This window comes from Tauraco erythrolophus, chromosome Z, assembly GCF_009769465.1.
Source record: "Tauraco erythrolophus isolate bTauEry1 chromosome Z, bTauEry1.pri, whole genome shotgun sequence".
Classification (NCBI taxonomy): domain Eukaryota; kingdom Metazoa; phylum Chordata; class Aves; order Musophagiformes; family Musophagidae; genus Tauraco; species Tauraco erythrolophus.
Window position 1 is genome coordinate 45,242,093 of NC_141496.1, and position 144,179 is coordinate 45,386,271.

Genomic DNA, 144,179 nt, shown 5'->3' on the forward strand with positions numbered 1-144,179 from the left:
AATGACTGTTAAGAAGTGGTTGAAACGGAGAGGTGCAGTAAATAAAGGAAATTCCAGAGATCTCAAAGTACCTTTTACTGTGATATGTTATGACTGCACAGTTCGTTTCCTCAAACCATGCCTTTTAGTGCAAAGCTCACATGCGCTCTGCTGATAACATGATGAAAATTATCTGGAGTCACATTCCCATGGCAACATCATCAATTAGATTCTCCCTATTCTGATTATTCATCTTTTTATCTTCTGCTCATGCAGATGTTTCACTCATGTCAGCCTTTCCATAGCGGTAAGACTGACTGCAAACACTGTTCATTTAAATATTTATGGCAGAAAAGCAGGGAATACAAATTACTTGACATTTTTGAAAAAGGTGATGTGATGTAGACCACTGTGCTCAGCTGAGGCAAGACTGAGTGAGTCAGGAGATCACCTCAAGTCTGACGCTCTTTTAAAGCTTCCTAGAAAATGAGCTCTGACTTTCAGACTTTCACTTTAGGCAGAGTCCTGGCAGATAATGCAATATTTCTGATGAATTAATAGGATCAGTACCCAGCAGCTGTATTTCCCTACAGCAATACCCATGCCCAAATCCCCTGAGCTGATGCTGATGCTGAAACAAAATGCTCCTTTCCTCCTGGGATATCAATGTTGATCCTCCTGTAGATATTTATGGTTTTTTGGATCTGTTTCCAGGATAAGGCTCTGCTTTTCCAGTATGCTGCAGCGGTTTTCAAACACCAACAACCTCCTTGGCAAAGAAAGGCACTTCCAGCCCTCAATGCCAACCTCTCCTGCTCCAGCAAATGCATCTGTTAAGAAAAGAAATGCTATCAGCGGGGCAACAGGTGGCATATTGCAGCCAAACATGAAAGGTTATAATAAGACAGAGGGTGCGCGTGCGAGAGAGCGAGGAGAAAAAATGAAAAAGAGGGGGACTAAGCTGAAGGAAAACCCAGTGGCAAGCATTTTTTCCACTACTGTACTTACACAGTGCTGAAATAAAGTCCTGGTGACGTTGCAGCACTGGACTATGGTGATAACAACTGTCCTGGAAATGCATTTGCCCATTGTACTCCTCTCTGTTTGCTTAGAAGGAATTCAGAAGGGATTTGCTTTCTCTTGTTTCACGAGCCCCACTCTTTCACACTGACCAAAGTGGATACGCACCAGCTGGCCATGTCCATCATCGCCACCGGGTGGGAGAATTCCTGATTATACTTAGATCTCGCAGACCCTGTTCCGTCATTAGTGGAGGACTCTGCTCACGCACCGCCATCCGAAATGCAGCCGACGGGGAGCTCCACACGCCTCGCCTGAAGGAGCCGGATGCTTTCTGGATCAAACATGAAAGACCCGCTGAAGGTGCCCCTGGTGTACGTCCTCACCCTGGCAGCCCTCAGCTTGGCCGAGACACTCCTGAAAGGTTTGCTTGGAGGGGCTTTTGCCCTGCTCTGCTTCTGCTGCTTGCTGAAGGAGGTTTTGCAAAGGGGAAGATGTCTCTGGTAACGGTGGGGTGGGTGGCGTGATAGCATTCCTGATAAGGGCAAAAATGTACTGCTTTCAGTGGTCGCTTCGCTGCTTTTAGAAGGATGGCAGTGAAAATAATACCATATTTGTGTTTGGGATTGAAAGTTCTTTGTCTAGGAGGAGCATGTAAGTCCTGTTGTAATGGACAGGGGAGACCTTTGGGTTCAGCCTGGGTGGAATGAACGTTTCTCATGTCAGAGGAAGCTTACAGGTTTTAATGGCTAGTAGAACCTGTTGTTGCAGAGCCCAAAATTTGCGGTGTTCTTCATGCCTGCATATGCTTATAAATATATAAAGCTCAAAGAAGAAGTAAATAGCTATAATGTCTTTATAGAGTGTATGTCTAGAAATACAAAGATGCATGGTTTCTATTTCATATAACATAGAAGTTATTATACCTTTTTCCTCTCTTGTGTACACACATGCACACAGACACATGCACACATACTTTTAGCCAACATAAGAACCGAAAAAAATCTATTTAGAAAAGACTTTGAGGTACAAAGTGCAATGGCGGTCTTCTGGCTGTACCATCTGGTAACCCTGTGGACAAAATGTTTTGCTACACGATGACTGTCAGGAGCCATTCTAAGCATACCAGAAACTTTGTAGCTTCAGGAAAATTAAAAAAACCTCAAGGAGGATGCCAGAAGTCAAATGTTCGGCCAACATTGCTGCTCTTGCAGGGCCGCGCTCTTACAATTGTTGGTCAGGTTGGCCTCAAAATGGAAAAAAAAAAAGATCTCTTCTTTATAAAAAAACTTTTGAAATAAAAATGTTAATTTTTTTTCCTAAGACACTAAAATAAGTTGGTGAACCTCAGTCTTTTTGAAAGCTGTGGTAAGACAGGATTGGAGAGACAAGAAAAGCAAAAAGGAAGGGGACTGATTTTTTTCCTGGTGGCACAGTGCAATGCATCCTTTCCTAAAATGTCTTGGGTGGCCGAATTGCCTTATTCCCTGAGAGAGGCTGAAACACGACTATAGCCCAGCGGTGCCATGTAGAGGTTTTGCGGTTGGAGCAGTTTTTGACCAGAGGAACTGCAGTATCTCCCGGTGTCTGCAGTGCTGCAGGGCAGACTGCCTCTGCTTTCTGCTTAGTTTTGTTTGCCTGGCTTGTCTTTTTTTGAAAGTCTCAACCCAAAACCAAAGCCAAGCAATTTAGAAGCTTCTGGTGAGACAGGGATAGAAGGAGATTTGGCTTTCTCCTGGGCCCCATGACTGGCCTTGGGTCATTTTGCTATCTCAGGAAACTACAGCTGACATCCAGAAAAATGGCACCTGTGTGCCTTTACAGCTATATACATTTTCGATGTTATGTAAAGCCACAGGGCTACCTAAAAACCACCAAAGAGCCCCACTGGATACACATGGGAAGGTCTGGGGCTGTTTCTGTATGCTGATAGTTACATCTGTACATTGTCTGAGCTTTATTTTCCCATGTTAAAATCTGGTAATGAAGGCATCATAGCTTTTGATCACTTTCCTGAGAAAATCCAGGCTGACACGAACACCTGCGGTTTTTTGGCTGGCTTTTAGAGGCCGGCACCACCTCATCCATTTTGGGGCTCTCTCACCGCCTGGTGACAACATGACGGACCCCTCCAGCGCTGGCCGTGCCCTGCAGACATGCCACGCCGTGCTGCCCCGGCCTCCCGCCCCAGTGGCGGGAGCACTGCTTTGCCTCCTGGCCGGCCCAGCACCCAAGTTTGGTGTCGGAAAGGTAAAAATGCCGTACGAGAAAATGACACACCACTGTTGTTACAGTCCCGCTTCGAACATGTAAAATATGGGGAGGCAGCTCCAAAAAAACAGCTCCTTTCATACATCCTACCATAGCTAAAGTGCTGTTGGTTAGGACAGTGCTTTCTATGAGTACGGGGCTTGATTCTGCCCTAAGAGCTGTGTCCTGGTTTTTAGGAGAGACAGCAAAGCAGACCTTGGTGCCGGCTTTCAGGAGATGCCAGCTCAGACCTCATGCTGGCAATATTGCTAGGGATAATTCTGTCTTATGTTGAATTAAAGAGATACCATGAAAGTACTTAATTGTTGTTAGTGAATTTATTTAATATATAAAACTGTCAGCCCTTGTTTGCCCAGAGAATAAAATACTGTTGTTACGCATACTGGCTCTTGATACAAATCTAACTTTATTCTTCATGAGAATGGCCATGCTTATCGTGACAACACGGTTATAAAAATGGTTGCTTTGAATTTTGGTGACTGTAAAAATTTACATTCCTTAGGGTTAAAAAAGTATCCTTCCAGAGATCAAGGTGTGCAGACTTTTATCAGCGATAAAAGTCGTTTTTATCAGCGATAAAAACATACTGTATAAAATTAAATTATAAAACTCTGTTATCAGCCATCAAAACCCAATAAACTCTGTCACGAAATGGCAATGTCCCCTTTGGAGCAGACAAGATAGCTATCAATGGAGGTTATTCTCCTTAGACAACCTTCGGGAGCAGGAAAATTTAGGCTTTACGAAAATCTTCCAATTGGTTTCACTGCCGTAGGATTCATCTGGGTGCAATACGGATGACTACTTCTATCTAGTGCAACCCAAAATGACTCAATAGATTGAAGCCTGATACAATTTGAAGCAGTGATCTTAAACAACGAATCTGACACAGACATATTTTAACTAATATTTAGTTAATACAATATTTAAAGCTACCTTAGCTGTAGTTTTAAGATCTTTTTATACAAGCCTAGTCATTATCAATTATGCAATGGGAAGTCATATAATCTAGAAATATAATTGAGGCACATTCATTCTAATGACATTTCAAAGGTGTTAGGACTTTTACGTAAACCTGATAGCGGAAGCTGATCTTCATTTCCTCTAGCTTCATTACAGCTGAACTCCAATAGCATTCTAATTTTCACTCCCATGTAAATTGAAAAAACATTAAGGAAAAGGCTTTCTATTATTCTCAGTTACTTAAATCAGAGCATCCTCTATTTTGCCTGTTTTTTTAGGACGGAGGGATAAAATGTAGTTTATTTTTGCCTCAATTTAAATCTTACTGTACTGAGGAGGGCCAGCAGATACAGTGTGGTCAGGATTTTCCTGTATAAAGATGCATAATGTGCCAGATTCTGCTACAGTCAGCGAGGAACAGGAAGATTCCTGCATCCGCTGTACATTTTCAAGGTGGCGCTTCAGCAATGTGGTATGAAACTGGTTCATCTCAGCACAGCTGTCAATGAAATCCAGTCCAACAAATATTGGATGTGTGTCTCTCGCAGCCATAGACTAAAAGTCATTCAAGCGTCTTTGGAGGCAGTGGCTGCAATGCATGCCATGCGTAGGGAAAGTGACTCGCTAGGCATATCCTTTGATCCCTTCCAGCTGTGCTTCAAGACTTTTACCAGGGCGATGGAAAATGTTTCTAAAGATACATTCAAATAATGTATGATGACAGGTCTGTGATAATAAGTATCAGACACAGCTATTAGACTTCTAATCCTGGTGCTACCTGGTTAGAAAATGTGAGAAAAAGAGAATGTGTGCGAGTAACACCACAAATCTGGAAGATCTGATTTCTTTACAAGCCTGGCTTTGAAATATATAGTGCTGTATAACTTGTATTTTTTTTTTTTTTAAAGAGAAGTAGTTGAGTGGAACAAATCACATATTAATGATGAATAAGCCCCAGTCTCATGCATTGTGCCTTACTAAGGAGGCTGCAGGGGCTGGTCAGCTTGACTTCAATTTGTGTGCACTTCCAGCCCCCACAGTGCTACCCCTGTAGCCAGGGGATAGCCTCATCTGTGCCCTTGCAGTGTGCCACCTGGTACTGTGCACGTTGGAGGAGAGAAGGTTTAGAAATAAGGGTCACACTGGTCTTGTTGGAGCTGCCTCATGCTTGGGTCACTTGGTTTTGTACCCTATACAGGGAGCACAAGGGAAAATGCAAGACCTGCAGCAAACAACAGAAGGCTGCAGCTACAAATGCGGAGCGGTCCGTGTTACAGTGAACATTTTGGGGTGCAAAGCACCTCAGCACTGGGGAAAAAGCCGTGGAGTGAGTCTGCAGGGAAACAGCTGCCTCCGCCAAAGGGTTCTGACAGGCTTCGTGCCTCTCTCCAGAAGGCACTGGGAGGTTTTCTCATTTTCTCTTCCTTTGCACAGCTCCCTTGATCATCACTCCTCTGGAAACTGTGGATGCACTGGTAGAGGACATCGCCAAGTTTGTCTGCGTAGTGGAGTCATATCCTGAGCCGGAGATTACCTGGACGCGCAACAGCATTCCCATCAGGTAGGGAGCAACCCTAGTCCTCTCCAGCATCTCCTGCCAAAACTGCCAGTGCTTTCCTTCAAAATGAGATATCTGGAAACATCACAATGGGTCTGTGGCAGGGAAGAGGATAAGTGGCCGTAATTATATAGGAATTTATGTTCCTTAGGGAGTAATAGGAGTACCTGGGAGGTGCTCTTGCAGATTCACACATTTGAGCTTGAAAATAGTTGGTTTCTGCTGCAAGCAGTGAAAGGAGCTTGCTCTCCAGCTTCAGACAACGCAATCTGCTCTGTTCCTCAGTTTAAGCATTTATGAAGGATGAGGATGCTGTATAATATTTGAAAGGAGCATTGCCAGACTTGTTGCCCAAGTGTCTGCAACGTGCCTGGAAACTGCATAGTAGGGGTTGTATCATGCTGTTCGTGTTTGCTTCTAGTTCTGGATCTGACCATAGCAAACTGTCTTCTTGTTGTTACGCACTGTCAGATATTTAACCACCAGGTATGAAGGTGCCATCTAAGAAGGCAGCCTTGAAAACGTGTTACAGAAGTTGCTATCACTGCTTTAGCCCTGTTGCTGTAGACAGTAAATTGTACGTGATCTTCCAGCTCCGAAATCACGTTATATCTGCCACATCGCTTCACATCAGTTTCTCATTCAAGATTGCTGTTAATGACTCCTTTTATAAGCGAAAATTACAGAACAACCTCTGGTGTAACACAGTTAAGGCCCATTCTCCAGAAGGGAAGTCCATGTTAGCCAGATGATCACCGGAAGCACGATTCCTGCTATTGGGGTCAAGCATCTAAAGAGCCCTTGAACCATTGGCTGGGAAGACTCCAAATAAGTAAGCAGCAGAAGGAGTTCTTACTGCTAGGAAGACCATTTTAGAATAGGAGAAAAGCAGAACGCTACACCTATGTATGCTGACCTTCAGAAATCTTTTTTTTCGTTGGCTGCAACAGAACCTCAGAAACACCCTGACCTAACCCTCTGACCTCAGCCATGTTGTTGGATGGAGGTCTGAATTTCCACAGATGTTATTTCCAAATCCAGTTACCTACCTTCTAATTCCTTCCCATCAGTGACACCATGCCTGAAAATTAAATCAAATCAAAGCTGGGAGAGGAAACCATTCATGCAGAACCATGGAGATTACATGCCTTGCTCTCCCTATGGTCTTTAAAATTTCACTCTCTCTATATTCTAATATCATATGAGAAACAGATCGTTTCTCAACCCAGTCCCCACTTCCAGATGCCCAACACACCTTCCTAAAAGCTATCCCCCTCTCTCTGAAACACAGTGCCATTTTCATAACATTGACCAAAATGGAAAATACTGATCAAAAAAGCTCTGCTTCTGGAGCAATATTAATAGCAGCAACTATTTCACTTTCCCAAAGCTGTGTTGACATTAATAGTCAGCGTTGCTGGATACAAAAGCTCAGACCAAAGACAGGGAAATAGATAAGCTGAAAATATTTCTGTTGCTTTTTGAGAACATGGATAAAAGTGTTTGCACAATGGAAAAGGATCAGATCAGGGGACTTTTTCTTTCTGGGAAAAAACATATCAATATACCGTTTTTTGAAAAGGGAAAAAAGGAAGACCCAGGGAACTACAGGTCAGTCAGTTTCACCTCTGTGCCCAGCAAGATCATGGGGCAGATCCTCCTGGAAACTATGCTAAGGCATATAAAAAAAGAGGTGATTGGTGACGGCCAACATGACTTCACTAAGTGCAAATCACATCTGACAAATTTGGTGGCAAAATCATGACTGACAAATTTATGAGGTTACAGCATTGCTGGATAAGGGAAGAACAATTGCCACCATCTACCTGGACTTGTGCAAAGCATTTGACATTGGCCCACACGACATTCGTGTCTCTAAATTGGAGAGACATGGAATTGATGGGTGGATCACTCGGTGGATAAGGAATCGACTGGATGGTTGCATTCAAAGGGTTGTGGCCAATGGCTCAATGTCCAAGTGGAGGCCAGTGATGAGTGGCATTCCTCAGGGGCTGGTATTGGGGCCAGCACTGTTTAACATCTTTGCCTGTGACATAGACAGTGGGATTGAGTGCACCCTCAGCAAGTTTGCTGACGACACCAAGCTGTGTGGTGTAGCTGACATGCTGGAGGGAAGGGATGCCATCCAGAGGGACCTTGACAGGTCGGAGAGGTGGGCCTGTGCGAACCTCAGGAAGTTCAAGAAGGCCAAGTGCACGGTCCTGCACATAGGATGGAGCAACCCCAAACACAAAAGCAGGCTGGGTGGAGAATGGATTGAGATCAATCCTGAGGACAAGGACTTGGGGGTGTTTGTTGATGAGAAGCTCAACATGAGTCGGCAATGTGCACTTGCAGCCCAGAAAGTCAACCACATCAAAACGGTTGGCTTAAAAGCCAACCATATTTGGTTGCATCCAAAGAAGCATGACCAGCAGATTGAGGGAGGTGATTCTGCGTCTCTACTCTGGTCTCGTGAGACCTCACCTGGAATACTGTATTCAGCTCTGGGGCCTGGAAAACAAGAAGGACATGGGCCTGTTGGAGTGGGTTCAGAGGATGGATGGCCGTTTAGATGATCCAAGGGCTGGAGTGTGTCTCCTGTGAAGACAGGCTGAGAGAGTTTGGATTACTCAGCCTGGAGAAGAGAAGGTTCTGGGGACACCTTCTAGAAGCCTTCCAGTCTTAAAGGGGGCCTACAAGAAATCTGGAGAGGAACTTTTTACAAGGGCGTGTAGTGATAGGACAAGGGGCAATGGCTTTAAACTGAAAGAGGGTAGGTTTAGATTAGATCTAAGGAAGAAATTCTTAGATTTGCACTCTGAGGGTGCTGAGGTGCTGAAACAGGTTGCCCAGAGAAGTTGTGGCTGCCCCATCCCTGGAAGTGTTCAAGGCCAGGTTGAATGAGGCTTTGGGCAACCTGGTGTAGTGGAGGGTTTCCCTGCCCATGACAGGGGGGTTGGATCTAGATGATTTTTCATGTCCCTTCCAATCCAAACCATTCTATGATTCTATGATTTTATGAATATATTTATGTGCCTTTGTGTGTATGTATCAAACTTCAAAGGGGTTAGTTATTACAAGCATTAATTATCTGTTATTTTATTTACAAAATTTTCTTATCTTGCCAAGGTCCCAGCATCCTGAACAGAAGGCTAAGCTAACCTTCAAAACAAAACAGTACGTAAACATTCAGCTTCAACGGGCATAGTGCCAGGACAGAGGCTCTTGTCAGCGCTAGTCTTCTGGAAGCGCCTTTCCCTTTGGCATCAAAACTTGTGCAAGTAGACTGGGAGGTGCTCTGTGCCTAGTGAAATGGTTGCCTGCCCCATCTCCAAGACAGGGCTGCCCAGGGTGAACCTCCCTCAGGAAATAAGGAGCTTGTACGTCTTTTACACGATGGATGAGTTCATTGTGCTCTTTCTTCCCAGAGTGAAAAGGAGGAGGGAGATGCAAGACTGAAAGGCAAAAGGCTGTTGAAAGGAAATATGTGCCTGTAACACCATAAATGGCACATTCAGATTACTCGGTGACTGCTGTAATATTTTTAACAGTTAAAGGCAAAACAGGACATATTTAGGCATCAGGTATTTATGATAGCTTGGGAGACAACCCTCAGGTCAGATCTCTTTTGCCACCATTTGTCAGAGTCAAAGCCAGTTGCATGGAGTTGCTTCCAAAAAGCGTCAGTGAAGGTGTGAAAATCAAACGTGGAGGAATTGATGAAACATTATGCAAATCTTGTTCCACTGAAGTTTTACTGTACTTGTCCAGTTTTGCAATGAAAATTGGAGATCAGCCCTCCATTTTCTCACCATCTTTATTTCTGTCTCTCCCTGCTCTCGCACATGTGCACACACACGCGCACCCTGTGCTCACACATAGAATTTGACTTTGTGCTACAGATTTTGTTACAATATTTCGTACCTTTGTTGCTCCAGCCTCGGGGTTTTTCTTGACTTCTCAAAAGTCTCCAGGTTAAAGCCTGCTGTCATTAAACTTTAGGTATACTTGCATCCTCTAATCTTCAGATGGCTTCTTTTCTTCAGCATATTTCTCTGCTTCTTTGTTGGTTTGGTGTTTTTTTTTTTTTTGTTTTGTTTTGTTTTTTTCAAAAAATAGACGAAAATATTCCTGGATGCAGACACAAAAATACTTGGATTTTGTTTGCATCTTTTTTCACAACACTCAAAGTCTTTCTATAACATTATCTGTTCAGTGAAAAAGATTTTTTTTTTTTTGAAATCTGAAGAAGGATTTTTAGAAAACTTCAGCCAGTTCCAGTTCCTATATAGGCAGTTCTTCCCTTGCGCTGAGTGATTATACCTAAAAGAGAATCCAGATGGACAAGTTTACTTGTGCTCATGCCTGTCCTTGGCCAGACAGAAATCCAATGGTGATATCTACTTACTTTACCAATACCTGACTGGAGGAAGAATTGCCACCATGCTGGTGGCAGGCAGGAACCTCATGATCTAGTGAGGAACAGACTGAATCTTAAGGCCCAATGCAACATTTCCAGTGCCTTTCCTTCTCTTTGCAGGTTGAAAATAAAAAGTAAAATATACTGCCATTTTTAGTGCTGTCAGTGGTCTGCAGATACAAATGCAATTCCTGCTCTCCGTGCAATTCCTCCACCCCTGACAATCCGTGCTGTGCCCTGCAGGCTGTTCGACACCCGGTACAGCATACAGAGGAACGGGCAGCTCCTGACCATTCTGAGCGTGGAGGACAGCGATGATGGGGTGTACTGCTGCACGGCGGATAACGGGGTTGGAGCAGCCGCGCAGAGCTGTGGGGCTCTCCAAGTGAAAATGCGTAAGTGGGAATGTAATTTCTTCCTGACGATGCCATGTGAGTGTGTCATTGAAAGCCTGAGCAGACTACCCGGGTACGGCTGCCGGGGATCTGTGTTCAGGGCAAACCTGTGTTCCTGTGGGGCTAGATGCAGTCCCTTGAGGCAGAGACATGGCATACTGGATTACACCTTAACTAAGAGCAGTTGCTATTACTCACTTAGAGCAACACACACTTGTGCTAGGATCAGAGGAATCATTTGCACAGCAGAAGGTAAAAAATGATGCTTTGAAGAACGCCTTTTGTACAAAACTTAGTGAAGGCAGCACAATTTGATAGATTAGACCTCTGTAGCAATACAGCATAAACCCTTTGTGAATTTTAAACAAGAGATTTCACTAATCAGATTTATGCCTGAGGGTGGCAAAACCAAGTAAATGCTGTTCAGATGTTCCTAACAGCAGTCTTGAAAGGTCTGAAGCACCACGGTGTAAATGTCATCCCACGTGGAAGGCAGGGGACTGGTTCTTGCAAAAGGCTGTATACGTGCCGGGCTTGGTGAAACTGAACTCACATGATTGCAGTTATTTACACGAACACTTAAAAGGGCAGCTGAGATATATCCTGGCTAAAGCATCTGTTTGTGGGAAAGGATTTGTTTGCATTAATGGGCATGATCCTCCAGGTCTGGTAACTCTGGGGCTCCCCAGCAACCCAGTCGCCTGCAGGTGGTGGCCAGGAGGTGATGTGCTCTGAATGTCGTTTTTCTGCTGGTTCAGTATTGTGCAAGGGAGGCAAAACTTCAAATCTCCCAAAACACTGAGATAAAGACCTTTTTTACTGCCAGCTCAGAATAAGCTAGGCCATGCTTTTCTTTGGATAAAACAAATTTAAATTTGTCCCATAATAACTTTAAGGGAGTTTGATTGTTTTTTTCTTTAAGGATCCTTTCTCCTTTTTACTATCATAGTTATAAATACTTCCATTAGGGACGCTAATTGATGTGCAGGCCCTTCTTTACATGCCCACGGCAGGAGGGTTGGAACTAGATGATCTTTAAGGTCCCTTCCAACCCAAACCATTTTGTGATTCTATAATTCTATGGTTCTTGTTGAGCTGGAGACAAGCCTGTGTTAAAACTATTTCAAAACCAATTCACTCCAGATCTGAGCTTTCATACGAGACATTGTTTATGCAGTGAAGAATGTCAAAACCTGGAATGCAAACATTCTTCAATATTGGAAATACTCTCATCTGGATTTGGATTTTAGCCCAGGCCCTCATTCAAAGGACTGTCAAACTCCTTTCCTGAAAATAACCCATGCAAGTTAGCTGCTTTTGTGTCCATAAACTGAAATTCTGAATGCTACACTATGCTTAAGAAAGTTTTTTCTTTCCAAGGTCCTCATGACCTACTAAGACTGATCTGTCTTTCAGCATTGTACAGAAAAAGCAGTAGAGATTTTGTTATCATTTCTGAACTTGTACTGTTCTAGTATCTCTTTGCTTCAGTTCAGCTTTAATTTTTGACTTTTCAAATTTTAGGACCCAAAATAACCCGATCGCCTACAAATGTGGAAATAATAGAAGGGCTAAAGGCTGTACTTCCATGCACTACAATGGGAAACCCAAAACCTTCTGTTTCCTGGATCAAAGGAGAAACGGTGGTAAAGGTGAGTAGAGAATGAAATTTAAGTAACGCTAGTTATTGACTAAAGGTACTGTGTTAAAACATGAATGTCAATTACAGCATTTGTAAATTGTAGTTGCTAGGAAGCAAGCGTTTGGAAAATCCAGGGCTTCTCTCATAAATAATCTGCGTCTGGATAATTCTGCCTATAAACCGATCATTCTCTGTGTATCTATATTTTATATTATATGTATTTATTACTTCTAAGTGTGGTCAAATGCTGCTGAATACACTTATGAGTGTTCTCATAAATAAGAGCTACTGAGCTGCTTAGCTAAGATTCAGGGCTCTTTTGAAGCTATAATTCACTGATCTGCAAGAAGAAGGGTGGGTGACTACATCATGATAATGCTGAACATGAAGAGCTGTTGCCAAATCCTTCAGTCGTAGGACAACACAAATGATTTTCTTGCGTGTAAGCCTAATATTTGCAAATAGATATTTGGTGCTGCTTGTGTGCAGCCTGCATGTAGAGCCCTCGCCTCTATCCCTCATTCCTCTGGCAGGAGAACGCTCGTATTGCTGTCCTTGATTCGGGGAATTTAAGGATCCACAATGTTCAGAGAGAAGATGCAGGACAGTATCGATGTGTAGCCAAGAACAGCCTGGGTACAGCCTATTCAAAACCTGCAGCGGTGGTAGTGGAAGGTGAGTAACCCTTGCACCAGGCTCCAGCTTCACGTGCCGGCTTCTTGTGCATATTTGGTTAACTTGAATTAACCTGAAGTATCACATTGATGTTATCTAAAACATCCAAGGGGGTGACCAAAAAGGCAGAAGAAGGGAAGGGAAAGAAAAGGAAAGGAGAGTGAGAAACAGAGAAAGATTGTCCACACCAGCTTCCATTGCTGGCTGATGATGAAAAGGATGATCAGTGGAGGATCCTTGTCCATGGCTGCTGTGGCTCTGGTGCGATATTTGTCTGAGTAAGGACTCCCAAATATGCTTTTCCTTCTGACTGATGGTTTCCAAGATGCCAGATTGTTTCTTGTTTGAAAAGTTGCACCAGACCTGTAGGTTATACACTATGGCTTGTGGAGATAGAAAGCTGATGGCCCTGGAAACTTGCTGCAAAGGGCCTGGTCAGAGAGAGCTGCAGTAAAGAGTAAAGCATTTTCCAGCATTTATGTTTACGTCCCTCTGCCTTTCCTCTGATTTTCCATCTGAATTGGTTGATTCTTCAGGTAAACAGAGCTTTTCTTTTTGAGGACTTGAACGTTTTCTGTCTACTAAACCAAACGCCAGACTGATTTTTCAGTTCCTGGTCTTTATCTGCTCAGTGTCCGTCTCTTATTTACAGAAAGTGTTTGCTTTGTGTTATAAATCATCACCAGTTTCAGAGTACTGAGACCAGTGACCTGCAGGGGAAACCAAATGTAGGCAATGAGGCATTCAGTGTTCGTGAATCCTATAAGAGAAATTGGGTTAAGCAAGATATTCCAGAGTGATGAGGCAGAGTTCAAGAGATGAACTAATTTTTATTTCTTGTTTAGAATGACTGTACTGTAGAAAATGTAGAAGGGTCTCCATTTGCTTAGTAAGTTTCAAAAGATTGTTGTAGGTTACATTTGGCCTGAGACTATCAGAGGTTAGTTAGAGGGCAATCCCATTTCTATGATGGCCATTGAAATTCTTTTGGGAGCAGGATCAGGTGCATTAGATCCTACTACAACTTACCGTAGGTCTGTGTTTCCCTAAAAAATGCATTCATCTTTTCTGTTCTTAATTTTTTCTCTTTTTTTTTTTTAATATTTACACATACATAGTTCAAGCATGTCAGAAATTCCTTAAATAGTTTTAATACAGGAAGGCAGCTATTCCTAATCTAGATTCAAAGCTGTACTTCTCCCAAGCTAAAAGCAATCGAGCAAGCTGAAGACACTTGAATCTGGCTGTGAACAGCTTGAGTCCTGGGTTTTGGTTTGGCCCCAGCATTGAGACAGAGGCCAAGGCTTGTCAAGAATTTTCTGTGAATGGCAAATAGTCGGTGGCATGAATACAGTCCTCCCTTCCATACTGCAGGGCCTCAGGCACTGGGATTTTATTGCTCCGGATCTATCAGAGCCAGTTAGGGAATCTAAAAGAGGGCTGGAACCACCCCAAAATCCAGGCTGCTAAGGTTGATATCTTGTTTTGTCGCTGTCTCCAGAATTATACAGCTGCAAATAAATTCAAGGAGTGGAAAAATATTCCACAAGTATCCTACTTGCAAAGGAGAGCCTGTGTGTGCTCTTTCTAAAATGAGGAAAATTAGTTCTTAATTAATCAATGGGAGCTCAGTGCTCCCACACAAACTATCCCCTCATGTTCCATTCATGTGTTGGGTGAACAAAGCAATGCTGTTCTGCAGGCTCGCCTTGGTTTAGGGCATGCATATAATATACCTCATTTCAGGCTGCCACCCGAACAAGACTGATGCATGTTTGTTTTACTTTTTTGGCTTCCAAAATCCAAAGGTAATAATCCTGACTGCAGCTTGCTGTGTATACAGATCTCTTTCCTTCCTAGTATTTTAGATCAATTTTCATGGATATTTAGCATACTTACATATGCACATACCTATGCATGCACGCAGGCACGCGCATACACATGCATTCCCCTCATGCACCTCTTTTATAATTATTTTCAGTATCCTTCCCCTCCTACCTCTCCTGCCCCCTTTGCTGCTTTCATCATTCTCTATGTTCAGAAAACTTATTAAAATACGTTGTTTGTTGCTTCTCTGTAATAACACTACAACATACAAATCCTGGTGCTACCATTCGCTGGAGTTACCATCCTGCATAGTGTGGCTTAATATCAAAATAAAATGGCTAAGCATGCCTGGTTAACCATGAATATTTAATCCTGAAGCAAATGCCCATTCAAAGAGCAGTGCAAATATTTACATCTAGCTAAATCTAGATCAGGCAGATCTTGATTTCTGAAAGAGGTTTCTAATTTTCTGTTGTGAGCTTCCATTTGAATAGGTTCTGTGTTAGTTCTGCAATTAGTTTCAGGCATTGTTCAAAGCGCAGAGTTTAAATTCTTGAAATGTGTCTAAATTCTTGAAAAATTGACCCTCTGCTTCCTACATTCAGTCAGGATCCTTAATGCATGTAAGGTCAGGCACATGCTTTAATAACTTGCAGGAACTGGGCCCAGAAACTACAGCAAGTCTCAAATACATAAAATTGTCTACTCTGGATCTGTTCATTCAAACTGATGATAATCTTGGCCCAAGCTTTTACACCGCTGACGGGCCTTACAGTCTTACTTCTTGACTGGTTTCAGTGGTTCAGGGTAAAACAGTTTGAAAAAAGCTGCTATTTTGATTTTCCAAATATTTTTTCTCTGTTCCTTGTCAACTTTCCTCAACATTTATAATGCTGGCCTCTATTTATCACTTTTAAAGTACAGCTTTAACATTTTTAAACTTTATTATTTTTAAAGCCAAGTTGAATTAATTTGAGCCACAATTTTGGATGAATATTCAGATGCAGCTCTTGTCAGGAGAAAGAAAGCAGCTGAGGTCATTCTTAGTGGAACTGATTTTTCAACTGTTCCTGATTTTTGTCAGTGAATTGGGGGGAAGGAGATAAGGATTCTCTGGGTGCTGCTCCCTGCACGGACCGGTTCCTAGCCAGCACAGCCTGCTTCCTCTTCTAGGGCACATTTCAGGCACCAGAGTTCAGGTGACGAACTAGTTAACTCTAATCAGTTAATAAGCTTTAATGTCCAGAACTGGGTCAGAATTTTAATTAAAAGAGTTGAAAAAAGCCTATCCTTTTGGACTGTGTTTTTCCTCAAGTTTGGGGCAGATCCACATGAATTTGAACAAGTGATGGTGAAACAGATTCTCTCCTTAAAAGGCATAAGCAATTAGGGGTGGAAACGTGATCACAATGAACCTGGCTGCTGGGTCTGTGAGAAGAGCTGGGATCTTCATTGGGAACTGTGCTGAGCCCATGGACAGCACTCCCCTCACCAAAAGGCTGGCCGGAGTGCCTGGAGGGTGTTAGGAAGAGAAGCAGAGCGTGGGGCTCCCTGTTGATTTGACACCGGAGTGCAGGCACAGGAGGTGAGGGACAGGGAATGGACACGAGACAAGCATTGGCCTAGAGAGCCAAGTGAGTGACCATGTAATGTAGGCAGCTCTCCTGCTGAAGGAGGGTTGCACACTATTTTTACAATCTTGTTGTGTCCCATAGCAATAAAATGACACATGCTTCTGATTTAGCTCTGAGGGGACACCTCAGAGGAGCAGAATTGGTTCTTTCTGACATGTCCTGGGGTCACTGTTAAGTGGTCTTCCACCAGTGTGCTGGTTTCCTGCATGGAAATTGCATGGTGTACTGAGTTGGCTTTCCCCCTTTTGGTTCCTTTGTCAAATTAGTTAAAGGTCACACAAATTACGGAAAAAAGGACTAGTGGAAGTACTGCCATGAGGCAGAAGTACAATAGGCAGAAACAAACCTTCTCCACTCTGCTCTGCAAAGCAAAACAAACGAGCAATGATCAGTTTGCTGGTTCTCTTAAAACTAGTGTGTAAAGATGACTTCCTGTTGCTCGCGTACGTCCAGAGATGGCTGCAGGAGGTAACATGTGCATTGATTTAAAGGAACAATATTATAATCTTGGCTGTTTGCCAAGAAATGTGTTTTTAATTTCCTGTAGGCATTATTTCTGACCTGCAGTTTTGTATTATTTTTCTATCATCTTAAGCATTTTGCTAACTAGTTGTGTAACAGCTACATTATCAGTTTTGGTAATGAACGTTTCTGCTAACCCTAGAAGAAAAGAGCGTTTATATACCTAGTGAAGCAATACTTTGCCAAAGGATTTATACAAATTTCCTGTTGATTGCTGCACTGATGTCCAGAGTGAATCTGTGGCTGAAAGGCTGCTGGATGAATTTGAGATTCAGGACTACAGTAGAGTAGAAGCATTTACTTCCTTACATGATCTGTAGTTCACACAAATATTTGAAAACTGAAGTTTATTGACAAAATGTTGGCTGAGATGGCTAAGATGTTTCATCCAGTTTTACTTGAAGATCACTCCTCAGAAAATAAATATTGCCTTCAGTAATGTCGAGAGTTGTCCTCAAGTGAAGAAACTTCAGTTGATGTCAGTGAAAACTGAGAGGAAGGCATAGACTTTTAGGCTGTATCAAGAACGCATTTCTTGGCCCTTATCTAAGCATTTGAAATCTGTACGGTTTGCATGATAGGCAGCATTAGTGAGGCATTCATCTGTTTTTTGCTTCATGCGTTGGACAGCCATTTATTTAACATAGGCTGTAGAACAGGAGGAATTTTGGTCTTTGTTGCTATTTGCAGTGACATTGATCCAGTCCATTAATAGGACCAGTTCAGTAAAGCTATGCAAAGGCTCATCAAGTTCAACTTCTGGGCCTGCTGCCTAAAACTGTACACCCTCTGCAGTCTCCATGGCTTGACATGTGTGACAATGATATTCTTCGTACCCATTATATATGAATTGTATGACACTGAAAGAATAAATTTAAATTCATGGGCTCTTGCCTGATAAGGGGTATGGCTGTTTTCCTATTATGAGTATGCTCGTCACTCAGACACAGAGAGAAGCTGCCTGGTAGGCTTTTTTTTTTTTCCTCCATGTGCGAAGTAAATTCCACTGAATGGTTTTGCTCTAATCTCTCACTATCTTTTTCAGATGTGGTGCTTATAACCAATATTAAAAGTATATACAATTTCTGAATCAAGTAAGAAGCACCTATTGCAAAACATCAGTAAATCAATACTTGTGACAGAATTTTGTGACAACTTACGAGCTTGATTGCCTGACCTGGGCTCTGTGTTCTGGCAGAGTTTTTCACTCTGTTTTGGAGAATGTTTCCTTCTTTCCTTGGGGAAGGAAAGCGCCACTTCATGAACTGGTAGAATGGGCTCCTGTCCTATATGTTCTTCATTCTTCCAAACAAAAAAGTCACAGAAGAAATGTAAAAGTTGTCTGTGAATAATTGCTCACAGTTTAGAAGTTACATCTGTTTATAGATGAGGCATAAAGCTATAAGCCATATGTTTCTTTATTAGCCTAATTTATAGCTTTAACTATGGCAAGGGCATTTTCTGAAAATGAATGGAGTTAATGCCATTAAAATGTACGAAAGATTGTGGTGGATTGGACACTAACACAACTGAAGGTAGAGTATTCTTCTGAGAGATGTTCTTCTGTTCCAACAGAAGCACGTGTGTGGAGGTCCTCTGCTGTAGGAAGACTGAATTGTCTCCTGCTTTTTAGCCTTGCATACTGGGACTTTGTGAGCAGAATTCATAGAATCATAGAATCATAGAATGGCATAGGCTGGAAGGGACCTCGGAGATCATCTAATCCAACCTCCCTGTCATGGGCAGGGATGCTTCTCAACTAGACCAGGCTACTCAAGGCTCCGTCCAACCTGGCCTTGAACACCTCCAGAGAGGGGGCATCCACAACTTCTCTGGGCAATTTATTCCAAAATCTTACCACCCTCGTACTGAAGAATTTCTTCTTAAGATCTAATCTAAATCTGTTCTCCTTCAACTTAAACCCATTTCGCCTTGTCTTCCTCCGAAGATGAAGAACAACCTTCCTGTTGTGCCTTTCTAGGTGTTGCACCTAGCTAGTGAAACATCTGATGTTCCTAGTTTGCCCAGTGATGCATTTTTATTGTTGAATAAGAAAGAAAAAGGCCATAAATATATGGACTGTAATGTAAAAGGTCAGAGAACACAGACGGTCCTGTTGGTTGTGTACTGAGTTAGATGCACCTCCATCTTGTGATTTACGTGAAGTTGAGCTCAATCTCCAGCCTGTGGCACCAGAGAGTTGTGGAATTCAGGAGTTTTGGGGTATACTGTGAGATAAGGTTTAGTTTTCAAGTTATTGCTGTATGAAGGCATGTCTGTAAATTAGAAATCATAAATCTGTCAGGAAACAAAAAAACAAATTAGCTGGGACAAGTGCTGGAAGATGCAGCATACTCATCAAGAAACTAACTGTATTCTCCATGGATTTAATAACATTTTTGGATCAAATTGGAGTTTCCAATTGTCTGAATGGGGGCATTGGTTGAGGACTACTGATCCTGTACACAGGCAGTTTCATTCATCTCTCTGTTGAAGTGTTCTGGCTCCATTTCCTCCTGTGCTACTATGGGACAGCACACGAAGCAAACGAATCAAAACAAGGGTAGGAGTAATGGTCCTCACGCTCCCCTGACTTAGACGTTATTTGTTTTTGCATTCCAGCCCCGGTAGATAGAAGTCTTCTCCTGCCCACAGTTTGTTGCTTATTACTAGCTACTAAAATAATACCCTGCCACAGGCCACAAGAATGTTCCCCTGTAAGCCACTTGTGAGGACTGCCTTAGCCTTAAAATAGGAAGGTCTTCCTTGGAGAATCATTCCTTCAGAGGGAAGGATCTGCAGGACATGGATAGATTCAGTCTAGATTTTGGTGTAGTTATTTTTTTTTTTAATCATTTTGTCTAATTGTTGGAGGCAGTGAGTGGACAGCAGACTAGATGACAATAGAAAGCCATGCCTTAGCTATTTAGTTGATAGACTGTGCCCTCAAAGTGTAAAGCACTATCTTCCTTCAGCTGTTTTGTGGACCTCTTATGTAGTCTCGGGACAAATTTTCATCACAGATAAATCAAAAGACAAGAAAGTTACAACATAACTCAAGTAACAAGAATGAAAGTATATATTTAGTCCAGCTAATCTATCAATTGGATGGACCACATTCCAGAGATAGGCCCTGTTTCAAATGAAAACTGACTCCAGATGTGCCATCCAGAAAGTTTTCTGCAGTTTGTGTCAACGCTTCTGTACTTGGTATAGGCAAAGTAGGAAGGGGAGGTACTAAGAGACCACCGAGGCAGCCAGTCCGCAGTGTTACCCTGACTCTTGCCGCCTTGTCCATAGATCAGCTGTTGACGTGAAATCTGGATTTTTATCTGTGCCCTCTTCTGAGGGAGGATGTTTTGAGTGAGATGGATTGCCAAATAGCAGACTGACAGGAAGTTTGCAGTTTTGCACTCAAGTGCTGGGCAAAATTTCCTCAGGGAAATTTTGATACCAATGCTGCAGAGAGTGTTTGGCTCCTCTGTGAGCAGGGGCAGAAACCCTGCCCACGGTGATGCTGCTGTGCATACCTGCAGGCAGTGGCTGATGGCAGTCAATGCTGAACACAGCAGCTGCTGTTAAAAATCGCAACGGCTTCGCGGGGAGGGAGCATTACAGGGAAAGAAAATAGTACCGAGCTTGCCTGTAATTACACCAGAGTAATTGACCGGCTTCAGCGCAGCGGCATGGGCGTAACTGAAAGCCCAGAATATCTCATTAAATCTCCTCCTACCTACTGCATTCACCATAGTCATCCCGAGGTTCTCAGATGTTGCAGATATGACCGTAGTCCTAATTACAGTGTAACTGGGCAAGCCGCAGGAGAAAGAAAACAGCCCCAGACCTTCAGCAAATGAATAAACAAGCGTCGGCTATTCAGTTTATTCCTGAAGCTTGCTCTGCTGTGACACAGGCATGAGGTTCAAGCTGCCTTTGAGTCCTTGTCACGGGGTGGCCTCCTGCACTGAGGAGCTGCATGGGGTGCCTCCTGGGAGCATGCGGTTCCTGACAAGGCATTGTCGTGGTTTTTGGACTGAGGGTCGAGACAAGAACCGAAAAGGGAGCACCCACCAACCATGGTCTCGGGCAAAACATGACTCAGGCTTTCTTCATAAAAACAAAAACAATTTATTAACAGTTACTAAACAAAAGACAAAAGGGAACGAAACCGGTTACTTGAGAGGAGAAAGAGAAAACAAGGCCCGATCTTAAAACAACACCTCCCCACCCCCTATTTTCCTTTCGTTCCTGGCTCTGTCTTCCCCCCAGCGGCGCAGGGAGACAGGGAATGGGGGAGTACAGGTCAGTTCATCCATGTTGTTCACTGCCGCTCCTTTCTTAAAGGAGAGAAGGAGTCTTTACACCATTTTTCCCTTGCTTCGGTGGATCCCCTACTCACAAAGAAAAAGTCCCCAAACTTTTCCAAAGTAAGTCCTGCCCGCAGGATTGCAATCCTCCCCATGGATCGCACCAGTTCGGGCTTTACCAGTCTCGGCCTCTTAGGGAGCTGCTGCCACTCGCGTCGGCGTGGGTCGTCTCACGGTCTCCAGATGCCTCCACGACCTCGTCGTGCATTCCATGCCCCATTATCAACAGTACCTGGTCGCGCATCCCCTGCTCCACGACCTCTCCTGGGCTCAGGCATCTCCTTCCCGACGTGGGTTTCTCCACAGGCCACGAGTGGGTCGCTGCTCCGCCGAGTACACCCTGGCTGCAGGGGGGCCGCCTGCCATCTCACACCGATTTGCAAGGGAAGCCTCAGCTCCAGTACACCTCCTCCTGCTTCATCTTTGCTGACCCGGTCGTTGTGGTTGTCTTCTCTTAGATATTAATCCTCTCTAGGGGAGCTCGGCCCGGCGGGCACCCCGGGAGTGGGGCGCTTACCGAGTCCCCCATGCGGCTCCCCCGGTGCCATCTTGAGCACATGGCGCCGGCCCGGGCCCGAGCGGCCGCTCGGCCGGGAGCCGGGAGCGAGGGCAGAGCCCTCCTGCTCTCTCCTTGCTCCTGAGCAAAAAGCCCCTTTCCCGCCCCTTTGTCCCAACTTAAATAGGGCAATTCGCAGAGGCGCCGCCTTGGCTCAACCTCCCCTGGGGGGGGGATGGGACTCAGATCTGGTGGCACAGGGAGCAAATCCCCTCCCCTGCCACCAGAACACCCCCCCACACATCAAACTATCACAGGCATATACAAGCAATTTTTCCTTAATGGGCATTTAAGCCTGCTATTTCCTTTTGCAAAAATCTCTTTCCCCTAACAAAGAATTTGGAAAAGCACTTAAAAAATATAAGCACTGAAATATATATATGAATTTCTCACATCATTACAAGAATTGTGGTTTTAAAATAAAAGAAATAGATATTGCGGACAAAATCCCTCTGGCTTGTAAACTGCGTTGGGAATCTAGGAAGCATGTGCTTCCTGCACAACAAGAAGAAGAGAGTCGAGGACAGAAAATATCCATGGCTGTCAGATAAAGAGGGTCAGAGTGAACTGAGACAACCATCCTGAAGTGACTGCCTTTTCATGATGAAAATCAAGGTAGAGCTGGGGCTGAAGATACAGAAAGAAGGGTTTTGAAGGCAACCTGGAAATTTTATAGAATCGTTTTAAAAGTCCAGTTTTGATAACTTGTCTGTGGACCAATATCATTTTTCTGAGGCTGATGCCTTCTGTCTTCCAAGGACCTCCTTCCATCTTTCTCATTCAGATAGTCTTAGTAGAGGTGAAAGCCCTGCTTGTATTTTCCACAGTGACTGACTCTTCCAAACTGTACAACTTTAGATTTTGCTTCTAGCACTAATGCCAGTTCTAGTGTCACACAGTATTTCTAGGGTGTGTGTACCTATACCACAGAACACAAAGTATTTGGTATTGTGCTGCTCTCTATAAGAATGGTCCCTTCACTTCTCTGAAATTTAATGTAGCCTCAGGCAGCCCCTCCCAAAAAGAGTGTCTGAAAGTAGGAGTTTAGAACAGGGAATGAAGATGAATGTCTGTGTTAGGAGGGACTAGCAGAGTTTTCAGCATTGAAAACCAAACACACATGGTGGGTAAGGTGAGCAAGGAATAGGCTGCTTGTTCTCATGCCAAAAGGAGGAACATCCTAGCAGCTACTGCTAGCAGCACTTTAAAATAGATGAAAGGAAGTACTTTTCACATGGCATGCAATTAAATTTATGGCAGTGCTGTTACTCACTGGTGGAGCCCAGATGTCAGGATGCTGCAGGGCTTATCTCAGTTTTGGGTATCCCAGTGATTCCTATAATTCCTGAGGGTGGGAGAGAGGGAGACTTGTGTGCAGCTGTGAAGATTTTAGCACACACAGGCAGACTGGCAGCCTTGGCAGTGGTCATGATGGGTCATGATCATGACTGGAGCAAGCGAGACAGTTCCTCTTTGACTCAGGAGATTGGGAACTTCTTTTCTGGTTTCACATGCAGTAATGGGTGATAGCAGAGTTAAATGGAATGCGGTGTGTCTCTGTACTGTAGAAAAGTCAGAGCATGGGGAGGTTTAGAAGGGTCTTTCCTTCAAAGAAACCAAACACATATAGGACCAGTACTGTCATGAAAAGAATTTCCTTGTTCATTTCCTTGGGAAGTAATTTGAACACGTTATCCTCGCTTGTCCTTGAATCTAGTGTTTGCTCTGTATATAGAAATGAGCACTTGTACAGGACAGGTTTCATATAGTTACACAGGATATAAGCTATCTATTTACATTTTACTCCTGGTTATTATAGCTTTGAATATTTGCAGGGTCTGCTTTTAGGATTCCGGAGACATCTACATGAGATGCAGTCTTTCATAGCTAAGAAGTTCCTGTGCTGGCTGGTGCATTTATCATTATATGAGTCCTTCTGCTGATGCAAATTGTCCTACCATCCATAAATCTTGGAGCTCACCCTAGAATAAGGTTACCTTGAAAAGTCATTGCCTTGCTAAGCAAAACTTGCTTTGATATTAGACACCAGAGCTTAGAATCTGAAGGCATATGCTTCAGGATGGAGATGATGTGGTTTCCTCCATTTCCCTTCCACATAGATCTTGAATTGTCCCTGCCATCCATCTCACAGCCTCAGGCTCCAGGTTGAGTGTCTACGTATTGCTGTGCTGGTTGGCCTGTGCTGTATGAGATGTTAGAACTACTGCAAGGCCCAAATGTCCCAAATCATGTATCAGGAGCCAGAAGAGCTTGGAGATGTTGAGATTTTGTACAAAATCCTGCTATTTCAAATGCATTGGAGAGTTCTCCTCCCAGATTACCATGATAACCAGGTGAGGAGCTGGTGGATGATGAAGTTTACTTGCTTACAGTGCTTCTGCAGCTTGGTCTTCTGGGGACCACACCTAGTAGTGCTGTTCCATGAGAAATAGTACAGTGGTGTTGCGCATTTCCTACTGTAGTTGTACATTCTTTTTCTTTTGATAATCTGTATACATGAAGTTCTCTGGCAATAAGCGTGTTTGGATAGGGATTAAATAAAAATAGGTAAGCAATTTGATAGAGATAAGTGGAAGTGTCTCATATCAGCTTTGCCTGTGGCATTTTGCTCCTCTTTGTGATTACTTGGTAGGCTTGCAAGAAGACAAATATTGCAGTTTCGATAAGAGATACACAGAGATCAAAGCAAAACTGACCTTGCAGTTATCTCCGGGTTTAATTATTAACCCAGCAGTTTTGGAAGGGGGTGAGAGGGTGGCAGCACGCCTTAAGCAGTGGCAAAGCTACGTGAGCCATTCCCATACGGAGGCATGTGGTGAGTGCATCGCTACCGCTGCGAGAGGAGTTGCTGACTGTGCTTACTGAAGAATTTGTTTGTTCTCTGAGCTGGGATTCAGTCCCGTCGTGTCAGCTGCGAAGACTGTGCCTCGCTTGTTCAGCCCTGGCTCTTGGCATGTGATTAGCTGCTGTACGCAGCTCGGCATGGCTGTCGCTGCAACCGCTGATCCGCAAGCATGATGTGCAGCCTGTTCTCAGCCCTGGTATTTCAAGAATTGTTGGGATTTTACAACAATTAGTTTGAAATGTCGTAAAACACAAATGCTGTGGCTTTCTATGTGGTTATAAACGTATTTGTCAGACCTTCCCTCATCTCTCACCAGTGGGAAGGAAATGGTAGCCCCTCTGTTTGTTACCTCTCCTTGGCTGTCTGGTTTGGACTTGTTGGGAAGAGTGAATGGATGTCAAATGAATGAATCTGAATGGGGATTTAGACGACTGAACTTCTCACTGGCAAAAGACTGCAAACACATTGGCACAAGTTTCTGGTTCTTCAGAGCATATAGGTGGCAAGCATAAATGATTTTTTACGGATTAGGAAGCAAAGTCCAAGCCCAGAGAACTCCTCTGTAGAGAAGGAGTCGTTTCAATCTGTCACGCTTCAGGTATGAAAGAGCTATGGGAACATTGGCGAATGTGAACAAAAAAATGCTTGCAGTTTAGTTCCTAAGTACTTGCATATGAACAGTAGGCAGCGCAAAGGCTGTGCCAGGGTATTTATATCAGGAAAGTTTCCGAGATGATGTGTAGCTTACCAATTCCCCCAGCAACTTAGACACATTGGTTCTCAACAGAGCACTGGCTGTACCAGAGGAAAATGCTTTCTGTACACAGGAGTTGCCTTTACCCACTGTGTTTTGCAGCTTAGCTGGAAAAAATTTTCAGTGTAAGACCTGGTCGTAATCACCTGAAAGGTCATTTTTCATTATAAAAGGAGAACAATGGGGGAAAGTGGAGCAGGTTGAGGTATCACATCTGGCAGTATAGACACTCCAGGTCTGGCTCACGTGTTAGGTCAGGCTCAGAGTGTGGTGGGAAGGGAGTGTGCACCCATTTTCACCAGCTGGTTACTAACACAAGTTTAGCTCTCGGTGGTCTTATCTTGGTTTGGTCTATCAGGTGTGCTTTACATTATGTCAGGACTAGCAAGAAGCTCTTGGAAATGAACACACGTGGATGTTGATGGGCTGGATTAATTCATGTATGCTGGCAAATGTTGCTTGTATTCTCTGAAGGTTGAGGTTCACCAAGCCCGTGGAAGCTCTGGAAGAAAAACCCATCTCACATCCCAAAACCAGTGGTTGACTGGGCCTGGTGTGTTAAAGCCAGCATTAAGACTTATGAAACCCTGACTAAAAGGGGCATCCTCCTGCAGCGGGACTGTAAGCATGAGGGTTTCCCGTGAGCTCTGGGCATTGCTTTGTCCTTTCCCAAAAGCAGCAGCATGGTCCCAGGCCACCCAGGCTGCTGTCTGGATACGAGTGGCCCAATCTAGCCTGATTCCACAAAAAAACAGTCCTTACCCAGTCAGGGGGCAGGCATCTGCCAGGGCTGCAGGATCGGGCCCCAAACCCTGGAAATGAAACACAGCTCAGTCAAAGGTGATGAGAAAACAAAGTCACCTGGAAAGAGTTAGCCGTTCAAACCAGGGGCTGGGGGGACCGGACCCTGCTTTAGTCTTTTTATAGTATAGAAATTTCGTGACTGAGTTAAAGCCCTACTGTTTGGACTGGATGATGTTACCTAATTCTCAGAAACGAGAGCAGCTGGCCGCGGTGCAGATACCTCCTAGCAAGCCCGGCAGTGCACAGCACATCATTTAGCAGGGCTGTAAAAGAAAGGATATTTATTAAGGGGGCTTGGGAGTGAAACTTAAAGTGCTGGCTTGGCTGTTAGCTTGCCGGATTTTATTTCCAGATCCTCTGTTTTATTTTCCACTTAAATAAATAAATAAATGAAGCCCTCTTCACCCACTTTCCCTAACTGCTTTCTGGCATGCCTTTGGGTAAATCCCATACTGAGAGCCTGGGGAGTCTTGACGTGAATGCTGTTAACCTTAGAGTGATGTAGCTAAAGAGGCAAAAGTCCTGGCAAAATCCACTTCTGGGAGGATTTGGAAAGGGAGGGTGAGTAACAGAGGTGTTGAAAATCACCTGATTGTTGGCAATATTCACCCCGAGGTAAAATGAAAACAAACCCATGTCCTACGCCCAGCAAATAATGTGAATTTTACAAACATTTATTGCTGTTTCCTGTTCCTTCCTTCTCCTACCTTTCACCCACTTCTCCCCATCAGTTGCTTAGGCTGGCGCTGTCAGGGTCACCATTTCTTCCTTGCCTTTGCCTCTTTCCTTTCCTCATGTAATACGGGGTGTGGGGAGGTGGTGGTGGGGGTGGTGGTGGGGGGGTGGAAATCATCATTTTGGGGGCTAGGTTCCTCCATTTAGCTACCGGACAGATTTCCTTTCTGATGTAGTTGCCAAGGTGAGCCTCGAGCTCATCCTGGTGGTCTTGCCCCCTTTTGCACTTGTGGAAGGTGACACTGACTGCTCTCATACAACCCATCCTGGCTTTCCCACAGCACCCGAGTCCACCAGCAATGGCAGCGTGTCAATCATCTGCCCATAGATGATGGAGCTGAGAAATAGCCAATGATGTTTTTTTTTAACTACTGTTTCCCAAAGTGATAAAGAGCCCCTTGGAAAGTGTGTCCTGGGTGTGCCAAACAGCAGCGCTCCAAAGCCCATCAGGAGCTGAAGAGTCCAGCCCTTGTCTCAGGGAATTTCTCACTTAAACATAAAACAATGTAAAAAACCCTAGGTTATTCCATTCACAGTGTCTAGAGCTAAGTACTTAAGTTAAATAGCCAAACTTTAAGTAAAATACTTTTGAAAAGCATGCAAATGTAAGTACTTGAAATGTTAAAGTATTAAATCCATAACACCAATTTTGAAAGTCCTGAAAAGGCACAGAGTGGCACTAGGAGTAGCAGGCGCTTCTATTCTTGCACACTTTGGGAATCGGCTTATTTCCTTGTAGGCTCACTTCTATTGAGCCGTCCCTCCTTGTGCTAGATAATACACCTGCAGTACTTTCCATGAGAAACATATGAATGCTTAGCAGCTGTGGCTGGATTTTTTATCTGTGTACTTGGCGTTCTAGGCTTGAGCTGCATGACCCTTTGCTTTCCCTAAGCTGACGGACAAGCATTCACGTCGGGCAGCGCGCTGGGCTACTACAGCAAGTGGCGTGACCGGTACTGGCTAGGGAACCCTGGGGAGTGGGATGCAGCTTTCTGGCCTCCCCACAGGTGCCGTGTGTAAACCAGGCCAGCCGCCGTGCTTGCCGTGGCTTTGCTCCCTGCCTGTGCAACTGCCATTATTTCTGAAGCATGCCTTCTTTTCTTTTAGCTGGAGGATCCTTGCTGATTTTGGGAGAGCAGTCGGTACAGAGGAGGGCATGTGTACCTGTGTCTGGCACTGGCTAACAGGGTGCTCTTAATTTGTCATTTTGATGACAAATCACGCAATTAAGCCGGGCAGGATCCAAGCAGGAGAGCCGTCAGGTGGGCAGGGTCCCAGCAACACACTGAGAAACCAACAGCAGCATGAGAAAAGCACTGAGGGCTGTATTCTGGCTCTGGGAGCTAACGTGTTGGCTTCAGCAGGAGCCATGTGCATGTAACTGCTGCCAGGGGACAGACCCAAAAGTTTAGTATTTCTCCAAATGAAGTATAAAAGTAATTATGAGCTTGGCCTGGGCCACTCCGTGCTGAATTCGTAACCATCTGTTGTTAATGGCCTGAAGTGAAACTTCAGGCAAAGGTTTCATTTCTCTTATTATTCATCAGGAAAGTCCCTGGCCAGCAACTTCAGCTTTCCTCGTTAGCGGTGGAGCTTCATACCTGCTGCCTTGCTGGGGGACAGGGGGGAGGCAGCAGCCCCAGTGCTGCTCAGCTTTGATTTTAAGCAAGTGGCACTGAGCATCGACAGCGAAGGATTGCTTGGAGACCGTGGAGGAATTAAGAAGCTGATTATAATATGTATCCCCCCACCTTTTTCGCTTCATTGACATTAAATTTAATTTTCCTAGAAATCTCTGCCCAGAAGCCTATTGAACGGCTGTGCTCCTAACATGAAAACGTTTTTACGCTGAAATGTACTCCTAGTGTTGCCTTTCCACAAGCAAAAGCTGTTTTAGGCTCTTTGTTAGCACAAATCTCAGACCAGGACTATGTGGAAAGCATATACTTTTTTTATTCCAACTGAAATTTTGCAGATAAAGCCTTCCCACCCCAAATGGCAGGGACAGATGTTCAGTTTCTGAAGGGACCCTCATTAGTCTGCATCAGAGGTCTCCATCTGGGAGCAACCAGGGGCCAGTGCCAAGAGGTGCCTTGAGCAAACAGAGACACAGGGGACTGTGGTATGGTCAGATATGTTGGTAAGGAGAACCATACAGATAGCCAAGTGGCAAACAAGATATCAGGCTTCTCTAAGAACACTGAGAGAAACTTCCCCACTTACTAAAATTTCTAATGGAGACTTTTAGTCATTGCTGTGCAGCCCAGAAGGCAGAGAGTGAGCATTACTCACTAAGCATGAGAAATTGGAGTAAGATATGGCACAGAGCTATTCAGCTTGCTTCTGCACAGACCTTCAGGCATCTCCATTAAAATTTTGGGTCAAAACTCAAATGTTCCGCATGGGAAGGTCTCTCTTCTCTGCTTTCCTTTATGTGGTCCAAGTACAGCAGCTGAAATACAGCTTGTGAAGGCCATCAGAGTTGTGTTTCTGGATTGAAATGAGTTTCCAACGAAAAATACTTCAGTTCTTTTCACAAAAAAAAATTTATAATTTCTCAGGGCAGGGAGGCACTTGTCTTGCTTATCTTCAAACTGCTCAGTAATCGTATCGCCACAAAAGAAGCAAGAGCAGTAGGGATGAAAAGTAATTTAAAAACCTATTTTCCCCTTCAATCTCAGCTTCCCCAAGTCTTTGCTGGCCCTTCCCCTATAACTTAGTGTTAGACTCTCTCCCCTTAGAGCAGGTTGTTGCAGCATGGAAAATGCTGCGGTTTGTGGCTCACCATGGTAAGTCCTAATCACTGCGATCACACTGAGGAGCTCATCTGACCCTTAACCTTCACAGTATGCGACTGTGTTGGTAGTCCTCCTTGATGGTTTTGAACAAGTTTTGCATGAGGTCACCCTTGGCAGGGCAGCATGGTAACTTGTCGTGTATCTGCTGTAAGCTGTACCATCTGTATGCTACTGATCATTTTGACCTTGTTTTTTTGCACACTACTTCCTCTGAGGTGTCAAAATCAGACAGTGTAGATATTTCCAGAGGTAAAATTGTGGTCTATTAGGTGCAGAACATAACCACACTGATCACTTTCTTTCTCCTCCTTGTCTCTCTCCCAAGACTGTTGCTCACTGGAAAGCCCATGCTATGCTCTGCGTTTCTTCGTGGGGCTGTGGCTTATTTCAATACCTGTCAGGGAGGAAGCATCCCCACACCAGCATAGCCTCAGATTTACATTGCCATTCAACTAGCATCTTTGTCTTCTCCTGCAGTTTTTGCCAGAATCCTGAAGGCTCCTGAATCCCAAAATATCACCTTTGGATCTGTGGTGACATTGCGGTGCACAGCGACAGGCCTTCCAGTCCCCACTGTCACCTGGCTGGAAAATGGAAAAGCTGTAAGTGCCTCTTTTTTCATGCTTTTTGGCCCCAGAGGGCTGCTAGCATCCAGAAGTGCAGCCCAGGGATTAAAATGCAGGGCTGGGAGCCAGCACCTGTGGTTTCTATTCCTGCCTTACTTAATGCCTCACTTAACAACTCTCTGCTGCAGTTTTCTCCTCTGCAAAAAACTCTCCTCCTTTTCCAGGGTGTTGCATGGGTTAATCTGTTAGGGTCTGGAAAGCTTGAGATGAAGGATGCTTTAGATGCTTACAACCTTCTTCCAAGCCTGGGTTTTTAGGACTTCGTTGTGGGTTTAAGTATTTCTGCAGCCACCTTTCCTCTCTCTCCTGATGTGATAACAATAACATGGCAAAACTGCTTATTTGGCAGAATTGCTGATTTCATAGAATAATAGAAGAGTTTGGGTTGGAAGGGTCCTTAAAAATCACCTAGTTCCAACCCCGCTGTCATGGGCAGGGACACCTCCCGCTATATCAGGTTGCTCAAAGCCTCATCCAACCTGGCCTTGAACACTTCCAGGGATGGGGCAGCCACAACTTCTCTGGGCAACCAGGGACAAAGTAACACAAACTGAGGTAGTTCGGTAGAGCAAAATGTCTCGAGGAAAATACCTGTGGGACAGCATATATACACTGCATATTTGCAGATGAATAGATCTGAAACTTTCTAGACTGACCTTGGTGACACACTAAAGTACGTCACCAGTTTATTCCTGGCTAGAAGCATATCCTCAAGCAAGGCACACCCTCTTTACAGCAGGAACCAAGAGATGCAGATCTGCTGCTTCTCACAGGAAATTGTTCTGTGGTCTAATTATGCTGACCATCTAAAAAAGGTGCCTGCTTTGAATTCATCCGGCATTCATGTCCACATCTAGGCTATTGCAGTGCCTTCCCTTTGGCTGAACCGAAGAGCCGCTTGACACCAAATACGGCCTCCCTGGGAGAGAGCACCACAGTTGCAACAGCTCTGCTGCCTGACCCTGCCGTGGGTTTCCTCCAGTCTTCACACCATTATGTTGGACATGTTTTATATTCTCCGTGGTCTTTCAACAGCTCTTTTAAGGATGTGGGCTCCGCGGTGTGACGTGGTGGAGGCAGATGGAACAGCTGCTGCATGCACGCTGGCAATTGCCTGCCCTCTTTCCCACTGACCCCCTGTCAATCCCAAGTCTTTCTGGCTACTGCCTGGCCATGGCCATTCCTGTGGACTTGCTTGTGCAACAGGACCAGTAAATCCTTTTGCCCTAGTTCCTTCGTTCAGGAGGTGTTGTGGCTCCAGTGTGAAGCTGGGGAAGCTTCTAGCAGCTACTCGCAGGGGCTGTCCCTCCCTTGCTACCAAAAGCCTATCACACAAACCCAACATGGGAGGCTATCTCCAGCCTGGTCTGTATCCCTTCTATCCATATATTAAAACTCTTCATTAAGGAGCCTGGGCTACTCTGCAGGCTGTCTGGCTTCCTTGTGTCCTCTAAACCTTATGGTGTCCTCCAGTCTGATTAGGGCTAATTTTCTACATTCCCTTGAGATCACTGTGGAGAACAGCAAAGGAAGCGGATCAGCCTCTGCAGAGCCCTGTGAGTCCTCCATAGTTTCTGTCTGTAATTATTTAGAGACAATTACAAGTGTTCATTAAAGACTTCTTCCGCACTGGGGAAGAAACCTTTTGTGGGCCCTGGGGTCCCTGGCAAGGGCAGAGTGTTTCAGGAGCACAGACCCATGCTCTGCCAAGTCTTCACTGGTGCGTTGTTCCCACAGAGAGCTGCATGTGAGACGATGCTCAGGCCCTGCCAGGGGCCACTGCCTGGCTGGTCACATCGGCTCTGCCCCATCCCTGTCTGTGAGGCAGAGCCCAAGCCCAGGCAGGTGATGCTCCAGATGGCCTCATTTTAAATAAGCAAGGAGACCTTAACAAGAGCTCATCTCTGGGAGAGTCAGGCTAGGAAACAGGTGGACTGGAGTGCATGCCTTTGAGGGCTGGCTCACCAGCGAGCGACAATGAGTTATCTGAAGATGCAACGTGCCTGGGGTGTTATGGTCTCTGAACATTGACCTGTAATTGTCCTGAGGTTTAAAGAGTGGGACTGTGCTGAGGTTATTGAGCTGCCTTTGAAGTGAAGGATGGAAATGGTGCAGCAGCTGCCTTGCCTACCTAAACAGAAACACGATTCGTTTTCCTCCCGCTATGCACCACTGGGCGTCATGAACCCTAAATTGTAGTTTTCCGCACCGCGAAGAATCGGTGAGCTATATACGAAGACGTGAAGAGGTCTCTGCTGAGGTGGTGGCTGAAGTGGCATTTCAAACGCTAAAAAAAGACCTGCTGGAAACAAAATCTCAGGGAATGTATTTGAAAAGGGAAGTGAATCAATTAACACAAGGGAATGGTTTGAAGTTCCCAGGAAAGGAAACAACAGCCTGTTGCTGTGGAAGTCCTAGACACATCTACCTGACACTTGCAGCTGTGATTTTCCATGGTGCACGTGACCACGCACACTGCTCGTACTGCTTGAAGCTACCTGAGCACCCTTTTCCTCCCATGGCCCAAGCTGGGAGGAACAATCCTGGCTCTCCGTGCTCACCAGGCACAGTCCAGCACTGCCAGGAGGGGAGCTGACACGATGGGGTATGGCTGAGGCTTGAGGGGTAAGGCAGGAGAGAGTGCTGGATCAGAAAAGTGGCTCAGGGCGAGCAGCCACCTCTCCTGAGTGGATGCTAGGAGGCAGAGGCAGTCTGTAAAGAAATTCCTCCTTTCCACCAGGAAAGTCTCAGCAGCATCTTAGTGCTGAGTGTTTCTGGGGAGAAAAAAATCTAAAAATAAATCTGACTAGCACTGTAATAAAAGGTAGAGTTGTGAAAAAAATATTCTGAGCTCCCATTCATCTGAACTGACTTCACAGCATAAGGCCAAAAAATACTCCTGTCCCTGCTTTTGCACAGTGACTGGCATAACCCCTATCCCTGATGCAATACTTAAAATAACAGTCTTGGTCTGGTTGTTTAGTGATTTCCTCCCATTCACATTGCCTCACCACATCTTCAAGTTGAGCTTGAGCTAGGCAAAACAAAATACTATTTTTAGCATTTTCTTTTCAGAGAGAAACCGATGCGCTTACTAAAGATGCGATACAAAACTGATGCATCCCTTCTTGGTTTTCAGTTCTCTGTTAATACCTTTGGGATCAGACACAGATTCCACTGAAATAATGTTTCTACTAAATTCCAGAGAGATTAGACTGATCTCTCGAATCTCTCAGATAGATACGTAGGTAGAGAGCTGTGCTGGGATGATCCAGGGAGACAGCTCTCACTGTCCTTAGGGCCAGGTCACACCGGTGGGATCCACAGGCAACTACATCTTGCTTGAATTACACTTTGTGCTTCCTATCGGTAGGAATGGTAGAGCAGGCAATGCTGCTCCTTCTTACTGCCTTTGCAATGCAGACTCTTTGTGTATCATGTCCTCCTACTTTAATGAAAGCCATATGAGCAGGGAGGACTCGAGGACAAAATCAAGCCCAACTGGCCAAAATCAGCAGGCTCCAAGCTCATTTACCTGGGAATTTCTGACCTGGGAAAAGGGCTGGCCAAAATCACCACATCTGCAGCCCCTTTCATATTGCCAGGTGTCAGATAAGAAAATCTCTCAGATATCTGCCAAAGTGCTGGAGTCAGAGTGCTTGCTTTGCTCATGATTGCTTTGTAAGTGTGGCAGTGGTTATATCAACAACTTCCAAACTATTTTCTTCTCTCACTCTGTATAGCCAGGGTCCACAAAGCCACCTCACACCCTTCCTTGCTAAGGAATGAATAGGCAAACAATCTACTAGAAGAGGTCCTGGAGTAATTAACCAGCTCAATTACATGAGCAAAACTGAGAATACAGCCCTCTGGAACTGAAAGTTAATTGCAAAAGTATTGCTGAAGTGTGATACAGGAGAGGTCTTTAACGTTTGCTTTTGTCTGTGAAGTCAGCTGCTATGAAAGCACCAAAAAAATGCCTGAAGCTTTAGCTCTCTGCCACTTCTATCTGCTTTCTACGTCTTTCTCTGCCAATTTAAATACTTGGGGCTGGGTCTTTTAAATTTTTCCTTGGTTTATTTGTTTGCCTTTGTTGGAAACACCACTGCACCAGGCTTTTCACTCTCTTAGGTTTCTGCAGGATCTATAGCGGAAAGCATCAAGGACAGAGTGGTTGACTCCAGACTGCAGGTGTATGTCACCCGACCTGGCCTGTTCACTTGCCTCGCAACGAACAAGCACAGCAAAACTTTCGGAGCCGCAAAAGCCGCAGCGACCATCAGCATTTCAGGTGTGCTGGGAAAGAAAGAGTGGTTAATTTTTTACCCTTGCAATCACAGTCCTAGCTTCCCTGCTAGGGGAGAGGAAAGGAGTGTGAAGTACTATGGAGGGAAAGGAGAAGCCTTAGAGAGCTGATAGTGTGCAGGGGGCTAAATTTGAGTACAAGTGCATCCCTCGCCAGGCTATTTCCTCATATATTCTTACACTTTGAAGACTGGCACAGCTGTCATTTCCTGAATGTTTGATGCTGTCCTGTACTTTCTGTCCCAGACACACACTTGGTAAGTTCATCCATGTGGAGGAAGTCGTGGCCATGACCCAGCATTGGTATCACCTAACAGCAAGGTGAAAATAGCTTTTGTGAGCAATTTGGTGCAAGGAGGTTGCTGTTGGAGCGGTACCCTGCCGTGCCTGGGGTAACCTCTGCTCCTAGGGACATCTCCCAGGTGGGATAAGGATGATCCAAAGAGGAGAAATATCAATGGTCTAAGCCTGCTGACAGCATTTATCACACCAAGAGAAATGTGGCAGCTTGTGCCTTCCCTCTTGGGACTGGCAGAGGGTTTTAGTTAGAGGAAAGAAGAATCACCTGAGACTTCAGAGACTGGGTAGCCCTGGCCCTGCTGTTAACCAGGCATGCACCTGTCCCTCTCTCTGTGCCTCAGCTCCTACTCTGTTGAGAAGATAACCATGCCCTTTCTTACAATAGACATTGAGACCTAGCAGCAAGCTCTGTCCCATAAGAAACTCAGTGCTTGGTACCATATTTCACATCCCCACTTCTACTTTTAGCCCAGGCAAGTGTGTGTCCCACAAAGCACATCTGCAAATGCAGTAGAGAGGGCAGGTGCATTAGGCTGGTGGGAGAAGCTGCCCTGCCCTCCTCTAGGCTGCCTGTGCTCAGCAAGAGGGCAACAGCCCCCTGGACCCTCAGGAGCCTGCCTTGGCCTCATCCCAGCTCCTGAGGGTCCCAGGGGAGTGAAGTCCTGGTCCTTGGCCAATGCTCAGTGCGTCCTCCCCATGCTGGTGCAGCCCAGCTCACTGCTCTGCTGCAAACAGGGGCATGGCCTTGTGCCTGCACTGCTCCTCCAGCCCTTGTTTCTCCTTTTTCATTGCTGCCTGCAGTAATGAGTGCAGGGGTGACTTAAACAGAGGATGGTATCTGCTGGTTACACGGGACCCAATGGATAAGGGTAAAGGTGTGGGTTTAGGGTGAAACAGTCCACCTCAGCAAGAACTGCAGTTAACAATCCACTTCCTCCTCCTCATTCCCTCTCCCTGTACAGAGTCCAGTGTTCCCCAACTCTTCTCCCCCACAAGAAGGGGCAGCTTACAGGTCTCAGACAGATTTCATAGCATGGAAATCTTAACTCCCACATCTCAGAGGAGCAATGAAGTGTCACTGATGTATTTTCTGTTTCTTTCTCTCCTGGCTCATCACAATTCCTGGATCCGGTGTCTCCTGGCAGAATGGAGGTAAGTGACTTTCTGTGGTTGCCTGTGGGTTTTCTCTGGGCCAGTAAGGAGCAGAATGATGAACCAAGTGGATGCGGTTAATTTTGCTTGAAGAAAGGGAGTGGGTTTCACCATGCCAAGCACGCAGATGAGGTTCACCTGAAAGGAACACTGAGCTCCTTTATACAGGCATATTTGGAGAGTGGGCCCTGGTAGATAAGAATGCTTCTATATCAAGCAAGCAGTGGATTACACATCAGTAAGGGTGTTTAAAATATGGTAGTGGGCAGACTATTTTGGAGTAAATTATTTTTGCAGTTACACTTCCGCACCTTCACGGACTTATAAATTTACAAGTAGAAGTTTAACTGCAAGTTAAAATCTTGTCTGTACACAGCCAATATTTTTGTTCAGTGATCACCAGATTAGGGTAAGAAGGGTTTAGATATTTATTCCAAGCAGAATTACGGATAGGTAAAGTCATTGGTATGTGATCAGACAAGCACTTTTGCTTAGTATTTTTTGTAGTACTGAACTATTTGGCTGGCTTTTCCTTTTTAGAGTCCTAGCATATTTCGTCATGCTGCACTGGCAAATCAGTCTGGAAAGAAAATGAGGTTAGCCTGGGAGGAGAGCTGGGAGCTGCTGGCCCTCAGAGCAAAGAACAGAACCTGAGAAAGTCTGAGCAAATGGCTTTGTGGCGCTGCTGACACGGGCTCCCTGCAAAGGCCCTTGCCTCCCTCACAGGGGCTTGCAAGATTGATTTAGGAAGTTTGCAAGTGATTTAGTGACAACTCAATGGTGATGGCAGACTCATGCCTCACACCTGCACTCGTGTAGGTGTGACAGGCGTGGGAACAGTGATCAGACCCTCAGCCCTTCTGTCCCACAGCTGTTCTCAACATTTACCTCATGAAATTCCCTTGATGTGACAAGGCATTGTGAGAAACATGTTGTTGGTGCTTCTCCATCGCAGCCTGGTCCATATTTCCCTGCAGGCTTCAGAAAAGCAAGGAAACACATATTAGCATTGGTGGCTCTCGTCAGGCTACTTCTGTGGCCCGCTGAAGCCAGAAGAACAGCTGACCCATGCATGTCTGGGCTGTCTTTTGCCTCTTAGGGCACAGGAAGGACGTGCCTTTCAGGTTAAGCACAATGGGCATCATCAGGAAGATATGAATAATGTGACCCCTGCCACTCCAAGGACAGCTCTATCAGGGCTCCGAGGGCAGCGTGGTGCTGTGGGGAAACCTGCTCTGTGCCAAAGAGATGTCATAGGCTGTGGGATCGGTGCAGGATACCAGGACGTGCCTGTGTCACATGAAGGGATGTCCGTGGAGCCTGGGGTGATGCAGGGTGTCACAGCATCACTGCCGTTTTGGTACTACCTCAAGGAATGGGTGCCTTCCTGTATTTTTTTAGCCAATGTAACACAAAGGAAAAAATAGTAATTAAAAAAAAAGACATGGGGCCCAAAGTAGTGCAGCTAACCCATGACCAGAGAGTGTAGTCTGCAGAGAGCAAGCAGCATCTGAAAAGCAGAAATTTGGGCATTCTGTATAATCCCTTGTTCACGTACCTCCAGCTTTCCAAAGAAAAACAGCAAGAATCCCTAGGGTTGACAATGAGCTATTATTTGGACGGGGGAAAGAAATAAAAGGCAGAGATACAAATAGGTCTGCTGGCTACTCCAAATGGTTGGCATGGTGTGAATTGAACTCCCTGACCCCAGTTAAAGTGACCAAATGAGCAGTGCGGACAGCTGCACCCAGCCCTCCTCCCTCCCTGATTCAGCCGTCCCCTGTGCAGAGGGGAGGCTGTTTGCCTGGGTTTCCCCCCTCGCCGGGGGCACTGCATCCCACGGGCTGCCTGAGCGGAGGGCACGTTCACAGCCACAGACCTTGCTGCCGTGGGAGCTGCTTGGAGCATGGCTGACCTGTGCATACCCTTGCCCTGCTGCTCCATTTTGATGGCTGCGGGGAAGAAGAGAGGGAGGGATAACAGCTATCTCCTGCTAGATGTCAGAAATGCTGGAAAGACAGATAAATGGCCCATGAAGGAGCTAACTCTGCTGTGCTTTTCATTGATCCGGCATAGCTCTGTCCCCATGCTTTGCAGCAGCAGCTTGCAGACTGGGAGATGTGATGAAGAGAGGAGGGGATGGACCTTGCAGATGTGCACCAGAAGGAAAATTGCAGAGGCTTATGCCTTCCTCCTCCGTCTGCCTTCCACCCAAAGGTGTGTGGAAAAGAGGCAGGGTCAGGAGGAGTCAGCTCAGAGCTGAGGAGGGGCAGGGAGGAGCTTGGCTGGTCTGATCTTGCGAAGAATTTCCTGGCATGTGCAGGGTGGGACTCACCTGGCTCCTGCTCATTGAGTCTGTCCAAAATTAAACTGTTGCTGGCCGGGAGAGCAAAAAATCCTGAGTTATCACAGGTGTGCAGCAAGCAGCAGGGAGGCAGGAAAGCAAAACTTTTTCCCACTAGGGCCTAGGGGCAGGGTGAGGGGCCATGCTAGGTCATGGTTGTGTATGATCGCTCAGTCTTTTTACCCACTTCTAATGCTAGCAACCCTCGACCAGAGCCTCAGCCTTTGAACTTGCCAGGACGGCACTGCACTCGCACCAAGGCGTCTTGCAGAATTTTCATTTTTGGATGGTATTAGCTGTTTTTAGTAGTTATAACCATCTAGCCTCTCCTCCACCTTCCGTTCGCCTTGTAGATGCCACTTTATTCAGAAGCAGGGTCTAGGGGTCGTGCTCCTGCAGGTGTTCAGGGCTGTGAGCTTACAGCGTGTGTATGCTTTTGTCCTCGGCAGCAAGCTGTACAAGGGTGACGCAGGCTACTGCAGCACGTACAGAGGTGAGGTGTGTAGTGCTATCTTGGCGAAGAATGCTCTTGTTTTTTTCAACTCCTCCTATGCTGACCCAGAGGAGACCCAAGAGCTGCTTGTGCACACTGCCTGGACTGAACTGAAAATGGTGAGTTCATTCTGCCAACCAGCCGCTGAGTCTCTGCTGTGTAACTACATCTTCCAGGAGTGCAATCCCTCGGGAGCTGGGCCAGCTCCAAAACCTGTGTGCAGGTAAATCAAAAAAAATGCTCATCTTTCACTTTGATTTTGTGGGGATGTGTAGGCAGCAGGGGAGCTGTGAGGGTCTGTCCAGACCTGCAGTAGCACTGAGTGAAAATAGGTCCTCTAGGTTTGCATGAGTTTTCCCTTTATTCTCTCCTCTCTACGCGCAAAGAAGATCTGATCCAGCTCTCTCTGTGCTCATTTCAGGCCCAGACCTCTGTGTTATATCAGGCTTTTAAGGGACAATGTTGAAAAGAAATATCCATTTGAATGACATAATCGATTTAAATAATTAACATATTGTTATCAGTTAAATCTTACTAAGTCAGTATGTACTCATTATTACTATCAAAAGTAGTTGCTTGTTTTGAGTTTCAACTAAATATGGTCACAGTGTGTGCAACAAACCTGGCCAAGGCAATACACTAATCATTCAGCACTTCCCACCACAATGGAGATGAAACAAAAAAAGACTACACCAGAGACACTGCCAGTGTAACTGTACCTGCTAAGCCAAACCTCCTGTCTGGCTCTTGTGTCCTCCATATGCAGAGAAACATGCATTGAAAGAGGGCTGGCAGGGACCCTGAGGAGTTCAAAGCATCTCCCACTACAGCTAATCCACCACTGACAGGTGTTTGTGCCACACGTCCCAGCGACAGAAACACAGCTCCCTCCCCGTGCAACCTCCTCAGCAGCCCTTCCCTCATTGCTCATTGTCCTCCCACCATGGCCATGGAGACAGGTTTCTTCCCTTCCTCTTTACAGCAAGATTTTAAGTCTTCCCCAACTTCTCTGACTAGAATAAAGCAGGATTTTCCAAGCTCTGATTTTCCAGCCTCTGAAACTTCTGCTCCTTATCTTTCCTTAAGTGCTAAATATATATAGCCTCCAGCCCAGTTTTTGTTAGTGTTAACTATAACGGAATGGAACGATCATTCCCTGATGTGCCTTGCAGAGGACAGCCCCACATAGACGTTTCTGGGTGAAGCTTTCTTTTTTCCTAACATAACTGTTGACCACATCATGTCCATTTTCAGTCCCTGGAGGGCTGTTGTCTAGCCATTCCCCATTTCATGTTTGAGCTGCTGACATCCATGCCTAAACGCAGTACTTTACTGTTGTTCTCCTTGAACTGCATCTTAAAACACATTATTCACATTTGTGTTTATTAGGAGAGCAGTCCCAGCTCTAGTGTCTCAACTGAAATACAAGTCTTCTCTGCAGACATGGCAAGTGCTCCGCCAGCTGGATTTCAGCCAGATGTAGTCTACTGGCGACTACTTTTTCCAGTTATGTAGGGGCTTTTTAGGACAATCAGCGGCATGTTGTCTTTGTAATCTGGACCTTTATGATTGCTCCTCCTTTGATATCTCTAAAACAAAGGCACAGAGGAAAATCCCAGTACGAAACTTGACATTGTGTTCTCTATTTAGTGCCTATGGTGTTTGGTATTCCTCTGCCAGCACAGTAGTGGCATATATCCTATGAAGGAAGCATCTGTCGAAGTAGTCACAGATAATCATGCAGCCAAGTACTGAAACTTGCTTTTTGCTGGCAGACTCCTCCCTGCCACCTTGTTGTTCTGCTCTTTGTCATTGTGCCCTTTAGTACATGATCTCTCTGCCTTTATTCAAGATGTGTGACAGTATTTATATCTGAGCCACACATACAGAGCACATTTGTCAGCTAAGGATTTTGCATAGTGCTCCATGAGGCATTTCAGTGAGATATGGGTCTCTCTTCACTTACATCTGTTCATGAGTGGCCCTGCAGGACCAGAACTTGTGGTGGTTCGACTGAAGACCTGCACTTCCAGGGCACTTCTGAAGTCAGAGTGATCTGAATCAGCAAAAATAAGCACTTAATCTTGAGCTAACAAGCATAGAATTTGCAAATAAGTCTATGTCATAATGGACTTGGCTGGCATCATCTTTCATTAAATCCATGAGTCAATGTTTTGGGTTTTTTCCCTTTAATGATTTTCCCCCATGATTTTAATGCAGATTTAAATGCAGCTTTCTTCATGACAAGAGCCCTGGAAGGGCATCCTTCCTGTTTCCTGTTCCCAGAGCACATCAGCTGGACATTGGTTCCTCCAAAGCCCTAAGCCAATACTCCTTTTGATAACTGAGACATCTAATATGTACTTCTGAAGAGTGAAGAACTCTGGGGGCTCTTGAACACATTTCACACAGTCTTGGTTACTTTCCAATTATCTTATCAGCTTTTTGCAAACAACTTTATACCTCCTTGCAGAAACTGGCTAGACTACACCAGTTCTCAGTTGAAATACTTCATGAGTAAGAATTCAACAATCTCAGAGGCTGGAGAATTCTCCGTTTTTTGAGGGACATATTTCCCTTGACATATTTCCATGTGTTCTTGGCTTGTTACTTATTTTCTACACCATTTTTTCTCTCCCCATGTAACTTTTTATGTTCATTTTAGTTTGTAAGCTAGATAGCAACAATAACAACTGACAAACAAACTGAGTAAAGCTTTTATAAAAATAATACAGGAATAAAGCAAGATAAAGGGAAACAGAAGAAAACAACATGGGAAAAATTTCACAATGTAAATTAAGATGCAATTTGATTAAAATTAGAGTTTTCCTGTTTTTAAGGGAAAATGATGTGTCGTCTCATAGTCCTTGATTACATCTGCCTTCTACCACCGGCTGCTTGGGTGATAGCAAAAGAAAACCCCTTAATTTCTGTTTCAGCCACTGCTAATATGAAGTGACCGGGCTGCAGGAAATAGTCTCGTGTTGGAAAACGTCCCACTTTGGCTAGGTCTGTGTGTTCCTGCCTCCTCTTAAACTGTCCTTTGTGGTCTCTAAAACATTACTGGTCCACTTGTCCTCTTCTGCTGCTACTGTTCTTTGTCCATCTGTCATTTACATGACAAAATTTCTAATAATAATCTGAAGTAATCTTTGCATATGATCTCATCAAGCACTTGCTGCTCAGGATTAAGTGTTATAACAATGGTATGAACCCAGTTTAAGGATACAGACCATCTCTCCCTCTGGCTGCCTCACCACACTGCTGAGGTGGGTTTGTGGGTGAAGATAATATGCCTTTAATGCTGGAGTGTCCAGGATTGCAGAGAAACAGTCTTTAGCATCTCGCAGTTGCACATCGAATAAGGGGCTTGTTTAAGGATGCTCAGGCTTCGGAAGTGAAGGCAGATAGTGCAATTTCAATTTTCCAGTGCTTCAAATGCAAGATTTTCTTATTTCCCTTGTTAAACATTTCTTTCCTTTGGAAGATCATTCCTGTTCCACATGTTTTTTAACATAAAAAAAGATAGATCATGGCATCTGTTTATCAGCAAATTTGCTGATGACACTAAACTGGGAGGAGTGGCTGACACACCTGAAGGCTGTGCTGCCAGTCAGAGAGACCTGGACAGGCTGGAGAGTTGCACAGGGAGAAATTTAATGAAATACAACAAGGGCAAGTGTAGAGTCTTGCATCTGGGTGAGAAGAACCCCATGTGCCAGTACAAGTTGGGGACTGAACTGCTGGGGAACAGCACAGGGGGAAGGGAGCTGGGGGTCCTGGTGGACAGCAGGATGACCATAAGCCAGCAATGTGCCCTTGTGGCCAAGAAGGCCAATGGCATCCTTGAGTGTATTAGGAGGAGTGTGGTTAGTAGGTCGAGAGAGGTTCTCCTCCCCCTTTACTCTGCCCTGGTGAGGCCGCATCTGGAATATTGTGTCCAGTTCTGGGCCCCTCACTTCAAGAAGGACAAGGAACTGCTTGAGAGAGTCCAGCACAGGGCCACAAAGATGATGAAGGGAGTGGAGCATCTCCTTTATGAGGAAAGGCTGAGGGAGCTGGGTCTCTTTAGCTTGGAGAAGAGGAGACTGAGGGGGGGACCTCATTAATGTTTACAAATATGCAAAGGTTGACTGTCATGAGGATGGAGCCAGGCTCTTCTCAGTGGCATCCAATGATAGGACAAGGGGAAATGGATATAAGCTGGAACATAGGAGGTTCTGCTTAAACATGAGGAAGATCTTCTTCCCAATAAGGGTAACAGAACACTGGAACAGGCTGCCCAGAGAGGTTATGGAGTCTCCTTCTCTGGACATGTTCAAAACCCGCCTGGATGCGTTCTTGTGTTATCTGATCTAGGTGGTCCTGCTCAGGCAGGGGGATTGGACTAGATGATACTTTGAGGTCCCTTCCAATCCCTAACATTCTGTGATTCTGTGATTCTGTGATCTGGCTGCATTCTGGTTTTCATGGAAGTGAGGAAGGAATAAACCAGCACCGGCTAAAACCAACACGGGGCAGCTGGGCTTCCATGACTTTGGCCTGCAGACTTGAAGGGCACCCATTGCTGTTGCAGAAAAGCTACTTCCCTGGTAGAATTCCCAACGGCCTTTAAAGGGTTTGAAGCATTGGTAGTCATCACTGAAACCCATGCCATCTGCTCTTGCCAAAACTGTTGGCAGACTAGAAGTAAAGAGACTGCATCAGCCCAAGAGGTGATGAATTTGGGTAAAACTTTCACCACGCATGCCTGCTGTGCCTTTCTGCATCACTGCGTCCTCTCCCACACCTGCCAGCAGATGTGTGGGTCAGGAAGGATGTGACTTCTGAGCTCAGCAAAAGTAGTCTCTGCACATGACCTCAAAGCTGGTTTAGCAACACAGGGTTTCAAGAATAAATACATAAATAAGCATAATCGCCGATAAAGTGACTAATGCAACAAACATTCAAACTTTCCAGTATGGTACAGTTTCCTTGGCCTTCTTCATGAACAGTTCCTGATCTAAGGAACATTTAAACATCCAAAGCAATTCTTGTCAGTGAATGCTTCACATTGTTATGGAGGTAATACGTTAGGTAGGAGAGAGTTAGGTCTCTTTTTTTACCAGGCACTGTAAGGATTTTGCTGCAGACAGCTAACAGCTAAACAAGGAACTGAAAGGTGCCTGTGGAGAAAAGAAGAACATCAAGATGTGTGATTCTGTGAGATTAAAAATACTGGCAAATATTTAGACTAAGAAGATTAAGAATTGCAACTCATCTTCTGTCTTTAATAGATTACATTCTAATGTACAATTTATGGAAGATGGTTGAGTTTTTTAGAATGTACTGAAAAATGCCTAGATAACTCCCAGACATGATGTTTATTAGTAGAAGAGGGCAGTAAATCTGTAGGAAAAGATGGGAACGATCTTCCCACAGACTCTGATGTGTGTTGTGTTTTGAGCATAACTCTGCTTCATTAAAAAAGTAGCTTTGTGGTTTTCCTGAAGGAAGCTGTTAGATTTTATACAGTTCCCTTTATGGTTTATGAGCCAGACAGGCTGACTTAAAGAAGTGTAGCCTCATTAATGGCTTTATGTCAGCCTGCATAACCCCTGCACACCCCTGCTAAGTGCAGCCATTGTTACCAAGCCATTGACTGCTGTATTTCACTGTTTTTTTGCAAAATAATGTAGAGAGAATTGCCTTGCTGTAAAGGATCTCTACTGCTTTAAGGAATGGCTCTCAATGGAAGAAAACTCTCAGAAGGGGATTTACAAGCCAGGGCTGATGCTGCTCGCTCTTCCTGAATGCAACAGGCTGCCTAGCCTGCACCAGGATCCCAGTGCCTGCACACACATCCCTTTCTTCGGTAAGGTGGCACACTCTGCCTGTTGTCCAGAGAGCTGTGCTCTTGGTGAGGGAGGGTGGAAGGGTGAAATCCATAGTTTACAACTAAAGTAAAGGCTGGTGGTGGGTATCATCCTGTCAGCACCTGTGCACAGCACTGTCACAGACACATTGGCTCTTTGCCTGTCTCCAGCTGGGATGTGGGGGAAAATCCCTCAAGCAAATAAAGCCTAACTCTTTATTCAGAGGGTCATAACAACTTAATTTCCAAAATTATTCTTAACGATGGCAAAAATGCCATTCAGGTGCCATTGCAAAATCAGAAGCCGCTTAGGTACTGCTGGGAGGGAACTTCTTCCTATAGCATGCTCCTAAGCAAGCACTCAGCTATATCACATCCTGGACAACCCCTCCCTGTGTCTTGTCTTGTCTTTTTACAGATTTTAAGAAGGAGAATATAACCAGTAAGTAGACTACTCCAGGCTCTATGTTTCTAGAGGTGGGCATGATGTTCTTTGCTGAAGATGCAGCTTGCACAGCATTTTTGTGTTTTACTCTCATTGTGGCTGGCTGGATTCAGGTTATTACCAAGGGATGCCTGAGCTTCCACATCCAAGGCATGCAGAAACACATTTCCAGCTCTTCAGGGCTTGGAGAGAATGTGGGCTGGTAACTATTGAAGGTGATTAGAAAGGAATGGTGGTTTTAGGTGGTACCCTCCCCTCCAGCTGTTCTCCTTTCTTTCTATCCACTGCTTCTAGTTTTGCTTTACCCATATTTTGTATTTCTGATACTACTATTGAGGTCATCCCAGCCTTGTTTGCTGTGACTGACATGGTTACCTGTGTCAGGCTGGCCTTGCAAGACCTTATTATCCAGAAGGCCCCAGCACTCTCCTGCAATCATCTCTGAAGTCTGGATGTTTCTTGCATGACCATCCCATGACCAGTGGTGAGACTCAGTTAACCCCCACGGTGATGCTGTGACTTCTGTTGGCCTCCTGCCCTGCTGCTGGTCATGGCTGAAACATGCGCGTCCAGCTCTTCTAAATGAGCTTGTCCCATTGGAGAAAGGAAGAACAGTGCCTCCCTCCTGCCATGCTTCTGAGCAGGCGATTTCTGCAAATTTGGCAGTGGCCCACACCTGGGTGGTGAGAGAAAGTGAAAAAAACGAAATTGAGGATTTTTGGGAATTTTCTTTTATGGAAAGGCCTTAGTTCCACCCATCCACCCAAGCCCCAGGCACCCGGTGCTGCTCATCTGGGAGACAAGCACTTCAGCACCCTGCGGGCACTCCAACATCACTGACCAATGCTTACTGCTGCAGTCATCCCCTCCCTGGGGAAAGGTGCACAAGGGAGGATGCCAGTGAATGAGGAGTGCATTCACAGCATGGTTTCAGCCTGCCCTTGAATGTTTCCAAGTTCAGGACATGGATTCTGTCTTCTGTGTAAATGTGTGACTTTTTTGTTCATCTTTCACAGTACTTTCCCAGGGTGGCATTGCACATATACGCTCTATTTGGTTATGAATCAGGGAAATGTAACAGTAACATTTTAGGGATATTGGCCCTTCTTTTTCACTTTAGAGCCATTGTCACGTGCACAAAGTTTTGGGGATCGTGAACCAAACCATCAGTTATTCATTGAAGCCTAGATGCACCACCTTAATTATTCCCTCTGTCCTCATTTTAGCTGGACCGAGTATGAGAGCATCTGCATTTTCCAGGCTACCAGGCACTCAGAAGTGCTTCCTTAGTGTTGCTCTTACCCCTAAAGCTCTCCACATTACTCCTTTAAGGTGTCACAGTGATGTATATTTCAGATCTGTGCAAAAGTTTTTTCCATGTTGGTTACTAGCTCAGTCATAGGGCAGATTTCCAGCATTGCTTTCCTTGTCTTTGAATGTGAGGCATTTAAAATGCTGGGCTCAGACACACAACAATGTTCTAGGGCAGCTTAACAATATTTTACATCTCTGCAGAGCTACAGGTGCTGGTCATGTGGTGGCTGCTAGCTTGTTGCAGATGTGAGGCATAACATGGCAGCCTACCTATCAGTCAAGTTAGATCATTTTACCTTGCATTTGTGGTGGGTTAGGTGTGCTCATGAAGTCCATGGCCATTTCTATGCTGAGGTGTTTGCAAGCCTTGGGCTACAGGAACTTGATGCTGTGTTTGAGCTCACTCACTTGGAGCAAACATTGTCAGGGTGGTGTTTCTACCTATCCATATGTAGTGCGTGGTGAAAGTTCAGAAAGCTAAAGGTCTATAAAAGACCCATAACTGCAATCCTGAGTGCACTGGTTGATGCAAGAAGAAAAGAGCAGATAGTCATCATGATGCATTTACTATGTTTCTCCTACAGGAGGAACAAGATGGTCTGCGAGGATAAATTAAAACACATAGTTTGAGATCCTTTATCTCAAACTTGGATCGGTGCTTACACAAAGCCTTCACGAAGCTGAAAAAGATTTGCTTAAAATAATCTTTATTTTAGAACAGGTCAGGTTTCCTTCTGTTTTCTGAGCTGCAAGTTTAAGAACACAATAAAAAATAAAATTATGACAACAGTGTTTGCTGGCTTGTTAATCTATCTAACCAGGTTAATAATGTAGTGGACTCTAACGCATGTGCTCAGCCGGAATGTTTGCCCTTGGTCAGCATAATTTACGTAAGATTAGCTAGCATGTGTTAAAATGTGTAAGGCTGCATCTCTCCTGTTGTCTTCCTGCTTCCTAGATAATGCCAGCATGCATTAAAGTCTCCCATGAGGACAGGTGATATCTACATTTATGTTCTGGGAACGTATTCTTACAGTAAAAATCCTCTCAAGATTTTCTGCTTAATTTTTCTGCAGCTGGAGTAAGCCCTGTGTATGGGAAGTGAACTACATATTCTCCATTATAAAGAACAATGTTTTGTACTGATACTGCTCCTTTAGATCTGTACTTGCCTTCAGTGTGGAGTTTCCATGCATGCTAGAAACTGCAGTCTACAATTTCCAAACATTCAGTCTGAGAGGATAAGCACTGCATAAAGGCAGAGAGGAAGGATACTGCTGTGGGACATTATAAATCCCAGTGCCCTGCTACCCACCTCAGGAACGAGAATCTTCCTGTTCGTGCCCCTGTAAGAGTACAGGCCGGGAATCGTGGAACCAGTGCTGCAATTTGCTTTCTGCCTTGGTTTGGCATCAGTGGCTTCCCCGTGGTTCTGCTCTGCACTTTCTGTGCTGTGAACTGAGTGGATACAGCACAACCATTGCAAGCATATGGCCTGTTTTCTCTGTCTGAAGAGGTCCAGTTCCTTATTCAGGGTTTTACCAAACTTGGTGTTATGTATTGAGCTCAAAATCCGTTTAAGGCACCAGCAGGAGGCTAAGCAGCTCCCTGCGTGCAGTTGCCTGGTCCTTTTCTGTCCTTCAGATCTGTTGCTAATTGCCGCATGCCCTTGTGCAGGATGTGGTCTGACATGCCTTGACCTCATGTTTGTTTTTTTTCTCCAGGGACTTGCTACAGTGGCAACGGTCAGTTTTATCAGGGCTGGGCCAATGTCACAGCCTCCGGCATTCCCTGTCAGAAGTGGAGCGACCAGGTGCGCATGAGTGTGAGAGTCGCCAAAAGGAGATCCATGCTTGAGGTCTGCTTTTCCAAAGTGTTTCCCAGAAGCAGCCCAGTCCCAGCAGAAGGGCTGAGCAGGGGACAGCTTGCCTTCATTCTTGAGTTCATCGATGTTTCACACCCTCTTCATATTTCGATCTACAAATTCCCCTTTCCATGGCAAGATGCATTTCCCATCATTCTGGCAGGCTACTGCAAGGCTGTTTTATCACTGCCTTTCTTTGCTCCTTTGTTTGTTTTGTTTAGTTTTGTTTCACTAATACAAGCGGGAAAAATTCTGCTGAAACACTAATCCAATTTGTTTCCTCCCCCGAGGCTCCCCATTTGCACAGGAGAACTCCTCAGGTTTTCCCTGAGCTGACTGATGCCGAGAATTACTGCCGCAATCCAGGAGGCGAGAACGAACGTCCCTGGTGCTACACGAAAGACCCATCCGTGACCTGGGAATACTGCAGTGTGTCTCCCTGTGGAGAGGGTAGGCAACTGCAATTTATGATTTCTGCCTCTGAGGTTGTTTTGGGGCCATGCAAGGTGTCTGCCTCCTGAGCACTCACGGCTGCACTGATCTGTTCTGTCTTCTGGATTCGGCTAGTCCTGATTCTTCTCATAGATTTGCTCATCATCTTTAACCAGAAGGTGTAACATGCACATTAAAAATGGGAAAACGAAGATAGGCAAATCGAGCACCTTGGCCCAGATTATATGAAGTCCAAAGGACGAAATCAAATTTCCTGTAGTATTATGAGAAATGGATTTGCTGCATTGTGTTTTGAGGAAAAGGTAGGGTTTGGGGCCTGTTTTCTAAAGTTGTTTTGTTTCCGATGATTTTTTCCAATAATGAAAACCAATTATAAGTGAAAATAAATCTGAAAAAGATGGAAGCATTGTCGTTCTGTGACGTTGAATCTAAGACTTTCTCTTGTTTCTTGTTCAGAGAACAGAACAATTTTTGAAACATATTTTATCCAAGATGTGCAGTTTCCTCCAACTCAGTGTTTGGAAATAAGACAATTCTGCTTGCACAGAGAACAGGGATGCTGTGGTCTGTGGTCTTAAGGGAACACAAGTCGGTATCAGTTTAGCTGGCCTTAAAAAGAATGGTTTAAATTTCTTTATTTAATTAATAAAGAAATTTAAACCATTAACATGTACAGATCAGCATTTTCTAGAATGTCTCAGAAAATACTCAGCAGGTGGCTACCTGAATAACATTTTTTTTTCTAAAGATACAGTCAAATGTATTTTACACCAGTTTACCATATTTGCCTCTTACAGGCACTGAGATGCAAATTGTTGGAGGCAAGGGGATATTTCAGGAAAGTATCACTGTGTACTTACTTGGTCGTACACTCCTTCTTGCAGATTCCTTTTAGGACACATGATATGTTGTGGTTCACATTGTAGACCATTGATCTTTCCCACTGCAGACATTACTATATTTGAATACTGTTGAGACCATCACACGTGATCTCCCATCTGTAACTCTCGCAAACTGATTCCTTACCAAAATTGTGTTCCCAGTTCAGTGGGAACTGTGTCTTGGTCTTTACCAGATCCTGGGTTTTCACATCTGGTGAGCAGAAATGGAGTTTTCTTCCTGCAAAACAGTGTTCCCTAGCATGGTACTCTCATCCAGTCATACGGTTGTATCTGTAATGTAATTCCCAGGACAACAGGCTGACTCCATAAATACGTCTTAGAGAAAGCCCCATAAACTAGCAGAAGCATAACCTTCTGATTTTGTTTGTGCTACAGCATCATTATCGCTAGGAACAAGAAAACCGAATGGAGAGACTCCAGATGTTCCCCCTCCTCCTCCATTTTCTCCTACGTACTCCATGACTGTTATCATCTCAATCATCTCCAGCTTTGCTCTGGTCATGATCCTCGGCATTGTCACCCTGGTTTGCTGCCGCCAGAGAAAGCAGTGGAAAAACAAAAAAAGGTAAAGCTCGAAACAATTCAAGGCAACAAATGTTGCTTTGGAAGAAGACTTGCCTGTTTCTGAGGGCATAGTCCTGTGAACGTCTAGTACGGACAGGAAGCCCTGCCTTTGTCAGTAGCAGCCCAGTGCAAGCTCTGGCGAGTCCCTGTGCTAGAGCAGAAGGTGGCCTGGTGGCTGCTTTGGGGACATGCCATGACACCTTGCTGCAAGGCTCTTTCGACAGCCCTGCTGCACCTCCCTTTCGCATCCTAGAAGAAACCAGCCCTAGAGGAGATGCAGATAGTTAACATCTCCTGGTTGAAGGCTGTGCCCCTAAGCGAAAACCGCTCCATTCTTTCAGAGAGTCGGAGACACCAACGCTGACCACTCTGCCCTCCGAACTCCTCCTGGACCGGCTGCACCCCAACCCGATGTATCAGCGGATGCCCCTTCTCCTCAATCCAAAATTGCTCAGCCTGGAGTATCCCAGGAACAATATTGAATATGTGAGAGATATCGGGGAAGGAGCATTTGGGAGAGTCTTCCAAGCAAGGTAAGTGGCTTGTGTGTGAGTCCTCTCTGTCTGGAGTATCTGGAAAAATTGGTAGTCAAGCAACTGCTTATCTGGGCACTGGAAATTCATTCACACAGACCAAAATCAAATGCATGTGTACCAAATCGTACACTCAGGCTTCAATAGTTGTTTTTGTTGTCCAGTGCTTTCTGTTGATATTTCTTAAAACTTTTGTCTCAAATGACTCTCTTGGTCTTCTCTCTATGAGATACGATGTCTTACTCACATACCACAGTCTGGTGTAAAAGCTTAGCTGAATTTATCTTCACTGTTTTTGCCAAGAGTATTGCCTGTGACATGTGACCTATTGTGAAATTCTTGCATTTCCCACTATTTTTGAATTGTCAGTGGGTGTTGTTCTCCATTAGAATGCCAACATTGGCCAGTAGTTACCACAGAGGGCAAAGTGTCATGCTACAGTTAGGTCCTGACCCACTGGCAAGACCAAACCAAAAATCCCCTAAAAACCCAGCCCACTTAGGCCAACAACTTCTATTTGTGTGTCCTCTTCAGTTACTAATTTTTTGTTCTTGGAATTTGCAGCGACTGTTGCTTGTCTTAAATTTGAAGTATTAGATGACATCCCAGTTCTCTTAATTCTCACGGGAGGTGACATCATGCACTTCTTCAAATGCAAAAAATGTTTCATTGAAAAACCAAGAGATGAACCCAATCCTGCCTAGACTGAGGTGGATGGAGGATGTCTTGTTAGCCTTGACATAATTTCTGCAGGACAGTCTTTGTCCAGTACTGGTCTCCTCAGAAAGTCCCATCCCCAAATTCCTGAAAGGAAGTGGACAGACTGTCCAGTTCCATTGGTCCTCAGGATAGTTATCTTTGTCCTTTACAGTGAACAAGTCTGAGATATGGCTTATTTTATAACTGTATCTGGAGTAGTGTATAATGACCTCAAAAAAATCGGGAAGTATTAGAGTCCCAAGCCCCACAGACCAAGACCTGCCTGGTAGAACTTCTCCCATTGACTCCAAAGACAAAAGACTCTCCTTGCAAAAAGCAGTTATAATGACAGATACTTTTAATGTTTATAGTTATGCTGTTGATATATCTGCTAGGAAATGAGTTATGCACAGGGTAAATGTATTAGAGCAGGGAAACAGTTTTAATAGCTGTGATGGATTTTTTTCCTAATGAAGGGATGCATTTTTTCTAATGGAAGAAATGCAGGCATACTTCAATAGAGGGAGAGATAAAAATAACAAAGTTCAAAGGGCGTGCAGTGGGAAAATCACAGATGCTTAGCCTGTGACTGATTGTTAGCCTGGATGGCAAAGCAAACACATCTGAGCCAGAAACAAGAACAAGGCTGTAGGAATTGCACTGCAGCTGTGGTTTGGGCACTGTGTGCCCGCCGGTGCAGGGGCACAGGGCAGCCCTTATCCCAGCTCAAGACGCCCTGCAGAGCACTGCCTTCCTGTTAACACAGCAGGGGTCTTCACTGCGCTGCAGGTGCTCAAGCAGGGCAGGTGATCTTCCTGGCAAGTGTTGCTTTGGCCTGTGCTTAAATATGATTTTAGTCCTGCACAGACTTTTGAGCTGGAGATTACTCTCATGCACGTTGAGCAGGACCTCTCAAAGGGCATTGGGCATTCAAATGTCACTAAAGGACTGAGTTAAGGGAGTGCTAAAGTCATGCAGAGACCTTTTATGTGGATTTCATTCACCCCAGTGCTGCAATTTCTTTTAATTAAACCTTTCTGCTACTGTCAGTGGAAACTGGGAGAAAAAGAGAAGGAAAAAAACCCACCAACACATCTTCTTAGCCAGCATTTGCAAAGCGGCGAGTACCATACCCTGAGAAGCACCTACTTCACTGATCCACAGAAATCTTGCTTCTTAGAGGCTTACTTATTTTTATTAATATCTCTATCAAAAGTCCCTCCAAAGCCTTATATTTCCAGGGAACGTTTAAGCCACTGGCATTTCTGTGCACCGCTGGCAGATCAGAGCAGACTGCTGATCCGATAGCACCAGCTGTGCATGCCTCCGAGTTACTGAAGCAGTCACAACTCAAATTGTTGCCTTCCCATCTCAGATGGATAAAATGTACTTGTCTACGTGTGTTAAATGGACATCTTGAGCTAAGTTTAGCAACTGTCTTGCTTCTCCTGATCTCATGTTTCTCCCTCTCCTGTAAACACAGCTCCACGCCTGGTGCCAGCGTTGCCTTTGCCAGTTGGCTTGCTGTGAGTCCTGATTCAGTGTTTACTCACTCCTGGGTCAAGCAACATGTTAGGACAGGAAGCGTCCGGCTATCATTTACTAGCTTCTTCTGAACAGCTACCGTCTTCACCGAGGGCAGCTTCACACTGGAGAGGATGAGGAAGTAGCCAGTCACGCTAACAGATGTCCTTAAAGTAAGAATCAGGACCCTGCTCAGGTCTGTCCTGACTGGGTTGTGATGGCCAGCTCAGGATTCTCTGCCCCTGGGAGGACAATGCTGGCTTCTGGAAGGACCGTGCTAGCCCCACATGCCACCAGAGCACCAGCCCCGTGCAATTCAATGCAGAGCAGCATACAAGCTCTCTCCCGGAGCTGGTGCTGCATGGTCCAGGCTAAGCCTGAAGCCTAGGACTACCTAAAAGCCTGGATGTGGGATCTTTGCTAGCAGGCTAGTAGACCTCCACTGCAAAGGCACAGCTTGTCATCTCTGCAAGAGACAAGGCTGTCCCTAAGGTCAGAGTTTCTCTGACAGAAGTCTCCTCATGTTCTTTCCAATTGCAAAAGGTGTTTCTTTGACCTACTGTCTCAAATAAAGCGGAAAAACAGTGCAGATGTTAATTAAGAAAAAAACACAATAAAACGAGCCCCTGCCAATTCAGAGAATTCTGCTGCCCACATACAAATTTCTCCAAAGGGCAGGGTAAAGGTAGGCCTTCACCAGCCTCAGTAGATGTTAATTACATCATTTAATGATCTAACAGAAGCTACCCAGCTGTGATGCTGAGGAAGATGGGGGACAGGACACAATCTCAAACACAGGTTCGAGCTGCTCTTCATCTTTTTCACATTTACTGCTCTGGAAAGAAAACCTGACTGGAAACTTAAAGTCAGGCACTCTATATGTAGGCTTGGGTGAAATCCCTAACTGCACCACTGGTTAGTTCTTTGAATAGCATGTGCCTAAAAGCCAAACGCTGCCAGTGTTTCAGAAATTCATTGATGGTAAAGAAAGTGAGGACAGCTGCTCTCCATCCTGTGCACAAACAGTGGACATTTCCCCTAAACATTTAGATAATCATCAGAGAGGAAGCCAGAAGTAATTTCTATTGGTGCTTCCCAGTTCTAGAAGAATTTGACATATCTTCTAGAAAACACTCCACGTTCTGAGCTGCAGGCTGAGGTCTCCTGTTTAATTACAGAAGCACTGAATTCCCATTACTCCCTTGCGGATGTGCCCCTATCCCTGTGTGCAAAGACTGTCTGCTGGGCTCCAAAGAGGTCAACATCAACAGCTCTCTTCGAAGATTACAGAGTCTTGTCTCTGTTCGAGATCAGTGTGGTTTTCCCAGGTCTGCTAAGAACTGGGCTGAAGGAGCACATGAGTTACCAAGGACGAAATTACTTGCTGTTACCTGAAGGCCCATTAAAAGGCTTTGTGCAGCTTCATCTCACTTAAGTTGCCTTTAGGTTTGTTTACATTACAGGATTTCAGTGAAGAATAGATGGATGGGTGTACTTCAGGCTTTAGTCTGGGGTGAGTTTCTCTCTCTGAAACAGGCAAGACAGAGCTGTGTCTGCCCCTGCTTTGGCACTGCGCTAGGTCTGCTAGCCAGCAATGAGTGGTAATCTCCAATGAGGCTGTTTGGAAGAGATAAAGGCCCTCCTCTCTTCACTTTTAAATGCTCTGCTGGTTTCTTCAGGCTGTTACTGCTGACTTTCTCCAGTGCTGAGGTTAGACAGCAGCTGGTAGGTGCTGATACTTCTCCCTTGTTACTAGACTGTAACCTTGCTGCCAGCACAGGGGAAAAATAGAAGACGTTTTGCTGTAATGGAGGCAGTGGCAGGCAAGTGTGGAGTCTGCTCCTCTGCTCCGGCGTGCCAGACCTCCTCGCCTGAATGTCTCAGCTGCAATCTGGCCACCTGTGAGATTCCTTTCTTGATGGGCACCCTGCCATCTTCTGGCATTTGACATTTACAGCATCCAAGCGCAAACTGTTGCAACTACCATATGTCTGGAGTAGATGACAAGGAAACTGGAAGTTTGCTTTGGAAATCGGAACCTCCTCTCGGGGCTACTGAGCAGTAAAATAACCTGGCATTTGAGCAATGGGAGGGCAGTCGTGCCGGCGTAGTAAAACGACTCATAAATGGGCGCTGCTCTCCATGTGCTGTTGCTGGCTACCTGCAAGGAACGTATTTTAACTGCAGGGCCCCTGGGAACAATTTATGTGGGCAGCAAAATGCACGTCTGAGGTTTGACGCATGTTTGAAGAGTGGAAAGTTACTCTTCTTTGGCACAAATTACCCTTAAATCTTTGGCAAGCCCATCTAATTAAACTTGTTGAGGGAGCAGTGACCTGTGGGTAAGAAAACAAAGTTAGTCTGTGATTGCTCTGAGTCAGGAAGCTCTATTTCCTATGGATTTTGTGTCTCTAAGCTCTAGCTGAAGATTCACCAGTGTCTTAACACAGGTGTATTCACACATTACCTTGTTCTTCAGATAGGGCACAAACATGCTTTGTCCCATCTGTCCTGTCACTTGTTTCCACAAAACTTAAAAGTACAACTATTTCCCAGACCATGTTAAATTCAGCTGAAATTACGTAATGGGTTTATAACTTGTTGAATTACAGGTACACACACCCAGACAACAGCGGCAAAAGGCTATTTTCCTTACAAAACTGGGGGAACATACTTGCTGTGATTGTTACTTTCACTCTAATAGTAGCTAGATGTACCAATGTCATCATTGTGATAGGTATGGAACAAGGTGCAGTAAAAAGAGGCTCAATGTTTTCCTATAAAATATGTTTATTTTTAACTCTGGTAAGATCAGTCATTACACCCTAAAAACGGATTGGGTGGACTGAAGAGTCCACCCTGCCCTCTGTGAAGTTTCTGATGTGACCTCCAACCCAGGGAGACGTTATAGCTTAACAGCCTGTTATTTATCTATCTCCTTACTAGTCATAGTGAAGAGTCTGTAAGAAGAAAGAGCAGTGATCAAAAAAAGCTACACTGGATTTAGTCCTCCCTAAACTAAATTATATATCTCTGTACTATGCAATGCAGACATGCCTAAGAGGTAAGAATAGTCTTTCCTGTTCCTTCCATTGGTGCTGGAGCCTTCCGCATTTTCTGTTTTTGTTTTTTTTTTATTTCTTTTCTTTTTTTCTGTCAGCCTATCCTTTTACACCAGAAACAGAGCCTATATTTGGTGTACATGCATCTGTCACTGATGCTTTCCTTTCTCCCCTCTCTCTGTAGGGCCCCAGGGCTGCTGCCGTACGAGCCTTTCACAATGGTGGCAGTGAAAATGCTGAAGGAGGAAGCATCCGCAGACATGCAGGCTGACTTTCAGAGGGAGGCAGCCCTCATGGCAGAGTTTGACAATCCGAATATTGTCAAGCTTTTAGGTATCTGAATGAGGTGCCCATGTACAGGGTACACCACCTTCTGCAAATCTGCTGTGGGGCTGGGGGATGCAGGGGTGAACATGCATGCATGACTGATGCGTCATGCAAATGGCAATGCTGATCTCTTCTGCAAGAGAAAAATCTATGCATAGGAAAAGTTGCATAGAAAAAGTTCTATGTGCCACTGCATGCTCTGCTAAATTGTCCACCAGAGCAAGTCTCAAAATATAGGTTTGATGCTGTTGCCTTAAGAGGATGGTGCATTGTAATAAACCCTCCTCATCCTGCATTGAGTATACTGTTGATCATCTTGCTGCCTAGCTCTGCTTCCAGTTTAATAGCATTGCCACAGATGTCTTACAGGAAAGGCATGAGCTTCCTGGAGCTGTGATTTATTTTGCCAGTACTTAAGAAAAACAGGCACAAGTCTTGTTAGCTTTATGAGTCCCACTTTCCCACTTAATATTGTGATGTCTGAACACTCACCAACATTAAAATACCAAAATGAAACAGATTAACAGAAAAAGAAAACTGCTAAAATAATCCCTTCCCTTCCCTTCCCTTCCCTTCCCTTCCCCTTCTGAAAGGTAACCCCAGTTTATTGAGTTTTTCAGAAAGTCTTGATGCCACAGTTTGACATTTTTCTGTGAAGAAAGCTGCTGACTGAGTTTTATTTCAGTAAATTTTTGGGTTTTGACTGAAGTAGATGTTGCTAGCCACCTTCACCTAGCAATCCTGCACTAAGTTGTTGCATGCAGATCTGATCCCTGTGAACAGATAATTGAGGTCTTTGTTTATTTCAAAAGGAAGCTCCACAAAATTTCGAAATAGATAAACCCCAGTTTTGGGAAAGCTGGGTTGGTACAAGTACTCTGGCTACAGAAAAGAAAAGCAGGAAATGCCCCAAACTCAAATAAACATTGTGTTTATTGTCAACACATTTTAGGTCAGGAAAGGGCAAAGGTACAGGAACAAACTAGTTTCATATCACGGGGGTGTGGAGAAAACAGCCGTGTTATTGAAGACAGCTTAGACGATAAACCTCTCACATACACTCCTCATGCTTGTCAGATCCTGATTTTATCACACTAGGAATAGCTATCTGTTTTTCCTCAAAGATTCAAGTGTTAGGTCATCAACAAGAATTTCAGATTTCACAATAAGTTGGATCACCGATTGCTGAATGATGGCCCTAAGAAAACAAAACACATACATTTTAAATGATGGTTTTTGCTGGTTGGCAATTTAATCATAGGCATGCAAATATTTTTGCTGTATCACAGCATGCTCAGTAAAACTGTTGGAGGTGGGGTCCTGTACTGATACTGGCCCACCGTAAAACTGGTGTAGGGCCAAGCATGTGCCCTTCAGTGGCACTAGGTTCTGCATCTATCTGATATGACTAATCTCTCCTTTCTCATGTCTTCTTTTTCTTTGTCTTGCTTTCATTTTTGAGTATCTATCATGCCAAAAACGATCTCTGCAACGAACGTTTTTTTGCATCCGCTGTTAAAAAAAAAAAAAGAAAAACCCAAAAGTTACAGTGGGAGTGTCTTTGCATTTCAAGTGTCCCACTGAACTCTTGAACATGCCTGTTGTGATTACTCCTGGAGCCTTCCTGCATATGTGTAGCCACTACACCCATATCAGTATAAGTACAATAATTACAACAAACAAAATGACTAAAAAATATGGTAATCAGAACTATAAAGGTTACTTTCTGAAAGTATATCCTCCCAGTTGCACCTGGGAAGAGGGAAAACTTCTGTTAGTGCTGACTTAAGCAGGATCGGGCTCTTAATTAAACATAGCTCCAAAAGCTTGTATTTTTCCTGAGATGTCTGGACAAATCAGGCAACTGCATGAAGTGTTAGCATCTCCCACAGAGCTCAGCATTAGATCCCTGGTGAAGTAGCTTCAAAGACACAAAGGGATGCATGAAAACTTGATGGTATTTGTGTGCTTCACCTTTCTGTCTGTCCCTTCATGCGTTCGCGAAAGTTTCCCCTTCCTGTAAGCATTTTGGGATTTTTGGGGGGTTTGCAAAACACAACCCTCTTTGCTACCCACATGAGCCTCATGGTGCATCTACCTTCTTCCAGGTGTGTGCGCTGTTGGGAAGCCGATGTGTCTGCTCTTCGAGTACATGGCCTACGGGGATCTCAACGAGTACCTGCGTGACCGCTCGCCCCGCAACCTCTGCAGCCTGGTGCACAGTAGCCTGGACGCACGGATCCGCCTCCCCAACCCCCTGGCACTGTGCTGCACCAGCCAGCTCTGCATTGCCAAGCAGGTCGCTGCCGGCATGGCATACCTCTCTGAGCGCAAGTTTGTCCACCGGGATTTGGCTACCAGGAACTGCCTGGTGGGGGAGAACATGGTGGTCAAAATCGCAGATTTTGGCCTCTCGAGGAACATGTATTCGGCTGACTATTACAAAGCGAATGAGAACGACGCCATCCCGATCCGCTGGATGCCCCCTGAGTCCATTTTCTACAACCGCTACACCACAGAGTCCGATGTGTGGGCCTATGGGGTGGTGCTGTGGGAGATCTTCTCCTATGGCATGCAGCCCTACTATGGGATGGCTCATGAGGAGGTCATCTACTATGTAAGGGATGGGAATGTCCTCTCTTGCCCGGACAATTGTCCCCTGGAGCTCTACAACCTGATGCGCCTCTGCTGGAGTAAGCTGCCTGCCGACCGGCCAAGCTTCGCCAGCATCCACCGCATCTTGGAGCGCATGTATGAGAGAGCCGTGGCCACCCCGTCGGTCTAAGGGATGTGCCCGGGGGTGCCCCGTGTCCACTCATCCAGACTGACTCATCCTGGCCCGTGGGCCCTTGAGCAGCAGCTCCACGCAAAGCCCTGCTTTAGGGGGAAGAGAAACAGCTTGTTCCTCTGCCAAGCAAGAAATGTGGACAGCACTCCACTGCAGCGGGCTATACCTCCCTGAGTGAGACTATACCTCCCAAATGACAGGGCTGACCCCTGGCCGCCAAGCCTGGACTCCTCGGGTTGCTGAGGACACTGGCTGTGCTAACTCAGTACCTACGTTAGGCATTTCCAGGAGCACAGAGTTCCCCAGGGAAAGCAAATCAATGTTTCGCTGGTGGTACTTCCCTTCCTAACAGGTCTCTCCATGTCATTCTGCATTTACACTTTCACCTTTTACCTTTTTGTTCCCTTCCTCATATGTTTTCAAGTTTTGCTGTTGTTTTTTTTTTTTTAAAAAAAGAAGATTGCAGAATTCAATCTTTTTGGGGATACTATTTACTATTTTATTTTCTCATACTTACTTTTGTAGAAAAAGGATGTTTCTGAAGCCATAAGTCACTTTCTTTTTTCTTTTAGCTTCCATCTCCTCTTTGGCACTCATGAACATAACATTGACAGAGTCAAAACACGAGCCTGCAGGACCACTGGCAGCTGCCCACATCTCAGGTTATATAGACTTGTCAAGCACAGAGCCTTACATTTTCAAAAGCAGAAAGTCTACCTTGATCTTCATTTTATTAAGACCTCATCCAAAAGCTTGCCTCAAGCATTGCGTCCCATCTTTCCTGTCTTCCCCTGCGACAAAGCCATTTGGTGCTGTTGTGGTTTAACCCAACTGGCAGCTAAGCCCCTCATAGCTGCTCGCTCACTACCCCCTGGTGGGATGGGGGAGAGAATTGGAAGGGCAAAAGTGAGAAAACTGGTGGGCTGAGATAAAGACAGTCTAATAGGTAAAGTAAAAGCTGCATGTGCAAGCAAAGCAAGGAATTCATTCACTGCTTCCCATCGTCAGGCAGGTGTTCAGCCACCTCCAGGAAAGCAGGGCTCCATCATGCTTAACGGTGACTTGGGAAGACAAACATCATGGCTCCAAAAGTCACCCTTACCTTCTTTCCTCAGCTTTATTTGCTGAGCATGACGTCATATTGTATGGAATACCCCATTGGCCAATTTGAGGTTGCTGTGGCTGTGCTGCCTCCCAGCTTCTTGTGCACCTGCACACTAGTAAAATATGGGAAGTTGAAAAGTCCTTGATGTCTTAGTAACAACCAAAAATATCAGTGTATATAACACTCTTCTCATACCAAATCCCATACTAAATCCAAAACCACTGTGGTGTTCTAGCTAGTAAGAAGAAAATTAACTCTATCCTAGCCAAAACCAGGACAGGTGCTAAGGGAGAAATTCACCTCAAAGGCCTGGTCCTCCTCCTAGTAGGTCTCCAAGGTGTATTTATTTGCCTCTGCCTTCAGTACGATCCTCACTGCACCGAGAGCAGGGAGAAATGCAGCTCCTCTTGAAGAAATGTAACAGGTTTTGTTACTTATTTCTCTCCTTTTCCCTTCCTATCTTTGCCTCCTGTTTCTAGTTTTCCTTTCCTGACAGCAACTCCTAACCCCTGTAAGCCCCACTGCAATATTTGCTGGCCATCTGCCCTTGTGCTGCAGTTTACAGACACTAAGGAAGGTGGATACATGCCATCAGTGGCCTTCAGAGACAACCTGCCAGTTAGGAGAGGGGGAAAAAGGGGGAGTTCACACTCCACACAAAGTATTGCAGACTGTCCATCTGCAGGGCAAAGATGAGACTGCCTCAGTTACACATAGTCCACAGCCCACCTCCGAACACCGAATGCCTTTTCTCTGCTGAAAATTCTCCGAATTGTAGTGGATACTTCAGGGCCAGAGAAAATTGTGTTCCTCCGAGGACAGATTTTAGCTTTTACTTCGTTGGGCAATGAGGAGCAGCTGTCCCACAGCTTTATTACTGATTGAAATGATTCCCAGAGACGGGGATGTGCATTATTCCCGCAGAGCAGGAGTGCCAGTGAGTAAGCAGCTGGTGTGGGACACACTGGTTGAGTCCATCCAAGAAACAGCAGAGGAGAGCAGCATCTGTAGGACTACCAGGAGTAGCCCTGATTTCTGAAAGGTAAACTTGAAAAGCTCTGCCAACCATTACAAAGAGCAAAACTGGAAAGCACATCCCTTCCTCTGCTGTTTTCTTATAATGTGAGCTAATCTCTGCTATATTCACTCTGGTTGTGGCCACAAGAACATAGTTTAGTGTTTTCAGGCCACTGGTCTCAATTTCACTTGTAGCAAAGAGCTCGCAATTACCCAAGACAGTGGAAAGAAAAAGGAAGCTCTGCGTAGGCTGCAAAACATTGAAATGGTAAAAATGCCTGGATATCTGCACAGTGAGCACAAAATGACCAGAGCTGTCTTATTCATTTAGCATACCTACCATCATGCTACTATGACACAACAGTTTACTGATGTTTGAATGCTATCCTCCCTCCCCTGAGAACCCCAAAGCCCTCAATTTGGATAAAATAACCACTGGAGATCCTTACATAGCTCCTGTTACCGCAGTATGACCACCTCACAGTCCTCAGCATTAAATTCTGTTAGGTTTTGTTAGCTACCTGGTTGTCCTCCCTGCTCTGTGGCAGTGGCAGCCGTGAGGAGGCAAGTCTGGAGGGATGGAGGGTGACCTGCATCCCCAGCTGAGCGGACTTGCCTGCAGCCTCTGCTGAGCTGAGCCCCAGAGTAAGGCCCAGGAGCTGCTCCACCTCTGTAATGGAGGGTGCCAATTCAAAAGCCTCGCAGTGCTCGCAGCAGAGGGTCTCTTATCGCTCTCTTTAGAGTACGGGAGTAGCGGTGTGGGTCCGGGCACCCAGCACCTACTTCTGGAAAGTGTCTTACACACCTGCACCATGTGCTAATGTGAACAAATACACCCACTTACAGCCTGAGGGACAGTCTCTGCCTTTCTGCCTTCTAGGATGCCAGCACTGGCTTCGGTCACTCACTTTCCATTTCCCCCAGCTAGACTGCTTTGAAACCACAATCATGGTTTTCCTCTTATTTTCATGTGAGATGAAGTTAGATGCCTGTAATGTCGTGTACTACAAAGTTTCCCTCACTTTCTTTGTGAAAGAGGGACTCCCACAAACTCAGACGAGTAGCCCTTTTCACCGCACTTTCCTAGCCCAAATCCTTCTCTCAGTGACCCCATGTTCAGGTCAACGCAGGCCTGCAGTTATAAAAGACTGGAAAATTTAGTTTTCCTTGTCCAGCATTCCAGCTCTTGCATTACAAGCACGCATTGAAATGTGTGGTAGTGAGTGCCTGCAGGTCAGGATGGAAAATGCTTCCTGTGTTATAAGAGGAAAGGGATCATGTCAAGGTCGACACACGGAGCACCTCTCTGGAGCATGATCTCCAAGGATAATAATTGCTTCTGCATCGTGATCCAGCAGGAGGGCTTTGCACCTAAACAGTGCTGTCCTTTGAGGATTAAATGGTAGACAGACCTTCTGCTGCCTTGGTGTGTAGCTGGATTTTACCGCGAGTATTTCCTTCTGTTGTACGCTTTTTAGCTTGCTAAAAGCAGGAGGTTGAGTTGCTTTCACAATTTGCCTTCTTTCACAGCTTGCTTTTCTCCTCCTTTTGTTTGAGACTTCTGCTTGCTTCAATGTATGCTGTACAGCGTGCTACTCCAGAAACTTTTAGACTTTTCTGTATAACTATCATATCACATAAATTATTTCAAATGGGAGTAAACAGAGGGATTGTAAGAGATTAGAAGGGAACGAAAACTCGTTACTCAATTTGTTTGGAAACAAAAATGTTTTGCAGTCTCTAGTTTGGATTTATAATTCATGCAGAGAAAGAGGATGAACAAAAACTGAACACATTTTGTACTTCAGTTCCCTTTCCCACTGATGGCAGAAGGAGCCTTGCAGTCAGTGGCACTGAATGAGAACTCTAAGGAGAAGCAGAGGATTTGCAGCACATTTGATGTACCCATTCCCTCTGCAAGTGCCCTGCCTAGAGCATATACAGCTTTATCCTGGATGGCATATTGCGACAATCTGATCAACAAAATGGCACAGAAATCCTTTAATGTTCCTGTGACTCTGCTTAACAGTTGCATTTAAAATGCGTGTTAAAAGCATAAATTTCATTGATTGATTGGACAGTGCCTGCAACATGATCACATTTGGTTTAGAGGAATCACATTTCAAACACATTTCAGACTAAACTCAGCTGCCTGGTCTCACTTCTCCAAGGGAACATAATAATTAATATTCTGTGATTGTTATACATTTCATGAATGACGGCTTTGAAAGACATCCCAAGCAGAGATGTACATTTTTCATTATCCCAACCTGTGTAACTCATGTGTGCAATATTTTATAAAATAAAGAGATGTCAGAAAAGGATAATACTAATTTTGATCTCTCTGTTCTCTTCCTTCTGCAGCACAAGATTTGTTTTTTAAAAGAGACACATTTAATTTTATTAACACAGCTTTATTACACCTTTCATATCACAATGGTTATACTGTAGGCAGTTGCAGCTATAAGTTAGTCTATTCTGTATGCTCAAAGGCGTGTTGTTTCAATGGTTTGATTGGATGCTATAGGGACACATTAAGAGACCATAGACTGAACAAGATGCTTCAAAGGAAGGAGCTGGTCAGGTTGCTGTGAAGAAGGCTGTTTTGCAGGATGGCATCCAGGTCAGAGTGGGACAGCACTGGGGTCTCAGCATGACTGATCCCTGTCCTAACACTAATGATACAAGGAGGAGACAAAGAAGGACGTTTTTACAGCAGTGTGTTTTGAAGTCTCTTGACCACTTTCCCAATGTGAAAGATGTCTCATGTAGATGGGAATGATGTCTGCCTCCCTCCTGATTTCTGCTGGCATTTGTGCCCGAATTCCTATCTCACACCTAGATATGCTGGGAATTAAAATGCTGTACAAAATCAAAAAGGAATTGAGTTTTCTGTCTGCAAAACATAGCTGAGAAAAGGTTGTCATTGATAGCTTTATCTAAAAAGTTATGGCTCCTTTATCTGTACATGATTCTTCAACATGAACTCATTCAGTAACTCTATGGGAATTTTAGCTTTTTAAAAATTCACTGAAAATATTTGAGGATCAGAACTGGAGAGTAAAACCAATCTTTCTGACTACAATTACCCAGGCAAATCATAAAGTATATTCATTTTTTTTCCTTTTGTCAAAATACTATGTAAAACATTTTCTCTAAGTAGTCTTGCTTGAGATCTTCAAAAAAAGTGATTTGTAAATATTGTCCTCCCAGAGAAAGTCACTAAAGAACTAGAAGAAGAGTTACTTTTTTGTCCTTTGAAGCAGGGTGAATCACGTTAAAAGAGTTGGCTCTTACATGCCAGGTTTTTTCAAGGCGCAATGAGAACCGAGACTCTCATTTCCCATCACAAAATCAAGTGGTTTCTGAATCTTCAGAGATGCATTTTTTTAGCCTGGGCTAAAATGTTGACCCTATGACAGAACCCACCGTCTTCAGCAGCACGATCACGGCCAGGCTCCCCTCCATCCAAGCCCCCTCTGAGATCCCCTGAACTGGCCAGCACAGGCAGATGTCCCCAACATCGTGAGTCACCCCAAGTATCTTGGGTAGTACAGCAGTAACATCGGCTGTCCTGCATGAAGCTATGAGAATAACACATTGTTGGGGAGAGCAGAAGTGTGTAATGGATTGTTTCATTTTCCTTGGCTTTTATTTTTGTTCTTGTGAATGCATATGCCTGTGTTTGTGTGTGTGTGTGTACAGGAACGGGCAGGGTGAGGAAGCACGCTTTGTGCAGGGGGAGAAAGAGGTTTCAATCAGCCCTCTGGGAAAATTTCTCACTGTGTCTTTCAAAACCTTCACTTCATCCTCTTACATTTCTGTTAAAAACTTCTCATCTTCAGTTGGATGTAATGACATCTCGCTTCCTCAAAGGAAACTTGAGGTCCTAAGAGGCCTTTGCAAAGTCTCCAGCATGGTGGAGATGTGGGAGCTGCTGCCCCTCTCTGCTGCCGGTGTGGAGCTCTGAAGTAAATGTGAAACTACTTTTCATATTTCATAGAGAAATTGGAGGCTGCCAGTGGTTCTCAAATGCAGAACTAGGATCTTTTTCCTATTAGCAAGAAGGAAAAAAAGGGGGAAAAAAGAAGAAAAATCCTGTCAATTTACCAACTTCACCAAAGACACAGAACCTGCCATAATAACGTCATGGATATTTTTCAAGTTTCTCAACTTTAGGAGAGAAAATACAGAGTAATTCACTGGAAAGTATTTAGAAACTTGCTTTTTTATGCAGTCTTGCTATATGTAGCCAAGAGCATTCCCTAGAGGCAGCTCTCCGTACTGGCGGCACAGTGGCCAGCTGTAACTGTATAAAGGGTAATAACTGTGGAGCTCAAAGCTACCCTTAAAGCCAGTACCTACAGTTTTTCTTTAACGCTGGAGGCGGTAGTCTGAAGTGAAGGTCTTACTTTATACCATTGACATATTTCTGTGCTAACACAGCATCTTCCAGTGTCTCGCAAATTCAGGAGTAAGTAAACAAGGGTTTCATCAGCAATTGATAGGACATTTTATGAGAGATTTGGACTAACATGTAATCAATTAATTAATCAATTATGTTTATGTAAGAAATATTTTTTTCTGTTTGCTGGGATGCTTTAAATCTCATGCCGTTTACAGGCTGATGTGTTTATTTTAAGATAACCACACTATACATTTCTACTGTGCATGAGTGAACACGTTGAGGCAACTTGTGTGTTTACCTGCCCTCCTCCGTGGCTCTTACGTAAAAGAGATGTTACAGCTCAGGAGTTTATACAGGCTAGCAAACTTTCGTAAACAAACAACTTAATGGAAGAGGGAATCTGTGTAGGAACGAGGAGAGCCAGATGAATGAATGGGGGTTATTCATTCTCCTGGATGATGATCTCATGCCGTGCTAAATTTAACTTCTTATTTAAAGTGGTGCTAACTTCACAGCAGCGACACTGGAGAACAGGCAGGCTTTGGTTACGGCCAAGACGAGCAACTTCCCGCGGCTGGCTGGGAGCAGGCGGGATGACACAGGATCTCTGCGTGGAAAGGGCAGCAGGGAACAGGGCATTCTTCACCAGAGGAGCATGCCGTTTTCCTGAGGGATGGAATACCAGGCGCTCTTGCTCCTGAGCTGGATTCACTTGGATTTGGCTGAGATTTACTCCCAGTGCCTTTGCTATCATTCCTCCTGTTCTGGAGCACAGTGGGCTGTCCTTGTGCTCCAAGAACCTGAACTACCCATGGCTTGTGCTCTCCTGAAGGAAAGCAGCAGGACAGCCCTGCTCCCCTCTCCCCTCCCTTTCTCCCAACTCCACACCGCTTTCATCTGACCACAGGGTCTGGGCAGGTGCATGTCTGAGGAGCGAGACAGTGCCGGGAAACAAGGTTCATGTTTCCACAACTCCTGCGGAGGGGAAGGCATGTTGGCTGCATGGCCCCTGCTCAGGTCGGTGCTGTTCCTGCCTGAGGAGGGTACCCAACGTGTGATACAGCTGCAAGTCTCCATGGGGCTGAGAGGCTGTGCCTTGTTTAGAAAGAGCTCCTGGAGAGGACTGTACAAAATGTTCAGATCAAAACCTCCAGCAATGCGAAGCCACTTGCGTTAAGGTGTCGTTACTTGCCCTGATGAGGTCCGCCAAGAGCATCTGCAAGCCACGAGGCTGCTGCTCGGCTCCGTTTCAAGAGAAACTGGCCTGATTTATAGCTTGGTGTCAGTAGCACGTCACAGTCCAGCAGTCGTGGACTGGCAGGGGAACGGACAAGATGACTTGGTATCGGTATGTCTTGCATGTGAGATCTCCAAGTCAATAGCAAAGCATGCTAATGATCTGTCCTCTCATTAATCTAGGATGCGAAGAATTGCGAAATACTGTCTGGGCACCAATTGGCACCTGTCTAGACAAAACCATAAAGTTTTTTGGCCAATCTGTTTTAACCATGTAACGCACCACATGCAGACACAACACTCTAATACTTACACACAGTGCTGAACAGGGTTGCTGTCTCTTTTGCAGAGGAGGTGCACTCTTTCCCTGAGTGCGCAGGGTAACAGAGTATTGGATTTTGCTTGCATGAGATAAATCCTGTCAACAAAAGGGACACACTGCCTATTTGGAAACATACCCTGACTCAGCAAGACTTGCACAAATATTTTTCTTGGACAGCTACCATACAGTCAAGTAGCTGCTACTACACATTTGCCCTTTTATGCCACTCCAGACAAAGGATCGTCTGTTAGGAAGAAGATTTAAAGAATAACTTGAGGTAAAACGTTAGATTAAAATCTTATACAAGAGATAAAATGTCTCTGCCTACAATAAAAAATACGCACACTTCATCCTTTTGGGACTCTGAAGTCCTCTCTGGCTTCACTGGCAATCTGTCTAACTTTGTTTAGAGTTTAGAGGGGCTGATAATTATTCACTGCTTCTCCCAACACAGGAATGAAGGGGCATGCAATGAACTTAACAACAAGGAAGCACAAAATCTTACACAGAGCACAAGTACATGCACAAGAGGCTGCAGATGCAAAAAGTATGACCAAATTTAAAGGGAGAAAAAAAAAAGATTGCATAAATTCACAAAGGGGAGTCCTGCTAATTTTCACTAAATTTGATGGCTTCAGTGCCTTACAGTGCTGTTTTCTAGAAGGTCAAAAAAATTGCTTTATGGATATAGGTGTGACCTGATCTGATGCTTTTCTTAAAATATCTGCTGGCAACTTTTGGAGCCAGAATACCAAATGTCTGATCTTCTGATGACTGATTTACTACTTTTATTGCGAGATTCATCTGCAAAAGGGCCTGGGTTGTAAAATCTGGGCTCAGATCACAGATGTCTCTTACCTGAAGGATATTTGGTTGGTCTGAGCTTGACACAAGGCATGCAACTGGGCAAAAAAAATGTTAACTTTCTGATTTCTTGTGCAGTGTTTTAGTGTCTCTTGGATAGTGCTACAACACCTGCCAAAACAACATCTGAGCACCCTTCAATGGGCAAATGCCTTGTGTGGATCTGCAGGGCCCAGGGGATCAGAGAAACTCTTCCTGGTGTAACCTGAAGTGTTGTTACCCACTGACTTGTGTCAATGACTTCTGAAGCCTTCACCATGTTTCCAGCTGACAAAGACAAAACAGTGCTGAAAATTGAAGGGAAATAACTGGGACGTATAGCGAAAAATAAACTAAAGGATACAGAGCAAGGAACCAAACTCATCTGCAGCAGCAACTGCTAGATGTCAGGGCAAAATGCCCTACAGCTGTCTGTCTGGTACCAGTACTGCAACGGGGCACTCCGACCCTGCGATCCCACTGTGCTGTCTGGGATAGCACACAACAATTTTGGTAGTTAAAATCAAGAAAACAGGCATTTGGAGCACTCACCTCTGAGCCAGACATAAAGAGACGTGTTCTGAAAGCCAAATGCACACCCCACCGCTTTCTGGAGCCTGATTGTGTCCCTAAGGTTACCCCTGCACTGGAGTGGTTTGGTGCAACAACATTTCAGGGTCAAGTAACTGTCTTCTGGCAGGTTTAGCAAAGCCGTTACTTGTCAGACACTGATAGGACATCAGCAGTGGCGTTCTTTAGCAAGTGCTCTTTCCATTCAGTCACTACCGGCTATCATTCTCCTGCTTCAGATGATTGCAGCCAACTGTGATTTTTTCGAATCCAACCCCTGAAACTGTCCACCTAAGCAGCTGGCTGCCTTGTCTCCCCTGGGCAGGCCTTTTTCCAAGGAAATCCGTGATTCATCCACAGATGGCTCCCTGGATCAGCAGGCAGCTCCACCCACAGCCAAGAAAACCGGCAATCCCAGTGCACGCTGCCCTGGCAAGGACATGAACCCCAACGCAGCATGACTGTCCCTGCATTTCCAGAAGCTTCTTCTCATTTATTTTGGGCTCAACATTTGACTGAGTGGTAAGAAAGGGAGTGGCTTGTGGGCACATCATTCTCGTGGTGAAGCCATTCTGCTGCAAATCCATCTTGCAGAGACACTGTGATACTGCAGGATGGCATTGTGAGGCACCCCCGGATGGGTATGACTACTTTTGGGATGGCTTTTCAGTCCTCCTGACAAACGCAATTTGTCCTGGCTGAGTAGCAACAAGCGCGTTGATCCTGTCACTGAGCAACAGGCATGGTGGGACATAGCAGGGATCATTTCTTGATCCACTCCATTTCCTGGGGAAGGAAAAGTGGGACAGAAGCATCAGACTCGTCCTTCACCCTTCCCCTGCACAGTCGGTGGGCTTGCTGGCCCTCGAAGCCAAATTTCCCTTGATTTTGGTGCCAGCAGGACAATTTGGCTTGCTCAGAGCACGCTTGAAAATACCACCCTCACTGTTGACAGTGAGTGTTTTGTAACGTCAGTGGTTATGCAAGGCGAAGATTTATAACATCTATGCTGATGTGAATCCGGACAGTTTTGATCACGTAAAGCAGCCTTTTGGGTCGCCGAGTATTCATGCTGGAGTTATATAAGCATGACCTGTGCCTGACCTCCCCTGGCAGCTTCCCGCGTGTAATGAGAGATCTCCTGGCGACAAATTTATGCTTAGATCCAGAAAGTTTGGCAAATTCCAGAGACAGTAATGTCTGGCAAGCTGGGAATCCAAATAGACTGATGCTGCCCCTGGAATGTCTTCCTGGGGGATGCACACTTTCAGTGGCAGATGCACAAGGAAAATTTGTCTCTTCCTCTTTCCCCGTTCCCCTTTCCTCCGAGGCACTTTCACAAGGAATAGCCTGCTGGCATCCACTGCCTGGGTGAATTAATAGGTTATAGTGAGCTCTGGGGAAGTGCCTTTACTATGAGGTTTGCCCTCTTTAAAATCAAATGTATGTTTTGATATGGTCAAAGCGCTGCCGTCTGCTGCCTACACCAGAGCAAGTTTACACTGTGAGGCTCCGAATTCAAAATGACAGGAGGCCGTTAGATGTCCCCTGCCTTCTTAATGGTTGTGGTGCCATATTCATCACTGCAGCAGGAGAGCAAGTGGGAAAAACAAGGAGACCTAAACCACCTTGCTAGGTTGGGTAGCTATTACTCAAACCTGCAGTGGTGGGAAGGGGAAGATGTAAGCCATGTCTTTAATCAGGCAAACCATCGCTCAAGAATTGAAGGCCAGTCTTAGGACAACTAGAGGTATATAGTGCTGGCCCCATGGGAAACCTGGCAGAGAAAGCGTGCTGAGCCCATTGGGATACTTTACCCTCAGTTTTACCTAGCACAACTCTAGCCTGAATGAACCAGCAAATGCGTGGCCTTAGGGCCATGGTGAGTTGCCCAGCAATGTTCAGTGAAGCACGGATTTGTCTAAAAACCATTTTCCTAATTCTGTCCAGAGGCGTCAAACATACACCCACACTAGCATAATGGAAATTTTGCGAGACCCACCGCAGCCAACTCATTATTTCAGGCTCATACAAAATAGGATGGTCTGTCCTCTGGTGAGCAAAGAGAAACACTCTACAGCTATTGTGAATGGGTCGGGATCAGCTAGTAATTAATCCCTGTTGTGTGTTTTGTATGAGCTGCTGAGAGCTACTCCTGCGGAGCCAATAGGTGAGAATACTTAACAGAGCTTCCCATAGGGGTGTGTGCAGTTTATCCCTTTTTGAGCACAAAAGTTCAGTGTTTGACACAGAGACTTGCCCATAAACATCTGACTAGGAATCAAAAACCTGCTACCAAACAAACAGGATAGCTCTCTGAAACATGCTCAGCCACGTTTTTCACCCTGTTTCTGATTTTACCCCTCCCCGCCCCCTTCCGCCCCAATCTTGGGTAAAATACGAACAAAAATAGGGTCCGTGTCATTAAAACTATCTATTATACGTAGCATAATGGAGTTTGATCCAGCTTCCATTCAAGCTAGTTGAACAATTCCCATCGACCTCACTTTGGAGATGGCTACAATCCACAGCAAAGGGCAGTTAAGTTAATCACAAACCCAATCATGCAGAAAACAATGAGGAGTGCCACGATGGCTGTTTTTCCCTGGTGTTGGCATCCTTGGGGATGCAAGACAATAAATGTGCCTGAACCTTTCTGGGACAAGTTATTTCACAAAGAAACAGGCCCTTTCGTGACCTCCTTCTTCCAGGAATGAACTCCTTCTTCCACAGAGGTACCATACTAAATCAGTTAGACTGAATGTGTGCTAAAACAGTATTTGGGAAACTGTCTTGGAGGGAGAGGGTGAGGATCTCTGTCGCTTTCTTTCATTCCTGTGTGTATCGCTTCACTGACTGTTGGCACTGGCTGTCCCATGGCTTTCTCTCACAGAGCAGTGACAAATTTCTGCGGGTGTCCTGGGGCACAAAGCATTGCTGTTTGATGAATACTGGACAAAATTAATACTGCTGTAGACTTGGAAGTGGTTTGGACCACACAGGTTGCATCATCACTAACAGGCAGCGCTCCTGGCTAGGCACCTTTGTGCTGTCTCTGATTCCGTGTCATTTGTTCAAAGGAAAGAGAAGAAGGGTGAGGGGAATCAACTCACCAGCTCTTGCACTGATTGCCCCAAATCTTCAGTCCCAACTAATGGAGACGACCTCTCCTCCCTTGAGATCTTGAGAAAACAAGGCAGTATGTCGCGTGACTCAATGTCTCTTCGAGTCAGGCGGCTTTGCTCTCCTCCCTCCTCTCATCACAACAGCAAATTGAGGACAAGATAAGGCTAAACATTGCATTCAGTGGTGTTGAGGTTTGTGGAGGCTGAGACACAGATAGTCACTAGCTCTTGGCTGCATATAAAGCTACAGGTTGTGTCATTGTCAGCTGGAAGCACAAAAAGTTAGAAACTTATGGAGGGGAAAAAAGTCCAAACAGAAACTACCTGTGGCCCTCCATGTGAAATTAAGAAATGCCAGGAAGAAAGAAGTTTCTCCCTACAATAAAAAGGAAAAAAAGTCGAAAGAAGGGGGGCCATGACTGCTGAGCTCCATGGCTCGTGCACTGGAGTGAACAGGGGGTCACATGAGAGAGAGCTGTGCAGGTGTAAAGGGCCGGGAAAGTGACAACAGGTTTGTGGAGGTTGGATGTTTTGGCAGGGGCGTGTGTCTATTCTTTAGGGGATGCTGGTCTGCCAAAATATGATGCATACTGAAATCACAGCCACAGACTACGCTGTCACAAGGGAAAAGACAGCACAGCATATTTTTCTGGGAGGAGAATGAGATCAGAAGAGCCAGAAAAGCAAAAGTCATGAGGTAGGAGCTGACTGAAGGTCATTTATCAGTCCCTTCAGTTCCGTTCTCCTTGCACACCCTGTGAGGGAGACAGAACTGACTCGCTGATAACCATTTCCAGGAGGGGAACTGTAAAGGTTTGCAGCTTTCATTTCATGCTTCGTTCCTGGACCACAGTTTTGTTTGCCAGCACATTTTGTGTCTCCGTGTGTGTGCTCGCAAGCTTGAAGTGATGTCTGCCAGCTCGAGAAGGTTCAGGCCACGTGCACCATCTGTGGGCTCTCAGAAATAACAGCCGTTGCTTTTTGGGGAAGGGAATGATCTCTTAAATGTTTACAAGACTGTCAGTTACTGGGACACAGAGCTGTTAGTGAGACAGTTCTGATCAAAATATGGGAGACGAGGGTTCAGCATGCCTGACTAATCTAGTCTGGTAATTGCCCAGCAAAATCATTTATGAGCACAAGGAAAGCGGTTTCCCTCCCTCTGCTTCACAAATGAAGCAACAGTGTATGTTGGAGGAGGGCTGCAAAATCCAGCACTGCTCAAAATGTGACCCTTGAGACTGCATTTTTCAATCCATATTTAAGCACGCCTCTTTTTTAGAGAGGCTAAATAACTTTTCTCCACACCCTCATGTGTTGTAGGAAATCAAGCCTGAATCCATCAGCTTAATCATCACCCAGAGTCCCAGGTCACACAGCCCTAGCCCCACTCGGGCCAATGACAACAGGAGAGACCCAAAGGCCACCCTGGCATCCTGACTCACTGCGGAGACGTGGCCATGCTCAGCATCTCCTGCAGAGACAGAACATCTCCTGGTAGGGTGGTCCAGGGACTTAACGGCAAGGTGCTTATGTATCTGGGTGGGGTCTTGCTCCTAAATTCCCTTGGAGGTCTCTGTGTCTGGGTCACATCTGCAGGCACTTAATCAAGCATCTGAAGGCTATGCTGGCCCTCACAGAACCAGAAATTTGCTGCTGCAAGCTGGATGCCATCCTTGTCTGAAGGAGCCAACTCGCACACTTGGAGGACAGGCCCTTGAAAAAAGTAATGCCTGCCTCACAATTTAAATGGATTTTTTTTTTTAAAGAGGTCATGGATTTTTTAGTAGAAGTTTAGTATTAAAAATGAGGAAACATTTTTTTTGTAATGATCTTATGGTAAAAGATATCAAGGCTTGGCACAGCATTTTGAACAAGAGTACTCCACATAAATAATCCAAAGGATAGAAAGGAAAAGAAACAACGAGCCACAGTGGTTAGGTGAGAGACTCCGGCATATGAGGAAAGGAGAGAGTTGATACAGATCACCTCACTTCCCCTGATCCAGTCCACTCAAGACACCAGCAGAACCCAAAGATTTGGGAGTATGGGCTGGACTGGTCCGCAGGAAGCTCAGCGACACAGATCGAGAAGAACTTTCGAGGGGAGTTGGAACTAGATGATCTTTGAGGTCCCTTCCAACCCTAACCATTCTATGATTTTAACTTGGAGCTCCTGGTTCCAAGAGGAACAACGAGGGGGGTTGGAACTAGATGATCTTTGAGGTCCCTTCCAACCCTAACCATTCTATGATTTTAACTTGGAGCTCCTGGTTTAGCCAGAAGTCCACAGCTTTGTCAGACATGGAAAAGCCTGAGACTTGTGGATAACACACAGAGCTAAGATCCATTGCTCCATTTCCAGTTGTTCTTCTTCTCCTGCTTCTTCCTTATTGTGCCTTTTGGCCCAGCACGTGGAATTGGCTTAAGCCTTGCTCTGACTGACCTATTTTGGGCCACCTTTCCTTACGCAATGCTCCAGCTATAACCCTGGCTCTATCCACAAGACTTAAATTGTGGGATCAGATCTTGAAGGCAAGACTTCTCAGAGAGATGCTGCTCTGTGTTTTTCCAGCACTCAGCTTAATGGAGCTGTGATCCCAATCTAGTCTGGGCACGGGAGTCATGCAACAACAGCACGAGAGCAGCAGCCCCTTGATGTATATCGTCAACTAGGCACACATGTAGTAGAGTACCTGCATGTCTTAAGCAGTAGCTCACATTGAAGAAGTGTTTTGGTAAGCACTTCTGCACATTTTTGGGTCAATGTAGAAAGTGTCTCAAGTCCTGCTCTTTTTACTGGTTTTCTTGGCTCTCAGCTGTCAGCTACGTTAAAAAGTGGGAATAAAAGCAGCTTTGTTAAGTTTCCTCATGGCCCTTGCAAGGGACAGAAACTCAACGTGTTGAAGACCTTTTAAGATGTGCTGGGAACAAAGGGACTCTGCCAGTGGAGGCTGAAAATCCTGAGTCCTGCTTAATTTACACTGCCGCATCCACCCTGGGGAATCTGTGAAGCTTCGCCACACTTCCTCTCCCCAGCCTGTTGTGACGAGTGATACACCAGAAATGGCATGAGAGACTCTGATATTCAGCAAGGTGAGATGAGAGAAGTGCCTGGCATCTCCAGGGTGTCTGATGCAACAAGAACAGAGGCAGTCAGTACGTGAGATTTTTTGCCAAAGACGCCAATAATGTACCTGATCCTACCTGTGCTCTCCACCTCTGTGGCAACTCACAAGACCCCTGGCACCGGCAGCGGTGCTGTCCAGCCAGATGCTGCAGAGGTGAGCATCTGCGGAGCCGGGTCCTAACACAGCTGGAGCGACGGTGTGCAGTTCCCTATCTCCTGTGGCATCGATCCCTCCAGTTTGGATGTGAGTCCTGAGGGCCTGTCAGTCCCTCACTTCTCCACTGAATTCTTCCCTCCAAAAGCTCACTTCACATTCTGCTTGCTCTGATCTGGCAGTAAATTACAGAGACTGCTAATGAGTGTTCTGTGGGAGGTCAGGAGTCGCCAGGAGGAAAATGGAGGATTCTGAATGACGAGACAGACTCCAGCACCTTTTCACAGCTCTTGATTCACCTCATACTATAAAATATGAATGGTGGGGGACTAATGAACTGCCAGTTTGATAACTGATTATGGAGATAAATTTAAAAGTGGAAAAAATAAAAATAATTAAGTTACAATAAAAAAGCTGAAAATGTTTTACAAAAATCAATGCCACAGTATGCCAGGACTCACTATAGTGTTACTCTTTCTCTGCTGGAAGGTGGAGAAAAAGAGTATCACCACTTTTGGTGAGGACTCAGGTCTTCTGAAGTGCAGAACAGCAGGTCTCTTTCTAGTGTTTTCTGCATTTGCAGTGTTCTTGCAGAGGCAGAAAAAGACAAAACTACGTGTATGAAGGATAAAACTGTATGTATGAAGGATAAAACTAGATGTCTGAGAACAGTTCTGAACAGCCATGGTGAACGCAAAAAGTTTTTCGCAAAAATAAGAAATATCTGTAAGCAAGATACACAGTTTCTGGAAGAGATGCAGCCTAATTTGACTACTATGTCAGGATCTACAACAAAATAAGCAAGGCAAATCTGGATTTATCAAAGGGCTCTGGGACTAGAGGCTTTTCAAATGCATGCTCATGTTTGTCTCAATCGCTTGTAGATAAAAGTGCCTGTCTGAAAGGAAGAAAAAGCTGTGTAACCCAATGACTTACCCTGACCTTTATATTACACTTCAAAACACCATCTTTCCCTTATCACTAGCCTCAATTCTACTGCCCTTCCCTACTCAGCAAAACACAGAAATACATGTTTGGTTTCAACCATGTGCTTAGATGCTTTGCTGGAGGAGTACCAAGCCTCAACTCCCTGGTTGAATTGATGTCTGCAGGGACTGCTGTGACACCGCGGCACCAGGGATGATGGCAGGGCTTTCCCAACCGGCTTCTGCAGAGCCAGGAATTCACTCCAGCGTCCCATGGGAATCACTCGACATGTGAGGGATCAAGTTCTTCTCTTTTAGTAGAAAATGGGAGCTGAAATGTGGCCTTCTGCCCATTTGGTTCCCGAGCACTCCCAGGAAGCTTTTCTGCAGCCTTCGGCCAGATCTCCTCTACTTTCCCTGCAGTGAAGCAGTAGGACCATGAACCTGTTGGTAATATTTTGTCCCTGGACTTGGCAAATGCTTCCTTGCCTGCTCTCTAGAGGAAGAATGCCTGCTGTAGAGTGAACTTAAAACTTCCAAACGACGCAGCATTTGTCAGGAACGGTTATATATATTCTATAAAGGCTGTATTTGTACCAGCTTAGCTATATTAAAGGACTTGAGAAAGACAGGGTAGAGGTAAGAGTCCTTAGAGAAAAACCTGGTGTCACTCAAGCCTTATTCCTTCTTTCTGCATCAGTAACTTGCACCAATTTCCCAAAACAAAATAAAACCCAGAAAATAACTGGTCTTCAACCAGTGCTTTTCCCCTAATTAAATCATATCTACAGTGTACAGAGGCACTGTAGGATTTGTTTAAGAAATATGATCTCCTAAGGTCTGTCCTGTGTTTCTGAAACACATTCCCATTACAGATCATCATCTGTGTGTATGTAATTTGCAGAGTGTCTGACACTTGTAGAGTGTCAGCAGGCAAAAACTCGGGAAGATATATGGCCCCCAGCCTACCCTTTCATTCCCATGTACCTGGTCAAGTTCTTCGCAACTCCTTCTTTTTTTATTGAAGATGTCACAGAAATTTCCAGCTCAGCTCCTTATACAGGTGGGAGAGAAACATTCACCTAAAACCAAAGACAGGATCTTCCTGCATAATCCAGTGCAAAAAAGAAGTGCCTCTCCCTGCTCAAAACCTGAAGCACTGGAGCTCCTGCAGGCACCACTCCAAGAAGCACAAAGCCTTTCAATCCTTGCTGTGCAGGTCCCACATGTGGCGAGGTGGTGGCTGTGATGTAAGAGGAGGGTCACAGCCTTCAAGACTCAAACAATGGGGACAATGTCTTTTGTGCAGAGGAAGTACATCTCCCAGAGGGGAGCATGTATTGTGTTTCATGCCACAGAAGATGGAAGTTGTTACAAAGCTCTGGCTGCCAAGTTGCTGGTGTTTGCAGCCCTAGACACTCTCTGTTCCTCAGCTCCCTAGCTGCTGGCCAAGGCAGGCTTGCGAATAAACAATTAAACAATATTGTCGGGGAGGGGAGTGTGAGAATTTTCCAGGAGCTCTGTAAAACATTGTGGTCAGCTGAAAACAAAACAAGGCCCAATCCCTGGCAGGAGATGTTCAGGACGTTGGAGGATTGAGCCTGGGCTGGGCCAAAATAAACCCCAAGGAGCAACAGTAAGTCAGCAACCTCCATGCTAAACAAGAGTTTCCTTCAGTTTATCCACATCTGTAGTGTTTTGCTTTGGTGTCCAGGTCCTGAAGAAAGCATTTTATCAGAGACCAGAGGTGAAAAAAGGTTCTTTGAAAGTAATAGACACCTCTTCACCTCTCACAGCGTTCAGGACCACACACTACTGCAAGCTACGGTAATCATAGAATCATAGAATCATAGAATGGTTAGGGTTGGAAGGGACCTTAAAGATCATCTAGTTCCAAACCCCCTGCCATGGGCAGAGAATTCCTCCACTACACCAGGTTGCCCAAAGCCTCATCCAACCTGGCCTTGAACACTTCCAGGGATGGGGCATCCACAACTTCTCTGGGCAACCTGTTCCAGTGCCTCACCACCCTCTGAATGAAAAATTTCTTCCTTAGATCTAATCAAAATCTCCCCTCTTTCAGTTTGAATCCATTGCCCCTTGTCCTATCACTACACGCCCTTGCAAAAAGTCCCTTTCCAGCTTTCCTGTAGGCCCCCTTTAGGTACTGGAAAGCTGCTATAAGATCACCCTGGAGCCTTCTCTTCTCCAGGCTGAACAGCCCCAACTCTCTCAGCCTATCTTCATAGCAGAGGTGCTCCAGCCCTCGGATCATCTTCGTGGCCCTCCTCTGGACTTGTTCCAGTAGCTCCATGTCCTTCTTGTGTTGGGGACTCCAGAGCTGAACACAGTATTCTAGGTGGGGTCTCACGAGAGCTGAGTAGAGGGGCAGAATCACCTCCCTCGCCCTGCTGGCCACACTTCTTTTGATACAGCCCAGGATACGATTTGCTTTCTGGGCTGCCAGTGCACATTGCTGGCTCATGTTGAGCTTCTCATCCACCAGCACTCCCAAGTCCTTTTCCTCAGGGCTGCTCTCAATCCATTCTCCACCCAGCCTGTACTTGTGCTTGGGATTGCCCTGACCCACGTGCAGGACCTTGCACTTGGCCTTGTTGAACTTCATGAGGTTCTCACAGGCCCATCTCTCCAGCCTGTCAAGGTCCCTCTGGATGGCATCCCTTCCCTCCAGCGTGTCCACAACACCACACAACTTGGTGTCATCTGCAAACTTGCTGAGGGTGCACTCGATCCCACTGTCCATGTCTCCAACAAAGATGTTAAATAGCACTGGTCCCAGTACTGACCCCTGAGGAACACCACTCACCTCTGGCCTCCACGTGTACATTGAACCATTTGAGTGCAACCATCCAGCCAATTCCTTATCCACCGAGTGGTCCATCCATCAAAACCATGTCTTTCCAGTTTAGAGACAAGGATGTCATGTGGGAGAGTACCAAATGCTTTGGATAAGTCCAGGTAGACGATGTCAGTTGCTCTTCCCCTATCCGTCAATGCTGTAACCTCATCATAGAAGGCCTCCAAAGAGGAGAGGAAAGCTTCGGGAATGCTGTTAACTCCAAATTTAAAAGCTTTGCTGCTGTTTCCTTAAGAAAGTAGTAATAAATGCTCTATCTGCAAGCTGCAGAGTGAGGTTGCCCCAAGCTGGTGCTTTAGGAGAACCCTCTGCTGCTTCATGTCAAACCCCAGTGATGCAAGGGCAAAGATAGTCTGTCCATAAACAAGTCTGTGAAGGTTTGAGTTGGGTCAAGGAGATTCTTCTGTCTGCCTCTGCAGACTACCAGAGAGATGCCACTGGTGCAGCATAGTGCAATGAACTCAGTTTAAAAGCACAGATTAGGATTTCCAAGGTAGCTTGCACACCTGACCACCTACCTCTTTGCAGACTGCAGGGGCTCTGAGTGAGCAGGGATTACTTTGGGTAGAGCACATAGCAGGTGAAAAAGTTACCCAAAGTAACCTCCCCATCTGGTTTCAAATACAGGGCTCCCAGTTAATTCAGTTTTGGATTACAGATTCAGCAAACGCTCATGTTTAAATCTTGAAGTCGGCATCCCAGATATCCCTGAGATAGATCCCAGCATTTGTCCGAGTCCAGACACGAGCTCTGAACCTTCCTGTAGCTGATACGAAAATGCTGGAAAAATACTAGAATACCTGGAGGAGGGGCAACCATCAGGCAAAAGTGCCCTAAAGGCATTGTTTTTAACTATTCATGGCTTTTAATGCAATGACATGACTTGTGGATGTTTGAGTATAGAATTACCACTAAGCCTTGATACTAAAGAAATACACTCAAATCCTGGCTCTTCTAAAAATATTCCGTGTAACAAGCACAATCTTTGCTGCTCAGAGGCTGTGCTCCCACATGAAACCTCCGACATTTAACCACAGATGCAGTTGCACACTGCAGGGTTTTAATGCCCTGCATTGTATCACACCATAGGTTTTTAACGTCTCCATGTATTCCCTCACTTGGTTCTTGAATACCTCATGGTATGCATATGGTGTTACACAACGATTCATTACAAACACAGAGTCATGTCAGAGCAGCTATCAATATGAAATCACAAAATGCTGGAGAAAAAGATTGCCGAAGATCAAAAATAAAGTTGACATAACTACTTTGGGACATAACAGGAGAAGCACAGGAGTGCACATTTATTTTCTTGTCAGAGGATTAAGTGAACCAGAAATAATATCAAGTTCATGTTAAACTTTAGTATACTAAATTATTTTAAAAGATGTAACAAGGTCACATACTCAAAGCCAACTTAAATTACTGGGCTTATATTGACCAATTGTGTTAAAATGAAACAAAATTTAAAAAGTAGCAGGTATGAAAGAAATTGTCAGGGCTACTGGAGAAAACCTTGGAGAGTTGAAACTTTGTTCTTTCCAGAAACGCACAGAAATAGCTATGCTTGATTCCTGGGGTGTGTGTGATTTCTGGCTTCACGGAAGCTAGGAATATCACAGAAACCTACTCTCTCAGATTATTTCATTCCATCAATTTCTATTCTCAGCCATAAGCAAGTCTAGAAAATCAAGGGGGGAAAGAAAAAAAAAAAAAGAAGAAACTGTCTATTTTTGATTCTGAATGTAGTGCAGATCTGGAGAAGCTGAAATTGTTGGTACAGTGCCAGAAGGGTCCTTATTTGAGCAAAAGGAACCGGTCCAGGTCCAACTTGAAAGGCGTTGGACCCAATCCTGTTGCCACTTAAAAAGAGAGTGTCTTATTTTTGCCAGGTGCGAACACGCAAATCCATGGCAGGAGCGCCAAGATGGGTGAAAAATAGCAGGATACCTTCCTGGTGAAAATGGAAAATGGTTGAAAGTCTATGCACGCGTGCAATCTAATATCTTCCTTTTTCCCTTCTCCGTCTCTTGCCTAAGGCCAAAATAATGCAATGATCCAGCTAACAAATGGATCCCTGCTCTGCCTTTCAGTGGCAAGAAACACAGACATCTATTATCCAGAAGGTCTGGCTTAAATGATAGGGGAGTCAGCAAAGCCAGACAGTGCAGTTTTTGAAGACTGTGTTACAAAATAATAAGATGAATGTATTAAGCAGCTTGGGAAACTTTGTGATTGGCAAACCCCACACAGGAACTTACCACATGTTTTCCAAGGGAAAAAAAAAACACCACAAACCACATATCTCCCCCTGTGAAAGCCAACAACTTTATTGCTGCCTGGCTGCGTTGCACCAAGCCTGCATGGGAACAAGCCACAGCCATCATTCTGCTCGCTTCACTTTGCACTGTGCCTTCTCATCTGCAGTGCAGAAATGAAACGAGAGGGAAAGCGAAATCCAGAGACAAAAGCAAAGAGAGGCAAGATATGGAAAAGTAATGGAGCAGAAATATGCTGAAACACCAAATGACAGGGCTGTGATGTTCCACCAGGCTCTGTAACATGGCAAATGGTTCAGGATCTCATTTTATTACAAGCGGATCACATGCAAGGGCTGGATCATCCATCCTGGGCAGCCTGGTGCTTCATACTCCTTGTCCTTGTCTGTGCAAAGCTTTTGTTTTCTCCTCTTCAGGTTTCCTCCTGTTGCTTTTGCTGGTGTAGTTCGATTTCTGACAGCAAGAGAAAACATACCAGTGCATGACATTTAACCATGGTGCCAGCTAGATCTCCACCCAAAAGATTTAGAAAGTGGCTCATTGGCCAGATCCCAGCTTTCACAAAACATAAGTCTCATCAGGCTGCATCATTTGTCTGCTGATTTGGATGCATTTGGATGGAGCAGTATACATGGGGAAAGAGACAAGAGGAGAGAAGGCACTGCCATTCCCAAGTCCTCCAAGCCCTGAAAATATTTATGGAGAAAAATCCAACTGGAAACAAAAAAGGCTATTAAAACCCAAAGTGGAGCCTAATTGTCTCATGTATCCCCGCGATTCCCAGCTGCTGGTGCATTAGAAACCCATAAAGACTGAAGGGTGACGTGTGCCCACTTTGGGCTGGGGGAAGCAGTCAGGGACAGTGTGAAGCTGACATTTTTCAAGGTCCGAATGCACAGACCACCCAGCTGTGCTGTGGATCATGAGTGACATGAAGTGGAGGCATCCGTGAGCAGAGCAGGAATGAAAACCTGGGTGCAGATGAAAAAAAAAGGCACCATGCCTCAAGCTGAACTTGAGATGTGGGACAACTCTTCGGCAATGCCCCCTCCCAGTGCTCCTGGACTTTAGTCAAGGAGCTGCAAACAAAGAAGTAAGAAACAGAAAGGGAAAAAAACCCTAAGCCTTTCTCTAGAGGAATTTTAGCTGAGAAAAAGCAACATAAAAAATCAGGAGCTCCTCTCCTCAGCCTACAGCTGAACACAAGACAAGCTGGGAAAAAAGCCTTCACTTTCATGCTCCCCAAAGAGCCCCAAGCACACCTCTTCTTCCAGTGCAGCCCCTGTGCCATCCTTTGCTATTAACTCCTCACTTGCTAGTGGGTCTCTGAAAATCCTTCCTGGCCAGCTGCATCCTTGGTGCTCTGCGGTGCTAATTCAAGATGGTTAGTCCTTAAAAAGTTCTAGTGCACCCAGCTGTGTGTAGAAAAAGATGGAAACTAGCTCACGCCCTGAACACCTTTTCATGAACCTTGCACTGAGCGTTTTCTAATAATCTGAACTGTTGTGCAGAAAATCTGATTTCCTAATTGCTTGCTGGGGTTTTCCTAGATTCACGAGCCAAGCTAATTGAAACTACCTTATTTTCTTCTCTTATGCTCTTTCTTTCTGTGAAGATGGACAGGCAGCTTTTACTTTACTGCGGAGGCGTAGTGACAAGGCAGGGTAGGTTTAATGAGTTAGTCAGAACGCAGATGCATTTTCCAGGGACAGGGCAGGTGGTTTTGTCATCTGAAGGAGCGTGTATCGGCTCCTGCCTTGGTGCCTGGCAGTCACAGTGCCTCGTCCATCCTGGCTCTGTCTTCCGCATTGCAACTGTCTGAAAACATCTCCTACTTGCTATCTCCCCAAGAGTAGGTGGCCAATTTTCTTCTTTATGGAAAAAAAAATATCCTCTTCTAGAATAACAGAGGTTGTGAGACAGATTTTGCCTTCCAGTGTAAGTTGTACTTCCCTTGGAGAACAGGTTCTTTGAAATCAGTGAATCATGCCATGAGCTCCAAATAAGCAGAGGCAGCAATTGCTCACTGCAAAAAAGGAAATTTTGGAGATGAGGAAGATTTAGAAATTAGAAATAGGTCATCGTTTTCGTTGAGGCTTATATACAATTAACTTACAAAAGGTTATTCACGGATGCTTAATAGATTGCCTTAGTGACTGGCAATCAATTTTTAAGGAGTCCAAAGGACAGTGAGTTGCCTCTAGTCATCAGTTATTTCAGAGTTACTTGAAATTCACATGACACACATAAGGCATGAAACATTTAAAATCTCGCATTAACCTGTAGTAAGGCTTTTCCAGCAGAACTTTGATGCAAGTTATGACTGAAACTGTTCTGCAGTACATGGTGCCCTTCCTCAATGGATAGATTAAAGTGTCCTGCAGAATGGACCTATGTTGCTAGGATGACATAGAACAAGATGACCTGCCTTTCTGGTAATCTTCTCCAGGATAGTACCTCAGGTTTGGGAAACTGAAGGGTGACTTTGATGGGGCTGTGCTGATTTACAGGAATTGTGGTTGTAGTCCTGCAGCAGGTTTTCATTAAAAGCAATGGGCACTGTTACTAAACCTGCTAATGATTTTCTAAAGTTTTAATTTCAAGGCATGTCACTGTAGGGAGCGACTTATTATGGGGTTAGTCTGTTTTTTTCCCTTCCTTAGAGTCACTTCAGGAACAATTTTTTGTTGCTCACCAGCCTAGGCTGCGGCTCCAAGGATGTCGTTGCATCTTCCACAGCCAGGAGGAAATGGCCCGCCTTTTGTAGGCAGGGTCTATACCTTAACTAGATAATTACAAGCCAGCTGGGTGATAGTCATAATTCCCCCTTTTTGTTTTACAGGTTTTTTTTGTTGTTGTTGTTTTCAGGAGGGCTTTACAGTGAGCAGAGACCTAATTCATTCATTCCAACTCCAGCTCGCTTCCCTCTTTTGGGGTAGTGGCTTTACCTTCTTTATCGAAGGACTTCTCGCTCTGGCTCCAGCTCTTTTGGCTCTGGCTCTTGGCTCAGGCTCTGGCTCCAGCAAGGGAGTCGGGGTCGTGGTCTTCAGGGTCTCTCGTGAGGGTATCACGTCGGGGTCACCAGATGTTGCTCACCAGCCTAGGCTGCGGCTCCAAGGATGTCGTTGCATCTTCCGCAGCCAGGAGGAAATGGCCCGCCTTTTGCAGGCAGGGTCTAAACCTTAATTAGATAATTACAAGCCAGCTGGGTGGTAGCCATAATTTTTCATCTCTGCATATGGTTGTACCGCTGCAACATGATAAAATCCCCATACCAGTTTTTTGCTCAGAAAATTTATTTCGGACTAAACGGCCTCTGTGACTATCCAAGAATTCCTCCCAGAACAGTTTTGTGGAAAAGAGTTGCCAGCTTAAAGAGTTTTGATTCATTAACTGGACTGCTGATAAGAAGTGAGCTGGGAATAGTCTTGAATGAGTTGTATGAAGTAAACCCCAAACTTTCTATATTATTTGAACAGCCACCCTTCTTCTGCCTGGGACTGCAGGAGTGGCTCCATACCTGTAACAGGGATGAGCCAGGACTCCTCGCTCGAGCCAGGTCACACTCATCTGCTCATCCAGTCCCAGTAAAGCCCAACTGGCTGCCACAGATGACCAGGTCAAATGAGTCTGATAAATGGGATGATATTTGCATCACCATTTACACAGCTGTTTCTTCTTCTTCTGCTGCTTCTTTGTTAATGGCATACAGCTACAGAAGAGGAAAGCTTATGAAATAGAAAAGGGAGAAATTCTGATGTGCACGAACAAAATGAACAGAGCACTGTGAAAAATAGAGGAAAAAAAATGGCCAGGAAATACACATCTATCATGCATCTTCTCAAACTCATGTTAACTACTCCCCACAGTCCTGACTTTGTTTTTTCCAGCAAGATTATTTCAAGTTGTGGAATCCAGAGAGCGTCAGAAAACATCTTGCCTGATTCATATATCCACTGATCTAATAGACTGTTTTATAATTGAATCAGTGTCCTTGGAGGAGTAACTGTATATTTGTCCAAAATCATTTTAAAGGGCTTAGCAACAGATTGAGACAGAACTTCATATGTGACACCATGCCACCAAGCATGCAGCTCATGAGTTTAGGATGCTGTTTCTCTGGCAGCAGACTTCTTCCCCAATTTAACATGCAAGGATAGGTAGACCAGAGCCTTCCGGGTATTTCTTTCTGTGGAGTAGGCTCATTTAGAAAAAAAATAGTATAATTTTGCTATGATCATTGCACATGTGTGTCACGGTTTAGCCCAGCCAGCAACTAAGCCACTCTTCCCCCTCAGTGAGGTGGAGAGGAGAAAAATGTAACACAAGGACTGAGAGTCGAGATAAAGACAGGGTGAGATCACCCACCAACCATGATCCTGGGCAAAACAGACTCAGCTTGGGGACAAATCAATTTAATTTATTAACAATTACTTGAGAGGATAACAAGAAACAAAGCCAGATCTCAAAAACACCTCCCCTCCACTTCTCCGTTCTTCCCGGCTCTACCTCCTCCCTCCAGCAGAGCAGGGGAACAGGGAATGGGGGGCTGCAGGTCAGTTCATCACACGTTGTTTCTGCCACTCCTTTCTTAAGGGAGGAGGACTCCTGACACTCTTTTCCTCTGCTCCTACGGATCATTTCCTCACGGGACAGTCCACAGACTTCTCCAACGTGAGTCCTTCCCACAGGATGCAATCATAGAATCATAGAATCATCTGGTTGGAAGAGACCTTCAAGATCATTGAGTCCAACAATTCACCCTGCACTGTCAGGGTCCCTAAACCATGTTGCTCAACGCCAAATCTACACGGTTTTTAAACACCTCCAGGGATGGGGACTCCACCACCTCCCTGGGCAGCCTGTTCCAATACTTCACAACCCTCTCTGTAAAGAAATTCTTCCTGATAGCTAACCTAAATTTCTCCTGGTGTAACTTGAAGCAATTCCCTCTCGTCCTGTCATTCATAACGTGGGAGAAGAGACCGACCCCCATCCCCCTACAACTTCCTTTCAGGTAATTGTAGAGAGCGATAAGGTCCCCCCTGAGCCTCCTCTTCTCCAGACTAAACAGTCCCAGCTCCCTCAGCTGCTCCTCATAGGACAAGCTCTCTAAACCCTTCACTAGTTTTGTTGCTCTTCTCTGAACCTGCTCCAGCACCTCAATGTCCTTCTTGAAGTGAGGGGCCCAAAACTGGACACAGTATTCAAGGTGTCGCCTCACTAGTGCTGAGTATAGGGGGACAATCACTTCTCCGTTCCTGCTGGCCACACTGTTTCTGATACATGCCAGGATTCTGTTGGCTTTCTTGGCTGCTTGGGCACACTGCTGGTTCATATTCAATCGGCTGTCGACCAGCACCCCCAGGTCCTTCTCTGCTGTGCAGCTTTCCAGCCACACTTCCCCAAGCCTGTAACGCTGCAGGGGGTTGTTGTGGCCCAAGCGCAGGACCCGGCACTTGGTCTTGTTGAATTTCATACAGTTGGCCTTGGCCCAACGATCCAGTCTGTCCAGGTCCCTCTGTAGAGCCTCCCGACCCTCAGGCAGATCAACACTACCTCCCAATTTAGTGTCATCTGCAAACTTGCTGAGGGTGCGCTCGATCCCTTCATCCAGATCATCGAATCATAGAAACATAGAATGGTTAGGTTGTAAGGAACCTTAAAGATCATCTAGTTCCAACCCCCCTGCCATGGGCAGGGAAATCCTCCACTACACCAGGTGCCCAAAGCCTCATCCAACCTGGCCTTGAACACTTCCAGGGATGGGGCATCCACAACTTCTCTGGGCAACCTGTTCCAGTGCCTCACCACCCTCAATGTAAAAAATTTCTTCCTTAGGTCTAATCAAAATCTCCCCTCTTTCAGTTTGAATCCATTGCCCCTTGTCCTATCACTACACGCCCTTGTAAAAAGTTCCTCTCAAGCTTTCCTGTAGGCCCCCTTTAGGTACCAGAAAGCTGCTGTAAGATCACCCTGGAGCCTTCTCTTCTCCAGGCTGAACAGCCCCAACTCTCTCAGCCTGTCTTCATAGCAGAGGCGCTCCAGCCCTCGGATCATCTTCGTGGCCCTCCTCTGGACTTGTTCCAGTAGCTCCATGTCCTTCTTATGTTGGGGACTCCAGAACTGAACACAGTATTCTAGGTGGGGTCTCACAAGAGCTGAGTAGAGGGGCAGAATCACTTCCCTCGACCTGCTGGCCACACTTCTTTTGATACAGCCCAGGATATGATTTGCTTTCTGGGCTGCCAGTGCACATTGCCGGCTCATGTTGAGCTTCTCATCCACCAGCACTCCCAAGTCCTTTTCCTCAGGGCTGCTCTCAATCCATTCTCCACCCAGCCTGTACTTGTGCTTGGGATTGCCCTGACCCACGTGCAGGACTTTGCACTTGGCCTTGTTAAACTTCATTAGGTTGTCACAGGCCCACCTCTCCAGCCTGTCAAGGTCCCTCTGGATGGCATCTCTTCCCTCCAGCGTGTCCACAACACCACACAACTTGGTGTCATCTGCAAACTTGCTGAGGGTGCACTCGATCCCACTGTCCATGTCTCCAACAAAGATGTTAAATAGCACTGGTCCCAGTACTGACTCCTGAGGAACACCACTCACCTCTGGCCTCCACGTGTACATTGAACCGTTGACCACAACTCTTTGAGTGCGACCATCCAGCCAATTCCTTATCCACCGAGTGGTCCATCCATCAAAACCATGTCTTTCCAGTTTAGAGACAAGGACGTCATGTGGGAGAGTATCAAATGCTTTGGATAAGTCCAGGTAGTCGATGTCAGTTGCTCTTCCCCTATCCATCAATGCTGTAACCTCATCATAGAAGGCCACCAAATTAGTCAGGCAGGATTTGCCCTTAGTGAAGCCATGCTGGTTGTCACCAATCACCTTCTTCTTTTCTACGTGCCTTAGCGTAGTCGCCACGAGGATCTGCTCCATGATCTTGCTGGGCACAGAGGTGAGACTGACTGGCCTGTAGTTCCCTGGGTCTTCTTTTTTCCCCTTTTTAAAGATGGGGTCTATGTTTCCCCTTTTCCAGTCAGTGGGAACTTCACCAGATGTTCATGACTTCTGAAATATGACGGATAGTGGCTTAGCAACTTCATCAGCCAGTTCCCTCAGGACCCTCGGATGCACCTCGTCTGGTCCCATGGACTTGTCCACCTTCAGGTTCTTAAGATGGTCTCGGACCTGATCTTCTCCTACAGTGGGTGGTTCTTCATTCTCCCAGTCCCTGCCTTTGCCTTCTGTGACTTGGGCTGTGCAGCTGGAGCTCTTGCCAGTGAAGACTGAGGCAAAGAAATCATTGAGAACTTCAGCCTTCTCCATATCCCGGGTAGCCAGGTCCCCCATTTCCTTCCGGAGAGGGCCTACCTTTTCCCTAGAATTCTATTTATCACTGACATATCTATAGAAGTTTTTCTTGTTGCCCTTGATGTCCCTGGCCAGATTTAACTCTATCAGGGCTTTAGCTTTCCTAACCTGATTGATCTCTGGTTGCTCGGACAATCGCTCTGTATTCTTCCCAGGCTACCTGTCCTTGCTTCCACCCCCTATAGGCTTTCTTTTTGTGTCCGAGTTGGTCCAGGAGCTCCTTGTTCATGCATGCAGGCCTCCTGGTGTTCCTACCCGACTTTCCCTTTGTTGGGATGCACCGCTCCTGAGCTTGGAGGAGGTGATCCTTGAATATTAACTAGCTTTCTTGTGCCCCTCTTCCCTCCAGGGCTCGTCCCATTCTACTCTAGCAAGGAGATCCCTGAAGAGGCCAAAGTCTGCTATCATTGATAAAGATGTTAAAGAGAACAGGCCCCAACACTGAGCCCTGCGGAACACCACTGGTGACAAGCCGCCAGCTAGATTTAACTCGATTCACCACCACTCTCTGGGCCCAAATCCTTACCCGTCAGGTTGCTCTGGTGCAGGCTTTTACCACAGAGTCACAGCTTCTTAGGGAGCTGCCACCCGCTCTGGCGTGGGGTCCTCCACAGGCTTCAAATGTCTCTCCACCTCGTTGTCACCCTCCAGCAGCTCACGGAGACCATTCTCTATGACCTCCTTCAGGCACAGGCATCTCTGCTCCAGCGTGGGGTCCTGCATGGGCTATGGGTGGGTCTCTGCTCCACCATCAATCTCCACGGGCAGCAGAGGGGTCGCTGCCATCTCACCGCAGTCTGCAGGGGAATCCCAGCTCTGGCAAACCTCCTCCCGCTCCATCTTCGCTGACCTTGCTGTCTGCATGGCCATTTCTCTCAGGTCTCAGTCCTCTCTCTGCTGCAGTCGTGCTGGGCCTCACGAACCTCGGCAGTCCCAGCAGGACGAACTCCACCCAGCGGGCGCTCTGGTAGCAGGGCACTTTGGAGCTCTCTAAGCCGCGCTTCTGCATCCATCTCCAGTCAAGTGGCCGTGGCCTAGCATGGGCAGCCATCTGCCTGGAAGGCCAAGGGGGCTCAGCCCCCCAGCTGCCTGCTCTCTTCAGTGTAGGTCCAGCCTGGTTTGGGCTCCTTTATACCCATCTTAAATAGGGCATTTGCAGAGGTGCTGGTTGGCTCAGCACTGGCCTGAGTGCATGAGAGGTCTGACCTGGCCAGAAACCGGTCTTACGGGTTTTGGAGATGGGGAATATTTTCTCAGCTACTTACAGGGGCTATCTCTGCAGCCCCTCATGTGCTACCAAACCCCTGTCACGTAAATCCAGCACAATGTGCAAAAGTCCAAACTTTTACTTCTTCCTGCTGGAGCAAATCCTCAAAACATATCCCTCAACCATAACCCAAAAGGTCTAGATTTGCTGCAAAATTCTCGGTGGTGCCCAAGAGCTCATTGTAAAGTTAGGAATTTACTGTGCTAGGTGCTGCAGAAGCATGCAGGAAAGAGGATATTTTTGCCTCACATCTGTGACATGAAACAGGTGGGAGAAACAAGAGGACAGGGAGAGAGAGGAGAGAGCAAGATGGCAATATAAGCACATTTTCACGTAGACAAGTGCAGCTAACTTGTTGAGAGTTGTCATCAGAAGTCAACCTTCTGTGGATGTGTTTCTTCCTAGATCGTGCAAACTGCCTCTGCTCTTCTCCTGGCACTTGGACGTAAAGAGATGCTGAACATGGATGTTTTCGAGGAATTATGCTTGGGACATCTGGAGCTACAGTTGGGAGCTTCTTTCACAAGACAGGGGTGAGCTCAGAATGGAGAGAGGTGTACCTTAAATGGAAATTCTGAAAGACAGGAATACTGGGTATTGTTTCATCTTCAGGTCCTGCTCTTGCAGGTGGTGTGACTCGGAAATGGAAGAAATTTGCTCATGAAAAGAAACTTGGAGGAGCATTGGTCAAAGTAGGTAATGCAACAGGGAGCAGAGCTGACTGGCAGAGCATCACTGAGTCAGGAAGTGCTTGGGAGACAAGGAGCATGGTCAAAGAGAGATGAAGAGAAGATGAGATAGAGAGGGAAGGGCCCTGTTATGTAGCATCAGAACTGAAGCAATCAGCATCTCCAGCTGGTGGAAAATGAGGAGTTCTGTGTTTTTAAGGAGGACACTTTGCATCTGCAATGCTCAAGCTATGTTTTAGCTGCGTTGAGTTTTTTTCCAGGCAGTTAGATCTTTCCAGATCACCTTTAGACATTTATGGGAGAAAAGGTCACTTAATAACACCCCTTCTTGCACGAATCCATCCCACAAGAATTTCCAATAATCCTTTGGCCATCGCGTTGCTGAAATATGGATTTTCCAGCTGCAGGAAGAGATTTGTTAAGGTGAGCAGCCCCAAATCTTGGGATAGCTTTTTATAGCACAGCTCACATGCCTATGGTGCTTTGCACAGTTTCCTGAGAAGCACATTTTGATTCACTTAAAGATAATTTATAAGATAGACTAGTTGATTAATCTGCCTGTTCTGGACACAGAGCTAAGATATGCAATGTTAATGGATTTCGAGATTCCTGTTTCACCACAGAGAGATGACAACTGTGGATGAAGAGATCCTCCTGCACCAACATGCAGGGTTTGATCTGTTCCTCCCAAGGTCCATATTTAATACCATCCCAGGGCGGCTGGCGACCAGGCACATGGTTTGGAAAGTGCTTTAGGCTTCTCTGGGATGCAAGGCCTTCTCAGTGGAACATGGTGACATGTTTTCTTTGCTATATTGATGTTTCTTCTTTCCTCTCAGGTGCCTCAGAACAGATGCTTGCCTTTCCCCCTCTTTGATCTGCCAGTAGCTCAGGTTTCAATTTGGGATTACAAGCATGTCCTGATCACTGGTGTTTGGGTTATGTCAACATAGGAGTTAAAAGCTATTTCCATCCTATAGCAGTCAATGAATGATACTTAAAACAAGCAAGCAAACAAACAAAAAATGGTTTTGCTGTTTTCCTCTCCTGTAGTGGAAACTGGCATTGTTTCTAGGGAAACACAGCTGACACTCGATCTTTTTGCATGTTGATCTTTCTGTTTATGTCCTGCAGAAAGGGTTGGATCTTCAGCCTCATACCCTTAAATCATCTTGTTCCTCTTGCACTGTGCAGATTGGTATGGCCACAGCCTCCTGGCATAGTCTTGCCACAGACTCTGGTGTGGCAGAGCTGGAGCAAGGGTTGGCCAGCTGGCGTGCTCCCAGGGCCCTTTCCTCAGGCGAAGGGATCAGCCCCTAGGAACACAGCATCCAACAGACCCATCCACATCTCCAGCACTTCCACCCACAGGGCATCAGGAGACCTGTGAACAGTGGCTCACACGGCTCCTAGAAATGCTGCTGCTGGGTCACCCACTCTCACGTATGAGTGTTCCTGCTCTCTGAGTACTACTGGTTTTAACTACCCTTTAGCCACCAAAAGCTCTTTCTCCAGCCAGGCCTTGAGAAGGCATTCTGAAAGGGATTGCTGTAGCATAAAACTTTAGAAAATACAGTGAATGAGATAAAACCCCCAATTGTTTGTGAAAAGTTGAACTGATGGTACGATCAGTATTGGCTGCTTCTTTTTTCTTCTGTTTCTCAGCTTTTTCTCTTCTTAAGCCTTTGCAAAATGATGTGCTGCTTGGATGATCTCCTCTAGGCAGGGATCACATAATACTTTTCAAATAGGCTAGGTGTAAGGGTTTATTAACAGTGTTACACTCCAACAAATTACAACACTTTAATGTGAGTTATCATATCAGCTGAGGTTACCAACAGGATGTTTGTCTCAACATATTGTTTGAGCTCAAGGAGCTCTTTCAGAACTTTGTACGTTGTCAAAGGATCAGCACTGACAGACAACCAGCAGGACAGGATTTGCTCAAAGATTACCAAGATTTAGGACTGATGCATACAAAGTAGAGTAGCAGAAGAAAGATGTACATGAAGCAGGAAGATGAATGATGGTTTTCAGCAAACTGTGGAGCTATTAATCTTTGACACCAGTTGGTCTCCTCATGCTGAAGCTGCTTGTACATATCTGCTCACCCTCAACTGAAAGACTGGCTCTGAACAGGATTTTGAGGGGACATCAGCTCTTCTTTGGCAAACCAAGAGGGAATGAATCAGCAACAGTATTTTTGCTGCTGTTTGAGTTTACTTTAATGAAATCCTGGCTTTTGAGACTAGCACTGAAGCCTACAGAGTCACAGCATGTCACTGGCTATAGCTAATCAGAGCACGGAGGACGGGAGTTTGAGAACTGCCCAGCGTTGAGCTAACTCTTCCTTTTCTGAAGCCACTGTGAATTTTAGCATCAGTTTCAGAGACAGGGTAGTGCCAAGCGCTATGGAAAAAGACACTTCTGGAACCATAAGAAAGTAATTTTAAACAACTGTGTGAGAGAGACATTTACCTGGGTGCAAACAGTCTGTGCACTGGGTTGGACTATCTAAGGCAATAGTTCTCAAAACACTTTGTAGTGACATCACTTCCTGGATCAGACAGACAGAAAACCCTCTGTCTGTGCAGGCTCCGCTTTCAGTTTCCATTTCCTCTTTACAACCTTGCACTTCCTTTTTCCAACAATTTCTCCCTTCTTGCTGTTAACACCTCTCCGTACTGTGAATGCCATCATGCCATCCCTTTCCTAGAGTCATCATTCATCTCATTTCTAGCCTTCCGACATCAGCTACCAGACCTCATTCACAAAATAATAGGAAATGCAGTCAGCACTCCTAGTGTGTCTGTGCTAATGTATGACAGATCATTTCTGGAAAGACCTCCAGCAACCTGTCCTCATTCAATGATGTTATTTCTATTCACTCTGTCAGAGTTTGCTGTTTGCTGCTTCAGAGTTTGCTAACGGTGAGCGGTCGTGGAGCAGCTCTGGCTCCTCAGCCCTCCTGCTGCAGCTGGAGATGGGAGAGGCACTTTCTGGGATTCGTAAGGGCTGGTGATATACTGGGCCCTGCCTTGCAACTCCCAGAAATAAGCCTTGGAGGTCAAAAATGCTAAGTATTTTCTAAAGGCGGACCTGTCTTCATGCCTGGAGCTGTGAGCATTCCTCAGCTGTTTAAGATCATTTCCTTTGGCCAATAAAGCACAGGCCAACAGCATCCCTCAGCTGGTCTCCTATACATACCCTAACCTTTCCAGTCTCCACACCATCCCATGACCTCTGTTTATTATAAACATCACAATACAGTGAGGATTTTTGCATGAGGGAGCCAGTCGCTCCTCAGCAGATGTATAAACTTTGTGAACACCTCCTGAGAACAACCCACTGCAGAGCCAAACTGGAGGCTTTTTTAGAACAGTTGAAGAAAGGACTTCCAGGCCAAGCACTGCAGCTATATCTCTGGTTGTCCTCCTTTCCACTTTTCTTTTGGACATCAACTTATTTGCTGAGAAACAAATATCCAAAAGAAAATCACTTTATCTACTAGCATAAAATTTATTGTAGCTGGATACCCAGCTAGGTAGCAGGTGAAAAGAGAGAGTATCAAACTAAATGATAATTACTTTTATCCTCAGCTCTTTTTTTTTTTTTTTGATTTGGAGAAGAACAATGGATAATGAAACATCTTCGAAAAATTGAAAGATAAATGCATTTCAGTAGTTAGTTTCGAGGAACATGAGTTTTGAATGTCCACAATGTTTAAAAGTTGCTGCAGGAAAAGCAGGTTGCTCCACTTACTGTGAAGCCTACCTTTGATATCATGAACATTCCTCCTGTCTCTTGCTGAGGTTGCCATTGTGTTGCTGGGTCTCCAAGTGTTTCACAATTGCTTCTCCAGGGAGGTTAACGTGCCAGAGAACAGGCATTTCCCCCACTGGATGTGGATCATTACCTGAATTCATAGCTCCGTTTTTTCACGAACCAGAAAATATTCTTACTCTTGACCCTGAAAAGTCTCTGAAATATGTATGACATGAATGGCCCACAAATGGTAGTGGCAGTTTGCAGGAGATGGTGAAGTTGGATGGGAATGTTTCTCTGAAACACATTTGCAGTGTCAGTTTAGGATTCTCACCGGTTGTGAATAAGATTTTAATTTTTTGCCATCATTAGCACTAATTCTGAGATGTTCAAAAGAAGGTGGAAAGCTTGTCTTTGGAAATCTCAGCCATTGCATCAGTATGATTTCAAGCTAAGAACTGGATATTTGCCTTAAAAAAAAAAAGAAAGCAAAAGTGTTATGACGATAACAATAAGGACAGTAGGAAATCCAAGTTCAAAGACAATGCTCACCCAAGTATCAGCATCCCACAGTCACTCTTCGTAGCCTTCCATGCCCCGATCACTTGCTCCTGCAGAGGCAGCTCAGAAACTTAATACCGATCATCGTCACAGGGAAACTTTGGCCCTAACCTGAATATTAATATGGACTTTAGCCTTTGTTTTTATTTTCATGAGTTTTCAGGGATTACATATTGTCAAAGGCAGGTTTAGCTCCCACTTTAAAAAGAGTAGAAGCAATGCCCAGGTTTTGATCCTGGGTTTACAGATGTACATCTGGAGTTGCTTTTCTGATTGCAATAGGATCATCTGGCATTTACAGAGAAATGAGACAAGATCATGATTATATAGATGACAGTAACACCACTTTCTGTGTTTCATCTTATGTCATTCTGAAAACAGTTTGAATGACCTATTTTAGTAACAATTTAAAGCCATTAACCTGCAACAAATGGTTTTTCCAGGGTATGCCACCTGCAAATCTGTGCAAACAACTTAATGATCTTGTTGCAGAAGTAGTTTCCATCAGTGTATTGAACACTGCAGCAAACCTGATGGACACTTCATGAAAGAGGAATGCTGTTTCATTCCTAAGAATGGCCACTGGCCTGCCTGAAGAGCACTTGTTTTCTCTAAAGGACAAATGCTCTTAAGAAATGGACACAAACAGTTGGCATTATGCATTCCAGTTAAACCACTGGTGTGGAGTCTCCTTTTCTGCCTCCAAGGAGATGTCCAAGGACAGAATGGATATTGGCACCCTGAGCATCCTGAGCGTCCCACCCCGAGGTGTGCTGCTGGGCAGTATTGGAAGCTCTGTGCTGGCTTCAGTCCTTGGAACCATTGGTGAGACTCACACTTCCCTCCATGGCAGGGACGTTCCCACCCAAATCTCTCTGAAGTTAGCAAGACTTCCTTTCCATCACCTGCAGCGCTGTGCAAGAAGGCAGCAGACCCCTGAGCTCAATGATTTTTCAAAACAACTTAAATGAGAAGCCTTGCATGTGCTCTGAGACTGTCAGTACTGTGTAATTTCAGTTATTCTAGAAGCAAATCCCTTCCAATGGCACCAGCCTTGCCACTCTTGGATGCCATATTCCCATTCAGTTATGCTTGCACTTGCAGGGGAAAATCCATGCTGCCCTTTCTGTCTCTACTCAGAGACATGAGCACTCTGCTGAGAGGTTGGTTTTGAGCCGCTGCACTACCTTCCTTCAGCTTGTTTGAACTTGGCTGTTACAACAACATTCAGCAAGAGAGTGTCAGGCAGATTGTTTCAGGAAAACATTGCTACGGCCATGGCCTTGACTCTGGTGAGGTAAACCAGGAGCACATTTCCAGCCATCACACAAGGGGAGGAAAGAAACAAGCCCAACACAACAGGAAACAGAGGGGCTGGCAGCCGGATGGCTTGGGCTCCATCCTGCATGAGATCTGATGGAAACCAGCCCCAGTGAGCTGGCAGCTGGCCCACAGAGGTTCAGTTCGACATGGTCTGTGGAATCTTTCTCCTCTCTGGATTAGATGTTTCTTCTTGGTGTTTCTGAATGAAATCTCTTGATTGCCCCCGGGGAATTACCATGCATAAAAGGGCCATAGGCCCAGGAGAGAAAAACAGGGAAAATGACCAGGGAAAAGCCAGGTCATGTATTTTCATAGGATGTTGTGGACTCATGCTCCTATCCAACAGCCATCTCATCCGCTAGTGAGCTTGATGCTGTAGGTTCCAGCCAAGGTCCTCCATAATGGATCTCTTGTTGTCAAGTCAGTCCACTCTAATAAGTGCTCCTCTGTGCTGTAGTCATATTTGGGAGCTGAATGGCTCTGTTCCTTGTTTTTCGGGCAGAGCCCATTCCCTTCTCTCTCCTCTCAAGCACCACTAACTCACCTTTAATGGCATTCCACAGGTCCACATGGTCCCACCGGTTTTCCATAACCTTCTTCAGCAGCTGTAAGTGTCTAGGTTTGCTTAAATTATAAACCTTCTGACTAACTCAAGGCTTTCAGGAAATACAGCCATTTCCTGCTGGACACTACTTCAGCATCCTGCTTTTCACCATGTCCTTTGATGGCTTCCTCATCTCCACTTCTGCAGAAAATCAAGCCTTGCTGTCCAGTTAGTTTTCTGACTGTCGTCCAGCAAAGTTTAAACGCAAGGAGTTTTTAAACTTTACATTTAATCTATTACACTTAGCTTTTTCTACACTCCTCCTCTTGGTTCTCATCACTGAACATATATTTCACCTTCTTCCTTCGTTACTAGTTTTTGGTCTCCAACTGCATTCAGATGTAATTCCTTCTTTCTGCTTTCCTGTCCAAACTCTTCTCCAAGAATGAGGTAAGTACATTACTAACCAGCTCATGCCTGAGCTGACGATGAGTCAGCTGGGTGACTGAGCTGCTCAACTGAGGGACTCTTGAGTCCTGCATCAGAACTGGCCTCATTTCCTGGTGGAAAAGCTCTCCCATGGAGATGTTCATTTATTGCTCTGGGTTCTGCAAAAACACATTACAAAGAGTCATTCTCCATACCATGGAATTCATGGTGGAAAGGGAGCAGAGGGAACAAATCTATTACCCCTTACCAAAATAGAAAACTTAGATACTGAGGGGAAATTGCCTAGTCATATACAGCCTGTGGCAGAACCAGGCATCATTTCTAGCTCCAGAGTCTTGGCATAGTATTTTACTCAGCTGGCTCTATTTCCTCTTTCTTTTGGTTATTCCTTGCATTTGCTGAATGTGCCCTGGGTCTCTGGGTTAGAGGCAGGACCAGAGGGAAGGCATGGGATGGTACAGTGACCAGGCATTGTATCATGTGGTGGCCTCGTGCATGGGCACAGAGCCCTGGGAGAGGGTCAAGCACCAGGACCACAGCCACAGGCATTCTCAGGACAGCCCTCCACTGCCGGCTGCAGGGGCAAACCCCAACGTGCGTGGGCTGAGGATGGTTAAGGAAGAAGGAGGAGGCAGAAGCCCACCCAGTCTGGCGGTGTGATTGCAAAGGTTCCTGTAGCTTTATTGATGAACAATTCTTTGACGAGTGACAGGTTCTGCTTTGTTTTTCACTGTATGCTTGACTTGCACACAGTGTTAACTAATGAAATCATGGTTTTCTTTATTAAAATCACACGTATGTGACTGTTTGTTCATAGTAAACAACATGGCTTCATAGTAAATTCATACACCGTGGATTTTTTTTCCACTCTTAATGAAAAACACACTGTTTTGTTTGGACCATCTCCAGATTTTTCAGTTATGGAATTACTCACGGAAGGTGGAAGCATGTGGGAGGCTGCTTTAAGCAACATTACTAGCAAAGCCACTTACTCCGAATATTGGCTGCTCTTTTACTTTATTTGGATGAAGAGTAATGTTTTCAAAAGTGTCTAAGCTACTTAGGAGTCCATAGCCTACACCAGAAAAATTTCACTGGTGCATTCTGGACTGGTTGTGATGTTTTTCCTTCAATGGTTGCACCTTCACATGGTAATAAAAGGCACTGGAACAAATGTGCCTTTTACTAGTGCAGTTTCTTTTGGTTCCCAAACCAGAATAACCTGGACTGACACAAGTGATGTTTGTACAGATATATTAATGCAAGCGCAGTTCTGTCTCCTCCATTGTACTCAGCAAAATGAATGCAGCCACATCTGTGAGTGACTTAGGGCATTTGGGCAGAAAAGTCCTTTTGACTTCCAAAGTATTCTACCAAAACTTTATGCTCCTTACAGCTAAGCAAATGCTTTGGGGAAATGCTAGCCTTGTAAGTAAAGTGACAGAGCACTAACATTGAAAAAAAAAAAGTCTGTGCTACAAAGGCTTTCTTTTATATCACAGTGCACCGGAAAAGAGTAGAAAAGCAGGAACTTGAATTTTGCATAAATGATTTAGATGTTTTCTTACACCACTGCCTGGTGTCCGCTTACAAATAAAACGTCTAGCTTGGCTACAGCTATGCTGCAGGAAACTCCTAGAATGCTATTCAAATGCTGGAGAGAAAGAAAATCCCAAACCCTGCTGCGACACATGGGATGCGTGCATCCTGCTGGTAGTATCTTCTGCGGGACAGATTCTACTGCCACAACTCGACCTCCTGGCCAGGCAATGCAAGCCAGAAATGCTCCCTGGCCAGCAGCCACTGGAGAGGCAGAAGGACTGTCAGGCTGTCATTTTTCCACACTCCTGGGAGGACGCCCTCATATTGACAGAGCCATATATGTTCTTTGACACGTCCTTCTTGGCTGAGTTATAGCCATGGAGCACAAGTTAAAGTCAGTGCCAAGGAGTCCACCCCGAGTGCATTATTGAGCACTGCGACTGACATCTCCTGACGACAGCCCTTAAAGCCTCGGCCCAGGCAAAATTTATATCCTTGCTCTCTGGGCCAGGTCTCCAATCACTATAATCCACATTAGGGGTTCATTATAGCCACATTATTCCTTCCATCTCAATCTAGTGGTGTTCTGTGGTACCCCAACAGAGATTTCATCTCTTCATAAAATGCTAAAGGCAGGGAAGAGGGTGGTCCAGCCTGTCTCCATTTTGTACCACTGCTTGCAAACATTTTTTTCCATGTCCTTCTTGTGTCACGACCATGTTGCTCACCTGGCAAGGTTTCCCTGGTACAGCTGCCAGAGAGACGGGGGGGTCGCCCCACCCCTCTGAAGGTCCTTCGGTCCCTGCCTCCCTTTGCCCCACTGCAGCCCTGGCAGGGCAGGAACTCCGGAGGGTGAACAAAACCTCCTGACCACATTCCCTGCCCAGAGCTCACCGGGCACAAGTGAGACTCAGAAGCTGGCAAGGGCAGTTTTCAAGGACTGCAATCCTTCTATGGCAGCAATGTTTGCATGGTCTGTTAAAAAAAGGAAGCTGTCATCTATAGAAAAGAAATCATCGTTTCTCCCTTTACAGCTGCTCTTTCTGTTTTTCCAGGATTTTGGAGCACGCACTCACTCAGATTCAGGGTGTGTTCTGCGTAGAAAAAAATAAAGTAACGCCGCCCAGTGCCTGTCAGTTTTCTGCACAGAAATATAAAATAACAATAAAAAATTATACACTTTTAAGTGAAAGTCTTCTATGCTATGGTTTTGAGGGATGATGATTTGCAAGGCCAGTTGGTTGTTCTGAACCGCTTGCACTTGCTGTTTCCAGTGCGCTCCCACGCTGGCCACGGGTCTGCACGAGCTTGACGTGGCTGTGCCCAGATGCCTCAGCCCGGCCACCCCTTCCAGCCCACCTGCACGACCCCACAGAAACCCCTACCCCCAGAGTCTCAGAACGACCTTTCCTTCCCCAAAAACACGAAGTCATCTCTCCTCTCTCAGGCTGAGGAGGGAAGAGGGCATGGACATGCCAGGTTGCTGCTTCCTGGACTAGTGCCATCTCCATTCCTGCTTGTGAGTGTACAACCCTTTGGCCAAAAAGCCTTGATTTGCTGCAGGGTCCCCCTGTGCCAGGCAATTTATAGCCCCAGAGGGATGTCTCCACCTTGACATCTGAGGTACAACAACTGATGTGGGAAGGGGAAAAGAGCCACGAGTAAAAGTAGTGCCAAGAACCAGACTTCTGCAGATGTCTGTAGGACATTTCACCCTTCACTTTCTCAGGCATGGGCTGGGAACCTTCCTCCTCCTCTTCTTTTTCCTCTGTCTTCTCCTCCCCAGTGTGTTGGCCACCTCCAAAATGAGTAGTTGTCACTGCCGAGCTTGAGGTTCAGGAGCCCATAGGGAACCATTGACATCAGTAGGTCAGTACAAACCTATGCAGGCCAGAGCTGGACCATTCCTGAGCCCTTTGACAGACCCTCTCCTCCTTCTGCCCCTGTGCCTGTCCCAGACCGAGCACTCCTCGTCCCACCACTGTCTCCATTGACACTACTGTGGTGAGCAGGGCCATGGACAGGAGTTTGAATATCTAAAAGCAGGAGAAAGGACAGATGATCTGAAGGCTAAACAACAGCTCACCCTGAAACCTGTCCAGGCAAAGACGTAGGATTGATGTTTCGAAAATAAAAGTCAGTCATCTTTTTCAAACCCTTAGCTCAGTCCAGCTCAGAAAGTCGGTTTTCCTGTGTGCCTCTTTAAGAAATGCCACAAGAACAGCCAGCTTGCCTGCAGCATGTTGCATTAGCTGCAAGGATGTATATATGATATTAGCATCTCCCCTGACACAAGAATGTCTAAACAAAATAATTGTCACTTGCTAGCATCTAGTCGTGGCTCAAAATCAGACCTCACTGTGAGCAATCAGGAGAGGGGTCTGGAAGGCAACAGCAGCTGGGCTAGCTCAAACCAGACACATTTTTGAGTAACTCCCTTGAACTAAGGAGTGTTTACATATTTTGAAAAAGCAGGATTGCAAAGAGACACTTGAGGACAAGAAGAATGTACAAACTTCAAAATCTGTGGCAGAACAAGCATTAAAATATCCAGATATCATAAACCTTGGAAAAACAGAGAAGTGAAAAAAAATAACCTATGTCAGTCCTTGAAGCATCTTTCAATCTTTTAGTGGTAAGACACCATTTATATAAAAACAGTTTAATTTTGTGTTGAATGTGGGTGGGAAATGGGAAGGCTCCTCTGTGATTCAGTTGGCCTTTTGAGCTCTTAATAAATGAAATGCACCTAAACCAACAAAGTCTTCCATCAGACAAAAAAAGAGCAATGCCATGGAAAGGGCATTATTCTTTCCAAGAGAAAAAAAACCCACAACCCAAAATCCTTTCCTGAACTTGCCAGAAAGGCTTGGAAAGGATCATAAACCAAATCCTGCACAGAAGGTAGGGGGTTCTCTCCCACGCTGTCCCTCCCTCCCAGAAATTTTTCACTTTTCTGTTCTCTATGTATTGTATTTATCTCCCTGCCCCCCCCATCCCCCAGGGAATTACAAGGAAACCATATCTGTGGTGGAAAGCACCTGGCGTTCACCTTGCAGCTTGATTCAGAGATGGTTTAGGCTACTTGGAGGAAGCGCAGAGAAAAGTAACGCAAATGAGGAACTGGAAAGGCTCTTTGGAGGGAAGGCAAGAAATTTTGGCAAGGGGCAAAGGGTGCAACAACTAGAAGAGAGAGGAGGAGATCTCTAAACACATGAAGGCTAAGCATGTAAGAAGAAGGCTTTAGACCAAAGTGGAAGAGGCTGGTTTGCATCTGCTCCTGCTGGGACCAGCTCATCCGTAGCAGTCCTGTCCTCCCAGCCACACCTGGCCCGAAGGGGCAGATCTCACAAGGCACGAAGCAGGGCTGAGGGGCTGGCCCGTGCGATGCCGGGGAGCATGCCGCGGGCTCTGAGCATCACCACCCCAAACGCCCTGGCTCTCCAAGCTCCAGCTCTGCGTGCTGCCTACTGCGTGCGGAGGCTGCGTCCTGCCTCGCTGCACGTGTTGTGTATTTAAAGTTAACGGATCGCCATATAAACAGTCTGACTTTGCCAGTAAATGGTGATCCAGGGCTTAAACAAAAAATCCCAGAGGCATTACAGTACGTATCCACGAGGCGTGATTTATTTAGGAATTGTGTATTTTGGCTTGCTGCTCATTATGTCCGGCAATCAAGCTCTATGGGGATACTTTACGTTACGCATGCCATGCCATGGAAAGCCCAGCACCAGGGCATTGGTCATGAATCACCAGGGTTTAGGGAGAGGAAACAAATATTCTCTTTTTATATTTCTGTACTTAATAACGTCCCAAGTGATTAGTACTGCAATTTTACCTTAGGAACGTCATTTTTTTTTTTCTGTTCTTTTGCTGAAGCAGACACTTGGTTTCTCTCAGCATATAGGTGATTAGCTTTTCTAACAAAAGGCAGAGGGTTAATCAACCCTTTACCCAGGACTCCTTTTCTTCAAAATATGAAATAGGAATTAGCATAAAAATAGAGTCTTAAACCAGCTATGCTCAAACAGCAATGAAATAATATTGTTTTGTGGTTTTTTTTTTTCCCCCGGTTCTTCCTCCTTCCTATGGCTTTGCAAATCTGTGTGTGGACACGTTCATTTCTATATATAAGCAAACCAGCTTGGGTTTAGTCCATGTATGACCGTCTATGGTTAAATCAAAACCGAGGACACATTCTAGGACAAACATGACCACGCATGGCAAAAAAGGGAAGGAAGAGGAAAGGGAAGGCAGAAGGGAAAAGGCAGAGGGAGAAAGGAAAGAGGAGGAAGAGGGAAAAGAAGCAGCAGGTTTGTTTTCACTGTGAAGGAAAACTTCTCCATGTAGCAACAAGAGGAGGCCTGAGGTTAAAAGGTGCAAATGTGGACTTGAAAGGAAGGAAGGTGGGCAGGTAGGAATCAGGAATGGAACTGATTATTAAGCGATTTGGTTGAAATAACCTGCCCTTTCTTTGTCCCTGTATTTCAGCCCTATGCTGTCTCCTGGAACAGACTGGCCTGAGCCTCCGCACAGACACGCTTTTTGAGTAATTCCCCTCCACATCCAAAACACCAGCTCTTCCGACAAAGGGTATTTCTTACACACTCCGTATTACACATGCTAAATACTTTATTGTACTAGATACAACCTCTAAACATTTACAGTAAGTGCACTTAATAGTAAAACTGTTTGCCAAACCTCATTGGCTCTCTCCATACTTGTGAGTTATAAACATGGTTTTGTTTAAACAGGAAAACAAATGAACAGATTCCTGAGTCTCCCACATACACTTCTGGTTATCAGAAGTTTATCACAGGCAAATGGGAACATTTTATGGACGTTCTTGTTAAAATACTGGCAGCTTATCAGTGGGTTGGATTTCCATATACCACAGAAGAGAGCAGCATAGTTTAATATCCTAGTTTTGGTGGTTTTTTTTATATCAATCTCTTTTTTTCTCTTTGATAGATTTAGAACACTGGAGCTGGATGAAAAAGTTCTTGGAAAATCCTCTAAGAGAAGAAAATGGGAGGAAAGAAAAGGGCACTTCTTCTTGAGGAGGCATGGCTGAACGGGGGTGAGGGTTAATACTCTTTAAGCTGCCTGTCTGCTGGAAGTGGCCTTTCTAACCAAACGGTAAAGCCTGGACAATTCGGCTCAACAAATGAGACTGCATTTGCACAGCCCCTCCATATAGACATCGGGATACAGCACAGACTGACTGACAATGGCAAGAACTGATCAGAAAGGACGTTATAGGTAGACTTGCAATTGCAAACTGCTCTACAGGAAAGCCCTTAAGAGGACCTTAAGAAAGGAAAAGCCTGTCTTCGGGTTGTGTTACTTCTGCAGCAGGCGGAAAAGAGCCAGCCCTCTAAGGTTGACCTCTGCCAGCTCCATCCTGTCTCTCGGTCAGGAGGGACCCAAAGGAACGACAGGTACAATGGAGACAGGGTCACGCCTTGGTGCAAGGTGGAGACGATGCCCCAGAGAAACAGCTTTGCTGGCTCTGCTTTTCGTCACCTTGATTCACAGCCATCGAAACAGACGATGGGTGTTGGCATCAAAGTCTCTCCATCTGCTGGTGTCCTCTCTGATCACACCTGGGGAGAACAATCTGCTGGGTGCGTTTTTATTTCTTTTGCAGAAAAAGCAGTGCGGTTTTAGTCTGTGGACACCAGCTGCAGTGAGAACAGACAGCGCTGGTGGTGGCCACGTGGCAGAGAGGATCCCCAGCTGGCTTTACACTGGTCAAGCCTGGTATCTGGTAGCACGCTTCTGGGACAACACAGAGGTCGGAAAAAGCTACAAAACCTGCTTCAGGAGCAGAGCCCACTTGAGTTTCCCGTGACTGATTGCTCCTGGGACCCAGACTGGCCATGGCCAACCCCCCTTGACCACCACAGAGGTACAGACCAAAAGACATAACTCCTCAGAGTGAGCTGAAATGTTTCATCTCAGGGCAATGCCATACCAGGAGAAATTCATGCTAGGATTGAAAAGTTACTTTGGAGGGGAAGCAGAACTAAGATACTGCACAGAAATATGTCCTTTCCTCTTTGACACCCAAGTTATCCAGGCTTAGTTTGCACCATAAACACAGGATGTCCGCCCCTCTTTTTTTCACCAAGTGACCTACACCAAGCCCTCGCTGCCAGCTTGTTTAAGCAGTGCCACAGCTGTGACTAGTTGGGAAAGACAGAGTTAAAAAAAACAACGGTGGATCTTGGGGCAACTATTTAAAAAACCCCGTTACTGGTGCACTGTGGACAGACAGGTGTGCTTGGTTTTAGGAATCACTGGGAAAGCTCTTAATTGCTCTGCCCTTTCTCCTTGTGTCAGCTACCTGCCCAGCTTTGAGCATCCCCATTAGAAGCCAGCCTGAAGCTACCAAGATATTTCAGAGAACACGGAGCAAAAAAGGGGTTGACAAGAAATGCAATGTGTGTCAAACACAGAATATGTTTTCAAGTTTTTATGTAAATGCTGTGATTAACAGCTCTGTGGACCCAGCCTCTCTAAATGTAACAGGGAGTTAAAATTTTACTTAATAATCCTTCACTGGAAAACAATCTTTTCAATTAGTTTTCAGACTTGTGCTGCCACAGAAAAAACGAAGTAGGAAACCACATTTTCTTTGACTTGCCAACGATTTCATCAACCATATTCCTTTTAATACACAACTCCCCAACACTACAATTCCTGAAACAAACATCGTTAGTTTTGAACTTCAAGAGGATTTACTTGTACCACAGGCAGCCAGCAACAGAAGAATTTTAATGACTGTGGGAGGATCATTGGTATTTTAAGAAGTCTTTTAAAACCTTTTGAAGGATTTGAGATAAGTAAAAATAAGTGGAGCAATTTTTTTTTCCCCTAAGTACTTTGCGCCATGTTTTCACATAGCAGAAGTGAGTTCTAAAACTCCACAATGAAGCTGGAAAATCTGAACGGAGAAGCAAAAGCTAAAAAAAATCTGAGACGAAAACAAGTGGCATGGGAACCACTCTAAAGAAGAGAGTAAATGAATCCTTCTATTCCAAGCTCTCATTTTTATTCTCTTTGCTCACAGCAGCTTTAATTTCATTAGCTTGCAAAGAAACACTCAATCCACAGATCAGATTTCTCAAGGATATGGTGAGATCACGTCAACAAAACAAAGCACTAACTAAATTTTTAAACACCAGCCACATGCTCAGTGAGCTCCTCAAGTGGAATCGTACAAGGAACGTCTGCATCCTGTTGCCTTTGATCTAAAGCACTGCACTTCACCTTTCAGAAGAAAAAGGCACCTGCTGCCAGAAGTGCTCCCGGATGAATCTACCCCATGACTGAAATTTAACTCCTGTTAAGAGTTCAAAAGGTCCAGCTTCTTGAGTTGTTGAGTGCCTCCTTGGAGAAGGGCTGATCAATATACCTGGGCAGCAACTGCCACCCGTTGCAATCACAATGAGAAAATAAAAGCTTCCTTGGGCATCCATCCTCACAAGAGGTCTCTGGACCCACGTGTGTGCCATGAATGATCGCACCCCTGGTTTAAAATTATTCACCCACGGCTTCTCCAAAACCACCACACTTTCAGCATGGTAAATGAAAGTGAATGATTTGCTGCTATTTCTTAACATTATCCTCCCACCCTATCCAGAAGAACATGCAAACAGCAGTAAAAAGGACACTTGGAAAGGGCAACTTCCCGAAAAAATAAAGTGTCTATGATGTCCTCCTTTTGTGGGGAAGTTGGGGACACGAAGATGTGCTCTCCCTGGATCCAGGGAAGAAAGCGACTCCAAGCACTCTTGAGAAACGGAAATCGTTTTTCAGTCAGATGTCTCCTGTCCTTGGAGGCACTCTCACCCTCTCACTTCTGCTTACCTGCAGTAGCTCAAACATCATGCAGGCACTAAGAAAAATTTAGGAGTGGCTTAGCAAGCTGATGCTTCTAAAGGAAAAAATTCATACAGCCTGTTCTTCTCTTTCTCAGTACAGTTATGTGGATAAAAACCACATCAGCCTTTACATTCACTTGCTCTCAAACAGTCAGAAAAAAGAGCTGTTCTGTCTAAAGCAAGCATGATATTCAATATCTTGGTCAACTGGTAGAGTATGCTGTGTTTATCCCCTCTGCCCACTCCATCTTCCACAATGTCCACACAAATTTGGCTTGACAGTACAGGTGAATTTCAGTTTTACTCTCACTTTGTTCAGTGGAGACAGGTTTTGCTCACTTGCTGCTCTTCCCTCCCTCAGTAAGTAACTTCCTTTTCCAAGAAATTTTATGCTTAGAAGCACAAAATGCAAGCATCTCTGCCAAGAAAGAGATGATAAAAATTCTGCTTTATGCTGGGCTGACCCTTTCCCCTCCATTTCTTCCCTGCCCAAATAGGAGATTACTGTCCTTTATATTACATTCCAGTAAGTTACGCTCACGGATACACCTCTGATCTTTTTTTTGTTGTTTTTTTTGTTGTTGTTGTTGTTATAGAGGCAAAATACAATGTGGAAAACGGCCCCAGGAATTTACTGTTGATATATTTTACATCGCTAAGAGAACACACAGTTTCCCAGAGAAAGGTCCCAAGTTTTTTATCAGCAAGATCCCATCACATTTACCCCTGTCAAGGAGTCTTGATTAATGTCACTGCTTCTCGGTAACCGAGATTCACGAGTGGCACTTCTCTTCGAAACAACCATATATGAACAAATCCATCTGTTAGCTTAGCTATTCAAAACCATGTGCACGTCTGGCTATTATACGTAGCACGGTCCAGTCATTTGCAATAGACTACTACATTTGTTGTCTTGACTTTACGAAATAAAATTGTACCTTGGCTTTTAGTAGTCCACTGCTTTTGAAATGAAAGGCACATCATTTTTAATTAAAAGACACCCTACAAACATTTCTCAGTGCAAAAATGCAGAAGGTGTTTTGTTTTCAATTACAAGAAAGGTTCTACAAAAACAAACACATTTTTTTTCACGTTAAAAATGCCTTTGCTTTCTGCCATGAACACGAAAAGCATTCCAATGCCACAAATACATTTTGTTTTTTAAATCTACCAACCTGACTGTAGCTCTTTAAGAGCCTTAGGGATGTGTCACTTTAAGAACTTGTCCATGAAAAACTTGGAACCCCTCACGTTACACATTTCATACCGCACTTCAAAGAAGAACGTTAAATACCTTGTGACTAGAGTACTGTTTATTTCATAATCTAAACAAACACTGAAATACAATCTATGCTTTTCTACTTTCCTGCAGACTTTACAGCTTTTTTTTTCTTTTTCCATAATTGAAACAATCTGCATACACACAGAACATGCATGCTCTCTAACACCAGTAACAAAGGTAAGAAGAGTCAGTTTCCATCATCTCCCTGTTGCCTGTATTAGAAAAAAATACTTTTGTTTTTACTGTAGTTATGGCAGTGTGGCTAAGGATACGAAGACTAGAGAACAGTTTTACTCCCTGCACAGAAAATGTTCATCACAAGCATGCTGATGGTGATAAATATTACATGTCTATTAAATGATAGGCATACTTTTATCCCCTTTACTCCCTTTTTAAAAAGACTAAGTGGCTACATGTAAATGCAGTGAAGCAGGTATAAGCTTAATTAATCAGAGTTGATTCAGACTGGCACCAAGATGCAACAAAGTCCGACGAAGTCTCAGCTTTCCACGGGCTCCCGATGGCCTCCACCACAAGGCATCTGCCTTCCACTTTTTGAAAGTAGACATCAAAGGCCTGGCAGCACGCCAAGTCCTGTGGATGGAGCGGACTGCGACGGTGCGTCGGGCTCCCTGGAAAAGAAGCGCTTGTAGTCCATTAGTGTTTGAGAAAACCTTGTGAGCAGGTTACCTTCCCAGGGGCCATGCCCCCGCCCCGCTCCGCGTCCCAGCCCGCCGCCCTTCGTCGGCCGCGCGGGTGGGTGGCTGTGGTTTCACACCACCGAGTGGTCGTTGCTGTGCACGCCGGCCAGGATGGTGTGGTTAAGTGAGGATGCCGAGCGGTCCGAGCCTTCAGTGGGGCCGTTGGCGCTCTCGCTGCGCTGGCAACAGAGGATCTGCTTGAAGGTGGCACTCATCTCCTTGTCCCGGTAGGAGTAGATGATGGGGTTCATGGCGGAGTTGAACTCCGCCAGGAGCAGGAAGAATTTTTCATAGGCCAGGACGTTGCACTGGGGACAGCAGACATCAAGGAGTAGCAAGACTAATCCTGGGGTCCAGCAGATTATGAAAGCACCTAGGAAGAGAAAGAGCAGACAAAACACAACAAAACCCACAAATATACTACTGCTCCATTACTCGTCAAAATGTTATGAGAACCGTCCAGCTGGAAGCGCCAATGGTTAATTTTCTCTTTCGAGAGTGTCGTTCCCACACTATTTCTCCACTGACCTGATGAGAGGGCTGCCTTTCAAAGGTCTGTAAGTGGTTATGGGCAGCACATCAAAAGAGCAAGGCATTCCCCCCCACACTCACCATCTGAAACTCTTCTTGGCAAATACATTTGCATTTAAAGTTGATAATGAGGAACATTTTTTCCCTTCAGCTAGAGACTTCTGACTAATCAATCTCTTGATCAGGAAGAACAAAGCTGCAATTTACTTCTCAAACTAATAACAACAAAGAAAACTTTTCTGTGAGTGCTGTGACTGAAGCATCAGCAAAAGAAAGAGAGTGGTGCAGGCAGCAATTCTCAAGAAAAAGAAAGCCTGGGTCTTGTTAATCCATTTCAGCCCCATTATGTAATGGAAAGTCCTAAACACACATCCCTCTTGCACTGAAATGCCATCCTTCAACAGATCTACTTCTTTTCTTAGGGCTCTATTCAACAGAAATTCAGAGGCTCCTCAGGCTTCAATAGTGTAAATGCCAAAGAGCCTTACCCTGATTAAAATGCTTCCCCCTCCTTTCTCTGCTTTGCAAAGCTCCGAGGAAGATAAAGCCCAGACCAAAATTTGGAGTTCAATGCAGAAATGAAATCAAATGCCTCACACTTTTTTGGGAGCACTGAGCTAAACCAAGATGCTAACTCCTTGAAAGGTTAAAGATGTTTTAAGTAAAAGCACTGCTGGGGAAGCCCTCACACACCAATCATGTCAGAACAGAGACGGTGCTCCTGAGATTTTCCAGATGGACATGCTTGGCTGAGGTGGAAACCAAGGTCTTATGATCAGCAGGAAGGCTTAGTGCAGGAAGAAGCAGTAAGGGCTTCCCAGCACTACCCGGTAAGCCTTGTTTTCAGATAGGTTCTCCTGTCCCTCTGGTATTTATTTGTTAATGTACTGCCTCCGTTTTTCCTGCAGTGATGCTCTCTGCAGGTCTAGCAGCTGCCTACAGTCAGTCTCTGCAGCTGCAGACTTTTTGTCCTGTCTGCTGAGAAGGTGCCAGCTATTTCCATCTCGGGCAATGGTGGCTGTAAGCTGTGCAGACACCTTTCTATTTGAATATCAAACCCACCTAGATCAAACAGAAGAACATTTTCCAAAGGCCTTTGCAAACACGCAGGGGGCGCTGGGCTACAGACACCTGTTGCCAACCAGGCAACCACACACAGGCTTTCTATGTACCAAAAAAGCATCCCTCAACTGAGCCTGCTTGCCACTGACAGTGCCACAGTGTCACTCAATGCCTATATCACTTTGCCGACCAACAAAGCTCACACAGAGAAAGAAGCTGGGAGGCGAACTGCCAGCTGCCAGTACAAAGCGCCGATGTCTTTGGCCAAAATGACTTTGTTAGGGGCTGGCAGCAATTTTACAGCACAGGGATGAAACTCCCACGCTGAGGTGGCATCGAACACATGAATCTACTTCATAGCTTTTGTCTGCAGCTCTTTTAGATTCCAGCAGTCCTAGAAAAGAGTACTTGAAACCCATGCAAAGGACTAGGGTCTTTTGTCCCTTCCTTGTACCTGTTCCCAGAAGAGCAGAAAACTGCATCTCTTTGTTTGCAGGATTGTCCGGGTTGACACAGAGACTGCTCTCTGCACAGAGCAGCTCTGCAGGCCTGGTTTCTGCAGAAACCAAGACAATCTTTCAAATTCAAACTCATTCCTGAAACTGTGTGTGTTGTGTTCAACCTCTTAGCTAGTGAGGCAACGGTGGACTTTCATAGATTTCATTTCATAGATTTCTAGGTTGGAAAAGACCTTAGAGATCATCGAGTCCAACCATCCCTAATCCCCATTAAACCATATCCTCAAGTAGCTCATCCACCCTATTCTTAAACACATCCAGGGATGGGGACTCAACCACCTCCCTGGGCAGCTTATTCCAGTGGCTGACAACCCTTTCAGAGAAGAAATACTTCCTAACATCCAACCTGAATCTCCCCTGACTAAGCTTATGCCCATTTCCTCTTGTTCTATCACCCATCACTAATGTAAAGAGCCCTTCCCCTAACTCCCCACCATCTTTTCTCAAGTATTTATAGGCCGTAATCTACGACTTTGTTCTAGCTTGAGCACGTATTTGCTTCATCACAGGCTCCCTTGGGAGAACAACACCAGAGACAGGTACACTGCAAGTCATAGGAGCTACGGTCAAGACAAAAGACAATCACAGCATCCTCACCAGGCCTGTAGCAGAAAAGTCCAATGTGGGAACAATGGAGCTGACAGGAAAGCTCTCCTAGCACTGTTCAAAGTTGCAACTGAAAGCTTCCAATTTTCCAATGATTGTTGTTGGTTTCTTTCCAATCTGTTGTTGAGAAACTAAATATGCCAAACAGAACATTCTGTTACTATAATTTTTGGGTGTGTTTAAAGCAGCAATAACAAGAAGCAGCACAGCGAGGCAGGTGAGAAAGCCCCGAAACCTTTGACAAAAGTTTCACTTTTGTGAAAGCCCACTGCACTGAACACTGGTCTTAGGTGGAGTTTCTGAGCCTCTCTGGGCTCCTCAGTATCTCAGATAGTTTAAATAACTTATATGCTGAGGCTTGATGTGGCTGGACTCAAGAAAAAGTGGACTATGGTTGATTAAGCAACTAAATGCTCTGTGCAGCTCATCCTACACTGAAAAAAGATAAAAACAAAGGGTCGCCTTCCCATCCAGCTCTGGAAGAGAATGGAAGTCATCATTCTGCAAGTTGTCGCCTGCTGCTCACGCCAGTCCTGGACCTGGGTCAGTGATGCACTGGCAGTCAAGATGTTGAGAGGAGAAGAAACCCAGGCTGCTCAGCTCCAGACTCACTTGGGTAACGTGGGCTTTCTGCTGTCCTGGCCCCCAGCTGCAGACCAGGCTGACTTCCCAACATGTTTCTTCCAGGCGGCAGCACCGGCAGCAGAGGAGCACACAGCACCCAGGACCCCACCTTTGTGCAAACAGGGAGAGCTCCCAGCTTCTGAACAGACAGCTCATTTGTTATTTTGGGGTAGAAGCCATTGAAGCCAGCCCCATTCAGTCTAACGGCTTTTGTTTTACTTTAGCCTCTGGGATTTTCCTAGCAAAACTTCCCAGCATGCTAAGGGCTCCTGTGGCTTATTAAGTTAAGTGCTTGCAAATGGTGACACAAGAAACGCCTAGGGTTTTCTCACTTGTTATTTAACTGTTAGTAGCCTGAAAAATCCTGGAAAGTAAGGTAAGGTACAATGCAAGGAAAATAAAAAACATCAGGCTCCTATTACTTTAGATTCAGGAAACATCATCTGCTAAACACGGAATTCTCTGGAGAGGAAAAAAAGCTTGAAATCTATTTTTTCTACTTCTTATTTGGAATATTTCTCAAAGTAAAATCATACTAAGCTAAAATTGAGGTTAAATCCTTCCCTTTCCAAAAACCTGTTGTGCACTGATTTCACCAAGAACGAAGATCTAAAAGTATCACATTTAATAAAAGGATGAGATCCTAAAGCTTCCTGCTGCCACATACTGAAAAGCCTTAAGTATACACCAAAATCTTGATGTATCTTTCTGCTCAGGAACAGAACTGAGAGCAGTCCAAAGTATAGCGTGAGTAATTTCCAGGGGCATCTTAACGTTTTACAAACTTGGCCAAATCGATGTTACATGACATACGAAGCAGATCTATTGCATTCTGTTAATCCAATCCGCTCATCTTCCTGGATATGTCATTGTCATGCCATGGCACTAGGAGAGCCCAATATGCACCAATAAAATTGCAGTTGGTATGTCCTTGGGTGGCTGAAGAGCACTGTTGCTTGGACAGGTAGCACCTTGGGGTGACATCTCCAACCCTGGCAATCCTTAGAGACACTGGCACTACACAAAGCTGGCCAAGCTGTTCAGTTGCAGGAGGAGGAACATCTCCATGGTGCATGACCAAGGTCTGCCCTGGTCTGGGAAGAGAGGGCCTGGTGAGGAAGAAATGAGCATCAGTCTGAGGGGCGAATGGCTAGCCATGAGACAGGAAAGCTTGAGGGATCCAGAGACACAGCGCTGCATCTTTTAAAAAGATTTAAAGAGACAGGAGGGAAAGGGTTCCTATAGACTCAGAAGCACATTTTACAGCAGGAAAACTGAGTTACAACAAAGCAGTCATGACACTAATCTCATTTTCTCTTGCTGTGTGATACCTCTCAGCCAGGGCTGAAACTCCAACTCCTCGTACATGGTCTGTACTGCTGCAGTGTGGCAGAAGTCCCCTGGGGGCTTTCCCATGATCACGACACAGCTACATCCCATCTGTCTTGAAGCCTCATCTGGTGCACCAGTGCAGATTTTATTTCCATTGTAGTTGCCTGCTTGGAAACTCCTGGGTAAGTGTGGCACGGCCTCACAGCAAGATTTGATTTCAAGAGAGTAAAACTGTTGTGGGCAGTAGGCATACGAAACCAATCATGATAAATCACACAAAAATGAGTGACTAGAAAAACGAAAGAGAAAACAACTCCAAAAGCCAGCAACAGGAAAGAAACAAGCTACATGAGAATAAACACTGACAGACCAGTCACTCATTATTAGGTCCTTGGTCTTCTCAGGAGTGTTTGCACAATTAACACAACAAACTTCAGACAGTACAGAAAGATAAATTATGAAAAAAGGGTATGATAGAAACAGCCTCTTAAAACTCAGAAATATTATTTTAAGGCTATATTTGAATGACAGATCACCTCTGTGCTGCTGCGGTCAAGCATGTCCACTGGTTTAGTTTATCACTAAGCACTGACTGTTCGGGATGACTTTCTTTTCTACTGGTGGAGACCGTATTTACAAAAACTTGGTAAGAACCAAAGCAAGCAAGAGCCCTCCTTCTGAGAAGCAGACATAACTAGAGGACCTGACAGAGTTAGTGGAAAAGAGGTTGAAAAGGGGTGAAAACCATTGTTGGTTTGTCTTGCAGAGCTTTCTTTTGTTTTACAAAAAGCTGAAAGGCAGACGCTGCACAGATCCAAACCCAGGCTTGGAGAAGTGACTTCCAAGTGACTGTGCCTCTACATGCATGGCAAGAGCACTTGGTCTGGTTTTATCCTAGGGCTGCCAATTAAATTCTTTTATTACTGTTGCAGATGGAAAGAGAGCCTTCTTTTAGCAGGACAATATATTTTTGTGTTAGGCTTCGCTTTGGGGAGGGTGTAAGAAGCTCACAAACAACATGCTGGAGGCACACTGGCACCCAGCCCCCAGGGACTGCTCGGGGCCAGCCCTGGCAGGGGGTGGCATGGAGGAGCACCCCAAAGCTTGCCTGCCATCCCCCTCCCAGCAGCCCCCTGGTGTCTCTGTGCTGCCCCGGAGATGGGCAGTGGGTCAAGGATGCAATTTGGCCTCTGACATCCAGTCCGGAGGCTAAGGACCCTCACAAGGCCACCTCCCAGTGACCAGACTGGATGGCTACTCATGAAACTCCTTAGGTTAGCAGGTGAAGCATTTCCTAAGCAGAACTCTTTTTTCCCCTCCTTTTTTTGCGTTGGACAGTGCAAGTCTGTGTTTCTTCCACAAATGTTTATTCTTCTCTAATTTGCAATAGCAAAATAAAAGAAGTGCTTCTGCTCCTGCCAAGTCGCACGCCGCTGTCCCTCGGAGGATCTGGTGGGATGCGGCTCTTGCCATTACACACCTATTCCGAAACACCCCTTTTCTCCAGCTTAACCATATTTTTTCCCTTTTGTGTGCCCTCTTCCACCCATCCTGGGTGTTGACCCTGACTTCAGTTTTCTGGCATGGCCTCACATTCACCCTGCAAATTCTTCATACGGAGAGGTCCGTATAGAGGGGAAAAATATGGAAAGGGTCTCTTTTAGGGAGCAAGAGGAGAGAAGGGAGGAAAAAACCATCTTGCTTGTGTTTGCAGCTTTGTTAAGATTACAGAGAGTGGATAAGGTCCTACCATATCAAGGACAGAAAAGACTCACTCCAGCTGAACTGCAGGGACATTTATGCTCTGCCGCTGTTGCCCGCCTCCCTTTGCCAACCCTGCTGTCCTCTCCAAATCCCCTCCTGTTCTCAGAGTGGCACTCGTGACAGGCGGCTACACCACCTCTTCCACCGGAACAATGGTGATCAAGAGAGGAAAGGATGCTGAGCATCATCACCAGCTACCAAGAGCGAGGAGGGTCTTGCTGTGCTTTCTGTAGGCTGAAAGCAATGCCACGGGGAGACGATTTGTTCTGTTTAACACGACCACATCCAAAAAGGGCTACAGAAATGCCTGGCATTTTCCACATCCCGATACAATCCCACTCTCAGCAGGGAAAGCCACTTGCTATGCTAGCTGAGGAGCAACCTCATCAGCTGCAACACAACTGCACTTCTTCATGCCCCGGCCATCTGTAAGCTGTATCAATAACCCCCCTTATCACACTGTGTATTATCTTGCGCATAGCGTGAATAGAAATAAGTAGGGCATGAAATAGCACTTATTTATAGCTATGTATTGTTTTCCCCAGATACAAATATTAGAGAATGAAATCTGAAATGAATGGTGAATTATTATATATGCAAAAGATCCATGAAGATCTTTGATCACGCTGTAAACATACAGAGAGTAGGAGTAATTCTTCTGATTCTAGTCTGACATCATTTTCCCCAATTTTGTCAACACATTACTACAATATAGCTTATAGTTCTTGCTGGATGAAAACACAGTTGTTGATGTTATTTGTAGTTTCTGCTGGAAATAGTCAGCATTGGGGTAAGGTTTGCTTCCACCCATGGAATTTTTATGTGAAAAAATGAAATGTGACTACTACATTATGGACCAGATTAACAAACGTAAAATAATCCTATAATAAATTTGGCAAATTCTGTGGAACTTCAGATATGAAAGGCTTGCCCCTCCATTCACAGACACCAAAAGCCTTGAGGAGGATGACAGTGACAGATGGTCCTTGAAAAACACCCCAGGTGAGGGAAAGCAGCATGCACCATGCCAGTGAAAATGGTCTTGTTGAAAAGGGTGCTATCAAAACCTCTTTGTTTATTTAAGGTGTCTTTATTTAAGGAAGCTATATGAGTTTTGAATGAGTGAGAGATTCGTGGCACACTCCTCCTGCAGTTTTTGTTTGCGTGCAAAACGCTGCTTTCTGTGACGTGTGTCTGGGAGACTTTGATGCAATGGCCCCTTGAGGTTTCAAGCCAAATATTTCTCTGGTGGGAGTGTGTGTGAAAGGAAGGGGGGATATCTCCAGCAGTGTAATATAGGAAATGAGAAATAAAGCAAAGCTAAATAAAATCTACATTCATATTCATGCAACAGTATCTTACATGTACTTCCCATAAAATGATTTGGAGCAAGAGGACCCAAGCAAATAAGAGAAAATACACAACTGGGGGCATACAGGAGGAGCCGGGTGATATGAGCTATCAGCTTGTCTTCAAAAATGCTATACGTGCCCCATCCCTGGGTTGCCCCATTCTGGACTCCCATCAGCTGAACAGCTCTGAACGTGCAGGTTACAGATAAAATCCTGACCTCGGCTTTTCCAAGTATCTGAACTACACAGGAAAAGTTGACAGGTTTGCCAGATTTTTCAGTCTACTGCTCCCATGGTTTGCAAAGGGATTTTTAAATAAACTGTTTCTGCTAGGACTGCATCCATTCCCCGATTTCCCACCTTCTCCACAGCTATATGCACACGCACATTCCAACCTCTTCCTTAATCCTGTTCCGGGATTTTGAGCTGATAAATTTGGTCAGACTTTGCGCAAAATAACAGCTGGATTGTGTAGGAACACAGAAATCGCGTCTTCCTCCAAAACTTGTTTTCCCTTCCCAGCAGGAATATCGTATGTGTCTGCTTCAGACATCTGTCTTCACCTTTGAAGTCCCGCGTCCAGAAGTAATTTAGTGTTTAAGGCATGGCTATCTTTGTAAACAAGTCACCCCCTCTCTGAGTAACCTGGCTGCTTCCCTTTTGAAGCATTTATCTGGTTTAAAACATGTTAATGACAACACAAAAGCTTTCTTGGGGCTCTGCCTGTGGTCTGCCTGGGCTGGGAGGAGCAGCAAGCCTTGCCCACAAAGACTGAAGTCCCAGCATATGTTAGCATCATCTCATTCCAGGCCTTAATATTAGCGTTCCACCCGTGTCAGTTCACCCCTGCAATCCTCATCACCTTCTTTCTTTTCAGAAAAAATAAAATTGATTAAAAAACTCTTCCTAGATGGATGTACAGTCTTGACCACAACTGATACTCCTGCTGGCATACAGACTCCTTTGCTACAGGCTGGCCTCTGCTCTCCCTCTTCTCTTGCAACACTCACACCACCGCACTGCTCCTGACAATTTATTATTTAAATACTCACTCTTCTAAATTCCCCATGAAACCTTTAGGTCAAAGCCCTCCTTTTAAATCAGACACGCTTCTGCACCTACACCTGCTGCACGTAGGGCCAACTGAAGATACAGCTGACCCACCGCTGGGTTTCACACGGTGTTGACAACAACCATTAGCCAACAACACCATGGGCAGCACTAGCCACACAACCACTATCTCTAAGCACGAAGGTGCTCAGACAGAAAACGCCTGAGGTCGGTGGGGCTTCATCTACAGCCATCATGCTTTCCTGTTTCTCAGGGTGGCCAACATCTTTGGTCTTCTCTTCCTGTTTCGGTTTGCAATCCCAGACCACAGGTAACAAAGAGTAGGTTTCCCTCAGCAGGATCTGTAAATGGCAGCTGTGGGAGTCCTGATAAGCTCCTTCCTGAGTGCTTGCTGCCAAGTGCTGGAGGCAAGATATGTTGATGCTTGGCCTCCTGGCTCTGCTTCTGGAGGTCCTATCTGCTGGTTGTCTTCCTACCTGGACCCCGAGTGGCCTTTCCACAGAGCCTGGCACCAGCTGCGGGTGTTCCAGATACCACGTGGGTCCTCAAGCCCTCGAGCATCTCTGTAGTATCTGAAGCTTTTGACGTTTGAAACAGAGACAGACAGGAAAGCCTGGGGAGGGCCAATAACAAACCAAACAAACTGAAGAGAAGATGAGACATGGGCAGCAGCAGCAAGCCGGCAGAACCGACTGGTTTATTTCCTGGGTGCTCATAAAGCCCCAGCCCAGGGTAGTGTTTGCTTGGTGTCACCCTCTGCCTGCTGCTTTCAGTCCTGCAAAATGAGCTCACTGGTCTCCAGCCAGCTGATCCAGCCACCCTTGAGAATTCCTTGGCCAACGTCTCTGAAGGAGAAATCAAGTGCTAATGCAAATGGAGAAAACCAGGACTGTTTTTCAACTGACACCTGCAAACCAAAGGTGTTTGAACACCTCCTTCAAACGTACGCTTGACATGGTTTTAAAGAACACTTTGCAAAGACAGCATGTGCAATCTGCTTTCCAAAATGGAAAATGGAAAGCTCGAGCCCATGGCAATTCATCCACATCCATTTGAATCCCTCAAATCAAAAGGTTGTTAAGGAAAAATGTAATATGCCACTGATCTATTGACTGCAGGAGAGAAACGGTACTCCCCCCACTGCACCCCGCAAAAGAAGAAAGTCAGACTTTTATCAATTAAAAGCATTTTAGACAAAAACAGGAAGTCATTAAACGCCAATGGTCAGGATTCCAACTGATTTCTAAATTCATAAAGATATGCGAAGCTAATCTCTGAATAAAAGCTTGGCGGTTGCCAAAGCAATCTGAGTATTTATCTCTGTGTAAAGACAAACAGTAGTCCCCGTGGAGTTTCACTGCTGCCAAAAACCTGACACACAGAGGAAATGTTGGTGTCTTTTTCAACTTTCAGGCATTTTAGATGACCCTTTATGCTCTATTGTAGACATAAATGCTCCTACAGTCCCAAATCAGCAGTGGTAGCTTGGCTGGAAAAGAAGCACAAAAGCCCAGTTTATAAGAGGCTCCTGACACTCACGGTACAGATGTCCCCAGGGTCGCAGTAACACAGGACAAAGAAAAGCAGGCGACAGTTGTTTGGGGAAAATTAGGAGCAAGAAACCTGGCATCCTACTTGCATCCCTTTGCCAAATGCAGCCCGGATCCTCTTTACGGGCACTGATTGCTCGTGGTCATGACTTGGGGTGCTGAGTGGGGGACAGACCTGTGCCCATACAGCAACAGGACTTTGTCCCTAGGGGTCTGGGTGGGACTTTTGCATCCTGGACGTAGGGCATCTGGAGGTGACCAAGTCTGATGGCAACGTGAATGTGCCTGTCCAGACGTGAAGGCTCACTGCAAGAGGTCATCTGAGGCAGGAGTAGAACAGCTGGCAAGCCACAGGCAGGGCTCACAGACTGGACTCTGTCCTGCCTGCCTCCACAAGGTATATTTACCATGTTTGGGACCCGGGTGTTTCACTGCTTCTCTAGTACCTGCAGTTTTCGATTACAGAAAAAATCATTCACCGTCACGTTGAAAAAACCCTGTTTTGCTCACTTTTCCTTTGGAAAACCATATACCCCCTACGGTAATCTGGTCCTTTCCCAGGGACAGTCACAATGCTACACCCAAACAATACAGTTTCTTTAGCAGATTTCAAACAACTTTGGTACAAGAGATTGTTTAATTGTATTTTCTTTTGTTGTTAAGGACATCAAGTGTTACTGGTATTATGTTTGGATAAGCTCCAGTTGCAACACAAGTTTCCAAATGAAGCATGGGTGGATGCAATTTAATATGTAAACGACTGCTTTGATTCTTACATAAGAAGAAACGAATAATATTAGAAGAAAAATATTAGTCTCTATCTGCTTCCTTAATAGGAATAAAATTTGTTTCTCCCATGCTAGTACCAGACTGTGAATAGGAGAAAGTGTTACAACAGGATAGATACTTAAAATGACGGTATTATGACCCAGCGCTACCCGAACTGCAAGAAAACTCTGGGTGCTTTCATTTTTATATAGCCATACTGTAATTTATCTGACTATAGCTAGCTAGTTAAGCTGTGGTAGACACCCCTCAAGGGAACTGCATTAAGAGCAGTTACACAAAACAGTTTTAAGAAGCAGAATCCACCGTGACAGCCGTTCTCCTCTGGGAAAACGAAGAGCATGAGCTCTGGAGTGAAGTGGTCAACAGGGGAAAAGCCCTCTTGGTTAAGAGGATGTTGCTCCAGAACAAATCTTCCTGCAAATCAGACTGTCTTTTGGGTACGTTAGGATAGCCTCCTCCCCAAAGAGACCTTCTACTCCTCATCTGAATGTCAACAAATCAAAATACTGCCTGAAAGCAGAAGCAGCCTCGGACAGACTGCGCACGAACAACGGTGCCATAGCAAGCCACGTGTACACCTCACTGCCCAAGCAGCATCGAAGCTGTATAGATGTTGCTTGGGCTGTCAGATCGCCAGCGAGGCGTCTACGACTAGCCATGATAAAACAGAGGAATGGCAGACAGACACGGCACTGCACTTCACAAGAGAAGCACTGAGTGAAGAGCCACTCAAATTTTTCTTGTGGTAAGTATATAGCGACAGCTTATCAGAAGGGTAAATGCCTGGTTTCAGCACTTAATTCCAAATGTACTCTTTTTTAAACCTGTCTAGATGAGGCTCATCACTTGGGCAGAAAATACAGCTTTCAGTCTATATTTCTACACTGAAGATGAGACATGGTTTAAAGGGATACAGCTACCTTTTGCTCGTCACAGATGACTCTGAATTCCCTTGGAACATCTAATTTTCCCTGTCTGGACAAGATAACATTATACTGTAATTTGTCTTTGGTGGCAGGGAGAACGAAAGATCAGTACTTTATCAACTTCTATGAAGCCAGTCTCTAGACTATCATCCAGAAAGAAGCACTGCAACAGTGTACAGTAGGTACATTTTTCCCTGTCAGAAGGGTGTTTACTGTTCAGCAGCATATAATTTTCCTGTGGAAACGACAGTATTTCCCATACTTAAAATGGGAAATACAGTGAAGATGTCTGGAAACGTTTCACTGCTGGTGGTAAATATCCAGATTCTATTAGCAGCTTCTCTGTGATTTCCTTTGTGTTTACAACTACAAAACCTATGCTGATTTAAAGTCTTTAGGCAAACACAGAAGACACCACTGATAAAGTTTAGCCTTTATTTCAACTCACAGCTTCAAGAATCACATTGCCAAACCATGCATTGTAGTCGGGGAAAAAAGGTGCATCTTCAGCTAGCCCCTTCTCTCACCAGCACACAGCTGTTGAAAACCCTGGAAAGGCAGCTACCGGGGCAGCGATGCTTGGCACAGTTCTGGATTATGTCTTTAGGTCAGGACAAGCAGACAAAAACCAAAGGAAGGGCAAAATTCAGAATGCATTAGGCACCCTTATCACTACAAATGAGGGAACCTCAGTCTCACCTGCGTAAAGGGCTGGCCATTAAAACTGCTCTGGGTTAGGTGAGTGATGCGTCCTCTCACTATGATCGAGTATCCCCACACTTTGTGCATTTATTGGAGTTTGATTCGGCATACTGAACTGATTCTGGTGTTTTCAGTTGTTTTTTGGGAACAGCGGTCTACCTCTGGCGGTCTGCTCTGCCATTCTAAATTTAACCCCTGCTGAGCAAAGTATGGCACCTAAAAAGTGCCCAAGAATAGCGCCTGCCTTTCAGCTACTGCGTTAGCACAACATTCTGCGTCACTGTGGCTTAAAGATTTCTATATAAATAGCCTCTGAAACCACAAAAGAGAGCACTATCATACTATTCTGAAGGTTGCTCAACCTGCATGTTTCTGAGGACGTGACTCCTCCGACCTCCGACACACAGTTTCCTCCAGCGTCCCCGTAAAAGACTTCAGATTTTGGCTATGATAAAAAGGAACAATAATAAACAAGGGAAAAATAAACCAGCACTAAGTCTTCTCTTTCAGCGCACTTACTCCCACCTACTCATGAAAGAGCAATTGTATCGCAGCAGAACACTGAAATACTTTCAATGGCGAAACTGGGCTGATTCCCAGTCACCTCCATCTCTTTCAGGAGTGTTCATGAGAAGTACCAGACAGAGGTCATTTAAATCCAGCCCCTATCTACCCAGCAAGGAAGGAAGAGACATTAACACTGTCACTTTCTCTGTAGCTCGGCTTTCTCCTGGGTCTTCTGCTGCTGGGCATGAAAGAGCCGTCTCTGTTCCTACCAAACTCTTGGCCTCTCTAATGAGACTGTCAGAGATGACAGTGACTTTTCTACTGTCACCTGTCTTCAGACTCCTTAGAGTGAAGCCAACTTGACACGGAGAAGGCCAAGCTGGTGTGAGGGCAGAGCTGGTGGCCATGTTCACCGCGTGCTACCCAGGGACCTGCCCGGGAACGCAATGCTTCTACAGGGCAGGACCCTGAAAATTCCTCCCTTTTAGCACTCTCCGCTTGCCAGGGACTTCAGTCCTCAAGGGATAAGGGATTTAAATGCTGTTCGATGTGAAATCTTGGGCAGTTGAAAACGAAACGGTCCAGAAGTTTCCAAAATAAAAAAGACAATTTAAACAATTATCTGAGATGCAGATCGAGCTGATCTGGTAATAATTTACATCACCATTCTGTATGGCAGGGCAGTACTTTACTTTTTGAAATGACGACTAACAACAGTTGACCAGATGTGGCAGATCAGCTACGTACAGTGAAGGCCACAGCAATGGCTGCCCAAGGCAGAAGATACTTGTGAAAGCATTTGCTTCACTCTTGGAAAAACTGAGACCGCACGCAGAGAATGACAAAGCAGTGGCATCCAAAAAGCAAGCCTAATTTGTTCTGCATGCTCTGAATGGCCCTGAGATCTGTCTAATCCCCTCCAATTGATCCCGCACACTATGCCTACCCACTATGCCATCTGCATGGCACACTGCTTTGATTGCTCCATGGGAACAGGTTCTAGATGCAGGGTCGAGCTGTCTGCTCAAAGAAAGGGGACAGCTTATAAGCAGGGAGCCAGCCACCAAAGAAACTGTAACTCCACTGACTTCCAAGAGCAGTTGTAAAAACAGTCGCGAATGGTACAGCTGCATCAAAAGCAGGCCTCTAAAAGAAAAACAAAAGGCTCCTTCATACTCCCTCTGTGGAAAACCACAAGAAGTTTCTGCAAGGTTATCAGTCCTCAAAAGAATGTCTTAATATGTCAGGGCGATCTACTGTACTACATCCCTCTGCTTTAAACAGCACAGGGTTGTGATAATGGACATAGGTTGCAAAATAGAAAACTTAACTAGCATAAGACCAGCTGTTCTTCCCTAATGAAAGCGGAACTGAAGGACCAAGACTGTTTCCAAATCATAAAGGCAATTTCCGTCCGGATTACCTACAGCAGCTGCATCTCACCTGTGGGGCTGAGGCAGCAGCAAATTGACAAATTAGGAGGGCTGAAACAGGACTACCATGATTAAAAAAGACACCTCTCCAAGTTCCCACTGCCAGCTTCTGTATTGCTCCATACTAAAAAAACCCTACAGCACCAAGCACACAGGCTGTGCCCATTGGCATTGCTCGACAGTACCAGCACGTGTCCAGGAGGTGGAACCTGTAGACACAAGAAATACATCTTACTGCAATGCCAGATAATGAAAGCACCAACATGGAGTACTCCACCTCCAGCACACACCCAAAACAGTGCCTGCAGGATCATTCAAATGTTTTAACACAGCACTGCTCACAGTAGTTTGAGTCAGATCATTCTGGGAGAGACACACTGACACATGAATTTGCAAGATTTCTGCAGTTGGATTTTTAAAGTAGATATTTGTGGGCTTGCACCTAAAACAAACAGGAAGCTGCATGAGATAAACTTGAGACCTGTGAAGCAAAAGGCCCTCTACTGAGGAATTTTTGGGTTAAAAAAAAAAAAGGAAAAAAAGCAATTAGTACACTGTAAGCAAACCCCTTGCAAAATCCTTCTACTCAGCAAAGTAATTGCTTCCAAGATGTACTTCTGCTGCTCTAAATTAAATACACAGCTTTTTTTTCTTCTTCAGAAAAAGAATAAAATCCCCTAATTATTCACCAACACACTAAAGGAAGCCAATCAGAGCTGACCTCATTTTCTTTTAAAATGTTTTAACAACAAAAGGAGTATTGAGGCAAAATTGAGGTAAACTCAACACCGCAGCAGTGTGTAGGGGAGGTGGATAAAGGAGAAGCCCTGGCGCAAACTCAGATCAGACTTTGCTGGACTTCATTTAAAGCTCCTGGTGACACTTGCTGACTTCTCACCATTTTTCTGCAGAGTTCAGAGCGGTGGTCATAACAAACCCAGGCTAGCAAAATTAGGGATGAATGCAGCAAGGCAGAGAGATTTTTTCAGTGCTGTAGGAAAAGCCCAGGCCTTCAGCTGCTTGTCTTTAATGGGCAGGCTTTGTAGCCCCAGGATTGATCACAGCTGTGTCTCAAATAATACAAAGTTAAACCAACCAGCACCAGATTTAGAGCTGCTGGGCTCTTACTATCTGTCTTGCAGAAGAGCACAGGAGGCCACTTGTTCCTCCTCCAGAACTACTCAGCATTCACCTTCCTGAGCCACCTGGCAATGCCACAATCATTTTTACCAGCACCAGTGTTCTCTCTGCTGTCCTGCCATCCACGACTGGTACTGTAACTGTGTCCATTAATGCCCAATCCATGTGCATGAGAACACAGGGCTGGGAACAGAATAATGACCAGGCAGGTTTTCCAGACCAACACACTGCAACCTTGATGATTCCACAGTATTTTCAGCACGTATTTTTCTGAAAACATTCACTGTTTATATTTATCTCTGACTACACTCCTGCCTTAAACAGCACTTATCGGAGAAGGCGCATGCAAGTTTCACCAGCTCTAATGCTTTCAAGGACACAGTGTTGGCGTACGCAATGAGCTGAACTCGGCTACGGGTGCAGGGCTGGTAACGTGCTCCGGGCAGGTCAGAGGCTTCGCTCCCTGATAATTGCATCAGCGTTTGGCTGATCCTATGTCCGAAGCCAGCTGAGCGCTTTGCAAAGCCCGCCGTGTTGGGATTCCAACCGAGCTGCTTGGGTTGGGGAGCTTCATGCTCTCGTGCCCAACGTGCCACTCCCGGTTGGAATTCAGCTGCCCCCCTCCCTCATTGCCACGGCTTACGTGTGGTGTTGGCTCTCCTCTCACCTCACCTGCAGCCAGAAAAGCCCACATCAGTGCCCAAACCATGGGAGTTTGCAAAACCCAAGCTGTGCAGGCCTGGGGAAGGGAATGAGCAAGAACGGTGAGGTGCAGGAGCACCGCTGGACCCTGCTTCCTCCCAAAACCAGGAGATTTTTACCCCAGCAAGCCATAAACAGGGTCACTCTCAGACAGTGCTGGCTCTTGTTTTTTCTCTGAGTTGCCCTGGGAACGTCCCTTGAGATTAAAGCCTGTCACTGGTACCCACCACTGTGACCATCCACTGGCATCAGTGCCCTGTATGCTACTGCAATTTGCTATACATTATCTTCATAAAAGAAAAAAAAGAAAACTAAAGTGCCTGTTGCTGATCTACAGCCTGGATCTTGTTCACCTCCTCCTCCTCCTCATTCTGCATCACAGCGTAACACCTGTATTCATCAGGGTCACTTTGGTCAGGAGTTCAGGGTTGATGGGAGAGGGCTGAATACAGAGATCTCCCAGGGTTCAGTCATGGCTGTCAAACACTGCTGCTAGCAGCAGGACTGAGCTTGAATGTTGCTGCAATGCAAGGGTTTTGAGTGGAAAACTCAGTCACCTACTGCAGTAGATGGTGCAGGGTGCACACAAGAGCATACACATCAAAAAGCTGGGAAAGGATGGGAAAGGAGTTTGTCTGCAAAATGCAGTACACGCTATCAGGAGGCTTTGAGATAAGCAGCAAGATGACCACATACAGTACAAGCAGCACAGGGAAAGGGAAAGACAGAGGAAAGCACACCAGTATCTGTAAAAGCGTTGCACTTCACTGCAACAGACGCGTGGAAATGTTTACAGATGCAATTTAAAACTTATCATTCTTTTCTCCAGAAATGCTCTTTTGAGCCGTGTAAAACAGACAAAAAGAGACAACCCCGAAAATTGTTTACAGCAGAAGATGACTATACGTGACCTGCCACCCCTCTGTCCTTCTCCCTAGCTGCACTTTCTGAATTTCGTGACGCTACGGAAAGTTGTCCCATTAAGCCGGCATCACAAGAGCATGAGCTGTCTCCTTCCTGTGCGGAATAACCAGCAGCACAAACTTGCTGACAAAACCCTTCCTTGCCACAATTCTTTGCTAATTTTTCTGGGAACACTCATACTTCCAGCAATCTGCAACGTGCTAGGCAGGGAGAAGAAAAGGAGCGTGAATTACAGAAGAGTAGTGATGTCTTTCTCTGGCTCATTTAGCACTGCACGGCTTTTCAAAAGCACTTTGTTATCGCAGGGCTAGAAGTTATTTAATGTCGCTGTGGCATTGTGTTTGTGTTGCCTGGCTTCCAGGACATCTAACTGTTTAGGGTTTTTTTAAGTTTTGAGGGGTGGCAAAAGCAAAAAACGCGAGCATGCCCCCATGCCAAGGGCAGTGATGGGACTCTGGGAGTTCTTGCTGGAAGCTGCCATGGAGGGACCAGGAGAAGGAGCCAGAGCAGCCTCCACTTGTGGCTTCCTCAAAGAAAAGGGCTAAGCAGTTCACAGTGGTTCCTCAGGGAGAGTCGTGTCCACCTACCGTAACGCTCCCTGGCATCATGGCATTGCCAGCCAGCCAAAAACCTTGCTTGTTGGAGCCAGACCCAAGCCCTAACCCAAACTCTCTACCCCAGCCATCTGTTGGGGTTCAGCATCAACTGCTATGACCAGAATTTGGGGGCTCATCTTCCCAGTGCAGACCCACTACCTGCGCCAATGTTTTTTTTTTTCTCAAGCGTTTGTAATAACTCAGGGACGGGACGCAACTGGAGGCTTCACGTGCAGACCAAAGGCACGTTCACCAGCTCTCGAGCTCTTTTGAACTCTAAGTAAGTCCCGGAGCCAGAGTTGACGCTGCCACAGCGAGGCCAGCTGTGGTCACAGCAATGGGGCATCCCTAGAAAAATCTCATTCTGAGGGCAAAAACTGCCATATGCACACACACCCTTTCATCTCAACTGATGAAAATAATCTAATACAAGTCCTCTCCATCTAAATTAAAGAACAATTCATACATGAAGCATGCTACCAAATAATTAAATATTTCCAGATGTTGCTGTTACTGGTATCTCTCATGTTGGTTCAGGAAGTTTCTGAACCTTTCACTAGCCTAGCAGTTCTTCTCTCACAGCTCTTTAAAATGCTGGAAGCATGCCTGTCTTTTCCAAGCACTTTGCGTTTTACTTTCCTGAGGCATGAAAGAGAAAGGTGTTCAAACGACGAAAATATACTTCCAAGCTTCCAAGCATGTGGGCTTTTTTTTTTTTTTTTAAAAGTGGTCAGTCCATGTAAAGGAAGTGAGGGAGATGGTTTCAAGATGTGGTGACAAACATCTCTTATTGTCACAGATTTCAGCACACACAGAACTCCACCACATCACTCTATTGCAAAACGCTGCCTGCAAAATTGCACACGTGCAGCTTTACAGACAATTGTATCAGAATACTAGGACCTTTTCTAGGCGCTGTGCTAAGACTAATTTCTCAACAACAAAAACTTAACTCTTTAAAACAGTATCAGAAGCTTTCTGCTTGTGCTGACTTCTTTTATTTGTTGTGGTTTCTGCTTTCTTACATACATCTGAAGAGATGCTCAATGAAATTGCCGCATGCAATTTTTTTCTTTCCTGTTTGAAAGCAACAGCAGCAAAAAAAGGAAGTGAACTTAAAACTTCGACTGAGAAGAGGGATGTCAAAGCTTCTGTAATGAAACCTCTGGCATGTATAATATTTTCTTTAGTAATTTTTGTTATTTTTTGGGAGATCTGCACTCAGTGCAATATGCAATGGACACATCTTTGCAAGATTCCGTCTACTGTATGAGTCAAGGGTAACTCTTGATACCCAGGCTGTTGATGCAGGAAACCACTCTTCAAAATTCTGGGAGAAAAGCATATTGTTTCAAAGGTACACAAAGTACAAAGCTTATGAATGGATCACGCTCAGAGTTTTAATACATTTCATCATAATTTTTTAAGGTCAAGGCCAGATTTTAAAATCTGGTTCGTGTCCCTGCTACAATTTCACCAACGTTCACAGAGAAGTCCTGGTGTTGACACGGATGAATGCAGTACTTGCGCTTCAGCCAGCTCTGGATCCAGCTCTCTCCATTCATTTTAAATAGAGAAGGAGATGCCAGAAATTTGATGCGCTGTCATATGCACCGTATCCTGGAAAATTGCTATGCCTGTGGCTGAACATCCCTCCCAAAGGGAAATACTCAAGCAGGCACAATTTCTTTCTGCATCAAGCCTTGGCTGGCCATTATCTCTGTGCAATCTACTTTTTCACTTATTGATGCTCAATCAGGTCCTGAGCTTAAGAATTGGAAGTATATCATAAAAAAAGTTAAAATAATTTTTTTGAAAAGTATCTTTTTGGTATTGAGTTTCTCAGAGCACTGAGGAGGAGCTACAGTCTTCCTAGTACAACCAAAATTCTAGGAAGCCTAGAAAAAACTGTATCCTCTGCACCTCAGACCTGCCTCAGCCCTGCTCACTGCCTGTGGGTTCCACTGGATGCAGAGGGGACTACTCGAGGCAAGAAACCTCAAAAAAAACCCCCAAAATCTCAGCAGCAACAGCAGCAAAAAGACCTGTGCCGGCCAGTGGCCAAGGGGAGTGCGCTCCCTCGGACCTTCCCAGACAGAGAAGCTGGGAATTAAAACGTCTTCCTATCCAGCTCCATGGGCAAGGTACTCCTCCTCAGTACTCCTCCTACTGAGGTGGTTCTCTCCTTCAGTCAAGAGAGATAAACCAAAAAGAGGGCTCAATGGTGAATATTTAATTACACTATTTCCTAAACCTTCCAAGGGAAAAATTTTTAAGTTCCATATCCAAAGTTAATGGAGGTGGTGGGGGTCGTTTTTTTTTAATTAATTAATTAATATATTTGTTTGTTTCTTTCTTTTTAATTCTTAGCAACTCAAAGTTTCTAGGGAATTAGGAATTCTTCTGAGTGTAAGCAACTTGCAGATGAGCTGCAGGGTATGAAACAGGCAATTTCAGCAAAAACAAACAAAAAACCAAACACGAACCCTAAAACTTTTCAAAAACTAGGAAAAAGAAAAATTTAAACAATTCAGTAAAAGCATACTGAATGAAGAGCTCCCTGTAAATTAAGTTATGTTTGCTTGTAAAATTAACATCTATATCCATAAAAGAAATGCAAGAGGTTAAATCTCAATGCACGTTAAAATAACAGTTCGATTATATCTAATCTTACAGTTTAAATACATCTATTCTTAATGTGCGTTGGAAAAAATAATAGTATTGCTGCTGGCAGGGTAAAAATGCAACAAATGCTTCTTCCATTTCACAGTCCGGTTGCAAAAACTCTCGAAAAAATAATTTGCTCTTCTTCCAGGAGTAAATCTGTATGCACTGGCTATTGATGCCTACGACAACAGTTTGCAGGAAGGCAGCTATGCTTTGCTTTCTGGAAACAGGCCTGGAATCACTTTTCTCTGCCGCACCACGAGCCAGGATCACTCGGTAGCCCAGCTTGGCTCAGAGGCACCCGAGAACGGGGCCACCAGCACCATGCGTGGGTCAGGGTGGTCCCAGCTGTGATGGCCCCGCAACATCTTCCCACTGCTCACGCTCCCACGCACCGTGGCAGTGGCTGGGCTGGCTCTCGGAGGTGCTGCTCCTGCCGTGCCAGCCAAATAGGGGCAAGGCCACGGAGATAAAAATTTTTCATAAAGAAAGGGAGCGGAGAGGCACAACAGAGGGAGGGAGAGGAAGGGCGGGTGAAGAATCCAAAAAACTTTAAATAAAAAGGAAAATCTCACGGGAAACAGCATCAATCAGTACCGTGTTCTCTGGAACGTGCTTAAAAGGTCACATTTCTTGAGTGCGTAGGGCTTCACGCACACCGCTCGCGCCTGCTCGGTGGGGCAAGCATGGCCAGTGCCGTGCATCCTAACGCTTCCTGCTCCTCATCAGCAGCACGCAGTGAACGTGGCGTTTGATGGATTAAAGGACTGAAAGCTGAAGCACTCATCTAAAGAACGCTGCGTTAATTATTTCCAGTTAATTAGTTTGCTTTGTTTGTTTATTTAAATTGACCCCTCCTCACTCTAGACGGAACCAAGCCAAGCTTTTCTGGTGGAAAGACAGAAAGTAGCACAACTCATTTCGTTCGTAATGCTGGATAAACAGCCAAGGATTTGATGCTGGTTATCCTCAGTGAAGGACTATTTTAAATCCTCGTGGTCTACAGAAGCCATATAGCCTATTAACCAATATGCATTCCCTTCACCCTTTTTTTTGTGCATGTGTGTGACAACAGGAAGAACGTCAAGGTCTAACTCTGGTATTACTCTCTCCTTGTTGAAGGACAGTAAATCCAAAATGCAATTGGAAGGTAAAGCCCATCCACAAAGCTGAACCTCAGGCAGCAAGCAAGCAGCAAGCGATGGTCCCTCGGTGCCCAGCACCCCTATACCTACCTCCACAACACTACTTCTGCCCGGCGGGTAAGGGCTTTCTGGGAAATGGGCTGCAAAATGCAAAAATGCACAACAGGCACATGCAGGGCAATGCCACGGGGCCGAGCAGGAGAGAGAGTTTTTGCAGGCAGCCCTTTCGTGCATTTCCCGTCCCCGTGGTGCGGAGGCGAGCACCTTCCCTCAGGGTGGGAATGGCGTGGGCAGGAGCCCCTGCCGAAACCTAGGAGGGAGGGACCAGGGCCAGCTGCCAGATGAACAGCTCTCTCAGGGAGTCTGCATCTTCTCTCCTCACCTAGGGCTGACAGGCTGTTCCAACAGAGATATCATCCAGCCCGTAGTGCGCCTGAGAAAGAAAAAGGAAGAAGCCCCCAGATATTCGTGTCTTCGGAGCTAAAGCCTGCAGATCAACCTGTATTCTGGAACCAGAACATAAAGCAGAGCAAGCGAAAAGCCAATTTGCTTCATTTCACATTTCGCTATGTTACATAACAAGCACGTATATTGAAATAGTAATAAAAAAAATTATGATCTCTTTAAGGAACAATGAATACATTCCACCTGCTATATACTACAAAAGATACTTCCAAAAGATGCATTGTTGAAATAAAGTCATAAATCTTCATGGAGCACTCACACAAGTTCCAGAAACTATGCCAAGCAGTATCAGAAACGCTGATTTCTTCTGTATTTCACACTGTACATAGTGTATCAGCTTCAGCAACCAACATACTGCATCTCTTCCACTCTCACTTAACAGTGAGAGTTATCTCTTTCTCTGATATGAATCATTAACTCATTGGCTTCAGAACAAGAATTTTAGTCAGCACGTTTTCTTGAGAAATGATTCTTCAGTTTTCTAAATGCAGCTTGGTATGAACTGGCACATGGGGTAAGGGGGATGTAAACATTTTGCAACTGCATGCTTCAAATTAACCCTATGGGTAGTCAACCTCTGAAACAAAATACATCACAAAATAAAGTCAACCAATTTAGCTATTCATCTTGCCTGAATAGGTCTTTACTTCCTATTACAGTCCATCTTATAGATTTATTGTATTTTTAGCCTTTAAAGCTTGTGCACCACCCCACCATGTCCACCCTGCACATTAAGATCAGAAACGCTTTGACTAACCCACCGGAATTTGTGTTTTCTAGCAGCATAACCTACATTTCAGGCGATTTCTGCAAAGTCAGATTAAAGACCTTCTTCAAAAAGTATCTTCCATGGCCCTGAAAGGGACATCCATCTCAATGCAAACCTCCTTCTCTTTTCAACACTCACATCTGCAACTAGGTTTCATTTGTGGCTAGTGCAGCTAAATGAAAGCTTAACTCTGAACTATCTCAAATGCGAACTGTGACGTCTCCATCTCCTTCACAGGCAGAAAAGATGATAGAAATCTCTCCATCTCACATGGAGAATGATACTGAAACACCGTAGGATGTCACCAGGACCAAAGGATACTATGTTCACCTCTCGTTTTAAGGTAGAAGGAGAGAGACTTTTTACAAGGGCGAGTACTGGTAGGACAAGGGGCAGTGGTTTTAAAGTGAAAAAGGGTAGATTTTGATTGGACATAAGGAAGAAATTTTTTATAATGTGCGTGGTGAAATATTGGCACAGGCTGCCCAGAGAAGTTGTGGATGCCCCATCCTTGGAGGTGTTCAGGCCAGGTTGGATGAGGGTTTGAGCAACCTGGTCTAGTGGAAGGTGTCCCTGCCAATGGCAGAGGGGTTGGAACTAGATGATCTTCAAGGTCGCTTCCAACCTTCTATGATTCTATAGAAGAAAAGCTTGTAGTCTCTTCTGACCCACTCCATCACTCTTCTGGGGAGCAGCAAGGGCAAAGTTTTACAGTTGCAAACTGTCAATATGTGCTTGGAAAGCTCAAAAGGTTGTTCAAATGAGAACTCTGAGAAATACGCAGCAGTTGCTTTTGTGTGCAGCAGCACATCAACAAGAGAGCTGCTGAGGAGGTGAGACTGGGAAACGTCAGTAGGAAACCCAGGCAGAGCAGAGGCTTTTGATTCAGAAGTTAAAGTGCCAAATATCTCTCTGCGTTGACATTATTTCAGAGATCACCCACTGGAAACTAAAAATACACTGCTTTTTACAGGGTGGAAAGGCAATCTTAGCCTTCATATTCTTTAGCTTCCATGCAATTCTTACTTTTTTTTTTTTTCTTGGGCACATGCATGGCAAAGGTGAGGGATCTTCTGGGAAACGAACTTCATTTCACTATTTACCTCCAGAGGAGGAACCAGAACATGATTGTGTGCCCTGCTGACACAACTTTGAACATCAAACACTAGCAGACACGCTTTACAGGTCTGCCAGCTCGAGACAACCAACTTTTCTATCACGAATTTCTGTTTTGACCTGTGCAAGCAGGGGTTAGAGACACCCACACATCGCTCCCACCCTGCTTTCTACAGTGCAGTACAAGCAAATAGAAGTCGTTACACATTTCTGTTTGCAGAGAAGAAACGACTTTAGTCCTTCAGCCTGTGCCTTTCCCCATCCATGAGCCTGGAGTTAAGTGCCTCTTTGCAGCCCCTTTGCCAACTAACTGAGAGGAAAGGGCTGTTTTACACATGACTTAAAGCTGACAGTTTCTTACTACATATTAAAAGAAACATTTCTCCATTAAACAGTTGTAAGCTGAAGGTAGACACCTCACTGCTTAAAGTATGTACCTAAACTCATGGCTATACTGGTAAATTTTTAATTGTAACCTGTCTATATCAAAAGTAGGATTTGTAGCACCCACTGCTGATTAATAAGCACATCATAATTGACTTTTTAATACTGCTGTTCACCAGACTCTTCATTCCTCACTCTGTGCACCAGCTGACGAGATAAATAAAAAACCCAGCCTGTTCCTCATATGTTCAAGCTTTGAAATTGAACTTTTTTTCTTTTTTTTTTTCCAAGTTATGTAGAAGTTTTTCCTCCCAATTCATGGGAGCTAACTGACTTGCACGTGCAATAGCATCAGCACCAAAGAAGGTGGGCTGTGAGGGGCAGCGTGGCACACAGGAGACCAGCACGCGACACTGGGTCCCCCGTGCAGTACCACAGCCTGTTTTGGGGTGTTAGCACAATCGCTCCGGGTTGGGAAGAGTGAGCACGGTTTCCACTGCACCCTTTTCTCTCATATAAGCAGAATGCTGTTTCGGTAGAAAATAGGTCATTAAATATGTTTAGTTTGATAATTATTGAAGGTAACCAACTTTATAAAAACCCAACGTACCATCGAGGAAATCCAGTTACATATCTACACCTATTTAATGTATTTTTAAAAATGTCCTTCGGTTTTCCTTTTATGAACTACAGCTTTCAATTTTAGTTTGTTTAAAGGAAGAATGCAGCAATCATTCTACATTTATGCAATAGATTTACACAGCTTTTTTTCTTTCTCTCTCTCTATATACAGATTCTACTTGGGAAATTCACCTCTACGTTACTGCTTGTACTTCTAGAAAAGAAAAAAGTGGGCACTTAAAAGCAACTTCAAACAAGGGGAAATGAGAATTATCAATGCCATATGTTAGTTCAAGTTCTTTCTAAGGTTACGTCAATATCCGAAGATGGGAAACAGCTCCCAAAACTGCTTTTAGGAGAACAAGGAAGATACTGAGTCCAGGGTCAAAGGAAGCAATTTCCATGAGAAGAAGATAAATGCAAGAGCTTGGCAGCTTTTCTTGCTTGTAACAGCTAAATTCCCTCCCTCTTCTTCAGGAGATGATGATGACTTCTCTCATGAAGGAAGATATTTCAAAAATTTTAACTGTTCTTGCATATCTATGGTTGTATTAGCAAATTCGTCCTCAGATAGCAAGTACTTTAATAAAGTAGAAAGACCCAAGCAGACAGCTCTTACTCCAACACAAAGAAATGCAACAGAAGTGCTCTCTCTGACTCCCTTCAAACTTATCCAAAACTTTTTTTTTTTAAATAACCTCATAGGCTTTTAGTACAAACATCAAGGAATTACGATTTCAACCTACTGCAACGCAGAGGCTGCTCTCCTGCCATCAGCACGCAGAAGCAGACCGCCAGCCCTGTGGCAGGTATGTGTGGTACAGTTTTCCAGACTAGGTTCTCACTTCCCCAGATGCAGAACTTAAGGCTAGTCACTGATGGAAAACGATATGTGTCCACCAGTGGACCTGCTACATACAAAAGCAGCACACTTGAATGTGATATCAGTGTTTCTCTATGTGGATACAAGGAAAATGAACTTCAGAGACTTTTTTTTAGGCTGAGCAAAGTGGAAAGGTGGCACGAAGTTCTCATTCCTGAATGAGAACTGCAGAAAGCATGAGGATTTTCTGTTGCTGTTGTTGCTTTCAGCTTTAAAGAACAGCACCAAATGGGTAAGTGTGTGCAGAAACTTACCCATGGAACGGCTGGGGAAAAAGTTAAAATAAAAAAAAAAAAGGCAAAAAAAAAGAAAAAAACCCTCAACTAACCAAACAAAAAAGACCTTTGTCTGAAAGACAAAAGAAAAAAAAGCAGTCCTCCTGTGAGCTCAGCAACAGCATCCCCAGCTGTATGAACCAGGAAAATAGGAAGCTGTTCTGCTAATAAACCAGAACCAGAAGAGCTCAGAATCGCATTCAGGTTCAAAATACATTTATTAAAAAAATGCACAAACTAAGCCTTTTCCTTGAACATGCTGAGACTGAAAGGATGGAAGCACGAAGGCTGTTGTTTGAAGGCTGTCGCTCACTGCTGACCACCTCCCACTCCACAGACCAGCTGCTGTACCTCAGACGTCTCAGCAAGCTTTTCCACTAGCAATAACTTTGTGTTTGGATGTTAAGAGCCGTAGTTTCATCAAAACTATAAAGGCAAAAAATAATTTATGGTTTAAAATGGTATTCTGTTTTCACGGATTACCCCAGAAAAACACACAACCCATAACACTTACTGACACTGCTTATGTGCAATGAAGCAACGCATAAGAAGGAGCACCACTTCTCTGCTCCCACAAAACAGCCTCTTGTGCTCTGTGTTTTCCACTGGTGGGAACAAATGATTGTTCAATGCCTCATTGAATGCGGTTTTGCAATGCAACAAGTTAACAGTTGGCATTTTTGTTCACATAGTTTCTCAAACTGAGGTCTAGCAGTAAGTTTGGCTTAGCAGCAGTTGATGGGTTTTCTCTTAAACACATGAAGGACAAATGGTATCTCAAAGATGAAAACACAAGTCAGCAGCTGGACACAGATGACCCTACCCCAGATTTTCCATAAGGATGCAAGAAATTTAACCCAGGGAGTCAGTGAAGAAATTAAGCAAAACATTGAGAATCAAACTTCCCATGCAACTACATGCTTCCAAAGGACAAAAAATGTTATCTTGCATGCAGTCATATTGTACAAGCATTATTGTTGCCGCTTCTAAAGGATAGATTCCCATCTTCAGTCCCAAAAAATTCAGCTCAAAAAGTCCAAGATCAGTAGGTCTTGGTCATGTGCTGACATTTTACATGTAACTCTTCCTGCACATGCTGATTTTCAATTTTTTTTTCCTTCGTAACAATTTCTACCCTGGGCCTTCAGTTTTTCTCAAAGTTTATCAAGACCTCTGGGTTAGAGCCAATGTACTGCAACACATCCCCACTGCCACTATTTTGGAGAAGCCCAGGTTGACAAGTACCCACTCGTGGATGCAGCACTGCTAAGTGGAGTCAGACAGCAGAGTGAGATATGGTACTAATTGATCTGGGTTTAGTGAAGATTTTCACTAAGTGAATTTCACTCCTTAGCCAGCAGTTTGTTATTTCACCTGGGTCCAACAGAAAAGGCTGGATTCTAGTGCTTGGGGGTAAAGGTGTGATTTCCAAATCCTATTATTCATAAAGAAAAATCAAAATCAAAATCAATTCCCTTGGCCTTGTTCAGAAGAATATCTACTTTTGCTATTGCAATTCATTTTTAGAAGTCTTTCGGAAGTAAGAGACAACCTATGCAAGCAATTGTATTTTTTTTAAATATTTTGTTATTTTATTTTTTTTAATCAAAAGCTAAACATGAAGAACTACTCAAGGTTTATCTCTCCCTGGCCATTCTTGGAAGAACGCACAGAGCTTTCCTTTGCCCTTTAAATTTATTTCTTCCCTATAAGGTAATAATTTATACCGAAGTCAGGGGAAAATCTTTTATTAAACAAGGCCTCATTTCCATCGTATGTAAAGGAATGGATTTACTAGAGGGATTTTCCCCCTTCAAAACCGAAATAAAATAAAACCACATTCCTGCCTTGGGAAATGATGGAAGTTCCTCAAAGCACAGTTTCAAAGGATCTCAAATGAAAATAAATAATACTTATTCTCAACTAAAGGGGGAAAGAAGGGGGAAACTTGCAAATGGTTTCCCCAGGGTGAAGAGATGACCTACACAGGGATACCTGGAATACTTTAGGGAAAAGACAGTTACCAGGGATGTATTGGATTTAGCTGGGGATGTAATAAATTTAGTTGGGAGAGTGAGCGAAGAAATTAAGCAAAACATTTAGAATGAGACTCCCAACACACTTGGCGAGGCTCTGGGTTCTGAGGAAGAGCTGCCTGGATCAAAGGCACCAACAATTCTGCTTCAGCAAGGAGTGCTTGCATGGGCTTGTTTTGAAAAAGAAAGCTATTTATGAAGTTTATCACACAAACAAACTGATCACAGTGTAATTTCCAGACGCTGTGCTTCCTTATTCTTTTTCCTTTCAATATCCTCGCCATCCAAGCAGTAGTGCGAAGAGATTTGGTTTGGGGCTACCGGACAAGATTCAAAAAGATCAACTGGAATTCATTTGCAGGACTATAAATGACAATAAAAATGATCAGTGAGTGAGATTTAGAGAGACAGATTGTCAGAGAGCACACACACATAGTATCGTTTTTACTAGCGGCAGGAAAATACAAGCAAGCAAGAAACATCCTATGCAAGTCCAAAGGGTCTTAAATTTAAGACACACTCCAAATATTGCATAATTACGTACAGATTACAGCTTAGATCTCTAGCAATTTTTCATGCCTCCATTATTTTAACTGAAAGCAGAAAACCTGCTGATGAAACGTAACTACTTTTTAATAGTTCTTTGTGACAATTTGTCTTCCTTTTATAAAACAGTGCTGGATCTGTCTCATACAGAAATCAAGCTATATTTATCAAGAAAATAAGAATATGGACATTTACTTGTATGAACATAAAAACATTAGTCCATTCATTATGGATAACAGACATCATGAAAATTTTATTTTCTGTTATTAAATTTGAATGATTTCACAATGAATTCTTCTAACAAACACAAGCAATAATAATACTGAGACTTCCATTCTGCTTCACCTACTTGCGAGCTGAATGTACACTTTTTTTAAAGTCAATACCAAATTGTCATTAAGATGCATGGAAAATAAAAATAAAGATAATACATTATAAGCAGTAACAGCAAGCCCTGGTAGCCACCCCCACCCCAAACTGCATGTGTTGTTTTCCTCCAAAGAAGCTTCTGAAGAGCAATCACAACTACTCTTGAGGACTTCCACTAAGAAAAGAGAAAGAAATCCAAGCCATCAAAAATCCTGTAGGATAGTGTGTGATAGAAAAAAAAATAAAATCTTACAGGATAATTTTAAAGAAGATTTCACTTGTTCATGCAAATATTTGATGATATAGCTTGAAAGTATTGCTGTCACATTGCAACTCTGAAAGCACTTGTTATAACCTTCCGTCTCCATACAACGGTAATAAGAATTAATCTTACAAAATCTATGAAGAGCACTGAATTTAGACTACAGGCATCAGCCACCATTTCCCAGTTTACTCGACTGTGGGTTAAATTCACAGTTTATGCACTTTTAAAATATACTTATCTAAAAACACTGGGACTGCACATAACTACAACCCTGTGTGCTAGAACAGAAAGTCATTGATGCTCAGACTCATATTGCCAGCGCCAGTTCCAGAGTTTATTGCCTTGTTTTTCCATCAGGACTAAATCAAGACCCGAGTGACATTACTGTGACGCAGGGGTCGGGCAGGGTTGGTGAATCTGAATGAGCCCCTCGTGCTAGCCACAGAGTAACCTGGTATTTATGGCTTCACGTTCCCCTGCTTCAAGAGAAGAAGCTGTGAAATGTGCTGCTCTCACCTGAAAGCCAGCCTGATCTCACTGCCCAGCCCAGATCTCTCTAAAAAAAATGTAATAACATCAAGGAAAAAAAAAAACAAACCACAACTGGATGCTGATCTTCTCCAAACAGGGCCACTGCCACATCTTGGACATCTCCAAGCTAAGACGATGTCATCATTTTCAGACATCTCAGGGAAAAGGCTGCTGGAGAGCTTGGCAGGACTTCATGCCAGCGGGACTCCTCAGGGAGGAGGCGAACAGATGAAGTTGTCATCTTCCAGTCACAGGGCCCAGAGTTAAACCCTGGCCTCTCCAAAAGATCCTCTTATCAGTTGCATTGCGCTACCAGGGCTGATGTTGCTTTGGCGCGCCAGAACAACTTTCCATGTGCAGGGACAGTCTGCCAAAGTTCAAATGATGCCATAACCAACCTCTGTCTAGACTAGATGATCTTCATCTTGGCCCAGGACCACTTAGTTGGTGACTGGTGAAATAAAGTTAATAAGGCTTAGGTAGGTCAAAGCCTTACGACTTGGAGGCCGATGAAGACAGGCCATGCCAGTTAACCACCCGACACTGCATGAGGGGTATGGAAATACAGACATGCCTCTGGCAAAACACAGGGTGCTGTCATTCAGACTGTAGCCCTATTTCACAGTCTTTTTATTTTCTACTGAAAATCAAGTGCTCTTACTGCATGAGGGGAAGAAGGGAGATAAAACGCAGACCACATGCCAGAAGAGACAGTGTTGATATTAAAAACATCTTCTAAAAAATGTGTCTCCACAGAATTTCATGTTTTTGATCTTGGAATGAAATGCTGCACATCCGTCAATCATCCAGAAAGGTTAAAGTTATCAATAGTGCACTTTATTTGCTTAACTGTCTGGCTACAGCATATGTTGACACTCACGTGCATTACCATAGTTATTTGCTGCTTTCCACCCCTATTTGGTACCTAGAAATAGGTAAAAGAAAAGCTACAAAAGCACAAAAATAAGTCTCTCATGCAATTCCTGACTGTAGCAGAAAGAGAGGGCAGGAAAAAAAGCTGTTGCTGAGCAGTTCTACCCTTCCAGATGCTTATACTGAACTTCCAGATGTTTTCCTTGCATTTACTGCTTTATAATAAGTAAGGGACTCTCTTCAAACACAGTAAGAATACTTTAAATTAAAGCAGTTTATACAAGAAGAACCTTCTCTTTTTTATCTCTGTCCACATTACTTTCCCAATCTTACAGAATAAACTACATTCCTCCAAACAAAGTGGATGGTCTTACAGGCAGGAAAGGTCCATGTGCTTTTTTAAATTCCAGGAACATAAATGGTAAGCAATCATGAATTTGTTGCTTGCTCTTCCTGCATCCTAGGAGCTAGCTGTGGTGCTTGGCTCAACAGTCATGCCTGATTTTGGCCAAACACCATGGAGAACTCACCCGACACAGGAGAGTAATTGTCAGGATTGATAAAGTACACATAAGCAGGGTTGTTGCTATTATTGTTATTTAAAATTCAGTTAAAAACTTCAGTATCATAATCTCACAGTATAACTTCTAAATAGAGAAGAAGGTGTATGGAGGTACAGGGAAGAGTTATCCACATTGTACAAACAATAGCTGACAAATTAGGAATGGTTGTTTAATCAGCTTATAGGCAGGAGAACATACAGGCTAACTTTCCAACAATAATGATCTAAGCCAGCAGTTATCTACGAATGCAGGTATTTAAGAACCCCTGAAAAACCTTAGCCTTTCATGACTTATCCCAGGCCATCGAAATCCAGAGCAGAGCTAGTTTTTCCATCCTTGAGCTCTGAAATTCTTTTTCGGTGCTTTCACCGCTTCTTAAAACAGTAGTTGGGTATTATCATCCATTTTGGGGCCAAACCTGCATTTGACCAGCCAAATGCATCCAGGGTCTAACTATGGCCTTCACCAGAAAACGTTTACTTTGTCCTTAAACACAAAATTAAAAAACACGGAGGATGGAAGGGAGGATGCCAGCTTCAGCTGCCATACCTGCTGGGTTTCTGCCTGTACCCTTGATTGCTCATTTAAATGTAACACGTGCGGGTGGTGAAAGGCAAAGCGTCACTGAGCTGCAAGGCAAACCAGACTCGATTTTAGGGCTATGTGCCGTACACAGATCAGCCCTGCCTTAGCCCCAGCGCAAAGAAAAGGCCTGCTCTAGAGAAAGAGCTTTATGTTCCTTGTTACTTTCAAAAGCAGCCTTGTTAAAAGAAAAAAAGGGCCCAACTATGAAATCACTTCCTTCTGTTTAAAATATTTTACTCAAGGAAAAAAAAACAAAAGGGCATGAAAAGGGGAGAAAAAAAAAAATAATAAAAAAAAATCTGTTCTCTGCTTTTGACTTGTTGCTAGGATCCAGCATCCCACTGGCTCCGCGGGATGACGCAGTGTGCCAGATCCCGACCGCTCCAGCCAGCGTGCCGAGCAGCCATAGCCCTCCCCAGACAAATGCCCCCTTGTCAGAGGTGGCTGGCATCCACCCCGCACATGCTGACGGCATCGCCGCCAGGAGGACCACAACCCCGTCAGGGCAGGTCTTCTCCTCGTGCAGCAAGGCGGCAAGGCGCGAGGAGGGCAGGCAGTGTCAGGCAGCTAATGAACAAGAAGCTCTTGTGTTAATTCCCTCCCCCGAAATGTAGCATGGATGGGGACAGGGGAAAAGATGATCTTCTCCTTGCGGCAGCGAGGCTTTGCCAGGGAGTACAGCCAGCAGGACGACTTTGGGAAGACCCGTTTATGGAAGTCTGAACAGTTCCTTGCTGCCCAAATCACAAGGGGGTTACTTATGGCCGAGCAGCATCTTAACAAAGATCCTAAGATGAGGACTGGTTTGCCTCCCCCTGCCAACGCTCATAGGTTTACTCAGACTCCCAGCTCTGTTTTCCCTTGGTTCCCAAGGCACCCTCTCTCTTCTCCAAAATACATTTGACTCCTCCTGGGTAAGTGGGCTGACACACACCAGCTCCCTTCCCCACTCAGCTGTCTGGCAGGAGAGGAGGGAGAGGGATCTTCAGAATAAACTGAACACTTCCTTTCCCCTCCTCCCCCACAGCAAAAGGTTGGTTTCTGCCTCAAACAGCAAGGTATTACCCTGATCTGCACCATTAAAAAAGTGAGGGAGTCTCTTCCTCTGTGTTACTGAGGTTCACCAATGCAGAACAAACCAGATAGCATAAGATATGCATTCCGTAAGCTGCTCCAGGCAGCCTAAGACACCCACCTTCCCAAAGCTGAAGCAGATAAACTTGCAGCAATATGAATTGACTACCTTTGCAAGAATGCACTCAGGAAGTATGACACCTGGAATTAAATCTTCTGCTTGTGAATATTTTAAGCCAGACTTGCAAGCAGGCTGCAAGCAGTGCCTGAGCACCAGCACACTCACCTGATCAACAGGCTGACCGACCCTTCTACTCCAAACTGAGACATCACCTAACCAGTACGGTGAGGCATGCTTAGCATTTTTTCTTTAGAACCACAAAACAATCCTCCATAGGAAGTGCAAATTCAGTAATATGGGATGGCACTCAGCAGCTGATGGCAACCAATGAACTTTTCCCCTGGTTCAGCTAGCAGCCTGCTTAACGCCCTGATGTACGAACATTTAACCTCCCAAAAGTCCCTGTGGTTGCCTCCATGCCTGATTCTTGGCTTCAGGCTATTTTTTTTTAATTATTATTTTAAAAAACAATGTACTGCTGTTTCCCAGTCATTTTTATTTGACTATGTCTCACGGGTGATAGGGAGGCAAAAGCCTTGCTGCTTCTTTACACTATAGCCTGATGACTGACCTCCTCCAACCAAGGAAACCACATTGCTTTGAAAAAAACAACGCTTTTCAAAATAATACTGACACGGGAGATCCAAACACAGGATGAAGAGTGTCATAGTCTGGGATTGCCTTTGCTTTCTTCAAACAGATTTAATAAAGTAATACATTACCTGTATTGGTAATGGTGTAAATCTCTGTACATGGTATTTTATGCAGATTAGAAGAGGTGTTAGAGCAGAGTATGTGCACAGCACTGAATACATCTAACTGCACCAGTAAAAAGAAATAAATTCTCTTTGAATTTTGAAGGAAGCTTTAGTATGTGCTACCTGCAGTCCTGAAAAATCTTACTCCAAATAGCCTCAATGAGGAATCAGATACTGCTGAATGACATTAGCAGCTAAACTTGAGTCACTTTCAGTTTGGCTGTTGCTACTTAAAGTTGTTCCAACGTTTCCAGAACAATACTTAGAAAAAATAAGGTCCTTATTAGGGGAAAAAAAAAGGGCTATTCTATGTTTCTTGCACACTTCTACTGCTGTGGCCTCACTAAGTGGCCTGTACATCTTCCCTGTGACCTCTGCTCCTAGGAGGACAGAGGAGAGTGCAGTCACTACCTACCCTTTCAGCTGCACACAGAATTCTAGTCCTATGTATGCTTGGGATTAGCTGCCATTTGCTATTTATTTATTCCTAAAACTCTGCATTGCACTGGTATAAGCATTTACTATTTCCCTTTTTTTTTTTTTTTAAAGTCTGAGACAGTCCACTGCTGTATGAGCAGAAGTGTGTTCTTAACCTCATCTTGCCTTCTGCAAGGAGGATCATGGAGGTCTGGATGAACAGATTTCCGAAGCACCAGGCAGTCAGAAGAGGTTTTACCCACCACTACAGCCTCCCCTGCAAAACTCATGGAGATTCTTTCCCTGAAGAGAAGAGCAGGACATGTAGGAATATGACTTATCGATGGCTGAACAGGTTAGTCAACTACACAGTTCATATTCCAGTTACAAAGCTAATCACTAGGCCAGAGAGCAAAACGTACATTCTTAAACAAACACGAGTTGACACAGTGATTCACACCAAATCTCTGTGACTGTTCCGCCATGTTCGTGCAGACAGTAGCTGCTGGAAAGCACAGGTCACGGTGTAAAGCCATGGAAATCAGGAAGTCAAAGCAAGAACTGGGGCTGAGTTTTGGGCTTTGCAGATTGTGTACTGTTGCATTTATGGACTACTAGACAACCTCACGATGCGAAAGGATCAGTAGGATTCCAAGAGACCTGCATAGCTGAGGCTACAGAACCTCATGAGCGGGAGCGCAGGCTGGGACAAGGAGACAACTAGTACCATTCCTGCCTGCCTGCAGCTCACTGTCATCTGCAGCAACAAAGAGCAGAACAAACTGCAACGAAAATCACCAGGGAATGGTACCCAGTATCCAGGCTCTGCTTTTGCATAAGGAAACCGGGAGCCCCAGG

At 44.9% G+C, this 144,179-nt stretch overlaps 2 protein-coding genes across 5 annotated transcripts in view; one reads left to right on the forward strand and one right to left on the reverse strand.

Moving 5' to 3' along the window:
• The first annotated feature begins 1,326 nt into the window (after nt 1–1,326).
• On the forward strand, nt 1,327–59,338 carry MUSK (muscle associated receptor tyrosine kinase). Of its 4 annotated transcripts, XM_086629466.1 has the most exons (16): nt 1,327–1,423; nt 5,668–5,794; nt 10,458–10,609; nt 12,134–12,261; nt 12,785–12,926; nt 30,270–30,394; nt 34,550–34,713; nt 38,969–39,235; nt 44,691–44,866; nt 45,285–45,308; nt 48,350–48,438; nt 48,780–48,939; nt 50,220–50,409; nt 50,750–50,941; nt 56,411–56,559; nt 58,662–59,338. In XM_086629466.1, exons 1-16 carry the CDS (start codon nt 1,327–1,329, stop codon nt 59,336–59,338), a joined length of 2,859 nt encoding a protein of 952 aa, XP_086485592.1. The 4 variants fall into 4 exon arrangements, with proteins under 4 accessions (XP_086485592.1, XP_086485593.1, XP_086485594.1 ...); XM_086629467.1 differs by lacking the exons at nt 48,350–48,438; nt 48,780–48,939 and adding an exon at nt 36,169–36,175 and having other exon boundaries at nt 1,345–1,423; nt 34,550–34,709; XM_086629468.1 differs by lacking the exons at nt 38,969–39,235; nt 45,285–45,308; nt 48,350–48,438; nt 48,780–48,939 and adding exons at nt 23,401–23,430; nt 36,169–36,175 and having other exon boundaries at nt 1,345–1,423; nt 34,550–34,709.
• A 49,462-nt stretch (nt 59,339–108,800) lies between these two features.
• The window catches only part of LPAR1 (lysophosphatidic acid receptor 1), a 48,791-nt gene continuing 13,412 nt past the window's right edge, over nt 108,801–144,179 (reverse strand). Inside the window, exon 3 of the mRNA XM_009989404.2 lies at nt 108,801–109,102. Coding sequence (XP_009987706.1) covers nt 108,801–109,102 — 302 coding nt within the window. The remainder of the gene's footprint in view (nt 109,103–144,179) is intronic.

Excerpts from the sequence above, each read along its gene's own strand:
- MUSK (XM_086629466.1), top strand. The coding sequence starts at position 1,327 with ATGCTTTCTGGATCAAACATGAAAGACCCGCTGAAGGTGCCCCTGGTG. Across the intron at positions 5,795-10,457 it reads CGCAACAGCATTCCCATCAG|GCTGTTCGACACCCGGTACA; the intron begins GTAGGGAGCAAC and ends TGTGCCCTGCAG. Across the intron at positions 56,560-58,661 it reads GAATATTGTCAAGCTTTTAG|GTGTGTGCGCTGTTGGGAAG; the intron begins GTATCTGAATGA and ends ACCTTCTTCCAG.